The following is a 144,179-nucleotide window of genomic DNA, read 5'->3' as shown; positions in this document are numbered from 1 at the left end:
ACCGCGGCGTAGGTAGTATTCTCCATCTACGATACATTACGTCAATCAAATATCGCTGGCGATCGGCCAACAGGCGTCTCATTTCACTTCCATGAGTGCTTGAGCTTTTATTTCATATTGGTTTTCATATAGGTTTGATATCAGATATAGACAGCATTTACCTTTTCTACGCTTTTTTTCTTTAAAAGAAATACAAATAAAAATGAATATTCTATTTTTTTCATTACTTAATTTTAATATATTTAAGACCTGGCCGCTGACTCCTGCAGCTAGATATCTTAGATAAAATAGATAGAGCATCGAGCCTCAAAAATGGGTCAACGTTTTGTCAGCTAATAGTCGAATTAGCTGACTCATTTTTTTTTAATCAATATTCTATATATTTATGCATAAAATGTATCTTGACGTATCAGTTAATAAATAAAATAAGTGTTTTCGCATTAAAAAGATGAAGAATTTATAAGACAAAATAAATATGGAAGTTATAAAGGAATCACTCGTAACTATTTATCACGCAAAATTGTATGAAACAGTTGACCCGTTTTTCTCGAAACATTTCTATGGAAACACTCTATCTATATAATCTAATAATAATAATAATAATAATATATATAAAACATTTAAGTTAAATTTGATTTAAGTGAAAGATAAGCGAAAATATAATGCACCCCAGTTGCCAGGTGCCCGGTTAACCTCAATCTGGGGTTGCTACACTAAAGTAGGCAATCATCTCATTAGCCGTAAAATAGGACATAATTTTGGTAAATTCCCCCTCATCATGGGGGAGGCCCATGTTTAGCAGTGGACAGTTACCAACTGATATGATAATGATGCTTTTTGATAAGATTTACAGCAAATAAAAATTGTGGGGAAGGGCTTATTAGTAATTTTTTTTTTATACAACTTGGAATGGCAAACAAGCTGAGGGCCCACCTGATGGAAAGTGGTAACCGTCGCCTATAGACATTAACAGTACCATGGACATAACAGAGTATACTGTTTCGCCCATGATACTCCCCATGCGTTGCCATTCCTGAGGACTCAGATGTTATTCCTCCGTACCCTGTAAATTCACGCCATATCCCACCCTTCAAACCGAAACACAGCCATGCAAACATAACTGCTTCGCGGTAGAAACACGAATGGGACAGAGGTACCCAAGCAATCGACTTTTGTACAAAGTCTCCCTCCCCCCTTAACTGCACAAAATCAATAACTTCCATATAAAAACCTCGTTTGTAGCCACCCAGCTTTGGCGGGAACGTATCTTTTTTTAATTTGGTGACTGTAGCTCAGGGACAGAGAAAAATGCCTGCCATATTGAGTTTTTTTGGGGGGAAAAAAATCGAATAAAGGACAATAGGAGGGTCGGTCTCTGTCATAATCATATTTTTCTCTTCACAAAGGAGTTCTTACGTTAATGTGACTGGGTTATAAATGAAAGTTAGGCACATATAAGCTACGCTTTTTGTTGGTTTTTTGACCGGCCGCGGCGTTGTAATCGCGCGCCATTTTCACCGTGACTCAGTATTTTGAATGTCATTCTTAAATAGGGTTGCCAACTATTTTTTTACACGAAATAAGGTGAAAATACACGAAATATATGTGAGTCTGAGAAGAATATTAAATTATATTTTAGAAAAATGAACAGTATTTTATTTATTTAATGTTTTAAACACATTTTTTTTAGATATTCTTATTACAGTTTTTACAGTTTTTTTTTAAAACTTCATATGCCTCATCACAATTATAACTTAAAATAAATGAGGAACTATTTTTTTTTTTTTATTAAATTAATCTACACTGACTTCAGACTAAATTAAAAAAAAAATGTGTTAGCGTCTAACACTTATAGTGTTAAGGATTTAGATATTGAAAACAGTATTTTGTATACTTTATTTTTGTTTAATAGTAAAAAGTACTCGTATAATGTAGTGAAAAACAGTATAATACTATTTTAACAGTATAGTTGACAACCCTAGTCTTAAGCCTTTTTAGCACGCCCGCACTAGTTTTTAATAAACAATAATGGAATGGACAATAATTAGAGAAAATGTTATTACTTAAATAAAAAATCATTATTTAAATGACTGGATGTAAATAAATATAGAAATAGAATTTGCAGGCATTCCTATAGAAATTAGTCGTTTTATCGTCGTTACTAGAGTAAATTAATTTGTAAACGGTATATGTTAAATGCATTAACAGTCTTAACTAATCCAAAATAATTAACTAGAAATTTAAATTCGTATATATTTTAAATTGTTAATTTTTTTATACAACATAGAATGGCAAACAAGCTGACGGCCCACCTGATGGAAAGTGGTAACCGTCGCCTATAGACATGAGCAGTACCATGGACATAACAGAGTATACTGTTTCGCCCATGATACCCCCATGCGTTCCTGAGGAATCAGGTGTTATTCCTCTGTACAGTTTCACTGTACAGTTCAATTACCGTTTAGATATGACCATTGTATTTATCAGAGTCTGGACTGTGGTTTAGACGGTTTGTTTGGTTTGCCATGCTTACGGCAGGCAGATGGGCAACTGCAATTAGGCTCTGGTGGTGTTTTAAGAGAGACCCTGCTGCCCATCTATCTGTTATTAAGTACACTTAGTCACCTCTTACAACACCCAGGGTAATGGAAACCAAACGGCGTATTATTTTATTATTATTATTTCAACCCTTAACTGTCCACTGCTAAACATAAATCATCCTCATAAGGGGAGTTTTGCCAATAGTTGCCACGCTTTGCAAGCGAGTTGGCAAGCGCAGTTAGGCTTTTACATATGTTTTAAAAGGGACGCTGCTGTCCATCCCTTCACCATAAGCTTAAGGCGTATTATTATTAATTAACATTCAATACTGGCATATAACTCCGAAATATAACTAGATTCATATATGTTCGTATATATACAGATAAAAAAGATATTACGCTATATACTTTTTATGTCTGAATCGCCGCTACACAGATGGCGGGCGTAAAAAATAGAAATAAAATATCATTCTATTCAAATTTGAATAGATCCCCTTCAATTTAGCTTGAACTGGCAGTGTTTCTGTATAAAATAGGAAAATCGTGAATCGATATCATGGTTTAGGATGTCGTAGCAAAAATAAACTTATTTCTATGCCAACGATGAAGGTATATATAATAGGACTTATCCATATTTCTATCTATGACTATTTTTTTTTCAAAAGCAATGTATTTCATAGATGGCGCTAGCATCTTCGTTACAGATTTAATCATTATTACAATTAATTTATTAATGTTTTTATTTTATACAACTTAGAACGGCAAACAAGCTGACGGTCCACCTGATGAAAAGTGGTAACGGTCGCTTATAGACATGAGCAGTAAGTATCATGGACATAACAGAGTATACTGTTTCGCCCATGATACCCCCTATACGTTGCCATTCCTGAGGACTCAGGTGTTATTCCTCTGTACCCTAAAAATTCACGCCATATCCCACCCTTCAAACCGAAAGACAGCCATACAAACACAACTGCTTCACGGTAGAAACACGAATGGGACAGAGGTACCCAAGCAATCGACTTTTGTACAAATTCTCCCTCTGTATAAGACCATTTTAGCTTTAATAAATAAAATGCAATGTTACTTTTTAATACTTATATTCATTTCTTAATGATGTCTGTACAATAGGATCTCGTTTATACGAACTAAATAAAACCAAGGATATCCCGTATAATCGGATAATCCGGATAATCGATTTGAAAGTAAAATCAAACAATAAATAAATTTTAATATATTTTTTTTATTATGTATAATAAATTTATTAGATTAGAGGACATGTTTATTAGAGGAAAGATAAGGTATTACGTAATATTTAATGTAATTTAATATTTTAATTGGAAATAATTAGTTCTTAATCTTTGACGTAATGAATCACATCTTTTCATTGCGGCCAAATATTTGATACGCTTCAGTTGAAACAACTGTATGGGATCCGATTCGATTTGATTTGTCCGGATAATCGATTTTTGGATAATCGAGATTTAACTGTATATATTTGTAACGAGAACTTATTTTTTTTTTAATAATTATTTATTATTATTTCTAACGTTATCTGTTAACAACTGAACGTAAGCATTAGGAGAGTTTTGCCAGAAGTTGTCACGCTTGGCAGGTGGATTATTTTATCCCAGAAGCACACACAACATTTAACAATTATAGGAATACATAGTAAGCCCATAAAATTCCTGTTACACATATAAATATATATATATATATATATATATATATATATATATATATATATATATATATATATATATATATATATATAGACGAAAGTTAATGAAACAATTGAATATGAACAATATTAAGTTTTATATCAGCCGCTGAATTCTACATATGTAGAACTTTTTAACGAAACTTGGTGTCAACGAAAGTTGGGCGAAAATATAATAAAATACACCTGGTTTGCTTGCAACTTTAATTAACCGCAATATAGGGTTGCCATAATATGAATTTTTATTGTGTATATTTCTTGTTAACTTTGACAATTCCGAACTGAACATTTATTTTTATGGTTCCTATGTATTAAGTTTTAAGATTCAAAGCAGCTGTTTCTGGATTAATTTCTAAAATTATAATCATTATTACACGAATTTTATGTATTCATTCAATTACATTTTAATTATTTTTCATTTTCTTAAAGGCATTTACCGTTCTTTACTTTTTCGTGTTTTTCGTACACTGTGATTCGTAAAAAATTAAACAACGCCATCTATTTTTTTAACGATTTATTCTAGTTTTTCTGATTCTCCTCTTTAAGCAGTTGGTATACAAACGAGAAGTCCTTCTGTCCGTAGCCTCTCGACTGCACAATGCGGTAAAGCTGCGTGGCGACCGCCCCGAGAGGAATTGGTGATCTGATACCGAGCGCCATTCCACTGGCCAGTTCCAAATCCTGAAGAAAAAAGTAGATATAAAATTAATTATATATAGCCTCAAGAATAAGCAAGCTAAAGTAGCAATGGGCTGGTCACATAGCTCAAAGAACCAACAACCGATGGAGAAGAAAGCTTCTTGAGTGGCGACCCCGTACAGGCAACTGCAGTGTAGGGCGATCCCCTCCAAGGGGAGATCATTATCATCATATCAGCCGTTAACTGACCACTTCTGAATAAAGGCATCACCCTTGAAAGGTTTTTTTTTATACAACTTAGAATGGCAAACAATCTGACGGCCCACCTGATGGAAAGTGGTAACCGTCGCCTATAGACATAAGCAGTACCATGGACATAATAGAGTATACTGTTTCGCCCATGATACCCTCCATGCGTTGCCATTCCTGAGGACTCAGATGTTATTCCTCTGTACCCTGTAAATTCACGCCATATCCCACCCTTCAAACCGAAACACAGCCATGCAAACACAACTGCTTCACGGTATAAACACGAATGGGACAGAGGTACCCAAGCAATCGACTTTTGTACAAAGTCTCCCTCTGGAGTAGTTACGCTTGGCAGGCGGATTGAGTTAGGATTTGGTGGTGTTTTAAGAAGGACGCTGCTGCTCATCCCTCGATCATTAGGTTCCCTTGGTCGCCTCTTATGACACCGACGGGAAAAGAAGGGATGGCCCATGCTATGCTGAGACCACACAACGAATCTTATATGCTCTACGAATTATGAGTATGTGGGTAGAACGTAGTCGTGAGAATATTTATTTCTTTTTTTACCATCAACCAGCATCTAAAATAACATGGACGGGATTAAAATGATATACCTTGACCATCAATTCATTCTTGAAGCCCCCGTCGTAGTTCCTGCTAGATGGCGCTGTTGGGACTAACCCAGGCACAGGACAGTAGACCTCGGTAGACCATGAGCGGGCTGAAGAGTTGTTCAGCACGTCCAAAAGTACTTGAGGATCTAAACCCATTCTGAAAAAAATTATATAATATAATTTTAAACGACATTCAAAAAGAGATTCTCTATTCATTAACATTTGTATGTGTGTGGTGTGTATATGTATGTCGCTGCATATGTTCGTGTGTGTATATATGTGTATGTGTGCTCGTTTGTACTTGTGTCTGTAGTTACTTGTGTTAGTAAAAATATCGGTAGAGAAAAGTGGCATATTTATTCCATTTATTCCTACTGGACACACAATGTTAGGTACAGGTGGAAAAAATCCACACTTATCTCCAAGGGGGAAAATTGGTATAATTTGGGGATATATATATATATATATATATATATATATATATATATATATATATATATATATATATATATATATATATATATATATATATATATATATATATGACATTAGGAAATATATATATACATATTTCCTAATGTCACAATATAAAAAACTATAAAGAACTACTTGACTCCTTATATTATAAATGTTAAGTAAGTTTATTATTTCAACGGTCCAATGAATCGTCAAGAAGTTTAATGCACACATGCCATTTGGGATGAAGAAGAAGCTAAACGTGGATAAAGACGCAGACCTAAACTAGTTTTATATTTTTACTACCTATATTTCCCAAGTGTATAACCTAAGTAGGTTAGATCCAGTTCATCAGGCTTCATATAGAATCTCTTTGAACTAAATCTATTCAACCATTTAGACGTTATTCAAAATAACATTCTGAATAAATACGGCCTATTCAAAACCAGTATTTGAATTTCGAACTAGAGTTAGACATAAATATTACAACTGATTAGCTACTCGCCCCGGTTTCATACAGGTGTATTATTTTTTCACTTTTCCGTACAATTTTTCAAACATTTTCTTTCATAAAAACCAGATTTATCAAAGGAAGACTTTGTACAAAAGTCTATTGATTTTTGCCTCTGTCCCATTAGACATTAATTGTCATGCAAACACAACTGCTTCACGTTAGTGAAGCAGTTGTGTTTGTATGGCTGTGTTTCGGTTTGAAGGGTGGGATATGGCATGAATTTACAGGGCACAGAGGAATAACACCTGAGTCCTCAGGAATGGCAACGTATAGGGGGTATCATCTTTCCATCAGTATTGCAGGCATTCATAGGCTACGGTAACCGCTTACTATCAGGTGGGTCGTAAGCTTGTTTTCCACCTCAGTGGTATAAAAAAAAGATAATAAAATATTTTTCCAAATCGGTTTAGAAATAATGGAGTTATGAGGTATAAAACATAAAAAAAAATCCAATTAAGAACCGTCTTCATTTTGAAGTCAGCTGGAAAATAATTAGCCAAAAAAAAGCAGAGATTTTAAAGTAAATCGCTTACATACATTCGGCAATTGATTTCCATTTATGTATCATTAGGTATATTTTAAAAATATAAAATTGTCATTAAGCCGCCTCGCTGCGTGACGATGTTATCAAACAAAATAAAATTTTCCATTTAAATTATATGTAAATATGATTGGAAAAATCCATTAATATACAGCGTAATAATATAAAATCTGTAAACAGAGACGAGTCTCCGTATTTTCAAAGCTTTGTCAAGTTTATTAACTCAATAACATGATTTGTTTTCCGTCGTACGACGAAATGCTAATTCGTTCCGCTGCGAAAATCAAATTTGTACACCCCGATACAAAAAAATGTTTTCGTGTACGTTGCGTCTACGTGTTATACTACATGTTATAACACTAGTTTTTACCCGCGACCTCGACCGCATAACTGGAATTTTTATTAAATGTTATGTTGATTACTGGTTTTTTTTAATGGGTGGTAATGAAATGGCAACCCCACCCGCGCTTTCGGTATACACCGGCGGGGCACCAGTGAAGGATGGTAGGTGAGGATGAAACAGGTCAGTTAGCCCGTCGTGACGAATTCAACAAGAATTGTTCACGATGGTTTCCAAAGGGGTACGAGTAGAGGTCGACCTCTGATAGGGCATATTGCTAGCATGGGCATCCCATTTAATACTTGTATACCAAATTTCAGAACAATCGATGAGCAGTTAAGGCGCCAATAGGTAACAAACACACATTTACAATATTATTAGCTGTTACCTGCGACTTTGTCCGCGTCACCGAGATATGTTAATTATTTATGTATTCATGTAAGTCCTAGCATAGAATAGGCCACCCCTTCCTTTCCCATGGATGTCGTAAGTGGAGACTAAGAGAACTTATGGTAGAAGGATGAGCAACAGCGTCCTTTTAAAACATAACCAAAAGCCAAACTGCGATTGCCATCCCGCCTGTCAAATGTAGCAATTACTGGCAATAATCCCCCCCCCCACCCTATGGGAGAAGCTATATTCAGCAGTGCACAGTTAATGGCTGATACTCACTTTATACCCATATTCATGCACTCAGCAGTAGCCATGCCAGTGATGCCCATCAACATATTGTTGGTCAACTTGGCCACCTGGCCTGAGCCAATGTCTCCGCAGTGATACTGCTTCGCCCCCATAGCCTTCAGCAAGGGAACGGACCTGTCGAAGTCTGACTTACGGCCCCCAGCCATGAATGCGAGAGTGGCGTTTTGGGCTCCCATCACACCTGAAAAAAAGGTATACAGATTTTTCTAAAAGCATTCTAAAATTATCTAGAAAGTTCTAGATTATATACATTTCACAAAATTACATCACAGAAGTAGAAGCTGTTGAGTTGTTACTATATTCAACTTTTTAGGACGTTAGTGTAATTTTTTTTTATACAACTTAGAATGGCAAACAAGCTTACGGCCCACCTGATGGAAAGTGGTAACCGTCGCCTATAGACATGAGCAGTACCATGAACATAACAGTGTATACTGTTTTGCCCATGATACCCTCATGCGTTGCCATTCCTGAGGACCCAGATGTTATTCCTCTGTACTCAAAATCTAGTTTTTTTAGTAGTTTATTTTTAAACCAATATTTTTGGTTTGCTACAATTGTAGATAGTTTTCAATAAAAAAAAAGTCATAAAAATTCATCTGAGTGCGCTCGCATTAATAGGGTTGCTAGGGTAATTTTTAATTAGCTGTTTAACCCTAAAAACTCTAAACTAATTTTTTATTTACACAAATATTTTTAAAACATATAAATTATTCTATTTATTTTTAATCCCCATTTATAGGGATGGCTTATGTTCAGCAGTGGACGGTCAATGGCCTGATATGATGATTATTCTATTTATTATATAAAACTGTAGGTTTATACTGTATCTATATTTAACATACGACAGTACAACATTTTTTTTTTGTTTAATGAATGAAACGAAATGATATACGCTGAAGGGGCACCAGTGAAGAAAGATACGTAAGAATTTTTTTTTATACCACTGAGGTGGCAAACAAGCTTACGGCCCACCTGATGGTAAGCGGTTACCGTAGCCTATGAACGACTGGAATACCAGAGGTATTACGCGCGCGTTGCCGACCCTGAAGAAACCTCTTTATCCCCCTTTTGAAGAACCCCATGCTGTAGTCTCTTGGGAAAACCTCGGCAGGGAGCTCATTCCATAACCTGAGTGTTCGTGGGAGAAAGCATCTCTGAAACCGCGTTGTACGCGACCATTTAGACTGTAAGGTATGAGGGTGAACTCCTTGTCGATGGCGAGCCGTACGATGATAGAAAGTGGCCGTAGGCATCATATTGAATAATTCCACTGAGCACAATCCGTAAGAATGAAAAGGCAGGTCAGTTAGCCCATCATGATGAATACACCTGGAAAGCATCACTATGGTTTCCAGGGGGGCCACGTGGAGGTCGACCTGGTTAAGTATATTGCTAGCAAAGGGATTCTCAGTCTCCATTACTAACAATTCCTTTCCCCCCAGCACAACATATTGTAATAAATCAGAGCTATCACCGGTCAAAATAGATACACAATTATCAACTATATCAATCTTGACAATTTACTGACCTGGGGGTAGAGATACGGTATCGAAATTACATATCTGATACCGCCCGGTTGATGGTGATAGTACATGATAAATAGAAAGTGCGTAAAGCTGTGTACACATGAGTGTAATGTAACGCGCGGTGTAATGTAGCGCAAATAATGTGAATCAACATTTACGTCCGCGTAAAGAATAAATTAGAACGAGTGAGCGAATCCCCGTTCTTCCCCTATTCTATCAAATTTTGTTTTGTGTTAACACGATAAGAGTATTTTCGAAATAATTTTTAATTTTTCGTTGCCTGACAGTGCTTGTTAGAAATTTTGTCCAATATTTTTTTAATGTAAATCTCTGGTCGATAGGTCCTACCTGAGTTTATATTTTTTTTTAGCTTTTAGCTTTTTTAAGCATTATTTAGCTCTAATTATATAATAACTCTTGTTCTGTACTCTTTATTCTTTTAGTCTAATTTGACATTTTACTAATCTGAATATAGAAGGAGAAAGGAATTATCAGCAATGAGCAAACAGGCTGCCATTGCAACATACATTAGTAAATATATGTACTTGCGTGTCTTGTGATGACACGTCAGCATTTCCATTTTTTGCGCAAACTGTACTATACTTTTATAATAATAAGAAACCTGTTATTAGCTTTAACATTTTAAATATTATTCTGTAATTATTGACTGTAACGCCGTTGATTTCTAATAAACAGATAATATTCCAAAAAGAATGTACCATCGCGAAAAAAAGAACTTTCTGTCAACAGCAAAATCGCATTTTATGCTGAAATACAATTCTAATACATTACAGGATACATTACATTGGACTTTACACACTTGTGAACCCAGCTTTAACGAGCTCATGTGGACTGTGTATATGTATTTACTATGTAACATTGATTTTAAATATTACATAACAATTTATAAGTAATTTACTACAATGATAACGAATAATTATCGTAAGTAGAAGGTTATAAGGTTATATTATAATATACAGTGATAACACAGCCGTTAACTGACCACTGCTCAAGATAGGCCAGTTTTACCAGTGATTGCCACGCTTGGCAGGCAGTTAGGTTTTGGTGATGTTTTGAGGAGACGCTGCTGCCCATCCCTCACCCTCCTTTAGTAGCCTCTTATCCATTAGAAAGGAAGGGGTGGCATAGAGGCACCAGAGGGAGACTTTGTATAAAAGTCGATTGCTTGGGAACCTCTGTCCCATTCGTGTTTCTACCGTGAAGCAGTTGTGTTTTCATGGCTGTGTTCCGGTTTGAAGGGTGGGATATTACGTGAATTTACAGGGCACAGAGGAATAACACCTGAGTCCTCAAGAATGGCAACGCATGGGGGGTATCATGGACGAAACAGTATACTCTGTTATGTCCACGGTACTGCTCATGTCTACAGGCGACGGTTACCACTCTCCATCAGGTGGGCCGTCAGCTTGTTTGCCATTCTAAGTCGTATGAAAAAAAACTATATAAATATATTTCATGTATAAAAAATCACTTGGTAACATAGAATCAGATGTTTAACCTACGGCGATGTCAGCTGACAATGTAATTGATAAATAATATTATGTCTAACATAAGTATGAACTTCACTCAAATGATAAAATATGCTGTTATCTTCACATAACAATTACATAGTATTTAATATTACATTATGTAAGAACTAATTAAAATAAACCTTACGATATGGGAATGTATATTTATTTATTTATTTATAGGATTACCAACATAAGATACAGCTAAACATTTCAATACAATACACTGGCAGATTAGATGTTACTGTTCTTACATTTATAGGCGACCACAGCGTGCCTTGTGTTTGATAGACATTAAAATATAATTAAATTATTAAATGTCATTAAATAAGTAAAAATATTAACAATATGAATAATAACATAATATAAATAATGGAAATTGTAATGTAATTATTTTAAATTATAAATAAATATATAATTGTTAGTAATGAAACGATCGCCGTATGGTCCCGGCGTAGAATAGGCCACCCCTTCCTTTCCCATGGACGCGTAAGAAGCGACAAAGGGAGGGCGAGGGATAGGCAGCAGCATCCCTCTTAAAGCATCTCTAAAAGCCTAACTGCGGTTGCCAACCCGCCTGCCAAGCGTGGCAACTACTAGCAAAACTCTTCTTTTGAGGAAGGCTTACGTTTATTATACAATGGACTAAAGTAAAAAGCTAAAATAATAATAATAAAGCGGTTACTACCCATTGCTAGCAATATACCCTGTCAGGTCGAGCTCCACGCTGATTTTGTATCCATCGTGGAACACTTCCCCTTAAATATTAGATTCTACAAGTAAGAAAAGGGGGAACAGAAAAATAAAGTTCAACGCCCCCATTGTTAGCGATATGCTCTATTAGGTCGACCTCCACGCGGTCCCCATTGGAAACCATAATGGAACATCTCACCTTAAATATAAGGTTCTATTTTAAGAGGCAAGTTAATGGGTTCTATTTTAAAAGCAAAAATTTTTTTAAACGTGCAATATGACGTCCTCACCTCCCGATACCGGTGCATCGATGAAGCCTACTCCACTCTCAATTGCCACCGGGAATATCTGCTTGGGCACGTTCGGGTCCACCGTGCTGGAGTCAATTAGGAGTGAGCCTTTGGGAGCCTAGAAAATATGCAACTTCAATTAAAACTGGCACGCTATCAAAAACTCCATCTAATTCGATTCAATGGTTTAGCTATTTGCATATATTGACTGCATACATTGGTAAATTTAGGGGATTCACTTTAAGGTTTAAGATTTTCCGCCTGTGTAAATTTTTTGGTATAACCTAATATCTATACTATAGGGGGGAAAGGGATTGTTGGCAATGGAGTATGACAGCCCCATTGCTAACAATATATCCTGTCAGGTCGACCTCCACGCGATTCCCCCTGGAAACCATCGTGAACAAATCTTGTTGAATTAGTCACGATGGGCTAACTGACCTGCTTCGTCATCACCTATCATCTTTCACTGGTGCCCCGCCGGTGTATACCGATGGCGCGGGCAGGGTTACCATTCCATTATCATCTATTAAAAAAACGCCATCTAGTAAAGTAAACAAAGTCGGTTGTTTTATAACAACTATATATCCCACGCCACACAGACCATCAGTGTATGCCGACTGAAGAACCCAGTGACCCGGAGGTAGTCGCCTCCGGAGTTGAAGCCGGGGTAGAGGGGTTTACCCCGAGGCCCCTACCTCGCCCGCCCACACAACATAGGGCGGGCAAAGAGATGTCCATGATTGATTGACAACTATATAACTTATATACATATTAAACACTTTAAATACATACCTAATTAATTATTCATAGAAAAAACCTCAAACCAATACAAAAAGATATATCAATAAATATAAATTCCGGTGGCATATTCACGAAAAATTATGTTACCTCTTTTATATACATATTTATTTTTGTTTTTTTTTTTTAATAAATTGTATTGTTTTATTTCTTTTTTTAAATATCTACCAATATGTGACGTTATTTGTGTGCTGTAAGTGATGCAAATAAATTATATATCTATCTATCTATCTATTGTACAGGAATCGAACCCGCAACTATTGAAAGATAAAACGATGAGTCAAACCACAATAGCACTACCGTCGTTAAACTTACTTAAAGATAAACTCACATGTTTAACTACGCCATCATTTCCAAGATAAACGTCTAACACCACTTTGTTGCTGGGCAATATGGAGACTACCACATCCACGCCATCTACAGCCGCCGCGATGGAGTTAGCGCCTGTGATACCATCCTTAGCTGCGGCTGCCAACGCCTCCTTCGAAGGATCATAACCTCGTACAGTGAAACCCTGGAAATGAAAATATGTATATTACATTCGAGACATAATATTATAAAAGAAAGTTCGCCGTGTGGTCCCAGAGGGAGTTTACTTGAACAAAAACATAATCTTAACACTAGATACAAATTCAAACTTATCATTTCGAAGTATCGTTCATAAAAGTTAATAGGTCTTTTATGGGAATGGACATTAAATGTTATTATAAGATACCCAAGGATATTTTGGATCTGCCTATCCACTCGCCAATGTAGAAACTTTACATTATTTTTTCTCAAATATGCTTGGAAATGTGAGCATTATTTTGACAATCTTCTTCGAGATAAATCAAAATTGCCGTACTGCCCAGATACATGCAAGCAGCGGCCGGCAAAAGTTGTATGAAAATCCATATCTGTCGTGTTTTGCGGCCAGATAAATTACTATGTAAACTCATATCTGTCCTGTAATTTAAAAATAGAATGACCTTTTCCTTCGAAACATGGCTATCAAAGAGGTAACTAATAAAAGGTTTTATTTAAATTTCGAACTGGCTTGCAAGCTGTTTATTGAAAAAAAACAAAGGAACATTATAGCGCGCGAAAAAATATTATTGTTCGTTATACGTCATTGAACTTAAAAAGTAAAATTGTGTTTTTGATTTCCGCGCATTGTTTGAGAAAAGCACTATACAAGCCACAACTATGCATTGATGGACTCACGCATTGCCTCAGTTGCTGGCCGCTGCAGTAATGTACTATTATTTACAAAATAATCAATAAAAACCTTAATAATAAAAAAACATTTTATATATAAATATTAATTTTGTTTAGTGGCCAATCACTTTAACTTTATCGTATGATTGCAGATTTAATGTTTATTCATAAAATTCTCAATAATAAAATTCATTGTGCAGATTTACTGAGTTCAATCCAATTAACGGTACCTCTAAATTATCCTCGACACCCTATAACTAGAACATTTAGCTTACCGCGCTGCAGAACAAAGCTAGGACTGCATCAACCTCTGGCCAGAATTAGTGCGTCATACAATGAAATTAATGCCAAATTACCTAAAATTGATATAGTGTACGATAATTCGAATTCCTACAGGAATAAATAGCTGAAGCACTTTGTACGACAATCTTATGAAAATTAACTCTAATTGTCATAATATATATTTTTTTAATATTTTTTTTTTATTTAATTCATTCATAATCTTATTTTCTGATATTGCTCACAACTTAGATTATATGTTTATTTTTGTTATTTACTTAAATTTCTTACACTGTATAATTATGTTAAAGTGAATGCTGTGAATACCTATAATAGGCATGTGCATTAATATTGTATTGTATTTAATGTTGTTATACCTATATGTTATAATGCAATATGCTGTTGGTGTTCCTTAAATAAATAAATAAATAAACTTTACACTACGTTTGCCAATTCTCTCTCTCCATTCTAGTACGTAACTACTCCAACAGTTAACGATTCAACGATGGCCAATTAATAATAAGTGCCACTTAATCACACCAATTGTTTGGTTCTAAACTATGATACCCTATGTTTTGAGGTACCAAACAACCCAATATAATACCTAACCCAATTTAGGAGGGGTCGGGGGAGAAGGGATTGAATCCCATTGCTAGCAATATACCCTATTAGGTTCACTTCACGCGGTTCCCCCCGGAAACAATAATGATTGATTTATTGTTGTATTCATCACGATGGGCCGACTGATCTTCTACGTCATATTGTACATATATATATATATATATATATATATATATACAATATTATATTATATTAATTATTTTTATTACCTACTTGTACAACAATTAGTCCATTACTCTGAAGTTGTCTTGAAAAACTTGTTCTCAGCAATAAGACCGCCTTACTGCAAATTTACAACTGTATCGTTACGTTTATTAATTGTCTTGCTTATTCCCTATATTATATAATGCAAATGAAGTATAGTCATTTATACATTCATCCCGGTTTTGCCAGTAGTTGCCACGCTTGGCAGGAGTATTGGCAACCGCAGTCAGGGCTTAAGAGATATTTTAAAAGGGACGCTGCTGCCCATCCCTCGCTCTCCTTTAGTCGGCTCTTACGATACCCACAGGATAGGAAGGTGTGGTCTATTCTATGCCAGAACCACACGGCCACTATTACACTGTATTCTTCTATAGCCATCCATTAAAAAAAGATTAAGAAAGCAAATTTTTCTTAACTGACCCGACCAAGAATGGAACCCGAGTCCATAAGTTTATAACAGCATAGCCCAGCTAGAGAGTAAGGAAATTGATATTTCCTATTGTAAACCATTTAATATGAAATTTAAATTGAATACAAACCCAAGTAAAAGTCAATACAACGTGTTTTCATTTCCACCCGCGACGAAATTAAAATATTTCAGAAGGAACGTTCATCTGCATAATTTACCATAATCTTTGAATGAATTGAAACGATTTTAAATTTAAATTTCTGTAAACGTTACTTTCAATGGGTCCACTCCGCAATTTTTAGCCTAAATAAATCTTTGATTTAACATTTCTTGGGAAATTACCCTGTGATCCGCTTTTAAAGGTGATTCTTCCACGTCGCCGCTTTCTTAACAAACTTAAGTAAGAATTAAAGATAGACAATGCAAATAACAAGTTTGAATTAACATATAATAAATGTATATCACTTAAATACCCAGTCGTAAAGATTCATTATAATTAGGTAGACTTAGATTACATGGGTATGATATTAACAAGACATGTGGTGCCATCTGTCTTATAAATGGATGCAACTGATATGAGGGCTGTCTATGCACTGATAATGAGCGAATAGTGATTAGTTAAACTCATGTTAAGCTGTTAAGTCGCTTAGCGGTACAAACAAACAAACGTACTCATTTTCATATTCACAATCTTAATTAGTTAGGAATTAATGATAATTATATTTATTTATTTTGATATTTGAATCAAGCGATTCGTCACTACAAATAAAAATAAAATTTGTATAAAATCTATGTAACCAATTTATAAAATTCCAAAATTTTACGTTACAAAGTAGTTAGATCTTTGAATTATCTATTTTTATGCACATAAATGGAGGCCAAGATGAATGCAGCGAAAACGTCGCGTATCTATTAATGAACTCGATCAAGGAGACCTGACGTAGGTATACAGCTACATAATATTACGGTTCGATAGGTCAATGTCGAGATAACGTGTTACCTAAATTCAATATGGCGGAGACGTTATGTAAAGTAAATGGCTGGACATTGTTTGGTAATTAACATATAACGAAATACGTGAAAAAAAGTTATTATTTAATATGTTCTACAGTAATTTACAAACAACCCTTTATTATTTACCTGGCTGTATTATAAATGTATTAACTGACTCCCTTATTCATAAAATCTAAAACCTACTACAAACCTATTTTAACTATTACAATGTTTTGTCACTTTCTTTCAAACTAAGAATTTAGTACAAAAGAAAAAAAACAGTTCAATAGCTAAAATAGGTTTATGAGACGTTTCGGAACTTTTACGAATAAGAGCGATTTTCCTAAATATAGCAACCTTTTTATTCATGTGTGTGAGATACATTAAATATATTAAAAGTAATTAAATTTAGTTATTACTGAATGGGATCAACGGGGATTTAAAATATTTATCAAAATCATAGAAAGTGGTAGAATATTTATTTTTATTACTTGCAACACTAACAATGACGTGAATTATTTTGTATTTAAAAATGTCTATGTCTTAAATTCAGTCAGCCAAAGTCTATAATCCAAACTAACTTATTTAGCTTTTGATCAAAACCTTTAGTTTTTTTTTTAAACAAGTCCAAGAAATAATTGACTGAACATAATAGCAATTCCTCTTTAAGTTATTTATATCAATAAAACATCAAATGAAGATGTATAACAATAAGAAAAAGTGTAATATGAAAAAATAAAATAATAATTTCTGATGAAATGCTTCACATAAAAGCTAATTTAATATACATATGTATATAACATCATAAACATAAAAAGATTTTTAAAATACATTATGAATCATATTACGCCGCCATAGACAATATATTGTGATTGCATGATACGCCCACTGCGAGCCAAGATACGCTATTTATAAAATGCAACTGTCATTTTGTTTTTGTATTTAAGAAAACGCAACCAGTCAAGGTCGAATCGGACACGTATGTGTATGGGGTGTAAGGGGTTATTAGTGTAGTAATTATTAGCAATATAAGCTATCGAATCGACCTCTACGTGGTTCTCCCAAGAAATCATTGTAGTTAATTCTTGTGGACATCATTACGGTGGCCTAACTGACCTGCTTTCATCCTCATCTCTTATACTTCACTGGTACCTCGCCAGCATAAATCGATACGAGTAGCGCAGGGCGGGCTACCATCTCATTTTTGTTATCCAAAAATAAAAAATAAATATTAAATGTCAATGGCCATCTATCAAAACCGTAGAAAAAGAATACAGTGCTATTATTCTTAATCTATGATTACTTAATTTATAAACTAGAATATTTTCTAATTTAAAATTAAAATACTGTTGCTGAAAGATGATTACATAGTTTTATTAAACACTAAAGAAACATTTGTATATTCCTATGAATGCAGTCCAGACAGTTCCGTTGCAGTCATGATCAATCTCAAACTGTTTCTAGTAACTATACCAAGATCGGACAGAGACAAGGCGTTATAGCATGGATACGGTCACCTATATATTTATTAGCAATTTCATATTACTTATCTATGTACATTATATTATTTATAATAAGTAATTTGATAACATTTATTTACAAATTTAAGTTGATAAGAAAATAACTTTATGTCTTAATATTTACTTGACTCTGTAATCATTATTTATGTACTGTTCACAGATAAAGACCTCCATCATTGCGTACAATTCTGAAATGATCTTTTAAATAATTATCTTATTTAATAGTATATTTGTAACTCGAAATGGCAAATAAAGTGACCACCACCTAACCATCGCCTATAGACATGAGCAGTACCATGGACATAACAGAGTATACTGTTTCGCCCATGATACCCCCCATGCGTTGCCATTCCTGAGGACTCAGGTGTTATACCTCTGTACCCTGAGGTATCTTATGAACTCGGGTTCTCTTCTTTTTTTTTTATAAAACTGAGAATGGCAAACGAGCTGACGGCCCACCTGATGGAAAGTGGTAACCGTCGCCTATAGACATGAGCAGTACCATGGACATAACAGAGTATACTGTTTCGCTCATGATACCTCCCATGCGTTGCCATTCCTGAGAACTCAGGTGTTATACCTCTGTACCCTGTAAATTCACGCCATATCCCACTCTTCAAACCGAAACACAGCCATGCAAACACAACTGCTTCCCAATTGCCATTCTTTCAAACCGGAGCCGATTCTGAAGTATTTTTTCTCAGGTTCTCTAAATTTATCTCTTAACGTAATATGTATTTTGTTTTGATAATTTCGGAAAATTATTATTTTATGAACCATCATAAATTAAAATTGTTATAATTTTGTACTAAATCTATTTAAAAAAAATTAATTCATATTTTAAATACACAAACGGAACTCAATACGATAAAAAAAAACCTTTGCAGGTAAATAGTACCTACATACCTGCTTCTTTATTGCCGACGTTTCGACGTGGATTGCACCACATTGTGGTCAAGACAGGACTCTCTCAGGGCAGGAAATTAGTTCATATCGGTATTTTTTAATAAAGATTTTGTTGTGGTATCAAATTTAAATTTAAGACATAGGTTTAGAGTAATGGTGACACAGAATCTACCCTATTTTTTCTCAAAATCATTTATTTTAGAAATATTCAATATCTATAATGAACACTCAATATAGTAATAGTTTTTTTTTTTTTTTTAGATGAAAATGGATTGGTAACCCCGCCTGCGCTAACGGGATACGCTGGCGAAGCACCAGTGAAGGGTGATAGATGAGAATGAAAACAGGCCAGTTAGCCCATCATGATGAATTCATCTGGAATTAACCATGATAGTTTCCAGGGGGAACCGCGTGGAAGTCAACCTGGTTGGGTATATTACTAGCAATGGGATTCTCAGTCTCCATTACTAACAATCCCTTTCCCTCCCAATATAGTAATAGTTAAACTTTGTACGTCGTTTAGGGAATCCTTAAAAGTGATTATTCTATGTAACCGTGTCTCTTTCGAAGAATTGAAACGGAAACCTTATTGACTTCGCTTTATTATCTGTCGGTTTGTTATCAATCAGTAGTAAAGGTTATCGATTTTTTATATTGTAATACTACGTAGGCTCGTACTCATTGGCAGATCTGTCACTAGAATCGTTCGACTCTAGTAATAATTATATTAAAATTAAAATACTAAAAATTCTCTCTTAATGCTACCATAATTTTTCCACAACTAATAATTTTAATTCTGAGTGCACTGTTTTAATAATTCTATGTTGTAAATTTTTTATTTTAATAATTTATATTTGATTTGATATTGTTGAAATTTTGTGGGCCCTGATTGCCTTTATTAAAGAATTTGTTTATTATTATTTATTATTAAATATTTTTATGTTAACACTTGTATGTTTTTTTTTATTGTTTTGGTGGTGTCAGTTCTGTTAATATGTAATCGATGAGTTAAGAAAATGTTGTGTACATCTTTAATTGGTGTAAATGCAAGATGCAAGCCCTGTATATCAATTAAAATTAATATTTGTATTTACATTGTTGATGTACCTTTTAAAAAAAAAATATATTGTTATTATATCGGCCGTTAACTGTCCACTGTTGAACATAGGCTTTTCCCATAAAGGGGAATTGTGCTGGTAGTTGCCACACTTGGCAGGCGAGTTGGCAATCGCAGTTAGGCTTACGTGATGTTTGCAAAGGGACACTACTGCCTCCTTTAGTCGCCTCTTACGACACCCACGGGAAAGGAAGATGTGATCCGTTCTAATCTGGGGCTACATGGCGAATTAATTCTATAACTGTTTGCAATTACTAAATCACCTGTCCAATTTTAAATGAAATGTTTTTACAGACATTAGTAATATATTTTAATTTATAAAAAATTGACAAATTTATTTTTTAACAATCATATAAAATTGGAGTTTTAATTAAAAGTAAATTCATATAAATTACTTTTTAAAAAATAATTAACTAGTAGTCTGAACGTTTTACTTGAAGTCCCGAGGACCTCAAACAAAATAACGGAGGTCCCGAGTTCGAATCTCGATGGAGATAATAAACGAATCTTTCAGAATATCATATATAGGTTTTCTAAATAATCCAGTATTATATATACTCCTATATCTATCCGGTTGTTTAGTTGTTCAGTATAAAATAAAAAAGAATTTTAAATATGCTTACAACTACAATACCGAATCGGGTAATAAAATAAAATAAATATTTTTATGAATAAATAAACAAATACAGTATTCAATATGTACTTTAAAAATATGTGTATATAAAAAAATAAATAAAAAAGTAAATAAAATAAAATCTTATTATTTCTTTAATATTATAAATGTGAAAGTGAGTTTGTTTGTTACTTTATAACGTCTTACCGGTTGAACCAATCACTGTGAAATTTAGTATAGGTACACGTACTACATGGGATTTTTTTTAAAGGGCGATAATTGAATGGTAACGCCAACCCGCGCTATCGGTATACACCAGCGGGGCACCAGTGAGGGATGATAGGTGAGGATGAAGCAGGTCAGTTAGCCCATCGTGACGAATTCAATAAGAATTGTTCACGATGGTTTCCAGGGGGAACCACGTGGAGGTCGACCTAATAGGGCATATTGCTAACAATGGGGCTGTCAAACTCCATTGCTAACAATCCCTTTACCCCCTAACTACATGGGATTGTGAAGAATGTAGACTACTTTTTATCCCAGTTATTAAAAGCCAATTATTCATATAAAACAAGGAATATAAAAAGAAATATTGCTAAGAATAATATACAGAAACCGGTTTAGTACCTAATCGACTTGTCTAAATGCACTTTATAGTTTCAATTAATGTATAATTTAATATGGGTTTACATTAAGCATTAATTTGTTAAGTCATTGTCATTTATTTAATAAGTCCGATAATAAATTACGAAACAGTTAATTTTCATAATAAAAATAGAAAAACATTACCGTTGTTTATGACATAGTAAGTAGTATTTCATACATTCCCATACAAATACACTTGTAAACATACATAACAAATAAGTTATTCAGTGAACAATTCAACAAGCATTCCAAACATCCGAACGTTACCTTTTTGACTAAATTCGCCGCCATATACCCTCCCATGTTTCCAAGGCCAAGGAATGCAACATTCTTGTCCCCTGTCGAGCTGTATGCACGTCTCGACAATGTGAACAAACACTGTGTGTTTAGGATAGTACGCGCCGCCATTTTGTATTTTTATTTAAAGACGTGCGGACGCGGCGCAGGCGCGACACAAACTGCTTGTTTATTATTTTTACGTATGCCAGTCTCTTTATCAATTGTTATGTTATATTAAAATGGGCATGTTGTGCCATTAATATTGACATATATTTTGAATAAGTATTGTATTGATGAGAAGGCAACATTTTAATAATAATAATAAACTCTTTATTGCGCACAATACAGATGTATACAAGAAGTATGTGCATATACAAAAAGCGGCTTTATCGCTAAAAGCAATCTTTTACGGACAACTTGCATTTTAGTCAAATATTTTACTTTTAATTCTGTATTTTTCTTATTCATTCCCTTTTTTGTTGCTTCATGCGTGCAGTGCTCGATCGATTTAGTTACTTTAAAAAACCGGGGTTACACTTGTGTGTGTTTTTCAGTAAATAAATATACATATTAATATATAGTATTTGAAGGCCCTGTTAAAATTTGGACTACATCTGTAAAATAACATTCGGTGCAGTGGATTTATTCAAACCAGTGCACTTGCACTATGGCAATAAATGCAGTGGTTCACGGCCGCCTTTTATAGCCACTCGTAGTCTACCTATGCATTATTGTAGATTAGCTTTTACCCGCAACTTCGTCCATGTAACTAAGATATTTTCATTTACTAAGATACAAATTTAAACTGAAATACAAATCCAAATCATCTTTATTCAAATATACTTGTTTACAAGCATTTTTAAACGATTTTTTTAAAATCTACTGCAGGGTTCGGAAAGTTGTTATCTGTTGAGAAGAGCCTGCAAGAAACTCAACAGTTACTCTTTTAAATCTCTATTAACATTATGTTATATATTAAATGTACTATGTCTAAAATTATATGGGCGTTAAAATGCACGGGCATGATCGACTAACACCATGCATGGGGGGAATGGGATTGTTAGTAATGAGGCCTAATAGCCCCATTGCTAGCAATATACCCTCTCATGTCGACCTCCACGCGGTTCCCCCTGGAAACCATCATGGTTAATTCATGTCGAATTCATCATGGTAGGCCAACTGACCTGCTTTCGTCGTCACCTATCATCTCACTGGTATCTTGTCAGAGTATACCGATAGTGCAGGCGGGATAACCATTCCATTATCACCCATTAAAAAAACACCATGCACGTTTGTTATCCAAGTAATCATTTAGTCTTTAGTGTGTTTGTTTGTTTTTTTTTGTGTGTGTTTTTTTTTGTCTTTTTATGTATTTTTTTTGTCTTTTGTGTGTGGCTTTGTTCAATAAGTGTTTTTAATAACAGTTTTAAATTTATTAAAAGGCAGATCCGAAATATCCTTCGGTAACTTATTTTAACATTTAATGTAGTAACAAAATAGTCTATGTCTTTCTTCATCCTATGGGATATTTTGTACTCTATAATACGTGTATACCACAAATATTGTGATTGATAAAGCCCTTGAAGCGCTAAGAAGTACAAGTAAAAAAAACACTTTCACATTTATAATATTAATAAAGATAAGCAATTGCAAATATAGAAAAGTGGGGGAAAGGGATTGTTAATAATGGAGTCTAACTGCCCCACTGCTAACAATATAACCTAACAGGTTGACCTCCACGCGGTTCCCCCTGGGAACGTGGTTATTTCTTGTTGATTCGTCACAATGGGCCAACTGATCTGCTTTCATCCTCACCTATCATTTTTCGCGGAAGCCTCGCCAGAGTATACCAATAGCGCCGACGAGGTAACGACCATTCCATAGTTACCTATCTGAAATTAAATATGGATAAGTATACCTAGTGGTAAGGATTGTTAGTGATGGGGAAATTGGTCCCCATTACAATCAATATACTCTATCAGGTCGACCTCCACGCAGTTCCCCCTGGAAACTATCATGACGAATTTGTTGTTGAATTTGCCACGATGGGTTTGCCACTGACCTGCTTTTTCATCCTCACCAATCACACCTCACTGGTGCCCCGCCAGTGTATACCAATAGCGCGAGCGGGGTTACCATTTCATCATCATCTATAAAAACAGTATGCTACTGTCTCCGTACCCTGTAATTTCTCTGCTAAATAAACAAAACAAAGCGAAACACGATTGGCACAGAGAGACCTTTAATTTAAATGACTTCAATCAATTAACCGATTGATTTGAATTGATTACTTTTTCATTTCAAAAAGGTTAATTTCAAAGTTAACGTAATCAACTGATTTATTTGAATGAATCGATTGCACAAAGACTAGTATTTTATTTATTTATTTATTTATTTATTCTTGATTGTACACAAAAAATTACAACATATAATATATATAAAATAAAGATGTACAACAGGCGAGCTTAACTCTGTAAGAGTTCTCTTCCAGCAAACCCTGAGTGGAAAGGAGCATTAATTATTAGCGGGCAGTATGCGTACAATAATAGAAGGAAACATTATAGATGTTTCTATTAAAAAATAATAAATATGTTGACATATATAAGTAACTCATACAATTAAAAACAAAATAAATACATATCTGTATACAATAATACATATACATATATACATAGACATAAAATATCTCTTTACATACAAAATACGTACATATACATACATAGACGTAATAAGTTTATGAGGACAGAAGATGCTCTTTTAATCTGCTCTTGAATATATTCAGCAATTGACTTTCACGAATATGCAGTGGAAGAGTGTTCCATAGTCTACAAAGACTAGTATAAGATATATTTTTTTTTTATAGTGAAGCATCGCTGAACATAAGCTTCCCTCTAGAGGGGTTTTGCCAGAAGTTGTCACTCTTATCAGGAGTATTGGCAACCGCAGTCAGACTTTGGTGATGTTTTAAAAGGGACGCTGCTGTCTATCCCTCGACCATTATGTTCCCTTAGTCGCTTCTTACTACATCCGCGGGAATGGAAGGGGTGGCCTATTCTATGCCGGGACCGCACGGTTTATCAATAATTATACGCTAATGTAAAATAAAGGGGGGAAAGGTTTTTTTAGCGATGTAGTTTGTCAGCCCCATTGCTAGCAATATGCCCTATTAGGTCGACCTCCACGTGGTTCCCCCTGAAAACCATCATGAACAATTCTTGTTGAATTCGTCACGATGGGCCAACTGACCTGCTTCATCCTCACCTATCATTCTTCACTGGTGCGCCGCCAGCGTATCCCAATAGCGCAGGCGGGTTACTATTCCATTATCACCCATTAAAAAAAAATGTAATATAAAAATTATATTCTAATAAAATGCGAAATGAAGGAATAATCAAAGTCTGCGATTTGACCAAGTCTATTTTACTTGTATATAACTAACTGGTAATAAACAAAGGAATTCGAAAATAAAGGACCGACAACTGCTCCGCGTGACTAACTAAAATGAAGTCCCGGACGACCCGTTGGGCCATTAACAACAAGCTCCTATTCAGCATTGTTTATAATATATTAAGATTACTTACTGACCTATTTTTAATAATAGATACCTACCAATAGAGCGACATTCCAATGGATAACTCAAACTTTAAGTACCCTTAATGCATCCACGGGAAGGGAAGGGAAGGCCCATTCTTATGCCGGTAGCACACGGTACAGATACATTACATCAATTAAAATCAATTATAATTAACTTACACAACCAGGCTTTGTTCACTTGTCGGGATAAAAAGAAGCCTATATCCTTCTACATTCCATATATATGTATGTGTATTTCTAATGTATTATTATGTATAATTATTTCAGTATGCTGCTATAATTATGTCACAATTGTTGACGATTGGCGCCTTACTGCTCGGCCCACTAAAACTGCGTAGAGATGTTGCGTCTCTGTGCATCTTCTATCGAATTTATCACGGGAAGTGCTCTGAGGAATTGTTCGGATTGATACCTGCTGCTGGGTTGTGATTTTCACCATCGTACAACCCGCCATAAACTAAAATTTCATCCCAACCATCTGGACGAGTGGCGGTCCTCCACCGTGCGTTTTCAAGGCACTTTCTTCCACGTACAACCATTCTTTGGAATCAACTTCCAGCAGTAGTATTTCCGAACCGATACGACAACATAACCTTCAAGGAAAGAGGCCGGCAGCACACCTGCAATGCCTTTAGTGTTGTGGGTGATCATGGGCGGCGGTAGTCACCTACCACCAGGTGAGCCGCATGCTCGTTTGCCTCCTGTTTTGTAAAAAAAAAAATATATTTACCACCACATCTGCCCTTCATACGCTTTCTATTTTTACCCTAATGGTTAGCTGGTAGAGAATGCCATATGGCATTAAGCTCGACACTTGTACAAAATTCTATTGTGTAATAAAGAATAAATAAATAAATATATATTACATGTATAGCAAATTTCAGTTATCGATTGAGCCGTTTAGGCGCTATATGATAAACCAAGTCACTTTTACATTTATATTATAAGTAAGGATTACATACATTATATATAAGGATTACATAAATTTTGTGTACATATCGGGTAGGTCTGAGAATCGGCCAACATCTATTTTTCATACCCCTCAATGATAAGGGTGACCCACCCCTAAATTTTTTTTTTTATTTTTTAACAATTTTTTTATTTTTATTTTATTATTATTTAGCATTGAAAAATACATAAAACTTCAAATTTTCACTGTTTTACGATCAACCCCTATTTTTTAATCGCGATTTTTATATTCCGCAAGAAAGTTGCAAGATGGCAATCGAATATAATAATTGTAGTACGATAAATTTTCATGTATAGTTCTAGAAATAATGAAATAATGTATATAAAAATAATGAATGAAAACTCTTTATTGTTCCCTTCAAAGAATGATATAAATTATAAATAATAACAATGAACAGTCTTATTTTTTAATATAATTTAATTTATTCTTTTGCACACATATATATATATATATATATATATATATATATATATATATATATATATATATATATATATATATATATATATATATATATATATATATATATATATGTGTGTGTGTGTGTGTGTGTGTGTGAATATATATATAGGGCGGAGTTAATAATGGAATTCTCTACCGTTTAGGATTTTCATTATCCCAGCATATCATTATTGATACCAAATTCCTTATGTGAAAAAATTTGCGAACAAATTCTTCCCTACAAAATTAATGAGTGGATACTTTTGAAATAACCAAGACTTGGAGAAATAATCATGATTAAGTACTAAAACGGTTCATTAACGAAAATATTACTTAATGGAATGATTAGTGTTCCTCTAAAGAAACTGGTTTGATCTTTGAATCTGTTTTGAAATTAATTAATTCAGATAGTTAACTAGGTAAATATTATAAATGAAATAAGACAAAATAAGTCATCTTATTTCATTAAGCATAAATCGAGTACCTAATAGGTTTTTTCGACCGACTTCAAAAAAAGGGAGTTTCTCAATTTAGATGTATGTTTTGTATGTATGTTAACCTTAGAACTCCTTCAGTTATGAACCGATTTGATTTTTTTTTTTCATTTAAAAAGATATAATTTCACTTTGATTCTATGGAAATTTTATCGAGATCAGTTGAGTAGTTTAGTTTTTAAACGGGTTTGGAGCGAGTAATCAATCTGGGACATTTAAACGATATATTCCTTAACAAAGACGACATATCCGTAATATTCAGGTTAGATGTATATTTCCATAACTAATAATGCAACTTTTAAAATATTTGTAGCCCAGTATAATTTAGTTCCTTATAATCGTTTACTTCATTTCATACTGTATAATTATGTTAAAGTAAATGCTGTAAATACCTTTAATAGGCATGTGCATTAATATCGTATTGTATTTAACGTTTGTTATATGTATTATAACGGAACGTGCTGTTGGTTTTCCTTTAAATAAATAAATAAATAATTTCTAAAAAAAAACCCTGACAAAAAAAGGTAAAAACCGTGCCTTAACATTTAATACTTCATTGAGCTCGCGGCGTTACTGCTTTATGGGGCGTCATAGCCAAATAGCGGCCGCTATTTCTCCATGAAATGCCACAACTTTTTATTAACGGCTTCAATGGCGGCATTATGAATACAAATTGTAAACGGACGTGACGTAGAAGGGATGAGTTCTGGACATAGAATCATTTCCATATAGTACATTATAGGTATAAAATGTGTAACATTTTTACAAAGTAGAATGACAAACGAGCTGACGGCCCACCTGATGGAAAGTGGTAACCCTAGCCTATAGACATGAGCGGTGCCATGGACATAACAGAGTATACTGTTTCGCTCATGATACGTCCCATGCGTTGCCATTCCTGAGGACTCAGATGTTATTCCTCTATACCCAGTAAATTCATTGTCATATCTCACCCTTCATACCGAAACACAGCAATGCGAACACAACTGCTTCACAGTAGAAACACGAATGGGACAGAGGTATCCAAGCAATCGACTTTTGTACAAAGTCTCCCTCTGGTAACCTCCATCTTTTTGAAGTCGTTTGAAAAAAGAACAAATCATTCGTCACTGATGTCCCGCCAATATGTATCAATAGCGCATCCGGGGTTACCATTTCATTACCATTCGTTTAAAAACCCACATCGACATTTTATTATCCTCGCGCATAACAATGTTAACTTACATGAAAAATAAAAGATAAAAAACAAATATTTTATTAAAAGTCCGGTACATTAGCGACGGTATTATCTTAATTGCGAGGTGTATTCATTGTGTTGCCATAATTAAGCCGTGAACCGTCGCCAACCGTTCTGGACCACTGGTTCCCGAGTATGTTCATATTTACACCCGATGATTTGACTCCCGGAATGGCACGAAACAAGTTTTACGACATTCGGGGTCGTTAACATGGTCACATTATTTAATTATACTTTAAAAACGATTCACGTGAGTTTTTTTTTTTATGTAAAATACAGTCCTTGATGATGATGTAGCTTTGTATAGATAAAAGAATTTTTAAAATTGATTAAATATTTTTTGAGTTTATCCATTATAAACAAAGAACTTTTTGCTCTTTGTTATGCGTGTACGCACCTCACACAATTATGCGCTATCGCTATCAAGATAGAGTAAATTTTGCTTGTCTATGATGACAAATCTGTATTGTCTACACTTGTCATCTTGCTTTTTTACATACAAACATCATCATTCATGATTCCAGTCGTTAATTGTCTACTTCTGAACATAAGCCTTTCCCATAAATGGAATATAATTTAATGGAATGGTAATACCCATTGCTAACAATCTGTCCCCCTCCCTCCCCCCACGGCCGCTTCATAATGCTAATTATTTTTTTATGGGTGATAATAAAATTGTAACCCCACCCACGCTATCGGTATACACCGGCGGGGCACCAGTGAGAGATGATAGGTGAGGATGAATCAGGTCAGTTAACCCATCGTGACGAATTCAACAAGAATTGTTCACGATGGTTTCCAGGGAGAATCACGTGGAAGTCTACCTGATAGGGCATATTGCTAGCAATGGGGCTGTCAAACTCCATTGCTAATAATCCATTTAACCCCTACTAATCTTTTTTTTTTTGTTGGGTGAAAATGGTATGGTAACCCCGCCTGCGCTAACGGGATACGCTGGCGGAGCACCAGTGAAAGGTGATAGATTAATTCATCAGGAATTAACCATGATAGTTTTCAGGGGGAACCGCGAGGAGGTTGACCTGGTTGGGTATACTGCTAGCAATGTGATTCTGTCTCCATCACTAACAATCCCTTTCCCCCCTGTTAATCATATTATGAATTGCTGCTAGGAGCAATACAACCGGTAGCAAGCGGTACAACACTTACAAGTCATCCTCACCGCTGTTTATCGCTTGATTAATGTAATAATTAACACAAACCCGCTTTTATAATGGACTCCAACAAAAATGGACGCCGCAGACTCGGGCGGCCATTGTTTATCTAGCTAGACCTTTTTAGAGTTGATCCCTACTTTGCCCTGTGGGGATTATGTGTTTCATTTTTCATTAATAACAAAGGTATGATTCACACGTTTGTTTGATATTAATAAATCGTACTGTATCCATGTTTTTTTACAACACAGGGGGCAAACGAGCACGCGGCTCACCTGATGGTGAATGACTACCGCCACCCATGATCACCCACAACACAAACGGCATTGCAGGTGTGCTGCCGGCCTTTTAAAAAGAAATATGCTCTTTTCTTGGACGTTATGTTGTCGTATCGATTCGGAAATACTACTGCTGGAAGTTGATTCCAAAGAATGGTTGTGCGTGGAAGAAAGTGCCTTGAAATACGCACGGTGGAAGACCGCCACTCGTCCAGATGATTTGATGAGTTGATGAACCATGTTTCTTTGTAGGCATGGACAATATGGATACCGACCAGATATCTATATATTTGGGTTTTTTTTATACAACTTAGAATAGCAAACAAGCTGACGGCCCACCTGATGAAAAGTGGCAAACGTCGCCTATAGACATGAGCAGTACCATGGATATAACAGAGTATACTGTTTCGCTCATGATACCCCCATGCGTTGCCATTCCTAAGGACTCAGGTGTTATTCCTCTGTACCCAGTAAATTCACGCTTTCATTGGGTTTCTCTAGCATTGATTTAGCAATCATCACCTAATTCCATATCGCCCATATCTGTCAGATATCTATTTTCGAATATCTTAAAAGGCTGTTCTCCAATATTGTTTTTTGGATAACAGACTTTTAACATATTCGTTGTTAGACCAGTTTATAGACATTATAGCTGAAATCTTGCTTTATCCCAATCATCTGGATGAGTGGCGGTCTTCCACCGTGCGTTTTTCAAGGCACTTTCTTCCACGCACAACCATTCTTTGGAATCAACTTCCAGCAGCAGTATTTCCGAACCGATACGACAACATAACCTTCAAGAAAAGAGTATATTCCTTTTTAAAAGGCCGGCAGCACACCTGCAATGCCGCTGGTGTTGTGGGTGATTATGGGCGGTGGTAGTCACTTACCATCAGGTGAGCCGCATGCTCGTTTGTCCCCTGTGTTGTAAAAAAATAATAATAATTGCTCTATATTACCTACACATATATTTTTTAAATTAATTATAGGCTACAATGAAGCAATAGATCATTAATTTGATTTCGTCCTGTACAAATCGACGATAGATAAATAAGTAATAAAATAAGCATTTTCTAGAAAAATGAATGTAAGTTACAACTTCATAAAATTCACCAGCACAATTTAGCAAAGTTACTAATAAGTTGCGAAGTCTCACTTGAATTGTACCGTAACATGTGGAATGTTTCCCATGACGTGTCACCTTCGCCCTATAGATAATCCTGTAGATTTTGATAAAATTTCTATGGGACCAATTTGTAAGTATCCTTTCAGATAAAGAAATAATTTTTCAAATCGTTTTGTAACTGACGAATTTATGAGGTAACGAACATGAAAAAAAAAAAACAATCGAATTGAGAATGTTCGTTTCTTCTCTCTCGTTCTTTTTGTTTATAATATTATTCTTATATTTATATTATTCTAAATTTCGTGTATAATATAGTATATATCATATATGTGTAAGTATATTTGTTATTTATATATATTTATTCGTTTATATATGTAATTTTAGTATGTATATATATCAATAATTACTAGTACCGCATTCGAGTATTCTGACACTTCCCTATGGTTGACTGGGAAGAAATGCTATTAGCATTAAGTCCGCCATGTATACATATTTATATTAATGAATAAATAAATTAATAATAAGTTTGTATTTATAATAAGTTTACTATTGTAATGTTATAAGGGAAAAAATAAGAGTATCCATCTATATTTTTAAAAACGTTTGAAAATACAGTCGTCTTAAAAAAACTTTATTAAAACAATTACAATATAGCTATACAATCATAACATCGAAATGCGAGTTTCCAAAGAGCTCTTTGTAGTCTAAAATATGGCGTTTCTCATCAGAATCCCTGTTGAAGAGTTGTGGTTCCGTATAAACTTTAACGCGACTTAACGAGAAATTTATCGACGCGAGCAACAAACTCGGGCCACAACAAAAATTGCGATGAGAAGCTGTAAGTTGTCGAAACGACTTTGATGTGGTTCCCACTGAGATACATAAATAGAGTAGTGTTGAATACGAAATCCTTGTTATTTATTTATTACACTTTAATACACATAGACAGTGTAAATGGCGGACTTAACACCATATGGCGTTATCTAGCAGTCGAGCGTCGAACAGGAATAACAGAAAATACAGTTGACGATGCAATACAATGAACAATATTGTTAGTATTATAAATATGATTGTTTGTTTGCCACCTCTTAGCGACTTAATGGCTTCATCATCATCATCATCATATCAGCCATTATCTGTCCACTTCTGAAGGTACGCTTCCCCCTATTGGGCAGTTTTTTAGCAGGCGAGTTGGCAATCGCTGGTAGGCTTTGATATTTTAAGAAGGACACTGCTACCTATCCCTCGTCCATTAAGTCCCCTTAGTCGTCTCGTACGACTCCTACGGGAAAGGAATGGGTGGCCTATTCTATGACGGGACTACATTTGAATTAAGCATACAATTGATTTCAATCTATGAAAACCTTACAAATTTTTGACTGAATTACTTCTATATCGTCTAAAACCATGCGTACCAAGATACGCTCATAATACAATGTGTAGCTCTATTTCAAATTACGTTTCGCAAAAAAAATCCAAAAAAATTGTAAAAATTACCATGATATCAACACGAGAGTAAATTCTATCAGTTACTAAAATAAATATCGAAATCAGTCTATAATCGGTGAAAATGTCACGCACTTTACATATACATTTTTTTTTTAGTAACTTGTTAATATTATTGTGGAAAAGCACCTCTACTTATAAATCTCAGTGGTTTCAACTTTGACTCTATTAGAAAGCTATATAGGGGTCGGTATCTACTTTCAGATTGTGTTTGAAGTCAGCCCCGTAACTGAATCGAAGTTCCGTGATTTAATTAACTTTTGTACGAACTTATAATACCTCACTGTACTTCTCCACCTGTTCCTTACTTGATTGATGAACAGAATGATGATTGGCCCCTGAATCAATCATATTGCTTTTCAAATAAGTTTATTGCCCACCTATATGATTTTAAGCGACATCAAAGTGGAGATTAATTTACTTGTTAACTCTTTAGAATATCCAAACGGTACAAAAACACTACAGTATTACCATGTACGATATTATGGCTAGATTGGTTTTTAATTCGACTGTATTTTGTGTGATTTTCAACCGACTTTAAAAAAGATGTTCTGTATTTTTTTTTTTTATGTTTGTTACCTCATAACTCCGTCAGTTATAAATCGATTTGATTTTTTTTATCTGAAACGACACACTGAGAGATTTTTTCCGTAGAAATTTTATCAAAATCTACTCAACACTAGAGGGTGTCATGTGCGCGTTAACGATCTTAAAGAAACCTTAATACGGACTTAATACGGTGTTTTTTTTTTGATGGATGATAATGGAATGGTAAACCCGCCTGCGCTAACGGTAAGTAAGTAATGCAAATAAATTATCTATTTATCTATACGCTGGCGGGGCACCAGTGAAGGATGATACATGAGAATGAAAAGGCAAGTCAGTTAGCCCATCGTAATGAATACACTTGGAATTCAGCGCGATAGTTTCCAGGGAGGACCACGGTGAGGTCGACCTGTTTGGGTATATTGTCAGCAATTCAAGTGATAATCCGCATTACTAACAATCCCTTCCCCCCCTTAATACGGTGGTTATGTTTTAAAAGGGACGCTGCTGCCTGTCTGTTCTTGCCCGTGCTTCTTAAGACACCCACAGAAAAAGAAAGAAATTATATGTATTAATACTTTTTGAAAAATCCTATACTGTAGTCTCTAGGAAAAACCTTGGCAGGGAGCTAATTCCACAGCGTGAGCATTCACGAGTGAAAACTCCTTTAAAACTACACTGTATGCGATCTTATAGCCCATTTTACCACAGACCATTTACCATATTATCATTGGTGAGGGTCACCAATCCATATAGTATATCTTGTGAACTCAAGCTACAAAAGATAATACAATTACGATGTTGTGACGTACGTACAGACCAACAGTATAAACAGATATGACGAAATAACCACTAAAGGTTACATTTTTGTACAATCAACTACGGAACCCTATTATTATTAGTATTCTAGTCATTTATATTGGTATTGTATGTGATTTATGTATGTATATATTATGTAAATATATTATTCTATATGTTTGTATGTTTATTTATCATAAATTGTTATCTTTCAAAATATTTATTTAATTGCAGAGGGAGTACAGCCATTTACTCCCTCTGCTTTCTCTCTCTTTCTTTCTCTCTCTTAGCGTAATGGTTGACTAGTAAAGAATGCCATCAAGCATCAAGTCCGCCCTGTAGACATGTTCTAACGTGTGCAAAAGTATAAATAAATAACACATATCTTCCTGGACATGCTTAAACGTATTGGATTCGAGTAAAACTCATAGCAGTTAATATTTAAAGAACTTTAAATATAATGACAATTTTTTTTTTTTATTTTGTTTTACAGAATTATTTAAATAGTTAAAGACTGTCTCCCACAAAAGAACTGATTTCAATTGAGACAACACAAGTTATTTTGTTCTAAAAGTTAAACTTTTGAAGCGATTTTTAATAAATTTCTAGGCCTCATAGAAATTTTTAAAAAATCGCTTCAATAGTTTATTTTTTAGAATCTGTAATTGATCAATCAATCCTTTGATTTAATTTTGCAAATCGCTTTCAAACTGAGTAAGTAAATTGGTACCTATTATTAGTTCCTCAAAATCAATACAATTGTAAATCAATATAAATCCCATATCAGCCATTAAGTATCCACTGCTAAACATGAGCAACCCCCCCCCCCCAGGTTTTTACAGTAGTCACGCGGATCGGCAACTTCAGTTAAGCGTTTGGTTATGTTTTAAGAGGGCCGCTGCTGCCTGTCCCTTCTTGCTTGTGCTTCTTAAGACACCCACAGAAAAAGGAAGAGATTACACGTATGTAAGTATTTACCCACAATTTCCCATATTTTTCACCGCATAATCACATTTGCATTTTTCCAAAGGTTGACTGGGAGATGTAGCATTAAGTCTGCATTTTGTACTAATTTCTTTTTTGTAATTTGTTCAATAAAGAATAAATAAAATAGTCAAACATCTACAAATCTCATACATACCTATATATTAAAAACAATACACCATTTTCATGTAAAAATCGGCCCGACATCCGGTCGATTGTAGAAAGGGACTCCAGCAGATACGTAGGTACTGACGCGGCGGTGTTGGCGCGAACTCGCCTGATTTATAGCCCAGATTATTAGGGGGCTTGTTTTAATGTATTTTGATTTATAGTAGCTAGCAGGGTTACCAGATACCCTTTTTGTTTTTACTCAAATATCAAATTTATCTTTGAATTGGTGAGATTTCTTTCACTTTTATCAGTTTTTCCTAATCGTAAAATTATATCAGTTTTCACTACATTTTGGCATATAAGCTCTTCACGAACGATGAAAAAATCACTTCCCTACGCCTGATCTCTTCACCTTATAGTGTTTCTTTCATTGTTGTATTCCGTTTATTTCATCATTCATCAATTATTCAGCAAAAGCTGAATTTGTACCTATTGCCAAGCATACGGATACTTCACAATGTATTTATTTATATATGTTCTACTAACATTTACCTGAGGGAGACTTTATACACACATACACACACACACACACACTTTAAATATACACCTAGTATTATCGTCTCCAAAAATTTCTCAACTAAGTACTTCGTTTTTCAAAATTTCGCGAATACAAAAATATTTTTGCCAATTATCAGTAAAAAAATACCCAATATGGCAACGCTGGTGGGTAGGTACGTAAGTATGCGGACGGAGAGCATGAGCACGCTCTCGGCATATTGAACGGAAATTGTTCAAAGATATTGAGAGAAGATAGGTACCTAATTAATATTTTTTTTTGCAATGACATATTTTATGTTATGTTTATAACAATAATTCAAAAATCTTTATGTACTCGTACTTAATGAAACATGAACATAACCAGCTTGAGATCAGAGGGAGATTTTGTATAAAAGTTGATTGCTTGGGTACCTCTGTCCCATTCGTGTTTCAACCGTGAAGCAGTTGTGTTTGCATGACTGTGTTTCGGTTTGAAGGGTGGGATATGGCGTGAATTTACAGAGTACAGAGGAATAACACCTGAGTCCTCAGGAATGGCAACGCATGGGGGTATCATGGGCGAAACAGTATACTCTGTTATGTCCATGGTACTGCTCATGTCTATAGGCGACGGTTACCACTTTCCATCAGGTGGGCTGTCAGCTTGTTTGCCATTCTAAGTTGTATAAAAAATATATATATATAAGTGAGCGAGCCCACCTCACTCGGATTAATTTGAACGAAAATATAAATAAATTTAATTTCATTTATTAATAATTCCATAGGACGTCCGATTGTGAGTAATAGGTAAGCTTTACGAAATTGAAAGTCAGCACACAAACATCTTTTATTGGATTTGGGGAAAAGACAAAAGGCTTTGTTTGAAGTTGATTAATATTTTAATTACATAAATACAATGGAAAACTGTTTTTTTTTTTTTTTTTTTTAATAAACGGAATCGGTAAGGTCTTCTTTATGGTATGAAAATGGGATTGTAATTAATAACATTGTACCAAACCATATCAGCCATTAATTTTCTATCGCTGAACATAGGCTTCCCCCACAAATGAGGGGTAGGGGGATTGCCAGTAGATACCACGCTTGGCAATCGGATTAGCAAACCCAGTTAGGTTTTGGTGATGTTTTAAGAACGACGCTACAACCGATTCCTCAAGCATCAACCCTTAAAAGCCTGATTTTTTAAATCAAATAAAAAAATATAAAAGTGTACCTTTTACTGTGTTTACTAATGGGGAAAAATAGTAAAAAAAAATCAAAACGATATTTTTATATATTTATTTTGAAAAAACATTTAGTAACATATAAACAGCCAAATATTAAAATAAAATCGATTGTAGGCGCCCAATGCGATTTATAATTTATAACCCCGATATCAAATTTGAAACTTCAGGTATTTAAGGGTTAAGTTCTCTTGGTTGCTTCTTTCGACACCCACGAGAAAGGAAAGGGTGGCCGATTCTATGCCGGGATCAAACGGCAAAATAACATTTTATTATAAATGTAAGTCACTTTATTTTGTTGCCTCTTAGCATCTTAACGGCTTAACCGATTACAATGAAATTTGGTATAAACGTAGGTATTATATGAGATGGAAAAGAACATAGACTACTTGTTAACCCGATCTGTGACATATCCCAGTCAACGAAGTCGCGGGTAAAAGAAAGGAAAAAAAAATAGTTGCTAAGTTTTTATCGGACTTCAAAAAAACGCAAGAAAAATAGCATTGCGTATTTAACTATGATTGAAATATTTAAAAGTAGGCACTATTGTTATTTTTAAATTCAAGGGTGTAACTAATAAATAAAAATAAAACATTATTATAGTTTTTTTTTTTTTTATTTATTGTTCTATTAATCCGTAAAAACTCCTTAATATTGCTGCATCGCAATAAGTGACAGTTGTCGCAAACATGCCAGGCCTACTACAATATACAAGAGGTACGATGCGCTCAAATTAAAAGGAAAACTGACCATAGACAAAAAAACATAACCTAGTACCCAATTCTTTTCATACGGAATTGTCAGTTAGTACTTTAACCCTTTTAGTGCCATATATTTTTACTCATATCTTCTTAAAAATGCCAAAGAAATCTTTGTCGTGTTGATGTCATTTACCATTGTCTCTAAAAAAACTGTATCTCCTCCAAAAATTATCCAATTTTAATATATTTTTTTTACACCAAGTTAAACAGCGACTGATTTCACGACCGCTATGACGCTCGTGGCACTTTTAGTTGCAATGCGCACGAGCGCGATGACGCTCGTCGGCATTCAAAGGGTTAAAAATGTATGTTCATTTTTTGACACGGACAACACATACTCACGGTGTTTTGCCGTTTCAGTGTGAGGCGAGACGTTAGACGTTTCGACGCAAAGAGTCATACAACCCCTAAAGAAGTTTCTGATTGAAGTCGAAACAATAATTGGAAATGATAAAAACACAACATATATATATATATATATATATATATATATATATATATATACACACCGCCTACGCTAATCTGGAAATTCCTTAAAAGCCTTCGAACCCGCTGCACGTTTATCCTGGTGCAATGGGGTGTTGTATCTCTGCCAGCGACTGTGGATCGCAATCGCAGACTATGTTCCACCTCCCGTCCTTTGTGACCTTCATCCTGCACGAAGGTGGATCTGAATAAGGCAACCAATTGTGCTGTGGAAGTTGCTAAGTTCTGACCCAAATATATTTAGGTTGTCTTTTGACTCGAAATAAAACGAAGACTGCATACTTATAAATATAACGTAGGTGGGGTTATCATTCCATTTCCAACTAATTGCACTATTGTCTAATGTGTCTATAATGTAGACTTCACGTCGGCCGTACAGAGGCATTCGCTGTACACCGTTGTTGGGCAACAGACAACAATTTGGCTAGTTCGTTAGCTACCGGCGTTACATTCGTCTCAATCCATTCTTGGACCGTCCTCTGACCAGTTACGTTCATGAGATGGGCGGTCAAATCGTTCTTAATTTGCACTATTTCTGTGAGTAGGCTGAAAACAAAAAGAAAAACAATAATAAATAACAAATACATATTACACAGCGCCATCTAGTTTTAAACTAAGCAGAACTTGAACTATGGATACTAGACATCTGATGATGATCATCATCATCATCATCATCATCCAAAGACTGTCATAAGGAACTCTCCCGTTCCTTATGACAGTTTACCATTGGAAGGATTGTGCCAGTAGTTTCCACGCTTGGCAGGCGAGTTGGCAACCACAGTTTGACTTTTGGTGATGTTTTAAGACGAGCACTGCTGTCCATCAATCGACTATTAAGTTCCCTTAGTCGCTTCTTACGACATCCACGGGAAAGGAAGTGGTGGTCCATTCTATGCAGGGGCACACATGGCAATAAATATATATTGACTTAAATAAAAAATTCTATCAAATAATATGAAAAACAATAAGATAATGATTTAATATTAGTGTAAGATACTGGCAACATACATATTGGTTTTGAAGGCGACCTCTTGTAATTTAACAGGATTTATATAGTTGTGTTCCAGTTGCCACGAATTCATCCATGTCTCTAACCTGTACATAACATACAAACAAAAAAAATCTTTATTTTATGCAACTTAGAATGACAAACAAGCTGACGGACCACCTGATGGAAAGTGGTAACCGTCGCCTATATACATGAGCAGTACCATGGATATAACAGAGTATACTGTTTCGCCCACGATACCCCCCATGCGTTACCATTCCTGAGGACTCAGGTGTTATTCCTCCGTACCCAGTAAATTCACGCCATATCCCACCCTTCAAACCGAAACACAGCCATGCAAACACAACTACTTCACTGTAGAAACACGAATGAGACAGAGGTACTCAAGCATACGACTTTTGTACAAAGTCTCCCTCTGGTGTCTCTATAACATAAATAGGAATCGTTACTTAATGTAGCTTCTTTTCCTTGATTAAATAGGTTTTGAGTTTATCTTAAACAAACGATCAAATCTTTCCTCTTTATAATAATTTTTTTATACAACTTAGAATAGCAAACAAGCTGACGAACCACCTGATGGAAAGCGGTAACCGTCGCCTATAGACATGAGCAGGACCATGGACATTATAGGGTATACTGTTTCGCCCATGATACCCCCCATGCGTTGCCATTCCAGAGGACTCAGGTGTTATTCCTCCGTAACACTGCCATACAACTTCAAACCGAAACACAGCCATGCAAACACAACTTGTATGCAGTCGTTTTTGCCTCTCGTCATATAATACAAATAATAAAAGACACAACTGTACATTACAAAACTGCAGTCATTTTTGCATCATATAAGAACATACAAAATACATACATGCTGTCACTCAAGTACAGCCGACATCGCTCCCTTAATGAGTCGAACAGTCGTATCAGGAACGCCAGCTGTTCGCCGGGCCACTGCTCAACGGGTAGCATCTCGTTAACTAAGAGTTCTGGAAAATATTATAATATAGTAAGCAGAAACAAAATGGCCGACATAGCCCGAAGGATAAGGAAGCTGAAGTGGCAATGGGCTGGTCACAGTGTGGGGTGACCCCCCAATTAGATGGAGTGACGGCCTCAAATGCATTGCAGGAAGTCAATTAAAGCAGGTGGCTCAGGACCGTTCCTTATGGCAGTTTGTGGTGAGGCCTATGTCCAGCAGTGGGCGTATAATGGTTGCAATGATGATGATGGTGATATGTTTTCAAAAAATAAACCGACATTAAAAAAAACCAAATTAATGCGATTTTGATAAAATTTCTAGTATTTTTTTATTTTTTATTTAATGTTACCTCATAATCCTCCGTTTATAAATTTCAAGTTGTAAACAGTTATATATCGTCAAAACTTCATCTTTTTTTCACTGCTATATATAATCCTAAAAACCGATTTGGATAAACTTTTTATCAGATTGGTTCCATAAAAACGTTATCAAAATCGGTTCAGTAGTTTAGTATTTAAATAAAAATAACTGCAGTCGGTTTTTTTGTGAAACACAATCTTAGTAATTATAAATTTAAATTAATTGATATAACCTTTGGTTGAAATACTACACAAGTGGTCACTTCTTACCATTAGACAAGTCATTTGTCTTGCACAATACTTTAAGGCAGCACGCCAAACTCGGCAGAGATATGGGCAGTAGCTCGCAAAGCGTCGCGTAATGGTCATACCTGCAAGTAAATAGAATAGAATAGAATAAATATTTATTGTGAGCTTGTAAACTGCAATTTTTCATAAGATGTTATTAAACGTGCTTAAAAAAATACAGCCATACCCAATCACAAAAAAATAGGTTTTTACGTATTTTTTTGAAAATACAATAAATTATTTTTATAAATTGATTGTCACAATATTAAATAAAACGTTAACTAATACAATATATATATATTAATTTTCAGTTGCAGTTGATCAACATCTGTTAAGATACATGCATAACACCTCGTCTTATATATTTAACATATTTCTAATAAATTAAGCATTTAGAACAGTTTGTTTCTTCTTTCAGTAAATTTTCTTTCTTATCTGTTTTTTTCTTTGTTGACGATCATCTGGACACTGGGTCTCACTATCGCCTATATTTGAGATCGCGCCCAGACATTTTTTCTTTCTACAATTTTAAATTAAATTTATTAGAATAAATGCTTCGAACACACGACAGTGTTTATTATACACCTCGTGCTCGCGTACAGATCTTGATCTCTCAAATTAGATCCATTTTAAGAATCAACTAAATTAATAATCCACAAAGATTAAATAACGTTTTTATGAAATATTTAGCACAAAAACAATACCCTTTAAATATCGATGATTTTTCGAAGCAGGACTCTGTGAATTAAATTGTTGCACTGATGAAGCTAAACCGGTGATTATTACATTAAAATATAATGTGTGATTATGTAAATTTTAACAGTAAAATTATATTACCGTTAATAAAGTGTGGACTGAAAGACGATGTAGTGACAAAAAACGAAAAAGGAATGTTGCGTTGGTTTGGTCATTTGGAGAGGATGGATGAAAGAAGAATTACGAAAGAGATTTATCGAGCAAGAATGAATGGAGATGTCGGTAGGTATGTAGGTATGTTCGTATGTTGATGCAATTATCCTCAATCCTCAACCGACTGGGATAAAATTTTCCATACACGGACGTATGTCGACCAAATAATGGCGATGTGTACTAGATGAAGAAGGGCCAAATTAAAAGTACCCGTAACCGAGGAGATGTAATTTTACAAAGGTTTTTTGTATTTATTTTATTATTTTTTTAATAAATTTATTGTAAATAACAAGAAATAATCATTGAAAAAAAATAGGCACTCTATTGTTGAATTTTCGTCATACCAACTAATCATCGTTCATTTTTTTAGGTTCAATGGGGAGAACTAAAGATTTACGCATATGGGAGCATTTGGCGTTCCATTTGTAATAAGGTCTACAAATTCAGTAATGCTGCCAAAATGCTTCAACATCTTATCACTTGTCCAAAATCTCCAGAAACATTAAAAGACTCTATGAAACTTATAAAAGATAGCTCGTCCAAAACCAAAATGTCTGGAGTCAGAGATAGAGACAAATGATTCTTTTATAAGCGTCGAACACTACAATAAATGCTGAGTTTCATGTATATAAAAACAGAATATATATTTGTATTATCGATACTACATTTAAATCAACATCTGTTTTTTTAGCAAAATATAATTATAAATGAGGAACTAAATGCTTGTAGAAGACCAATTTAAGAAATGTAATAAACTCTTATATCAAAACCTAACCTCATACGTTAAAAGTTTGAATACAGAAAGTAATCCTCACACTGAATACCTTAGCCAACAAGGAAAAAGTAATGAAAGTGTATGAGCAGGAATGATAAAAAATATACAAACTGAATTAACATCATATCCACATGTTGTTCCTCTCTTTCTGTTTCCTTAACTTGCAAATATAAAGATTAGTAAAATAAATATAATAAAAACTGTTAAAAGGAGTCAACGATTAAGTTCCTTGTTGATAAAATCAAGATGAAGATTCTACACAAACACTAAAATTGCCTTGTGCTACAAGATGGGGAAGTTGCTATTTTTGTCAATTCAATTCTAGTGATGATTTCTGGACGAAGACAGGGGAATGTATAGGAAAATGTTATTTTACGAGAGCGACCAGAATATAACATTACATTTAGAGATGTACAAATTCAAAAATACAAACTGCTTGCATACTTTCTACATAGCATATATTCTGTGTCGATTATATAATCTAGTAATGTAAAAAAAGAAAACTTTTGTCATTGACAAATAATTGACATATCAAACATTTTCTATATACTAGGCAGCCACTGCTATGAATTGAGAACAATGAAAGCAACTGAAAATGTTCATTCATTTGTTATAACTGGAATCTTAAACATTTGAATGCGAGGACATTCAGTTTAATATATTTAGAAGCTTTCATTGAGCAAGTAAATGAACATAACAGTTTAGACGCAGAGCCATATGATTTGAATCACATTTTTATTTTATCATCTCCTTCTCAAAATCAAATTAAAAGTTTTTTATTCTGTAGTAATAATCCTTAGTGGACGTCTTGCCCTGAATGACGATGATGAAGTACAAAATCATAAAAATTTGGTTATTTACTTTTTACGACTTTAAACACTCAGGTGGATTGCCCATCTCTATCTACATTCGTTCAATTATATTTTCATTCATTTTTATTTTTGATTTATAATTTTTATTTTATCATTCCTTCTATGTAATTCCTTGTACTTAGCCCTGAACTTCTTTATTTACTTATTTACTCGTTCATTCGGGTTCATTCGGTCATTCGTTCATTCATTCATTTATTTGACACATAAAACAGATCATAACCATAAAAAACTTAAATAGTAGTTACATTTGTGATACAGCTAGGTTACAATCCAATTACATTATGTGCACAGCTCGAGTAATTCATGTAAACACAAGCGCATATAAAAAAGAAAATACATAAAATGCTATATAAATATATTAAAGACTAGCTGTTGCCCGCCACTTTGTCCGCGTTTCCGTCGTTTTTCGTAAAATAAGTAGCCTATGTCCTTCTTCGCGGTTCAGTGGTTTTGATGTAACAGGCACATTTCCCTTCACTGCTCTGCTCCTATTGATCGTAGCGTGATGAAAAGTATACTAAAACCTGCCCAGGAGTATGAAGAATAATTGTACCAAGTTTCGTTTAAATCCGCCGAGTAGTTTTTGTTTCTATAACGAACATACAGACAGACAGACTGACAAAAATTTTACTGATTGCATTTTTGGCATCAGTATCTGTCACTAATCACCGCCTGATAGTTATTTTGGAAATATATTTCATGTACAGAATTGACCTCTCTACAGATTTATTATAAGTATAGATAAAATATTTAAAAAAAAATCCATATGTTCAATCAAATTTTACAAAACAGAGAACAAGTTTTTTTCTAAAGGGTAAATATTTTGTATCGAAAATGTCGATGGATTTGTGGTCGAGCAGTAAGTCGTTATAATGACGACACATCCTTACCACAGGATTGTAATAACAAGTGTTATTTCAGTAGACTTGTAAATAATTTATGAGTAGGATTACGTGCTTTGTACTTCATATAAATATTCAAATTTAACAGTATACATTTCTCGTTGGTTACTTTTTTAATAAAAATTTACCAGAGGGAGACTTTATACAAAAGTCGATTGCTTGGGTACCTCTGTCCCATTCGTGTTTCTACCGTAAATCAGTTGTGTTTGTATGACTGTGTTTCGGTTTGAAGGGTGGGATATGGCGTGAATTTACAGGGTACAGAGGAATAACACCTGAGTCCTCAGGAATGGCAACGCATGGAGGGTATCATGGACGAAACAGTATACTCTGTTATGTCCATGGTACTGCTCATGTCTATAGGCGACGGTTACCACTTTCCATCAAGTGGGCCGTCAGCTTGTTTGCCATTCTAAGTTGTATAAAAAAAAAATTAAAACTAAAATAGAACACTGAATTTTTTATTAGTGTTTTCGTAAAGTTTCTATACTAATAAAAAACTTTTTTATTTCGCTATGAATTGTAATTATGGAATATGTCATGAACCAAGTGATTAATAGGATTCGATTAATTAGACGACACATGTACAATACAATATGCACCCTATACATTCAAAGCATAGGGTGCACATTGAATTGCAATGAATCGTCATTTACCTATTATTAATATTCGAAATGCATGCATTATTTGTTTGGAAAAATGAGTTTTTTTTTTCAGGATAAAATAAACAAAAAACTATTCAATATTATAAAAATAGTTTGCTGTGGTCTCGAATCATATATTAGGACTAATAATGAAGCAAAAGTCGATTGCTTGGGTACCTCTGTCCCATTCGTGTTTCAATCGTGAAGCAGTTGTGTTTGCATGGCTGTTTGGGTTTGAAGGGTGGGATATGGCGCGAATTTACTGGGTACAGAGGAATAACACCTGAGTCCTCAGGAATGGTAACGCATGGGGGGTATCATGGGCGAAACAATATACTCTGTTATGTCCATGGTACTGTTCATGTCTATAGGCGACGGTTACCACTTTCCATCAAGTGGTCCGTCAGCTTGTTTGCCATTCTAAGTTGTATAAAAAAAAAAACTTCTGCTAATACTAATCGTCTGCTACCTTATAAATACAGTGCGTTGATTAACGTAACTCATTACTTGAAACTGGTGTTAGTATTCATTAATAGGGATTAAATTTTTTTTCTTAGAATTTTTTATTACCAAAAAAAAAACTCGAAAAAAACAACATGTATCTATATGAACGGAACTACACAATACAAGGTATTCATTATATCGTAGATAGATAATTTATTTACATTACTTACAGCACACAAATACCCTTCTTTCCCTTCCCTCATGCGTGTGCCATAGTAACACAAAATGGTCACATCTCAGTTTATTGCTTTGCCTTTAAAAGAGCAAAACATTGATATTCTACTGTGGCCAAGAGTCAGCCTTTAACTCTCCACTGTTGAATATAAGCCTTCCCCTTGGCGAGTATTGCCAGTAGTTGCCACGCTTGGCAGGCGGATTGGCAACCGCAGTCAGGCTTTGGAGATATTTTGAGAGGGACACTGCTGCCCATCCCTCGCCCTCCCTTAGTCGTCTCTTACGATACCCACGGGAAAGGAACGGATCGTCCCATATTGCGGAAGCGTTTGTTTGTTACCTAATAGCTCCTTAATGGCTTAACCGATTACTATGAAATTTGGTATAAACGTACTACATGATATGGGGAAGTATATGGGCTAATTTCCTTCCTGGTCAGTAAACATCATGCGGACGAAGTCGCGGGTAAAAGTTAGTTTATAATTCAATATAATTCTGAATCTAGTCCATCACTTGGTCCACAACATATGGTATATACCTCGACCAACCAGTAAGAAATATCCCTCCGAAGTTAACTGTCGATGAATAAGTTTCCAACTCTTTGCTCCACGCCTCGTGGTTGCTTACATATCGGCTCACTGGCGCCACCATCTGAAATAGTGGGAAAATAATGTTACACTGGGTTTGCTGGAAGAAAACTCTATTAGAGTTAAGCTCGCCTTTGTACATTTGATTATCTCTGTCATATTCTTATAACTGGTGTGTACAATAAAGAATTAAGTTTTTTTTTTATTTATTTATTTATTTACAAGAAACATAGTAAGTGCAAATTGTACAATGACATTGATTGTAAATCGGATATTGACATATTCTATGGGAAATATTTATTGTATCGAAGCACTTAACATACATTGATAACCTAATAAGTTAATAAGCATAGTTTGGTAGTTTTGTTTTTGATTCTTGTTTTGTATGTAGTTTTTATTATTAATTCTTTTTTGTATTAAAAATCAATCTATTTTATTTCACCTCTGTGAATGTTGAGTACAACTATAATTGGATTGCAAACTTATAATGCTATTGTTGTATTCTATTGTTAAAAGTTTTGTTTGTAAACTGTTGTTGTACCACAAAAATAAATAAAATAAAAGTGTATAGATGTTACAATAAGTATAAGTCCTCATATTTCGCCATAATTAGGCATGCAAATATTTAAACTTCAAAAGAATAAATGTTAAATAAGTCATTAAAATTCGAAATGTTATATAAAAAAAAAATACATCAAAAATGTCAGACACTTGTCAACAATAAAAAAAGAAAGAAATGTCACTGTCAAATCATGGACTATTGATAACAGCTGCACTGTAACACGATAGGTAATTCGAATAGGTAGATAAGTAAAGTAAGTAACACTGAGGTTCACACCAAGAATTGTGTATTGCCCGTCCAGGACTTTTTTTAATGCGCGATAATCTCCCTTCAGTCGTACCCTCTTGACAGAGTGGTCATGATGTCCATGATTATAGTAGATTGTTGATAACGCTCTTCCTCGCGTTTGAGATCCTCACAATATGTCTCCATCTACTTCTGGTCATAGCCGACCAAGAGCATTTCACAATAGGCTGCTGTGTGGTTTTGATGAGGTCAGTCCATCGCGTTGGTGATCTACCCTGAGAACGTTTGCCTAGTACCGACCCTTGGACAATAGACGTTTAATACAGTATTCATTTCGGATGATATGGCCGAAGTACTTGAGAATTCGTATTTGCACAGTTGACGGTAATCTCTCTCTGATTTTCAGAATGATAATGGAATAGCTCTAAGTTTAAAAGTCTTTAACCAGTGTGTGTTGCCAGTGATGACTTATGGAACCGAAACATGGTCTTACACGATTGCCCGTATGCAAAAGCTTGAAATTACTCAACGGGCTATGGAGAGGGCTATGCTCAGAGTCTCTTTGTGTGATAGAATCCGAAACAAGGGTATTCGCAAAACAACCAAAGTAACCGACATAACGCGAAAAGCAAGCTAAAGTGACAATGTGCTGGTCACATAGCTCAAAGAAACGACAACCAATGAAGAAGAAAGGTTCTTGAGTAGTGTCCCCGTACGGGATAAAGCAGTGGAGGACGATCCCCACTAGATGGAGTGACGACCTCAAATGCATTGCAGGGTACCAGTGGATGGAAGTGGCTTAGCACCGTTCCTTATGGCAGTCTATGGGGGAGGCCTATGTTCAGCAGTGGACGGATAATGGCTGAAAAGATGATGATGATGAATGTAATACACTGGCAGGACACCAGTAAGGGGAGTATAAAGCTAGTCAGTTGGGCCATCGTGACGAATTCAACAATAAATCAATCACGATGGTTTCCAGGAGAAACCACGCGGAAGTCAACGTGACAGAGTCGCCTGCTAGCACTGAGGTTGCTAATAAAATAAAGCTTACCTTATTACTACCACTGGCTCCTTTGTACGCGGACGCTGCCCACACCTGGGGGAACAGTTGGGCGTACATACTCCACATGAGTGGGTCCAAACGGAAATACTCAACCGTGTTGTAATCCCACACCACTGGTTGTACAAGCTCGCCTAGTTTGTACGCTGTAAATTGTTTTTAATTAGAACTTATAGTAATTTCCTGCCAAGCAACTACTACTGACCCTCCCCCCCCCCCTCCAATGGACAGCAACTACAAGGAACGACCCCATTTCTTATGGCTATCTATGGGGGAGGCTTATATTCAGCAGTGAACAGATAAGAGATATGATGAACCAGTGACATAGACTTAGTTCAGTAAAACACGAAGTAAGAAATTTACATAAAGATACCCAGATTTTAGCACTTAATCCTCTCTATCTCGCAAGAGATTGGCATGAATATAGATAAATAGTACAAAATTATATTTCATCATCATCATCATCATATCAGTCTTTAACTGTCCACTGCTGAACATAAGTGGCCACCTTGGGAAGTTTTGCCAGTAGTTGCTACGCTTGGCAGGCAGATTGGCAACCGCAGTTGTGCTTTAGAGATGTTTTAAGTAGGACCCTGCTGCCCATCCCTCGTCCTCCTTAGTCGCCTTATTCGACACCCACGAGAAAGGTAGGAATGGCCGATTCTATGCCAGGACCACACGACCTTTAACAAATTTTACCGAAGATATGAAAATTATACTTACTTACATTTTAATATTTCAAAATTTACAGGTCTCAACATGTCGTCCCAGATAAGAACAGTTAAATCCGGTCTTTTCTGTTTTAAAAATAATGCTACACTTTGTATATGCTCCAAATATAGAGATTCTCTTATTTTACACTCTTTCGTTTGGATCGCTATTTGACAGTCCATGCATTCTGCTAAGTGCCACGCCTGGAAAGTAACATACAAGTTACTGTTAGTAATCTGAATATATATAAAAAATCTTATGTTTGTATGTTCGTTCTCCGAAACCGCTCAAATGATTCTAATCACAAATTAATTATTCATTATAATTTATAGCCTACTCACACATATTTATACTACACATTTATTATATACTACATAATTATTATATAAATATTATAAACACAAACACACATACATACATACATAATTTATACTTTATTATATATTTATTCTATAATTGACAAAAATGTCGTATCGGACGACACACCGCGTTGTGCATTGGAGATGTGCACAAAACCGGTTTTTAGCCGCCATGACAGGGTAACTGCGTGAGCGCTTCCCCCCTCACCGCGACAGTCGAAATTCTACCGCCTTGTTTATAACTTGTGTCGCTCGATATCTCACTGCTTTCTAAATGTTAACACCGTGCTTATTAACTTTCATCTTTGTCTATCACTGTATCATTCTTCTTTCACTCCTTCTTTCTATTGTGTTGTTGACTGTATTGTGTGTAATCTTCCTGTGCATTAAACCACTGTGCTAGCTACTTGGACTGCTTATTTTCAACGCTTGATAAACATCATCGTTACGCGGCAGCCATACAATAAACACGCATCCCTCACATCAACATCCATAAATTAATATATTATTTTTTAATATAATAGCGACCATATTAACTTACATGTATTTTAGTCAAGAAAGCTGGACTAATTTCGGTATCATCCGGGACCAAGTTTTAACTGTTTTGTTTAATAAGATACACAGAATACAGCATGGCACTATTATTGATTTCAATAACACACCTTTTGGTTAAAACTAGGTTTTTTATAAACATAAATTTTATTCAAAGGCTTTCTTAATGTTAACAGAACTCTTACAGAGTTAAGCTCGCCTGTTGTACATCTTTATTTTATATATATTATATGTTTGTAATTTTTTGTGTACAATAAAGAATAAATAAATGTTTCTTTTAACGAGCATCACATAAGTACTCAATCAAGAGACACCTAGTACGTTTCTTCAGTCTTGCCATAACAAAATTGTCACCAGTGTACAGTTATATTCAGCTATATTGGGTTATCATAACAATAAAATACTTGTTTGCTCCAATTTGAGAAGTATAATAATTTTAATTTTGATAAGAAAAAATAGATCGGGGTTTACTAAGTACATAAAAAAAAACTTGTGACTAACTGTCTGAAACACACTTCAATCAGATTTATCCGACTAATATTTTCATGCCCATAATATGAAATATTTCTTTCTTTCTCACCCTTCATATTTATTGGACACAGAATTTGATTTCATTTTCATTTATTTATTTGCCTATTACATTGATAGAAAAATAAATAGAAACAGAATACATTACATTTAATAAATAAATTACTTATATATATTATATACATAATCCCTAGTAAAAAAAAAAAAACAACTAGTAAAATTGTTTGATTTGAGTCAAATTTTAAAAACTAAAAAGCTAAATGGTGAAAAAGTTCAAGGTCATCAATTTCACAACAAAAATAATCACCTCATCAGCTCCAATGTGCAAGTATTTTGCATCAGGTTGCACCTGCAATGCTTGGTCGAGCATCATCTGAACTAAACTCTGAGCTCCTGGCTTCGACGGGCAGAGTACAGATGGGGACAGAGGCACCTCCCTAAACCTCTCAAAGGCTGGATGTTTAAGGACAAACTCCATATGCCCAATTGTCTGGATTAGTTGTATCTGCAGTTACATTTAATAACAATCTTGTGTTCAACAAATGTATGGAAATTCCGTCATGATGAAGAAGACATTGGTTAACATTATTAAATTAATTAACATCACAATACATCATTGTGCAGGGAAAGGATTTTTAGTAATGGGGATTAGTATCCCCATTGCTAGATATATACCCTGGCAAGTTGACCTTTAAGTGATCTCCCAAGAAACCATTGTGGTTAATTTCTAGTGAACCAATCACAATGACTTAACTGACCTGCTTTCATCCACAGTTACCATCCTTCACTGGTGTCCCACCAGCATAAACTATTGTTGAATCAGCCATTAACTGTCCATTGCTAAACATAGCTTCCCCCATAAGGGGGACTTGCCAGTAATTGCCACGCTTAGCAAGCAATTTGGCAACCATAATTAGGCTTTTGATGATGTTTTAAGAGGGATGCTAATGCCCATTTCTCCACAATAAGTTCCCTTAGTGGCATCTTATAACACCCATGATAAAGGAAGGGGTGGCCTATTCTATGCCTGTACATAGGTACAGCCACTAATTCAGCCTGAATGAATAGTTAATTAAACTACTAATAATATCTAAATACTTACAACATCCAACCCAGTTTCTTTGGCAAATTTTAATATATATATCACTTCTTGCAATGAGTACATATTATCTCTATTGCAGTTAGTCAAACTGCCGATATCAATTAATTCTCCAGAGTATGGGAATGTGTCTTCCCATTCTATAAGGATGCCTGTAGCTCCCCATGATTTTGCATTTAATAATACCTGGCAACAGTATATTATGTAAAAGGCAGCCCAATAGACTAATAAATAATAAAAAAATATTTACAGGTTAAAAATAACTGGTGGTTACTTGATCCCATAAGATTAACACCCACATCACTTTGCTATTTTAACTGTGTGGTCCCAGTTATACCACAAAGGGAATACTATCAGTAATAAAAAAGTGATTGAAAATTCAGATTGAAGAAATACCTACTACTCCTTCCAGATTAGATGGAGATGTTGGAAGACATTTTTTCAAACCTATTAATAATTAAATAACTACATAAAATAAAAATTTCTTAATAATCAATCAAATTGTTTATAATTACTCCTCTCCATCCAAAGGTTGCCTGGATAAGGTGGTTGGTTGGTGGATAAGGTCACCCATTGTTTTCTCATTGTGATTATTTATTGTAATTATTTATATTTATAATAAGTTTACTATTGTAATCTTTTGGAGGAAACAATAAAGAGTATCTATCTATCTATCTATTAATAAGACATGCTTATGTATTTTTTTATTTTATTTATTTACCTGTTCTAAATATGGAATTTTGAGTGGAGCTCCTTTCAAGTCCAAGTGCACAATTCTGAAATAAAATTGTATATTATGTTGTCCAATCTTTTTTAATAGAAAAAAGGTATCATACACTTAATAATTAACTTCAACTGCTTTAATATTCGACATTTTCAAATAAGTATTTTCATATATGGTCTGACAACATAATAATAAAAATACCTCTAGTATTAAAAAAAAACTTCAATTACGTAATAAAAAAAAATAATAGATTGTAAAATCTAATTCTTTTCTCCAGATACACAGATTTAAATAATAAAAATGGATATCTTAATAAATAAGATCATTATTATTTTCCTGGCTTTTTTATCATTATCTATTATGGGATTTATATACTATAGTTTTTATTAAAAAATAGCAATAATAAATCAATTAAAGCACGACTACTCATTCAATGAAAATTACCCTTAAACACATTAAAAAAAAAACTTTTAATAAAGTTAATTATTTTTTATATACCAACCTCTGCATTATATATAATGAACCCTAAGCTTTAGTACTTATTTATTTAAAACAATAACTAAAAGCCACTATATAAAAGTGTGAAAGAACATTAAATTTAAACCATTTAATTATTTTTAATAATTAATTTAAATATTATTTTGAAACTGTTAGACCAAAACGACACTTAAGTAAACAAATTACAACTGACATTGTAGTGTCAGTCAACTATCTGTCTACTGTCAATATTATTTTTTTTTTTTTACGAATCTTAAAGCCATAGATAAAGAACTCTTAAGAAACCATACCATAATTGTAATTAATATTAGATTAATAATTTAGATTCAACATAGTGATCATTAAATGTATAACATGGTGATCAAAAAAGGCGGGAAACGTTCAACTTTTTTTTACAACACAGGGGACAAACGAGCATGCGGCTCACCTGATGGTAAGTACAGCCGCCCATGATCACCCACAACACCAATGGAATTGCAGGTATGCTGCCTGCTTTTGAAAAGGGAATATGATCTTTTTTTGAAGACTATGTTGTCGTATCGGTTCGGAAATACTGCTGCTGGAAGTTGATTCCAAAGAGTGGTTGTGCATGGAAGAAAGTGACTTGAAAAACGCACGGTGGAAGACCGCCACTTGTCAAGATAGTTGGGATGAAATTTTAGTCTATGGCGGGTTGTACGATATTCTATAGAATGAAACTAAAATTAAAATACTTAACGCTGGCAGAAATGGTCATAAAAATAAAGACCGATTGCCATTGTAGAAATGAAAAAAAGTACAAATCATGTAGAAGGTAACACACTTTTATTCTGATTCAATAATTTTTCTGCACTTACGCAGTTAATACAGTTATAACATTTTTTTTTATTTTATACAATCACCGTTTTACCGATAAATTATGTTTGTAAATTTTTATTAGTACAAATAACAATCATAATTATCATCAGTTGCCGTAGGTAATGAAAACCATAGCAATCAACCCAATCCAATAATAATAGATTAAAAATTATGAGTGTGGGTTAATTGTATTGGGAAATTGTGTAACCTCTTTTATGTACTTACTGTTTTTTTTTTTTTGTATATGTTTTATTTAATTTCTTTAAATATGTAACAATAGCTAATGTTATTTGCGTGCTGTAAGTGATGCAAATAAATTATATATCTATCTATCTAATTTTTGGATTTTTAGCATTTCAAGCAAAATCTTGGATATTTGTTAATTGACAATAAATAAATATACAATTTTTAAAAAGCAAACTTTATTCAGTATTGATACGAAATACGTAGGTAAGTAGATTCATCCATCAAACTTAACTTCTAAAATACTTTGAATATTTCATACAAAAAATAAATTCATTGATTGCACTATCGGCTCTCGGTGACTGAAATGGCAAGTATTGTTTACCATGGGATCTACATATCGGATATAATACAATCATACAAGTACAGGCCATCCATTCGTTATCAAATTCTCGCACTGCCTTCAATCAATAAGTGGCAAAGGAATCTACCGACAGAATCGTCATCGCTGGCAAGTCCATGACATAGAATGAGACGACAATATGCGCTGTCTTGTTCACTCTCATGTGAGCGCTGACCGAAACGATTCTACCAAAGATTCGTTTGCTAATTAATTAGAGGGTTGGTTATCTAATTTTAATCTAAGAATTGGTACCTTCCAAAGTGTCTAAAATGACTGACTTTAAAATATGAAAATGAAATCTAATAGGTACCTCTTTACTGGTAGCATTCTTATTTCATACTGGCTGGTTGCTATTGCTGAATTCAAATTACAACATTTCGTTTTTCTTACAATTCTCGATCTGCTTCAACAGTTCTTTATTGTTCTATAATATTTTTTTATTAAAGTCATAAAAACCTAATTCTAAATGTCAATACAAGTACTATACTCTCCTTAGGAGACTATAAATAAATACATACCTACTACAATCTAAACTAAACACGCGATTCAAATATAAAATAATACCTACATGAATTTATTAAAACCGGTCAAAACCGGTTACAAGTGGTTACATTATGAGTAAAAACTTTCATAAACGGACACAACACAAAAATAGGTACTTCATTTGTTTTTTTTTAACAGTGTAATATGTAAACAAATGTATAATTTATGCTAATTATAAAGATCTAAATAGGAAAGATCATTACTGTTGACCTTTCGCATAAGAATGTAAGTATATTCTTATGCTCTTTGCTCAACAGAAATCTTTAAAAACACAATTAACTTTATCCACCACTTATTTAAATACAGAATTATAATAACCTAGATATAAATTAAATAAATATAATTCTATACTGTCACACTGATTATATCATATATTTTCTAATTTTACTAAAGTAAACATGTCTAAAGTAATTAAAAATCATTTTTACACGAATCATTTTACGATTCAATTCGTATAATCCACCGATAAAAGTGTACTAGTCCATTAATATTACACTGTCACCGCAAGATGTCTATTAAACTCGGCGGGTTTATATGAAAAAAATAATGTCTAAATCGTTAACAATTCGTGTAAAGCAGCTTTTTAACCCTCAAGCGCTTACATAGAGTAACATCACATAATGGTCTCTATTTTAAAATATTAAGGCATTTTATGTTTACATCAATTATGATAGTAAACACTTTTATAGTATAATAAGGCACCAAAACACTGATTCTTTTAACTTAGATATATTGTATCTATTTTTATCCCTATTTAGCTTGCTGTACAGCTCTCATGGTGGTAATAGTATCACCATTTCAGCCATTAATTATACCCTGGTAATATATCGTCATAGTCGTAGAATACTGACGGATCTTTATATGTAATATTCGTCAGACGACTATGACGATATTTGAAGTCGCTGCAATATTGGGGGATCGGCTTACACTGCACGTGTGCAGGGTATGGCAACACCACACTTTAATATAAGACTGTTATACCATAATTACCAGTATTCAATATATAAAACTATGAAAATACCTATATAATTTGATTTTGACTTTATATAGCTTTATTGAACAGTAACTTTTATAATAATATACCTAAGATGGGTTTTAAAATCACGCATGTTCCAAAAGAAATGTTCTAAAAAAACCCTTATACTTTATTAAATTAGGTAAGCAATATTTAGATACAAAATTAATTTTGTGAAATACACATATTACCTACCACTGAATTATTATTATTTTGTTTAATTCCAATAGCATTAATACGCGTGATCACTAATATAAAGAAGTCATATATAATCCGGTTTGTAAATGTATTATCTTATTAAAAAAAATTTATCAATATATCGGAGATTAATCACTAATAAGAAAGGTCATGTAGCCTGCCGTATGGTTCCAGCATAGAATAGATCATCCCTTTCTTTCCCGTGGGTATCGTAAGAGGCAATTAAGGGAGGACGAGCGATGGGCAGCAGCGTCCATCTTAAAACATCTTCAATGCCTAACACACACCCCAGCTGCCAAACGTGGCAGCTGTTGGCAAAACTCTTCAAGGGCTTATGTTTAACAGTCGATAGTTAAAAGCTGATGTACCTACTAATAGTGGTCATTCCTCTACACGAAATGTTAATTATCTCAAGCGTATTACAATAATAGTAACGGAATTAAACATAATAATAATAATACAGTTACCAAAATATCTTTTAGATTAACCACTTTTGTCACACGCAAGATACGTGTGTCCACTTATAACTATCAAATCGTCATGACATTACTTGATACTTGATTGTTTTACGTGATCATACACATCGTATAATCATTATCATGATTCCATGACGCGTGTCATTATATCACATAGATCATAAGAACATTCTTGATCAAACTATCGATACATGTCATTATCGCAATAAATAGTACGATTCCATAGATATGACAACAATAAGTATTGTAACATGCTACCTATACCTTAGATACTGTCAAAATCATTTAATAGTTTTACAAAACGTTAAAGACGTTCACGTAATTTGATCATATCGAACGTTACGTTCACCTGGCAACAGTAGACAAGTGTGTCCGATTACCCCATTACAGATTATAGTCGTGAGGATATATTTTTTTAAAAGACCTGACGAATGTTTATTGTGGCGTAACTGCACCTATCTTCTTTGCATGTATATTTTAAGCCATAAAATAAGCTCATAAAGCCTATTTCTACTTGTGCTAAAAGTTTTTGCTGGATCAATCAGTTTTTGCTCCACAAAAAAATTGCAGCTACTTCAAACGTTATTAAATTAATATGGTACCAATATGGGAGTCTAATCGACTGCAAAAGGAATATTGTGAACAGCTTCAGAATTGGTATATAATCACTGAATATAACTACAAATCAACTAAAAAAACTTCAAACGTATTGAAAACCTGCTTCCTTTGAAACTCGTTCTAAAACTTTTTCGCGACTAGAACGCATCTTAAGCAATTAAGTAATCCGACCATGGAGTAATAGAGATAGATAGATAATCTAATCTATCCAAGGTATACAAAAAACATTAATGAGCTATAATAATCTTAACACCAGGATCAGGTTCTCCAGCGACGTCTTTAGCGAGCGGCGCGTTGCCACACATACGGAAGTTCTTCGTGTATGGTATAACACCAACCAGGAGACCAGAGATTATCACCCAGATACCAGCCACGTAGAACGCGGCATCCCAATAGCCGGTCGAATCACGAAGAGCGCCTGAAAATAGGAATTGGTAGCTTTTAATATTATGTTTTTATGATAGAATGGGGAACAAGCTAACGACCCACTTTTGATAAGTGGCAACCGTCGACTATAGATATGAAATGCACCATACACATGGTACCCTGGGTGTATGTGTTGCCATTCCTGAGACCTAATAGGAAATAGATAACCTAAAAACAGTACTAGATCCAAAATAATATAAAGTGGCAACCGTTTAACAGACAATTCAAAGTCACACTGAGAGATGGAGAGACGTATGCTTGGTGTTTCTAAAAGAAATAATATCCGAAATCGAAAGCTCTAATGGAAAATCAAAGTGACCCACTTAGCTCTCAAACTCTATATACCAGCCAATAGTCACTTTCTTTCAAGCTGAAGTGACACTAAGCATATATCTATCAAATGAGAGATGGTAAATAGAAATAAAAGGATTGGCTTTGATTGAATTTTCCTCATAAACCAAACCTGCATTGGATTGGAATAGGCTGATGATGATAAAGAGTCACCGTCGACAGACATCAATAAAACATTCTATTCATTGTTACTCTTTTCGCCTCTTGCCACATTCTGGGCATGAAAAGAAGTGATGAAATATTGTATTTATACTATGCTAACGAATATAATGTCATTATGAAATTGGCATAATTTCAAATTACTCAATAATAACTATGGAGTTACTATTGAAATAAATTCCAACAAATCGATATTGAAATTGAGACGTTTCGCACTCTCTAATTGCAATACTAGCGAAATAATGGTTCTATATTGTTCTGATAGATGCATATTATAGTAACTTGCCAATGTAGACTACTGTAAACCGATCCCAATTATAACCTTATTCCTAACTCTTGTTTCATGAGTGCTGTATAAAATTATCATTGGCTATAGACTGGACTTATATTGATATCAGATTCAAGAATAGACCTGCTGGTAACTTAATTGAAGGAACTAAATATAGATAACTAAATGCTATTATATCTATGGAACTGAACTAAAATGAGTTACTCACCAGCCATGGGTGGTCCAACTAAATGCCCCACGCCCTGGCTCAGTAGTACCAAACCATAAGCCATTGTGAAGCGTTCCAGAGCGATTAGTTCCACCAAGATACTTGGAGTATAAGAGTAGGAGCTGGAGAACATGAGACCGAACATAACAGCATTCACGGCTATTATGTAGAAACTGTAAGGCTGCTTTGCATCCAACAGGCTAATCAGTATAGGAAAGAGAATGATGTTTATCCCGCAAATGATGAGGCATAGTGCATAGGTTTTGGTGATGTTCACCCATGGTAGATCGCCTATCCAGCCAAGACCCACCTGAAAATAATAGAAGATATTTTAAATTATTTATGGATTGAACCACAAATAAAAGCGAATTTTATGGCATCGCCCAAATGATATCAGTACTCGTGGCTAGTTCCAAAACCTGTATTGGTCATATCATATGTATTATGGTAATCAGGTTACGTTGAAACATAGGTTTTTTTTTTTTACAACAGAGGGGGCAAACGAGCATGCGGCTCACCTGATGGTAAGTGACTACCGCCGCCCATGATCACCCACAACACCAGCGGCATTGCAGGTGTGCTGCCGGCCTTTTAAAAAGGAATATACTCTTTTCTTGAAGGTTATGTTGTCGTATCGGTTCGGAAATACTGCTGCTGGAAGTTGATTCCAAAGAATGGTTGTGCGTGGAAGACCGCCACTCGTCCAGATGATTGGGATGAAACTTTAGTTTGTGGCGGATTGTGTGCGTATCAAAGGACATTGAATTACATTCAGTATTACCTATTTCCAATAAGATTTTCATATGATTAGCATTGTTCAGAATCAAAAGAAAAATGGGCTAGATCTTCACTTTTTACTACATGTTTACCCACGTAAACATGTAGTAAAAAGTGACTAAGGGAACCTAATGGTCGAGGGATGGGCAACAGCGTCCTTCTTAAAACATCACCAAAGCCTAATTGCGATTGCCAACCCGCCTGTCAACTACTAGCAAAGCATAGCAACAACTGGCAAAACCCGCCAATAATCTAATATTCACTAGAGTTAACAGCTGATATGATGATTCAGAATTATATCACGTCCCTTGTGAAAGTTTGAAAGTTGAAACGATAGTGGGGCCAATCAATTGATAATTTCGTTAAATTACTGTTTTATGGGCCCTCATAAACTAAATTTATGATAATTTTAATTTAAACCTATAAGAAGAAGAAAAAATTTAATTCATATTGGTCCCTAGATTTAAAACATCCCTGTGATATCTAATTTAAAATTTAGAGATAAGTAGAGATAGCACCACATAATTAGACCCATTGTTTACACTATCACTGTGTGTTTGAATTTCTTTCTGTATGTCGTGCATGAAACCTATGGCCGCGATATGTTAATGGTGAAACTATCACAATGTCGATTACTCACGCTCGCTCGCGCGAACTAATTGATTCTGCTCCCATTAGGTAATTCTTTCTCAAAACTCTTATCACATTGTTGTCTTAATGTTAAAAATTAATATCAACAACAAGGCTATCAGAGTTGTCCGTAATTTATACGGACTCGTTTGATAAAGCGGAAAAACGTGATAAAATGGATCACGTCATATTATACTATGTTAACATTCTCTTATCAAGAGAGTTGATTGATGTTAATGAAATGTCAATTTGTCCACGTGGTCAAGTTATTAGAGGAACTAATAAGTAATTTCCTACTGTTGAAATTAGTGAAGAGAAAATCGAGTTTGAGTAGAGAAAAGAAATAGAATACACTCAGACCAACGATTTCAGCCATCTACAAGTATCATGCATCGTGGAGTAATGCAGTTTTTGTAATCATTCACCAAACGATTTAATAGATACGTGAATTACAAAATTTAACATTGCTACATTTTTTATAACATTAACAATATAGATATAATAAAAAGAACAATTTAATTCTACAAAAAATACACTTATCTCAATAGATTTTGCTGATTTTAATTGTAAATTGTAACTTATTGCAATAAAATTATAATTTGACTATGTCTGTATATGGGAAATATTTTTAAGAAAACATTGATATTGTGGGTCTTAACAAGAATAGAGCAATGTAAGTCAAAACAATATTTTTTAGAAATTTTATTTGTTTGTTAGTATAGTTATTCTGCAAAAATACTGCACGAAATTGAATGCGGTTATCACAGTTGTATTCTCTAAGGTCTAATTTAAAAAGTTTTACACCATCTAGAAGTGTAGTATTTTATTGGTTTTCTTATTTCTAAAATCCACCAGTACGAAGTAGCAGGCAAAAAGCTATTTTTTAATATTTTGAAGAATTAACGATGTACTGCTACTTATAGCTGCATTATGTCATGCATGCATTTCTTCTATATACAGACTTTAAAAATATAAAAAAAAATTTAACATGTACTTAATGAGATTACTTACAATCCCAATAATACTGGCAACACCAAACAGCGAAAGCATCCACGAACCGTCCGCCTCCGCGAATCCATTCATTTGCATAAAGTTGGAGATATAGAAGTAGGGCACGATGAACCAGATGAACAATACCAGCGTAGATAGATTCATCATGAGAAAGTGGAATTCGGTGAACATATTGAAATCAAACGTCTTGTTTATCATATCCCATAAGCGTCTGCCCCATGTCTGAAATAAAAACGTATCCTCTTTGTAGGCATCAATTTTTCGAACAAACTAAAATACTGCTACTGTACATAAATCATAATATTCTTTATTTAACTCTCCAATACAAATGTACTAGTTCGTTAAGATTACGCTCTCAGCGTGAGAAATCAAATGAACTCGACGGGTTATGCAAATCAAATTCTATTATGATTCATGTAAGGTAGGGTTTTAAACCGACACGACCGTATTGAAACAGGTAAAGAGAATCAGTAGCAACATCGAACAAGACATTTACATTTATTTCCTTTCTAAAAAGATTAACATAAATTAATATGAAACTCATTATGGTTCATAAAACATATTGTAATTATTAAAACTGCTAATCATCTAAGTATCTTTCTCCGTACAAAATGAACTTGAGAAGTTACAAAGTCAGAAAACTTCAATTTAAGATACAAATTGTTTAAAAGCATACGCAAAATTTTATAGAAAGACATATTTATAACATAATTTCACCAAAAACCAAATAAGATGTTGGATAGTATATTTAATAAAGTATATAAAAAACTTACCTTTTCTTCCTGATCTTCCATTGACCACATAGAATTTCTATAAATATCAGGACACGATGATGCGCGCAATTTGTATTTTGCAATATTCATCATAGCTCCTCGGTGCATAATTGAATTTCTATGGACCCTTAAATCTCTCAAATAATGATGATCAGTGGATAATTGTCTTGTAAACCAATCCTGTCTCGAACATGCTGTTTCTTTGTTCTCTGGAATAGGCTGAAGAAGTTTCTCTCTTACTTTTTCTAATTTTTTCTCAAAATCTTTCTTGTCTTTCTTGTTGAGCTTCAACTTCATAGACATTGTTACAGGTTTACCTTTAGAAGCTTCAGGTGATGGCTCAATAGGAAGTCTCTGTTCTGAATTGCTTCTCAAAGCTAATAAAGATGGGTAGTTTTGTAGAACTATATTATATAAACGTTTGTTAGATGTAACTAAATCTAATACTTCGGCTGGAACCTGAAAATGCAAATAATCGACATTACTTATATATATAAATTAACAATTAACAAGTATATAATTTCAGAGTATACATAGAGAATGGAGTAAAATAAAATTTAACAAGGCAACTGGCAACAGGCATTCTGAACCAATAATTTGTATAATCTAATTTGCTTGTCGGTTTATACAAACTCCTAACTAATATAGTTAGAAATATAGTTACCTTTTCACTCTGTCGCAAGAATGTCGGTAAATTGATTACCGAACTAACTTTATGCTGTGACATATCTGTATTTCTCTTAGTAGCTGCTTCAAGATGTTCTTGTTCTGCTATCGAAGTAACAAGAGTCGTTAAAATGTATTCAGGTGTTTCGCCACTTTTCATTAGTGATTTAAGTTCTTCAACACCAGGATATACAGATTCTCCTCCACCAGACTTAGCTGATATCGAAACTGAACTAGATGCTTTCTTGGCTTGATTCAACTTCCTTTGTTTCTTTTGTTCTAAGATTAACCACTCAGGATCTCTCATAACAGCACCACAAATACACACATTAAGTACAGTACCAGCAAGGAGTAATAAGGCACCTCTCCATCCGTATTCGTCTAATAGATAAGTAGTAAGAGGAGAATATATAAAAGTTCCAAATCCAACTCCACATGATCCTAAACCTACAGCCAAATTGCGTCTTTTTTCAAACCAATAGGCTATTGAAACTACAGCTGTAACATATAGAAGACCCATACCAATACCAGCCATGAGTCCGTAAGTAACATACAAGATTTCAACAGAATTACTATATGATGCAGCTACAAACCCAATTGTAGATGCTACTCCACCAACAATCGTCATCTTTTTACATCCGTATCGATCTACTAAAGCACTCATAATGGGTCCTAATATGAGAGGAACGGAAATGAATAAACTTCCAATGAGAGAAGTTTTCGCTTCACTCTGCTCAAAGTATTCGACAAATTTTTCGTGCATCAACCCATAAGAAAATGCAAGTCCATCTGCTACAGTAGCAATCAAGAAAGAAGCAGCTACGACCACCCATCCCCATCCACCATCTGGTATTTGGGGTGCTTGTTCCGGGGGCGGTTTACTGGAGCAGATACTGTCGCCATCTCCCAATCCCAAAAACTTAACGCCTTCATTATTCGAGATCGCATCTTCGTCACCTTTCTGGTTTTTCTGATAACTTACACTGAGACTATCTTTAGGTTGTTCTGTATCCGTTTTCATAGAATTGACTTTGTTGAGATCATTTTTAGGTTTATTTATATCTCTTACGCCATATTTTTCATCTTTTTCTGCGTCAATATACTTAAAGTCATTCACTTTACTAAGGAGCGGAGACGTAGTCTTCTCCTCTTCAGACGGTACTTTGTGCTCATATTTGATTGTTCTTTCTTTACCTGGAACTCCATTTGCGTAGGCTCTTTGAGAGTCCATTAGTTTCTTATAGGAGTTTTGAAATAGTACGCGTTCAGTTACGTACTGGGTTGTCTCTAAATCAGTCACTCAGAGAACGAAGCTAACTACCAAATGTGGTTATAAAACGGATTCTACGTAGAGGAAATAATGAATTCTCTAGACCAGTGTCTTAATCTTGGATCTCTCGCAGAATAACGACAGGGTTTCTTAGATATATAGAGTTTTTTGGTGCAAATATTGTAGCTTATCGAGTACATCAAGGACCGGCTAGTCCTCGATCTTACAGTTTTAAATTCTTCACTTTTATTTGATTTCTTACTCCGAACTGCTATAGTATTCCTTCTTGACATGAAGATTTAAAGTTTTGCGACAATCATTTCACTAATGCTGCGGACGCTGCGATAAATTCTGTAACAAAAGAAAAACTAATTAATTAAGGAAATATTAAAAACCAACTAATGGAGACCTCCCCGTTCTACATAAATTCACACGTAAGACTGGGGGAAGCTGTACCTTTTGTTTCACTCGGCAGATTTTTATTAATTTTCACATAATGCCGTAACAAACAGGAATCAAAATAGTCAAATACGAGTTGCAGTTACACATATCCGTACATAAATAAACAAATATGACATAAAATGACTTTTTATTACATTTTTCATACGAAATATATACCTAACAGTTATTATCATTTATACTACAATTCATAATTTCTTATTTTGGGCCATAATTTCGGTTAAAAACTGGAACAAGTTTAAATTTGTTTGTGAAGGTTTTTCGATAATTTCTCAAAAACGGTGCTAATTAGAAACATTGTTTTATTTTTTCTGTAATATTTAATGTAATTCTTTCACATTTCTCGCTTCAGAAACTTCGAAGACAAGGAGCTCTTCTCTATTAAAGTTTTTTTTTCTCGCATTTCCATTATAATTTAAAATCTACGCAGCAAAAAAAAAAAACAATATAAATTAGTTTAAAAATGTATAAATGAAACCCTTTTATATGATCTTCAACTCGGACTAGTAGGCCCAATTCTAAAATTTTTGGTACCCCATTTGAACCCTTAGCAAATAAAATAAATATATTTTTCAGTTATTTCCACTGCAATATGTGCGGGCTAATGGTATATAAAACTATTCCAAATTTTAAATCGATAATATTAGTAGTTAATGAGATATGACACTGTAACAGACGGACGGACAGATAGACGGACAAAGTCACACGATAAGAGTTTCTGTACACAGGTACAAAAGGTACACCTTTTGTTACTGTACCATAATCTTTTTTTTTTACATCACCTGATGGTAAGTGACTACCGCCGTGATCATGGATCACATCAATACTTAAAAAATAGGCTAATTTAGATTCTATTGCTTATTATACTGCTCTTGCTTCTATAGCTAATTTTTTTGCCCAATAGACCCCGATGACTTTTGGACGATTTTCAACCGACTTCAAAAAGAAAGGAGAACTTTCTTCTTTTATTAGGTTGTATTTTTTTATGTTTATTACCTAATAACTCCGTCAATTCTAAACCGAAAATTCTTTTTTACCTAAAAGGATATGCTTACAGATTGGTCCTATAGATATATTATTCAAATCGCTAATCAGTAATTTAGTTGTTAGTTTAATGTCCATGGTACTGCTCATGTTTATAGGCGACGATTACCATCAGATGGGCCGTCAGCTTGTTTGCCATTGTAAGTTGCATAAAAAAAAAACTCATTTTTTTTTTTTGAGAGACACTCTTTTTAAATTGAGGTGGCAAACAAGGATACGGTCCACCTAAGGGCAAGCAGTTACCGTAGCCTATGAACGCCTGCTATACCAGGAGCATTACGCGCGCGTCGCCGACCCAATCTTTAATTAATGCCATAAGACAATCTCCATTTATTTACAAAGTAGATACTAATTCCTTTATACACACGCTGTGATAATGGCTTGATAATGTCACTGGTAGCAACCGTATGTGGGTAACTACGACATACCTACTGCAGTTATCAGCAGTTAATTGTACATGCACCAGTGAAGTTGTGATAACGTTTGGTTGTGTTTACTTGGGATTTGTTACAGTTTTTGAACAACGAGTACTGGTTAACAAGCCGACGGCTCACCTGATGGCAAATGGTATCTGTTTGTAGAGACAATACAATGGGCATTACAAAATATACTGTAACAACCACGGTACAGTCACCAGAGGGAGTCTTTGTACAAAAATCGTTTGCTTGAGCACCTCTGTTCCATACGTGTTTTTAACGTGAAGCAATTGTGTTTGCATGGCTGTGTTTCGGTTTGAAATGTGGGATATGGAATTTACAGGGTATAGAGGAATAACACCTAAGTCCTCAGAAATGGCAACGCATGGGGGGGTATCATGGGCGAAACAGTATACTCTGTTATGTCCATGGTACTGCTCATGTCTAAAGACGACGGTTAGCACTTTCCATCAGGTAGGCCGACAGTTTGTTTGCTATTCTAAGTTGAATAAAAAATAAACATTTCATGCGTTGCCATTCCTGAGAACTATGGTGTTAAATTAATCGTATACTCAGTTTAAGTTTAAGATCTTGAATTATTCAAACATTGTAAGACACTTGCAGTTCATACTAAAGTCATAATATTATAAAACAGATATTTTTTTAACAAAAATATATAAAACATTAGCTCCTATAATATTGAAATCCGGCAAAAAAACTAGTAAGTTTTTTTTTTTTTTTTTTTTATGAGTAAAAATGGTATGGTAACCCCGCCCGCCTGCACTAACGGGATACGCTGGCGGAGCACCAGTGAAGGGTGACAGATGAGAATGAAAACTGACCAGTTAGCCCATCATGATGAATTCATCACGAATTAACCATGATAGTTTCCAGGGGGAACCGCGAGGAGCTCGACCTGGTTGGGTATATTGCTAGCAATGGGATTCTCCGTGTCCATTACTAACAATCCCTTTCTCCCCAACTAGTAATAGTTTATTTATTTATTTTATTTGGAAAACATAACAGATAACAATAAAAAATGTACACAGTTAATTATAGACGTACGAGACATTGGACAAGATTGATATCCTAAAACGTATAGCAACATGATTGAGATGCAGTTTAATTAAAATTAACAATGACAACTAGTTAAAAATCACTGAAACAATTCAACGTGAAATTTTATATTTATATATAAATATCAAACATATATATAATAAAGTTAAAAGAAAAACATAGACCTATATAAAGTTACAAGTAGTATCAAAATTCTTATTATAATAGTGTTTAAGACCAGACAACAGTTAGGGCATCCAATATTTAAGGCGAGAGAACCACTCTATATCACGTTTCTCATATTATAATTTAGATTCACGTTTCGTACAAAGCATCACACAGTCCAATATAAAACATAAATTTAAAAGTATTTTTTAAACCACCTGCTGTATATTCATTTCATGTAATTGTATAAACAATAATTTGTATTCGAATTTCAAAATAAGAATATTTGGCATTCCAGATAGGTCTCTATGGTCTTTGGTATACTTGTTTATTCTCGTTTTATAGCCAAAATAAATTAATAAATAAAAAAATATAGAGGTTTATTTTATACCATCAAATTGGGGGAAAAGGATTGTTAGATTGATATGCGGTCTCATTACTAGCAACATACCCTATCAGGTTGACGTCCTCGTCATTCCCTCTGGAAACGTGAATTGTTAATGAACTCATCACAATAGACTAAATGACCCATTTTTGTCCTCACCTATCATCTCTCTCTGGTGTCTTGCTAGTAGATACCAATAGCACAGGCAGGATTACTATTTCATTAACATCGACTAAAAAAACCTCAAATTTATATCTTTCAAACTGAAACTCAGCTATTCAAGCCTAAATGATTGACTGTGAGAAACATGATTGTAATAAAGATACCCAAACAGATGAATCTTATACTAAAGTCTCTTTTTTTCTTCTCTTTTATATATAATTTAACATACTCCTATAAAACAAAGAGATTTATATCTTTGGTAAAACGAGTAAATAATGAATGATTGTACATACATACATACATACATATCTGTCACGCCTGTCTCCCATTAGGGTAGGCAGAAACAATGGAACGCCAAATGCTTCGATTCAAACAAACCTCTGAATGAATGATTGTGTCCCACAAAAAAAACAGAAGTCAATTGTAGCAAAACCAATTATTTTAATTTTATATCTAAACCACTGAACTAAATTAAATTTCTATGGAACCAGTTTAAGTATATTCTTTCAGATAAAAAAAAATTTTTTAAATCGGTTTACAACTGACGGAGTTATGAGGTAACAAACATAAAAAATACAACCGAATTGAGATCATTCTTTTTTTGAAGTCGATTGAAAAGGAAATATTTCGAAGATAAATATAATACTGAGTTAGGTATTACCAATGACTTATTATTTTTCTAGTAAAAACAAGTTTAACGAGCAGGGGACGCGCCTAAAAAGTGATTTATTCAAACATTAACCTCCCCGAGAATTAATGGAAGTTATAAATAGATAGACATTCTGAGAATGTCCTCGAATTTTACCTTGACATGATATGAAATAGCGTAGCGGTTGGAAGCTACCAATGGTATACGTTTCATAATTCTACACTTAAAAAGAAGGGTAAATATGCAGTACACTACAAATATATATATATATATATATATATATATATATATATATATATATATATATATATATATATATATATATATATATATATATATATATATATATATATATATACCGTTTCGCCCATGATATCCCCCATGTGTTGCCATTCCTGAGGACTCAGGTATTATTCCTCTAAACCCTATAAATTCACTACCATATCCCACCCTTCAAACCGAAACATACCCATGTAAACAAAACTGCTTCACAGTAGAAACACGAATGGAACAGAAGTGCCCAAGCAAACGACTTTAGCAGAAAGTCTCCCTCTGGTAAAAGTTAATCTTAAGTATACCTAGTAAACTGTTAAGTCCGCCAAATGTACATAGAATTTTACTGTGCATTAAAGTTTAAATATATATATTTTATTATCTATCATCACAAGATCATGGTCGTATGGTCCTGGCATGCAATAGGCTACCCCTTCCTTTCCCGTGGGTGTCGTAAGAGGCGACTAAAAGAGGGCTAGAGATGGGCAGCAGCGTTCCTCTTAAAACAGCTCTAAAGCCTAACTGCGGTTGCCAATAGCAAAACCGCCCAAGGGGAAGGCTTATGTTCAGCAGTGGATAGTTAAAGGCTGATATGATGATGAAGCCTATTATCCGCTGTGTGGTCCCGGCATAGAATACACCACCCCTTCATTTCCCCTGGATGTCGTAAGAGACGGCTAAGAGAACTTAACAGTAGAGGGAATGACAACAAGGACCCTGTTAAAACATCACTATAAGCCTAACTGCGGTTGCCAACCCGCGTGCCGAACGTGGCAAACTCCCCTTCTGGGTAAAGCTTAAGTTCAGCAGTGGACAGTTAACGGCTGACATGAGGATACCTATTATCTCCCACTAACACCTAACAACATCTACAAATACTTAGGGGGGAAAGGGATTGTTAATAATTGAGACTGAGAATCCCATTGCTAGCAATATACCCAACCAGGTCGACCTCCTCGCGGTTCTCCCTGGAAACTATCATGGTTAATTCCTGACGAATTCATCATGATTGGCTAACTGGCCTGTTTTCATTCTCATCTATCACCGTTCACTGGTGCTCCGCCAGCGTATCCCGTTAGCGCAGGCGGGGTTAAAATACCATTTTCACCCATAAAAAAAACACCTACAAATACCAACAGAGTATCTTTCCCTATAACGCAGACAAAATTACCACTCCATCTATAAAGAAATCTCTAATCCATGGCCGTAGCTAGGTGGGCATTGAGGGGCAATACCCTATCTTAAAAGGCTCAGTGCCCTACCTTAAAATGAAAGGCCCCAAGAAAATTAGACAGGTTCGCTTTTTCGAAGTCACTTAATTATGACTTCTACCCTACCAAAAAGTTCTTTTGCCCTATCTGAAACTTGTGTCTGGCTACGGCCCTACTCTAAGCATTTAGCTTCTACGTCTGCTTGGCAACCCTGAAAAAGGAATCGCTATAAATACCTATAGCTTATATAGAGTGTAGACATAATAGTTCAATTTCAAATTATAATAAAAAATTAACATAAAAAATTCGAACCACGACCAGTCGATGCCCAGTGACCGGTGTCAAGGTTATTTGGTCTAGCAGAGATTAATCTATTTAGACGAGTATATATTCATTTATATATTATTTTATTTTTAAACAATTTAAAAAAATATACTCGACTATTTATTTATTTCATTATGATTACAATAATTCAGGAATAAACATTTTCATATAATATTTACATACATTATAGATAATTTAAAATTATTTCATAGAATAACAAAAAAAAAATTAAATCAATGATCAGTCCCATTCATGATCCGTACCCGACCCAAAGGTCCCCATGACACTTGCGGCATTTCCGCGTTGAATTGCCAGAAATATCCTTTGAGCCAGATACGAACCAGAACGGCGATCATGGCATGGATTATATATTATTGTATTTATTTATTCATTGTTATTTTAAAAACTTATAATACTTTTTCATCGTGCCTCCCACCAAATTGTTTATAATTACTCCTCTCCATCTAAAGGTTGCCTGGAAGAGATCGCTTTTAACAATAAGGTCGCCCATTGTTTTCTCATTGTGATTATTTATTGTAATTATTTATGTTTACTATAAGTTTACTATTGTAATCTTTTGGAGGAAACAATAAAGAGTATCTATCTATCTATAATAATGTAATCCAAAGAATCAAAATTTTGCCTATAAAACCTATAAAATACTTAGTCAAGATTCAATATCCTATCCACTTGAAATACAAAATAAATATGAGGAAAATACGCGCACAAACCTTAGTGACATCATTTATGCTTACAGAGAATTAGTTGCATGGAATTTGCCATTGCCTGTAAGTACCTACATAACTCTGATTACGTGCATAAGTTTGAAAACAAACACAAATGTACAGTGATAGTAATTAGCAGTGATTAGTAATTATGTGGCTATTTATTTTATTTTATGCCTTTGTTTTTGCTGTACTATAAAAATGTATAAAATGGTCGATCAGTATTCTTTATCTATGTATTATATATCTACATCTACACTAATATTATAAAGAGTAAAGATTTGTATTTTTGTGTGTATGTATGTTTGTAATGAATAAACTCAAAAACTACTTTGCCGATTTCAAAAATTCTTTCACCACAAAGCTACATTTACCCTTAGTAAAATAAGCTATATTTATAGCTAGAAAAGATTAGGGATTCTTACTAAAACTTTAGTAACGTAACTCAAGGTGTAAAAAATGCTATAAAATATCTTTCGTCGCGTGCGCTGCGGAAACTATTGGTGATAGAATAAAAGTATGTTCTACAATATTGAAGAAAATATCAATAACTATAAAAAACTTCGCGATACTATATGTCCAACTATTATCGTTATGTCACAATAATCACTTATTACATATATATATATATATATATATATATATATATATATATAAAGTACGTATAAAAGTTTTTTAAAAATTTTATTTTACAATTATTCAGGTAAATCAATTTTATCCCCTTCAAAGTATATAATGCACTTGTGCCAACGCCGTAGAAGGCTCCTTGAAAGTCCTCTGGTTGTAGGTTTCTCAGCTGCCCCGTCGTAGCTTTTTTTATCTCATTTATGTCCCCCAAATGCCGCCCCCGATACCAATTTGGTTTTTGGGAACAAGAAGAAGTCATAGGGGGGGGTGTTCGGTCACCGTAATGGAATTTTTATAAAAACTCACGGAACGATCTTGGCGCAAATTTTTTTCATTTGAAGTTCGTTTCTTAGAATTTCGTGGACCACGGTTTTGCCCAAATTAAGCTCTTCAGCCACCTGTCTGACCGTTAAACGACGGTCCCCATTAACACAAGTTCGAATTCTTTCCACGTTTTCGTCGGAATGTGAAGTGGAAGGACGTCCTGAACGTGGGTCATCTTGAACGCTATCTTTTTATATTGTACGGTTGGTATATATATATATATATATATATATATATATATATATATATATATATATATATATATATATATATATATATATATATATATCGTATATATATATATATATATATATATATATATATATATATACTATCATCCCTCACTGGTGCCCCGTTAGCGTATACCGACAGCGCAGGCGGGGTTACCATTCCATTACCATCCATTAAAAAAAAACTATACCATGCATAATGTTTCCTTGCTGGGTATAATTTTTATATTATTGGGTCCATAAGTGGGACCTATTATTACCATGATAGAATTTTATATTAAATTTTTCTTCTCTTTCTGTCGTGTATATAGCCATTTACATTCTTAACAATCTTTTAAAACATCCTGGGTATGATGGAGGATTTACTGATTTTTATTTAAATTATATAATTATGACAATCTTATCTATTTATTTTATATATTTATGTAATGTAAGGCAACACAATTCTATTTTTATAAAAAGTGCATACTTATTAAAGAAACATAAGAAAATATTAACTCAATAGTTATTTTAAACATGGCGCCTCGTTAGATCCAATACTAGTTGAGCAGAGCAGCAACAGTGCCGTTTTCTATTAATTTATATATCACACAATTGGTACAAGAGACGCGTTTCGATCTAATGCACCTAATTGGCGAACAATTGCTTATATCTAATCTCAAATTGTGTTGTAATTGCAAACTATCCACTTAAAGTGAGCACAGTAAAATAGGTTAAACAAGAAAAGTGCTTTCATGAAGTTTTATTGACCGTTTAGCGACTTCTGCCGAGATAATAAAATTGCCTACGTTTATAGGCATTGATAGAATGAATAATATTTGAGCTAGGAGAATACTAATCTTATTGGGGGAAAGGGATTGTTAGTAACTCCACTCCCATTGCTAACTATGTACCCTAATAGATCGACCTGGGGGGAACAGAATTGTTAGTAATGGGATATAATGAGCCCATTGCTAGCAATACATCCTATCAGGTCGACCTCCACGTGTTTCCCTTGGAAACCATCGTGAACAATTCTTGTTAAATTCGTCACGATGGGCTAACAGACCTGCTTCATCCTCACCTATCATCTCTCACTGACACCCCGCCAGTGTATACCGAAAGCGCGGACGGGGTTACCATTCCATAATCACCCATTAAATCACAATATGATAAGCAGGGGGGAAAGAGATTATTAGCAATGGAGTTTGACAGCCCCATTGTTAGCAATATGCCCTATCAGGTCGACTTCCCCGTGGTCCCTCCTGAAAACCATCGTGCTGGATTGGACCAAGCGCGCATCACGATGGGCTAACTGACCTGCCTTTTCATTATCACATATCATCCCTCACTGTTGCTCCGCCAGCGTATACCGTTAGCGCAGGCAGGGTTACCATTCTATTATCATCCATCAAAAAAGAAAAATACTAATTTTACTAGTAATAATTATTATTAATTTTTTTTTATTTTAATTAAGTTTTTATCTTATTTTTTATTCGCATATGGGGTCAGCTAAGCCGTTGCACGTCGACCCATTGGGATCTTTTATGCTTCCCCATGTCTTACGTCATCATTTTATAGATCCTATGTGTTACCTTTACGATATTCCTCTGTTTCAGATATCTATAGTTCCCTGACTCTAGATAAGTCGTTCCTAGTAAACTCATACGTATTACGAGTTCTTGCCAACGAATTATAGTTGCACATCAGGCATTTCATGGATTCCGATTTGTCACCGCACAATCTGCACAGTGTGTCCAAGGATAGACCTATCTTGTACAATATCTGCGTTACTGGCATATGTCCAGTTAAGGCACCCATTATGAATCTTACCTGTTATCTGCCACCACCATAGATGTGTTTATCCCATCCCTCATTGGCCTTGTCGTTTAAGAAACTTTTTAGAATGCCTGACACCCTTCCTTTTAAGTAGTATTTACTTTTTACCACCTTTTATGAAGAGAAAATAAATCATTCAATTGTTCAATTATTTCCGTAATATGTAGTGAATAGTGATACATTACATATTGATTGACTGAGATAAAAATAGTCTGCCAAATGTAACGATTGCTTCGTCTTATGCCTTAGCATATATTTAAGACTGTCATGTTATAAACATTTAAATATAGAACATGTTTTTATAAAACAAAAACATATAGAACCTAAATGGTTGCATACAGTGTGGTTCAGAGGAGGGTTCACAGTTGAAAAGAGTTTCCACTTGCCTACCCTCAGGTTGTGGAATGAGCTCCTTGCCAAGATTTTCCCTAGAGACTTCAATATGAGCTCTTTAAAAAGGGTGTTTTAAAGTTTCTTCATCGTCGGCAACATGCAAATGACATTCCTAGTGTTGCAGACGTCTATTAGGCTACAGTGGACATTTACCATTAGACGGGCTGTATGTATGCTTGTTTCAAACAAATCGTTGGCCACATTCATATTATAAATAAGTACAGTTTAATTTTATTTATATTGACTAATATATATGTTATTGTGCGGAAGTCCATATCACTGGTTAGTTGGTTAGAATTATTTTGTTTAATTCCGCTACTATTAGTAGTATTATTATTAGCTGTCGCACGCATACTAATGGTAGCGGAATTAAACAAAATAATTCTAATCAAATAACTAATAACTTAGTTGTTTTTAGTAAGCCCAACAGATCGTTGTAGTACTCACCTATATCTCCTTACTGTTTACGAATACAAAAAAAACCTCACTAATATTATTATATAAATGAATAAGTAAGTTTATTTGTTACATCTCGACTCCTTAACAGCTTTATTAAGCACTACAAAATTTTTTTATTATCTGGAATATATATAAGACACATGGGGTTCTTCAAAAAAGGAACAAAGATGTTCTCTCGGGGTTGGCAACGCGTAATGCCCCTGGTATTACAGGTGTTTATAAGCAACGGTAACCGCTTACCATTTGGTGGGCCGTATATTTTTTTACAACCCAGTGGTATAAAAAATATAATATAAAAGGCTGAGCTACTATTTATTCTAGTCAATCAACATATTCTGATCACACGGTGTGGGTAAAAAGTGTTCCCTAATTCATAATAATTATATCCTACGTACCTGAACAACCAATATTTAAAAGGAGACAACCGTATAGGATCTTTTTTAGCGAAAATAAAAGATATTTAGAAACATTTTACTACAATGTCTTCACACAATTTAAACAAAAACACACACACGTCAGCCGTATCTTACGTTTGATATTAACCTATTCATTCGGTTTACGTAATGTAATATTCCGGTAAACGGAGCTTCTATTGGAATACGTCCAAAATTGTGCGCAGACGCAAAACTCCAGACGCGGTTTATGACAAAGTTGATCTTGGCAATACTTTTCACGTATATTTTGGTGTTTAAAACAAAGTGTTAAATTTAGATTTTGTCATCTGAGAACGTATTTTTATGTCTTGCATTTTTTTTTGGCCCGCTTTGTAATCTAAGTTTTGAATGAGAATACAAACTTTAATGTATAAAACCCCGTGACACGATTTTAGTTCATGCTAATCTCCGAAACTGGTCAACCGATTTTGTTATTGAAATTTTGTAAATTTTTTGCTACAACTTGGGAGATAGAATAGTTTTTAACCTAATAACTTTTTTTTTTTTATACAACTTAGAATGGCAAACAAGCTGACGGCCCACCTGATGGAAAGTGGTAACCGTCACCTATAGACATGAGCAGTACCATGGACATAACAGAGTATACTGTTTCGCCCATGATACCCCCCATGCGTTGCCATTCCTGAGGACTCAGGTGTTATTCCTCTGTAACCTGTAAATTCACGCCATATCCCACCCTTCAAACCGAACACAGCCATGCAAACACAACTGCTTCACGGTAGAAACACGGATGGGACAGAGGTACCCAAGCAATCGACTTTTGTACAAAGTCTCCCTCTGGAACTTACTTGTTATAAATTACCACATAAGATGGATAAAGCAACTGACATTTTTAGCAACAGCATTCAGCCTGTCTGTTGGTAAATGGTCAATGTAGCCTATGGATGCCTACAACACTAGGGGTGTCATGTATAATTCGTTCAAACAGAAACATTAATACATGCTTTTTGAAGAACCACAGCCTGAGCGTTCGCGGAAAAAAATTCCTCTGAAATTGCACTGTACGCGACCATTTACGATCTTCTTCTTTTTTTCCATTTAAGAGCTTCCTCTTGTCGGTGCAACTAATTCATGCATCTTCTTCCAGCCAGCTCTATCCCAGGCTATATCCTAGACCTCCCTATACGACATCACACCTAGTGTTTTTTTTACCTGTCCCATGTAGTTCCTCGGTCTTCCTCTTCCTCTTCCTCTTTTGCCCTATATTTTTCCTTCTACTATGCTCTTAAAAAAATCGTCATGCCGTATAAGACGGCCTAGCATTTTGCCTCTTTTATTCTCTATTATTTTAATTAATGTTCTTTTCTCGTTCACTCTTTTCAGGATTTAGGATATAGCGTGTAAAAATAAAATCCATGTCGATGGCAAGCGGTGCAATGATAAAAAGTGACTATGGGCATTATTTCAAACAATTTCTCAGAACACAATGCGTCATACAAGTGTTTAAAGGTGCTGCTTACTGTATTTTTTGTAAATATGTTATTAAAAATGTAATTTACTCAATCGAATGAAACCCCGAGTGTTATAATTTTCCCATAGTAATAAAATTATTATGTCGATGTGTTTACCGAAATCTACCATATCATTTCATGACACCACATTAATAAAATGCTTATATATATAGTTACACGACTAAAAGAATAGACATTTGTTTGATCTTTAAATGTGTAGCTCTGAGATATGTACTCAGTGGTTTAAGTATACTCGTATAATTCTGTATAAATTATATTTGCATAAAACAAAAAATTGTTTTACACTTAAATTTGTAGAAGCGAAAGAGGTTTGTTTGAATCGAAGCATTTAGCGTTCCATTGTTTCTGCCTACCCTAATGGGAGACAGGCGTGACAGATATGTATGTATGTATGTATTAAATTTGTTTCTGGTTGTTTGATTAGAATTATTTTGTTTAATTCCGCTACCATTAGTATGTGTGTGACTGCCAACACTCAAATATTTTCCACCATCATCACCACCAAAAGTTCTACAAACTTGCATTTAACCACTCAATCTCCGACAGCAATTTCATCCACGCACGTTTTGCGACACGTGTTCACCTCTAACCGAATTAAACAAAATAATTCTAATAAAAAAGCAATGATATGAATTTAAGCAAGATAATACCTATTTCAATAAAATAAATTTATTTATATAGAGTCATTTCTGAGTTTCATGCGGGGTCTTCTAAGCAAATAATAACATTCCGATCCCACCGATAGAACCATAAATAAGGGATGATTTAAATGGCCTTGTAAACAAGTTTAAAATTAGTTTTATTCTATTCTGTATATAGTCTGTCGCCATGGAGTATGAACAATATGCCGTCTTTAATTAACAGTTCGTACAACACTAATTATAAAGGAATTCTATTAATTCTGTCATTAGCAGTGCATGAATAGATTCAAGGTTCTTCAAATGGTTCAGAATTCCTCCAGTGTTGTCGCTCAGACGTAAAACTTGCCTATTAAATAAACTTATTATAGATAATTGCAGAAAAATATACTCTATAATATTTAATATAGGGTCTATTTTTTGTCGGTACTACATTTAAACATTCTGGGCAAATACAGGGATAATATGATCCATAAATGAAATCAACAGAAAAAGGAATGTTCTACTCTCAACCATAGCCGTTATATGTTGGCTCATTTTTTTTCATGTTTATTATGATTAGTGGTTTATAAAGAGATGTCTAAAACTCCACCTATACTTGGGGGAAAGGAATCCCTTTCCCCCAATTAGCAATGGAGTTTGACAGCCCCATTGCTAGCAATATGCCCTATTAGGTCGACCTCCACGTGGATTCCCCTGGAAACCACCGTGAACAATTCTTGTTAAATTCGTCACGCTGGACTAACTGACCTTCTTCATCCTCACCTATCATCCTTCACTGGAGCCTCGCCGGTGTATACTAATAGCGCGGGTGGGGTTGCCATTCCATTGTCACCCATTAAAAAAAAAAAACTCCACCTATACATATGTGTATATTTATTTATTCAAACTTTAATGCACAGTGAAATTTTATGTACATTTGGCGGACAGTGTTTTTTTTTTTTTTTTTATTTAATTATCATACATAAATGCATTAATAAAAATTGGATTGGTGTTCTCTACCAGTCATCCATTGGGCAAACACAGAAATAGGTAGGCATTATCAAAATTGAGAAAATATTAAGTAATACTTAATATATTTATATATTATAAACATATAAATAGACTAATACAAACATACATATAATATGTTAAATAAATAAATACGTATAATAAATATATAAATATTAGTATAACAAAGAATTAACTGTATTAGAAAAACAAATGAAACAATCTATGACTCAGAGTAACCAGCAAAGTTTAAAGAGAAACAGAGATGAGAGAAAATTTTGTATATTCTTTATTCCTTATTGTACACAAAAAGCTATCGAAATAGAGAAAACAAACATAATAGTACACAAAGGCGAACTTATTTCCAAAAGAGATTTCTTCCAGCAAACCCAATATGAGAAAAACTGAGAGTTTATTAGTAGTTACAGTCATACATGTGTACCAATCGACTTAAATGTTATAGTTAAAAATTAATAAATATTAATATATATATATATATATATATATATATATATATATATATATATATATATATATATATATATATATGTGTGTGTGTGTATGTGTGTGTGTGTGTGTGTTTCATCAGTAAATAATGAAACATATACCTATCAATACTAACATCAGTGACCTATCTAACCATTGTTAGTACACATTGCATGTAATGTAATTCTAACGTACAATAGGTGTAATGGTGGGCTTGCATCAAACAGCCCATTGTTGACCGTGAACGGATGCGCAAGCGCAGCGGTAAACTGCACAATGCTTGGGTGCATATGCATACTATTATTATTTAAAGGTTATTTTTTTTTTAATTAAGCAACAGGTATATATACATAATACTCAGTCTTATAGTAATGGTTTTGTAATAATTCATAGACATAGGACACCTGTGTTTAAGCACAATTTCACTTTTATAGGAAAAAGGTTAAGTTTAACAACAAACTAAATGCAATAAAAAAAAATATAAATTTTGTAGTAGATATAAAAGATATATACAATCAAGTGGTTTAAGAAATGAAAGAATAATATTTATAGATAAAATAAAAATTCCTGTTTGAACGCAACAACAAATTGTTTACAATTTATTAATTAGTTCGCCGATATATTTAATGGAATAATTAAGATTGCGTTCCGCAAAAACAGAACCGGCTTCAATTGTGGCAAATCTGTTATTTAATTTAATTAAATAAACGTAAATAAATTAAATAATTACTTGCGCTTCTTCTTTTTTGTTCATCTTTGACACTTATATTATATTATTATTATATTATTAGTACTTTGAATTTGTTACTAAATTTCTTGCGTGTTGTCATGGGACTTCATTAATAATAACTCTATGTTTAAAATACTGTTATTGGCACTGTAAGGTCTATTTGTTGTAAAACTGTAATGTATATTGTATTAATATTTTGTAAATGACTGTTTGTTGTCATAAATAAATAAATAAATAAAAAATAAACAACTAAACGTCTGAACCGATTTTTATTTCTATAGAACCAATCTGAAGGTATACGCTTTCAGATAAAAAAATAAATTTCCAAATCGGTTTATAACTGACGAAATTGAAAAAAAAAAATAGAATTAAAAACCTCGTCCTTTTTTGAAGTCGGTGGGAAAATAGCAAATACCAATTCACAGACAAACACTATAACGTATAAGGCTGTATTAATACTTTAGAATTATGTTTCTACGCAGTTCAGTTGCTTTGCCATATACAGGCATCATTAAAATACCTTTAAAAGTGCTATGTTAGAACTTACATTTAGCACACGCCTGTATTTGGAAATAGCCTGAACGATGTGATTGTGTGTACCTGTAAGTAAAAATATACATATTAATTAGTTGTATATAATTGACATTGTTATTAAAAAAAAATTATTAAAAAAGCCCCATTGCTAGCAATATATCCTATCAGGTCGACCTCCCCGCGGTTCCCCCTGGAAACAATTGTGATTAATTGTTTTTAATTAGTCATGATGGGCCAACGGACCTATCTTTATCTTTTTTAAAAAATTCTATTCACGAAATTAAATTCCAGAGGAAATTTTTGAAAAAAAAAATTGGTTATTTTTTAATAGTTTTGGTATTTATTATGTATATAGTAAGTATATATTAATATATAAAACAAATAGGAAAAATTTAAAAAAATGGGTACAACCCATTTTATAATGGCAGATGGTAGGATGTTTGTTACTCTTTCACGCAAAAACCACAGAACGACTTTGAATTAAATTTGGTAAAATTTAAAATTTGGTATATTATATCCTAACTTAGCACTTTATATATTGATTCACGCAGCTAAAATGTCAGCAAGTTTTTACCGAGAAGCAGTTGTGTTTGCATGGCTGTGTTTCAGTTTGAAAGGTGGAATATGGCGAGAATTTACTGGGTACAGAGGAATAACACCTAAGTCCTCAGGAATGGCAACGCATGGGGGTATCATGTGCGAAACAGCATACTCTGTTATGTACATGGTACTGCTCATGTCTATAGGCGATGGTTACCACTTTCCATCAGGTGGGCCGTCAGCTTGTTTGCCATTCTAAGTTGTACAAAAAAAAGCAGCAGGATATAGCTAGTTTATAAAATATATCGAATATATTTTTTATTATTATTAACATTCATATTATATAAATTAATTTGTTATTCTTCACATCATCTGATATCTAGCTCTTTGATCTATAAACCGGAACACGTTTGATTTATTCTAAATAATTTAGACAGCCATGTTTATCGCACACGCGCTAGATATATTAGTCCAACATACTTATCTACGGAGTTTTAACGAGTAATCAGTAGACGGTAATTTATTGGACAGATATAGGAGATGACAATTGAAAATACACTGACAATATTCATGGCCATGTGGTCCCGGCATGGAATAGAGGATATAGACCAGAGGGAGACTTTGTACAAAAGTCGATTGCTTGGTATCTCTATCCCTTTCGTGTTTCAACCGTGAAGCAGCTGTGTTTTCATGGCTGTGTTTCGATTTGAAAGGTGGGATATGGCGTGAATTTACTGGGTACAGAGGAATAACACCTGAGTCCTCAGGAATGGCAACGCACGAGGGGTATCATGAGCGAAACAATATACTCTGTTATGTCCATGGTACTACTCATGTCTATAGGCGACGGTTACCATTTTCTATCAGGTGGGCCGTCAGCTTGTTTGCCATTCTAAGTTTTATAAAGAAAAAAAATAAGCCACCCTTCCAGTTCCCGTCATAAGGAACGACTAAGGAATGGCGAGGCATCCCTCGCCCTTCCTTAGTCGTGTCTTCTAAGTATATAGTGAGTATAGACATAAAATATGTTTTCGTTTTTAAATCGTTTAAAATAACTGCTATTTTAATTAATGAATGTATATAAATTTATAAAAGTAGTTTCAAATTCAAATTTACAAATCAAATCATTTAGGAAATTTTTATTTCAATTTTTAAAAATTAAAAAAAGCACGTTATCATTCGTTTAAAAAAAATTTACAACAAAAATCAAATTAGTCTGACTATATTTTAATATTTTTTGTCTATATAATTGTAAGTTTTAATAACTAATTTAAAATTGTTTAGGAGTTGGCACTACCCTTATATTGACAAAAGTGGAAAAAAACTATGCTGGTCGCATAGATATTTTAGAAGAATCGACACAAAAAATAAATTAATATTCATTGTAATGTATAATTATTTTTAGTATTTCTCTATCTAAAATATCATAGATTAAATTTATTATTGTAAAATTTATTGAAAAATCTAGTTTAAACTGGTAATAATTCAGCTAGGTATGTTTGCAATATCGATTTACAGATATCTATGTTCAGATATAGTAATTACTGATAACTGAAACGAGGCTTTATCATACTGTATGTCCAATAAATTCTAGTATACGGTATTGATAACATAATCGGTTTTTTTTTTATTAAAAATTTAGACAAAGACTTCAATAACAGAATAAATATTTGAATTTTATTGTTTCGTGTCATTTTTATCTTCAACACTAAAGGAGGTTTTATGTTATAAATTTGATTAGTCTGCGACAGAAGAAGAAATATATTTTCTTTATTTTTTTTTAGAGGGTAATTTGATAATAGTTTCTAATTATTTGTTGAATGTCTATTCATAGTGTCGACAAAATTTTTTTTTTTTTATTTTAATTATATACAAAATAATAAGGCAGTATACAGATTACAGATTGCAGAAAGAATTATATAAATCCATTCATTTTGAAAAGCAAAGATAACGTGTACAAAAAGTACATGAGAAATGGAAACTATTCCGTTTTCTAATCAGTAAAAAACACCTAGAGATGACACTAAAAGTCTGTAAAGATAAACACTCTTTATTATAACTGATTTATCCTTGACACACTGGTAGGCTCGCCTCTACTTCGCTGGATTCCAATAAAATTGGCATTATCTGGGAGTGGCAAAGTCGTCACAACCAGCAACAGTTGACAATCAACCCAGTTTTATACCACAAATTACAGTCGTACTAGTAAATTTACCTTATAAATATTTGTCTTTGAAGCATTTCAGAAAGGATAAGAGAATAATAATTCAGACAGGATAAGACATACGAGTTATCTTACATGATACCTTTAACAGATTTAAAATCGACTATTGCCATAGTGCGTTTTTCAAGGCACTTTCTTCTACGCACAACCACTCTTTGGAATCAACTTACAGCAGCAGTATTTCCAAACCGATACGACAACATAACCTTCAAGAAAAGAGCATATTCCTTTTTTAAAAGCCGGCAACACACCTGCAATGCCGTTAGTGTTGTGGGTGATCATGGGCGGCGGTAGTCACTTACCATCAGGTGAACAGTATGCTCGTTGGCCCCCAGTGTTGTAAAAAAAAGACATGAATAGCATAGACAACAAAGAACGCACTAATATCTATAGTATCTGTAACTGTTTAGATTGATGTCTTACAAGTATTCTACATAGTCTCAATAAATTTAAAAAATGTCTATGGTACCCCTTATGCATTGCCATTCCTGAAAACTATGATATTATGCGTCCATACTCTGTAATTTCACTTCCATATCCCACCCTTCAAATCGCAATACAGCCATGCAATCACATTTACTTCACTACAGAATATTGTATGGGACACAATATCTATAATAAAGCGGAAGAGTTTGTTTGTCTGAACGCGCTACTCTCTAAAACTGCGAGTTAGATATGGAAGAATCTTTTTACATTTGATAGCTTATTTACTGAAAAAAGTTATAACCGTGGACAAAGCAGCGGGATACATCTAGTTTAAATATAATCTTTGATGTTTTTATAATTATAATATATATATATATATATATATATATATATATATATATATATATAAATTATAGGATACAAAAGCGTAAAACTTTAGTCCTCAGACATTATGGACGACACAGTATACTCTATTATTATAATGTTTATACCTATAGGTGACAGTCATCACTTTCCATTAGACGGACATTAGACAGTTTATGCTATTATAAATTACATAAAGAAACTTCTTAGCTCAAACAATATTAAAACATTATAAAAAATCAACCACGACAACCTTGTCTATCTACTTGATAATGATTATCTCGATCTACATTTAGAAATCCTGTACAAATACATTGTTGAACGTTATTCTAGTATTTACCAGTCTATCCATTGTTAGTTCCAATGACGATAGCAATCCATCGACTTCGCACACGTGCTGTTTAAGTACTGTTGCGGACGGAAATAACTGTATGTTAGTATTAGGGGCCACAATGTTGTGCGAAAAACCGATAGGTTTTTTAATGTTTTTTTTTTTATTAAATTTAGAATGGCAAACAAGCTAACGGTCTACTTGATAGAAAGTAGTAACCATTGCCTAAAGACATGAACAGCAGTGTGGATGTGTGTTACCATTTTAACCGAAATACAGCGATCCAAACAACACTGTTTCATTACAGAAACAGAGGTCTACCTCTCTTTTCCAAAAGAATTACCCGTGCTGACAACTTTTATACAAAGTTTCCCTCTGGTAAATGAAAATTTATTAATAGTCCCATCTGCACTATTGGTTTACCCAATTAAAAGGGACATTAAGCCCCTTCGGTATGTGACAAGTGAATGTATCAACAGATACATTATCGCCACTGCATCTGTGAGATAGCAATATCCTTCCTTTCAATCTTTGACATGCGTACGCTATTGAAAACGAATCTATCGGTAAATTCGTTTATCAATTGTCTAAAGAGGCCAAATTGGATCCATTATGATAAATTCATCAAGGATTAAACATGATAGTCGACCTAACGATATATAACCAGTAGTGGCGCAAGTCCTTGTTACTAACAATCCTCACCGCAAATACATTATTTATATAACAGGTATGAGTATAATAAATAAATTATGTCCCAAATTAACATTTATTAATCCTAATTCCACTAAACATTAAAATAACCATAAAATAGGACCTTATCGTTGCAACACAAATGCCTAAGTGAGTACCAACAAAATGTTTTGCAATTTCAACTTTAGAATACAATGTAACGTTTTATCCAGTTACTATAAATATGTTGAGAACCATTGTTGATATTGTTAGTGCCGATAATAACAATCTAAGTGTAATACTGAAAATATCGAAGCAAATATTAAACAAAAAACAGGCAGTTCCATTATAACAAAATGCATAACCAATGTGAGAACAAATTTTATCTATTGTAAAAATAATTATCAATTTGTTTCTCTTACAATAGTGCTTTTACTTTTTTTTAATTTCACTAAAGTATTTTTTATTTTGTTGACCAAATAAGCGATGTGCTGAAGAAGGGCCAAATTAAAAGTGCCCGTAACCGGCGAGCGTGTATGAAAAGATTGATGAATGTGAAAGAAGCGAAAGAGGTTTGTTTGAATCGAAGCATTTGGCATTCCATTGTTTCTGCCTACCCTAATGGGAGACAGGCGTGACAGATATGTATGTATATTTTTCATTTCTTCTTATCAGGTTCTGGCAACAAAAGAAATGAACGGTAGAAAACGAAGAAAATGTCACCTTGCTTCGTCATTACATGACATTCTTTTGATGGCGAAACATATAAAGTAAAAATAAAAAAAAAAAAACAGTGGAACACTCATCATGCGACGCGATTCGTGCATGACCTATTTTTTAGTTCAATCATATGTTTACCTCGTTCGCCCTGGCGCCGCGCCCATGACTAGCAGACGTATGGAATTTCTTGAGGCCAGACATACAAAAAATTGTTTTTGTATGATTTTTATTAGGTATACCGAATTGATCAAGTAATCTACATTGTATAAAAAAGCAGTAGTGCCCTTATACCTATGATTACAGAATTTGATTAACTGATTGAAATCTGCAGAAAGAGGACACGCTAATGTCTCGAGTCAACAACACAATAAAAAAATGTTATTAGTTTTATACAACTATCTAGTCTCTCTATCCAAATATTGATATCAACAAGAGGTATAAAAACCCTAAATACATGCTATGATTTCGTAATGTTGTCTACGAACGGTAACATAGAACTATATACAAGATTTTTTTTTATTTAAAATGAAGCAACCCTTGTAAAAGTTGGCGATTGATTTCCAGTTTTCTATCTCTATCTTTATATATATAAATGTATTTGTTTTTTTAATCAAATTACGAAGAATGGCGCGGGTTGCAGTAAAATACATCCTTAAATATATTATTATAAAGAATTTACGGTGGTAATGTAGGTACGTACAAAATGGACTTCAAAACAATTTGTCTTTAATTGATGAACTTTGACTTGTATAATCATTAACATAAGTGATGATGTAATTTTGCAATATATTAAATTGGATATCATTTTACCTATTTTTTATGCCAAGACTCGTTTGTGGTACGCAAATAAAATCAGCAATCTATATATAATAAATAAGTGCATCTCTCGCTTTACATAATTTTGTAACGTGTACATCACAAAAATAAAAAACCATAACAATTTTTAAAAACTTATAAAAATTAAAAATAAACATTGTTAATTACAATATTTAATTATCTTACTAAGATAAGGTAATTCTGTATGTTAGTTAATATTTAACTGGGTAATATTAAGAAAAGATTCATATGACTTAATTAAATTCGTTAGTAAATAAATAATTTCAAATGACGTAAAACATGTTTTTATCCATAATTTAATGGGTAGGGTATATTGCAATTCGTTTATTATTTATTATTATTTCCATTCATATTGGCATTAGATATATATTTGAATTATGAAAATTGATAATAGTCGTATAATATAACGAGGTGTAAGACTATATTATATAGTATTTACATTTTTTTTAGTACGTTTGTTCCGTTGTAGAACAGGCTAAGGTCGGAGACCATGCTGCCTAGTCTTCAATATGATATTTTGTCTGGATTTATTATTATACAGTAAATTACTAACATTCTCTACCATAGAATAAAGAAATTATATAATTATTAATACATATTTAATCGAACTAAATGTGTTACGCCTATAATCTGAGTCTATGCTTTTTAAAAAAAATAGATACTATTTTTAGTCTGTGGCATTTAAACTGACGTGCGTGTAACTTAATCCTTATTTCTGTCGAATGTGAAGAGACTGCCAAGTACCTGTGACGTCAAACACCAACCTGATATCTCGTTTCAGCATGAATAAGCTTCTTATTCATTGCTCTTGAATTTTATAGGCATAGATACTACGCACAGTCATATGGTACATAGTAAATATTTTTTTAAAGGGTTCATAGCTTGGTTGCAAGAACTTTTAAGCCGAATGTTCATACTAAATAAATATTTACCAGTACTACAGGTAATAGATTGTTTTCTTGCTGTGATCATTTCTTGTAATTGTTTGTATTTATAATAAGTTTACTACTGTAATCTTTTGAAGGAAACAAAAATCTATGTATCTACTCCAGGTACCCAGTCTGTAAAAAGTACGTAACAAAAAGATTTGCCAATTAAGAGTACATTTCACGCTCCGTCAATTTATTGTTAATTAATCTGTATTCTGCATTCTGAACATTGACACAAAAAAGTTTTTTGCTTTGTTAAACATATCGTTTTCTAATCTTTTAGATTAGAAAACGATATGTAATACAAAAGATATAAAAATTAAGTAAGACATAAGTAAAAGTCTTAGGATTGTATATTTTATATATTATTTATATATATTATTTTAGATATATTTTTAAATGTTAACTTTCTATACGTACTTATAATTTACTTATATATTTAATGATGAGTTTTTCATCATTAAACATTTTAACTATCAGTTATTGAGGCTTTTATAAACGTAGTTATAACCTTCAGTTTTTAATAAAAGTGTAAATATTGTAACATTGTGCATCGTATTTACTCTGCATTGATAAAAAAAAACACTATTTATAAACTGTGGCGCTTCTAGCGAGTGGCGGGAAAGCATACTGCCAACATTAGTGACGTCAATAAGTCCCATTTCCCGCTATTTCAGATCTTGCCTTGACTAGCCATAAATCAAATATTCCAGACTCACCTGCAGACTTTCATGCAATTAACTATTTTAGTATAGTATAAATAAGATATTTAAGTAGGTAAATAAAGCGTCTTAATTTTTTTTTTAATAATTTATTTTAAGTTTTTTTAATCGTTTTAATATTTGTATAATTAATTATTCCATGATAATAAATAAAATACTTAGATATTTACAAGATGTATACTTACAGTAATATCTATTTTTGATTATTAAAATCATTTTTATAATGTAGCCAATTAACAATAAATTAATCCACTATCTTAGATTAGGTATGTAGATAATTAAACTGTTTTAAACAACGATTTCGCCAAAACAGGCCAATTTTTCTGTTCATGTCTGCGTGAATAGGGTTACCATAATGTACATTTATTACTCAGTACATACCGCCCATTCGGTACGACAAAACGACAGATACTGCAGTTGCGAAGGGGATTTATACAAATATGGGAAACGGCAAGAAAAAGAAGTTGATGTAACTTCATCATCATCATCACCATATCAACGGTTAATTATCCACTGCTGAACATAGGCCTTCTACATAAAGGGGGTTTGTGCTAGTAGTTGCCACACTTGGCAGACGGATTGGCAACCGGCTTTTGGTGATGTTTTAAAAGAAACCCTGCTGCCTATTTCTTAACCATTAAGATCCCTTAGTCATCTCTTATGACACCAACGGAAAGGAAAGATACGATGTAACTTAATTGAATTTTATTTCACACTTTATTGTACCATTTATAAAATAAAAAATACAGTTAATATTAATGAGAAGTGATACAAAAGGCGGCCTTATCGCTAAGCAGCATCTTCCAGACAACCTTAATAATATTAATTGATTGAAAGCTGATGAGTCATTCATCAGTCCTAAACAAGGGAACATCACGATGCCTTGTCCGAACATTTAAGTAATTTTGGTTAACCCTACGAGTTCAATTGCTCAATTAACTTGTACAATATTAATAATTGACTGCAGCTCAATTGGGCTCCATTCCATTAAAGCCCATATCGCTTTCTAGAAGCTTCGACGCGGTGCTGTTATTGTTCTAGTTATATTTGTGATCAATTTGATTCTATTACATAGATCGATTGTGTACTTTTATTATAAATAGATAAACCACTTGTAACAAATAGATTATAAGTGGTTTGGATGAAATTGATTTTTTTGTTAGAACAGCATATTTTAATATATTGGCATTAAAATGTAATGTAATAGGATTGTGAGTAATGGAAATCTAACAGCTCCATTGCTGTTAGCAATATATATCTACGCTATCAGGTGAATTTACTGGGTACAGAGAAATAACATCTGAGTCCTTAGGAATGGCAACGCATTGGGGGTATCATGGGCGAAACAGTATACTCTGTTATGTCCATGCTACTGCTCATGTCTATAGGCGACGGTTACCACTTTCCATCAGGTGGGCCGTCAGCTTGTTTGCCATTCTAAGTTGTATATAAAAAAAAAAGATCGATTGTATACTTTAGTTATAAATAGATAGAACCACTTGTAACAAGTATATTAGTACAGGATTGGATGAAATTGGATTTTTTTTAGGTAAGCATATTTTATTACATTAGCATTGTAATGTAGTGAGATTGTGAGTAATGGAACTCTAACAGCTCCATTGCTGTTAGCAATATATCGTCATAGTCGTAGAATACTGACGGATCTTTATATGTAATATTTGTCAGATCCGTCAGTATTCTACGACAATGACGATATAATATATCCTATCTGGTCGACCTTCACGCGGTTTCCGAGAGGAACTGGAAGTGGATGATAATGGAATGGTAACCTCGACTGTGCAGTCGCTATGCATTAGCAGGACACCAGTGAGTGGTGATAATTGGTGATAAGTGGTAAAAAGTCGGACTTATTCCATAAAGGGATCTCTTACAGTCAACCTTTGAGAAGCTGATAGAAAACTGTAGAACGTACAAGGGTAATAACCGTATAGCTATAAATAAACTAAATAATACCCCTCACTCTCTGTATATACATTACTAGCGGCCCGTTCCGGCGTCGCACGGGTGGATATTTTTAACATTTCTCTTCACTGCTCTGCTCCTACTGACCGTAGCGTGATGAAAAGTATACTATAACCTGCCCAGGAGTATGAAGAATAATTGTACTAAGTTTCGTTAAAATCCGTCGAGTAGTTTTTGTTTCTATAACGAACATACAGACAGACAGACAAAAATTTTACTGATTGCAATTTTGGCATCAGTATCGATCACTAATCACCCCCTGATGGTTATTTTGAAAATATATTTCATGTACAGAATTGACCTCTCTACAGCTTTATTATAAGTATAGATTAATAAAGTCACATATACAACGAAGGTAATCAGGAATATGTACGTTTAATGGCAGGTATTCACTATATTGTTTCCTCGATTTAATATTCTTAGCGCATTCAAACGTTCTTGATTTATCTAGAAACATTATTTTTATAATTCAACTAGCTGTTGCCCGCGACTTCGTTCGCGTCAATTTCTGTTATTATGATAAGGATTGATATTATTATGTTAATTTTTTTTTATACAACTTAGAATGGCAAACAAGCTGACGGCCCACCTGATGGAAAGTGGTAACCGTCGCCTATAGACATGAGCAGTACCATGGACATAACAGAGTATAAAGTTTCACCCATGATACCCCCCATGCGTTGCCATTCCTGAGGACTCAGGTGTTATTCCTCTGTACCCAGTAAATTCACGCCATATCCCACCCTTCAAACCGAAACACAGCCATGCAAACACAACTGCTTCATGGTTGAAATACGAATGGGATAGAGGTACTCAAGCAATCGACTTCTGTACAAAGTCTCCCTCTGGTACTCTTTGGCAAATAATTGGCGATAATGCATTAATTTCGACCAAAGTCGATTACCATAAAAAAGGTTATAGTGAGTCAATCTTAAAAGATAGACATATACTGTCGCGGACATTTTTAGATCATTTAAAGTTCAAAATATTTAGTAAATAAAAACACGCAACGGATAGACCAAATATGAATAATTTCAACATTTTTCACTGATGCCATTGGTCGCAGCGTGATATTATATAGCCTAAAGCCTTCCTCGATAAATGGACTATGTAACACAAAAAGAATTATTCAATTCGAACCGGTAATTCCTGAGATTAGCGCGTTCAAACAAACAAACTCTTCAGCTTTATAATATTAGTATAGATAATCTTTAGTCACGCATAAAAACGTTATGCCTTGTCAAATTTACCAGTCACTTGTACCGTCTAGTATAGTATTATATTATCTGTGGTACCATAGAACAATTTATTGCTATATGCTAAAATATGACAGAAATCGTTTTAATTGTTTCTATATTTTTTGTTAATGTAAAGTAGATAATTTTTTTTACAAGTTACTTCATTGAAATTACTTTTTTTTTATACAACTTAGAATGGCAAACAAGCTGACGGCCCACCTGATGGAAAATGGTAACTGTCGCCTATAGACATGAGCAGTACCATGGAGATAACATAGTATACTGTTTCGCCTATGACCCCCCCCCCCCCATGCGTTGCCATTCCTGAGGACTCAGGTGCTATTCCTCTGTACCCAATATCCATATGACTAAACCGAAACACAGCCATGCAAACACAACTAAAAACACGAATGGGACAGAGAGCCCAACATGAAATTTTTACAAAGTCTCCCTCTGGTAATCTTATTCCATTGATTATGGTGAGATTGAAACATTTCGAAGCCGTTCAAAATATTTATAATAAAAAAATATAGACCAAACGAAAAAAACAATATAAAATAAAAAGCAAGATATCAACTAATCAATAGAACAATAGAACCAGCATTTCCATACAACCACCTCTCTGTTTACATTTGACAAACATTAGTTACACTAAATACATTAACTTTCAATACAGATAATAATGACTGTAATTTCGTACCTCCTTTTCAAGATCAAGGTCAAACAAATATCTTGTGACTATTGAAATGAACAGAGAGCCTACCATAAAATGTTTTCCGAACTTTCGAAGGCGAACGAAACATAAATTTGATGTTAAAATTACATAATTCTTTAAACGTAAACATATTAAAAATGCTATAATAACATTCCTTTAGGCTTTTATGGTAGGATTTATGATAAGCAAAATATCCATTTACAGAACTTATTAGAAGAACAAAACACAAATTTGAGTTCTAAAATTTGGAATTTCATTTCATGGTAGAACCCCAATATCAGAGCGTGGAATAAACAGTAACATGTGTCAATGTTATCATGCAAGGAACAAATTTACTTCGCTTTACAAAATATTATTATTATATTATTATGCATGGGAGACAGGTGTGACCGACATGTATGTATTTATGCATCTGTGAAAACTTTATTGAGTAATAAATTATTTAATGGTGCAATTGGTATGTGTTATTACAGCCTTGTTTCAATTGTCAATTCGTTTGGGTGTGTTAAATTCGATAAAATTATAGCAAAACCTAATCCTTAATCACCAGTTCCAAACTGATCATGACTTTTTTTTTATCATTAAAGAAAATATAGATTGCTTTTAATTAAAAAAAATACACATATACATATATCAATTTTAAATATTCCAAAAAATCTACTAGAACTGTGACAAAATTTATTTATTTATTAAACTTTAATACACTTGTAAATGGCGGACTTAACACCATATGGCGTTATCTACAAAACGAACGTAGACAGGAATAACAATATTAAATTATTAGATATAGACAGTGTAATCTGTGCATAATATCATTTGTAGAATGGTAACTTTGTTTTTTATCTGTTGGCAACATTGCCGCGTGTGTCAATTGAGTGTAAGTCCTAGGTAGCCATGTGTTTCGTTGCCCGATCTTATAATATTAAATAAACTCGATTGCTGGGCGTTTCACTGCAAAAATATTATCCATATTATAAATTAAAACAATAATACAAATATAACATACGTGTAATACATTATACATAATAAATTTTACATTATATTAGAACGTATTTTTCAATCTAAAAATTAAACTACTGTACTGATTTTCATGAAATTTCTATTGGACCAATCTTCTAGTTGGTTTTTTTTTACAACACAGGGGGCAAACGAGCATGCGGCTCACTTGATGGTAAGTGACTACCGCCGCCCATGATCACCCACAACACCAGCGGCATTGCAGGTGTGCTGCCGGCCTTTTAAAAAGGAATATACTCTTTTCATCAAGGTTATGTTGTCGTATCGGTTCGGAAATACTGCTGCTGGAAGTTGATTCCAAAGAATGGTTGTGCGTAGAAAAAAGTGCCTTGAGAAACTCACGGTGGAAGACCGCCACTCGTCCAAATGGTTGGGATGAAACCTTAGGTTGTGGCGGGTTGTAGTTTGTAGTTCTAGTTGGTATATCAGACAAACTGACAAAGTTATGAAGTAACAAACACAAAAAAATACAACCTCATTAAGCATTATTTTTGAAGTCGGTTAAAAAAATTTAAAATAGGCGTGACGTGTACATGTGTACAAAGCACGTATGTACTTGTATGTACACACAATAAAATTGATTGATGTGTCAAATGAAGGGTCTATGTTTGTCGCAAGGCAAGACAAATCGTTCGCATATGGAAAATTCCAGCGCAACATTACTCGTCTTCATGTAGGTAAGTGTGCTGTTTTTATAATGAACCATTGTCTGTATTCGTTTTTTTTTTTTACTTTTTTTTATTGTAAGCTCCTTTTGAAACTACGGTCAAGGTAATTTTTTACTGAGTATCATTTAAATTGATGTGGTAACAGAGTAAGAATGCTAAACGTCGCCACTTCTTTACTATTATTCATTTCTAGAATGTCCTAAAAGGCGACTAGGAGAAAGTACAGCGGTATATCCAAGTCAGAATAGAAAATTCGAAATCGAATCAAGACATACCAGGCCTCCTGGCCAGTCTTCAAATTCGTGCGACCAAGGAGTTAAACTCTCTACCCACTTATAATTTTTCATCCAAATATAATTCGCACCAATTTAAAGCAAATGTGAATAAGCTATTCGTGGGCCTATAAGCTGCATCTTAGACTACATCATCGCTTTCCATCAGTTGGGACCGTGATCAATCGCAGGACAATTCAGCATTAAGAAAGTCTTCTAATATAATAATCATCATCACCATATCAGCTTTTAACTGTCCACTGCTGAACATAAGCCTCCCCCTTGGGGGGTTTTGCCAGTAGTTGCCATGCTTGCCAGACGGGCTGGCAACCGCAGTTAGACTTTACAGATGTTTTAAGAGGGAAGCTGCTGCCCATCCCTCGCCCTCCCTTAGTCGATTCTTACGACACCCACGAGGAAGGAAGCGGTGGCCTATTCTATGCCGACCCCACACGGTTATAATATACTAATAATTTACTTTATTTAAAACAACAATGTCTAATTCATATACCTCTTTCCATCTCAAACTGCACTGGATCCGTAAAATGCATGGCGTTCCAGTACCTCAGGAGTTGGTGATCCAAATTCTCTATCTCGGCCTTAATTAAAGTTTTTTTTTTTTTGATGGGTGAAAATGGTATAGCAACCCCGCCTGCGCTAACGGGATACGCTGGCGGAGCACCAGTGAAGGGTGATAGATGAGAATGAAAACAGACCAGTTAGCCCATAATGATGAATTCATCAGGAATTAACCATGATAGTTTCCAGGTGGAACTGTGAGGAGGTCGATCTGGTTGGGTATATTGCTAGCAATGGGATTCTCAGTTGCCATTACTAACAATCCCTTTTCCCCCTTCCCTTAATTAAAGTTAGAAGACTCCAATATAACAGGCTCTTAGTATAAAAAACCTATTTATAAGGCTTTTAATGGTTCGGTAAAGTTGTAATCGATACTCAATTATTCAGCTCATCCGCTTGCTAGACAAGAGTTCGTTAGAAAAATAAAAACTACTGACAGTTTGCAAAATAAGTACCTTCAATTCCTATATTTTTTTTTTTTGCTTCATTCATTTCTATAACTCATCCATGCATCCTCGCAAGACTTTAAAAAATGTATCCCTATTACTCCGTATCGAGGGGGGAGAGGGGATTTGTAGTAATGGGAATTAACAATCCCATTGCTAGCAATATACCCTATCAGGTCGACCTCCACGCGGTTCTCCCTGGAAATTATTCTGATTTCATTATTAAATTAGTCACAATAAGCCAACTGACCTGCTTCATCCTCACCTATCATCCCCATCCCTCACTGGTGCCCCGATAGTATATACCGTTAGCGCAGGTGGGGTAACCATTCCATTATTATTATCCATTAAAAAAAGTTCGTATCTGTTTGATGCAGAGGTTTTTTTTTTTGTCTTGATCTTTGTACTATTAATATTTTTTTAACAAATTGCACCTACGTATCAAAAAAATATCGGTAGGGAAAAGTGGCATATTTTTTCCCATTTATCTCTACTGGACACAATAGAAGTGACAGGTGGAGAAAAATCCACTCTTACCCCCCCCCCAGGGGAAAAAGTTAATAAAGACAAGTGAAACTGGCCATCCAGACCGGTAAAAACTCAAACTTCTTCCTTAAAACAATCACAAATTATCTGATACATCCATTAAGGTTACAATAGTTTATTTATGCATTACACGAACCATTATTTTAGTGTTTTTTATGTAGGTCATTATTACAATAAAGAATTTGGGCTCGGCCACCGCTCCCGGACTTAATCCATAAAATGCCAGTTATCATGCTGTTTTATTGCTGATAATCACACGTCGTAACACGCCTCTTATATTATGTTGACATATTTGCAAATAATTAAAGATTTTATTTATTTTTATTTATTTATTCATTAGTACATATATGTGTACATGGCGGACTTAATGCTAAAAGCATTCTCTCCCAGTCAACCATACGGAAGTGTCAGAATACTCGAATGCGGTACTAGTAATTATTGATATAGACAGATACTAAAATTACATATATAAACAAATAAATATATATAAATAACAAATATACTTATACATATATAACATATATACTATATTATACACGAAATTGAGAATAATATAAACTACTTAAAGATTGTGTCCCAAGAAAAAAAAGACATCAATTTTTAATAGATAGATACGTATACATTACATATCGATTCACAGTAAGTGCCTCTGGTCTCCATGCTAGGAAAATTTTATGTTATGAAGGTCAGGCTACCGTACTTTACATAATTAAATTTCTTATATAAATTCAAGGAATTACAGAAAATATACAAATTAAGGTTAACTTACAAATGATGAATATTATTTAAAAATATAGATAACAATAATAATAGTATGAAATAATAAATTTACTACTTTGTAACTGTATTTATGTACTCATATATACATGGCCTAGTTCACATGTGAACTTGGCTATATATATATGAGTACATAAACTATACTCTCTATATTTGAGTACAGGAGTTATTTGAATTTAGAAGAAAAAAAAAGTAAAAAGAAAAGTAGGATAATGTATATGTAGCGTGACAAGACTTATCATTGAAATAAATATAAATTAAGAGCTTGTAAACATGTTTATTTAAAGAATGATTAATTCTATTATTTCTATGTCCTTTCTAAACATTTATAAATTGTCAGAACTAGAGATAGTATCAAGTTATAACAAGTAAGTGCAGATATCAACGCATTCAGCACATAGAGCCTGCATACCTGTTTGCAGGTCGTTTACCTCTCAGCCAGTAACTTTCCATTACAACGTCCTTCCCACTAACCCCAGTAACTCGAGCTCGCCTACCTAGTATACAGAAGATATCACCTAATTAAAAAAAAAAAGAGTTCAAATTTCCCAATAGTATAATAATATAATCGTATTGTCTTTACAAGTACACACAAATATGCTGAGTATAGGTCCTTTGCACAAACACTGCTACATTCATTTTGTTTTTTATATGTTTTTGTTTTTATTCAAAATTAAAAGTAAAATAGTAATGTTATTATATAATTGTGTAATCTTTATTATTATGTTGTTTTGTTATATGTAATATGTATAATTTATATTATTTTTTCTTAAAGAGCGATTGTATTTAACTAATAATATAATTTAAATGAAAGGTTTGTTTAGTGTATGTATGTGTAAATAAATAAATAAATAATACAAGATAGTTTAACAAAATACTTTTTCAATAGTGATAATAAATAACGTATTTTAATACACGGGAATATACTTTATATTACTATTTATTTATTTAAAAAAAAATCTTAAACTAACAATCAGTCAAAACAATTTTTACGTTCCGTACTTGACCCAAAGGTCCCCATAACGCTTGCAGCGTTTCCACTTTGGATTGTCAGTGATATCCTTTGAGCCAGATATGAACTGGAACGGCGATCATGGCCCCTATCCATAATGCGTTGACCCAACTCCTTCTATTTCGCCCATGATACCTCCCATGCGTTGCCATTCCTGAGGACTCAGGTGTTGTTCCTCTGTACTTTGTAAATTCACTGCCACATCCCACGCTTCAAACCGGGGGAGGGGAGGGATTGTTAATAATGGAGACTAAGGTCTCCATTGCTAGCAAACCAGATCGACCTCCACGTGGTCCCCCCTGGAAACCATCGTGCTGAATTCCAAGTGTATTCATCACGATGAGCTAACTGACCTGTCTTTTCGTCCTCACCTATCATCCCTCATTGGTGTTCCGCCAGTGTATATCGTTAGCGCAGGCGATGTTACCATTCCATCATCACCTATTGAAAAAAAACCCTTTAAACCGAAACACAGCCATGCAATTACAACTGCTTCACAGTAGAAACACGAATGGAACGAAGATGCCCAAGTAAACGACTTTTATTCAAGTCTCTCTCTAAATCTTAATATGCTGTCTAGAAAATAGGTCTGTTTCTCTAATCGCGGTGTGATCCCAACTTAGAACGAGCCATCCTTTCCCGTAAGAGTCACAAGAGGCGACTACGGAAACTTCGACTGGATCGAGGGATGAATAGCAGCGTCCCTCTTTGAACATCATCAAAACCTAATCTTGATTGCCAATACGCCTGCCAAGCGTGGCAACTACTGGAAAAATCAAAAAGAACTTTGTTCTTTTAAAACCCTTGTCAATGTCAAAAAATATACATAATACGTATTTATCTGCGCAAACAAAAGTCGATAATCTATCATAATAACACTGCAATAAATACTTCAAACACTTACTATTATCTTTTTTATAACTATAAAAAAACATGTCATTTAAAAATAAATAAAAAGGGAGTGTTCCGCTAGTGAAACTCGTAATTATTCCATATTTTTTAATTTTTTTTTTATTTTTTTATAAGTTGAACAAGTCGAACATTTCACTGGTGACCCAAGAACTGGTAACTATTTTGCGCAAAAGATAAGTTTAGCTATCCAAAGAGATAATGCCTGTATATTGGATGCGCTGCCTCGGTAGGTGGTTGGAAGACTACCTAACTGTAAGTTTTGTTATTATAAACTAATTAAGCTTAAATACAAATATGAATTTAGTTCATTACATACCTATATAAAAATAAAGAAAAAAACAATTGATAGCCTCCTTTTTTTTTAAAGTCGATTGAAAGCCCGTGTCTTGATTCATTTGCTCTAATCTCCTATACCGCTCACAGGATTGTAATGAAATTTTATAAATATGTATGACTTGCTTCAACTTGAGAGGTTAGTTCTTATTCCGATAAGAAAGATGAACCCGGCAGATAGCGGTATGAGGCATAACAAGATTTACCAGGTCAGCAAATTTTTATTATACGATAGGAACGATGTACAACCCGTTGTCAAGTTATATATATATATATATATATATATATATATATATATATATATATATATATATATATATATATATATATATATATATATATATATATCTTTATTGCACTTGTAAGTTACATATAAAATAATGTATTATATTTATAAATATTATGAGCAAAGGTAGACTTATCTCTGACAGAGATCTCTTCCAGTCAACCCAGTACAGTAAGAAAGCATTTCGTTAGCGGACAGCTGAAGGTGCTACAACTATTAATTCATAAACAAATATACAGTTAAATAAAATATTAAAATATATAATAAAATATTACATAAATACATATACTATAAATACATATAATAAGTAGGTAGGCTACTTATATAATAAATGTAAAAATAAATAAATATACTACTTACATTAGAAATTTCGTTTAATGATTTTAAGATTTGACAGTTCTTAATAAATACCTACTCAATAAAATTACGCCAACAAACATTGTTCATTTGTTGTACGAATTAATTACTGATAATGATAATTTCAACTTCCAGCAGCAGTATTACAACATAACCTTCAAGATAATGCGAACGCAAAAAAATTAAAAAAATGGAGATATCTCTCTACTATTAAATTCCCTTAGTTGACGCTAATTAATTTTATTTAAATCAGGTGCAACTATATTTTATTGTTTATAATAATTTCTTTATAATCAGCAAATATATAATACTATAATCGACCCGTTTTACAACGACGCTGCAATTATTTATATTTAATTCTTTGAATGACACGACACAAGCATTGTGCTTCGTTCATGATGAATTAAATTTATTTTGTCGACTTTTTATTCCAGTTAATTGGTATCGAGCAATTGCTCAATTAAATAAATAACTGCTTACTCAAATTATAAATGTACATTCTTTATGTCGTTCCGACGACATTTATCGATATTGTTTTGCATAAATGAAGTTTCGAATTCGATTTACAGAGAGGCCAATTTAAACAATAACTTTTCCCAATTCTGAGTATTCTAGATTATATCAGAAATTATACCGTCAAACGCTGATAATCTACCTTCGGTTCCCAAAAAAATTTATTAATTTTTCTTTCTTTATATAGGTTATATTTATTTATAATATAAAAATAACTTTATTACATACATTTGTCTTTTGTTTTTTCTTGACAAATAAAGCTAACTTTTTCTATTAACCTTTGGAATGGCCTGAAATTACCGAAAACTATGTCAAGCGGCTTATGGTTTGAAATCAATTCTATATTTCACATACTTTTCAGAAGACGTAATCAAATTGTAACTGAATCAATGCCACTGAGTTATTTGGAAGTGTTAGAACGTGACCACATCAACAAAGTCTAAGAATACAAAAACAAACAGTCACTTCGGAGCATGAACCAATCGTTGCATAAACTGAACAAAAATTAATCATTTATTTATTTATTCATTCATTGCAATGTATGAACCCAATTTAAAAGCAACATCATGGAAAGGTCGCAGTGTCACAGGTTTTTCTGTCTGAAAAAAGTCCGCCTTTTAATAATAATAATAAATCCAGTTAATTCAAAAAATGACTTGATGGAACATGAACTAGTAAACTTTACACTTTGGCACACATATACACATATTTTAAATAAACATTTACATTAAATGTAAATATACATTTAAACATATTTTAAATTTACAATCGCGACTTAACACGACACGATTACGGATATTTAGGTATTATTTACCGGTAAATCACGTCTCGATTTTGCATTTACAATATGAACAAGTCGTCGCAGAACACGAGTTAGTGATTGCAGACTATAGAAGTGAGTTCAACTAGTTTGCTAGTTGGGGGGAAAGGGATTGTTAGCAATGGTGTTTGACAGCCCCATTGGAAGCAATATACCTTATTAGGTCGACCTCCACGTGGCACCCCCTGGAAACCATCGTGAACAATTCTTGTTGAATTCGTCACGATGAGCTAACTGACCTACTTCATCCTCACCTATCACCCTTCACTGGTGCCCCGCCTGTGTATACCGATAGCGCGGGTGGGGTTACCATTCCATTATCATCCATTATAAAAAAAAAAAAAAGAAACAACTAGTTTGCTAGTCATAATTGCCTATTTATTTCATTATATTTTGTTACTGTGCACACTATATGTTATCAAATACACACACATACAACAAACAATTAAAAAAAAAACATTGATTAACTTTTGGCCTCGTTATAATTTTATTATTATGTATAAAATATAGAGATTTATTTAGGATATGTACTATCTAACAAAGGTCACTTACATTTGTAACAAATATGAACACTAAATAATCGTTTATTATCAAGTTATTTATAATAAATTTAATGATAATTAAGCGCCGTATATAACGGACTAAATAAAAAATATATTAAAACCAGGGCAAATGTAAACTTGGTTTAATGCTTTAAATTTTATATATATATATATATATATATATATTAGAATGACAAACAAGCTGACGGCCCACCTGATGGAAAGTGGTAACCGTCGCCTATAGACATGAGCAGTACTATGGACATAACAGTATACACACATACTGTTTCGCCCATGATACCCCCCATGCGTTGCCATTCCTGAGGACTCAGATGTTATTCCTCTGTTCCCAGTAAATTCACGCCATATCCCACCCTTCAAACCGAAACACAGCCATGCAAACAACTGCTTTACGGTAGAAACACGAATGGGACAGAGATACCCAAGCAATCGACTTTTATACAAAGTCTCCCTCTGATATATCATATTTATATATTTATATCACTTATTATTAATTGGAATAATAATCCAATTTAATAATTATGTTTATTATGCAATAAACTTAATAAACAATATATTAAAATGAGAAAAAATGTTAACTTACTACTTTCTTTATTATTATCCTTTTTTTTATTAATATTACAGATAGACTTTGTACAAAAGTCGATTGCTTGGGTACCTCTGTCCCATTCGTGTTTCAACCGTGAAACAGTTGTGTTTGCATGCCTGTGTTTCGGTTTGAAGGATGGGATATGAGAGTGAATTTACAGGGTACAGAGGAATAACACCTGAGTCCTCATGAATGGCAACACATGAGGGGTATTATGGGGCGAAACAGTATATTCTGTTATGTCCATGGTACTGCTCATGTCTATAGGCGACGGTTACCACTTTCCATCAGGTGGGCCATCAGCTTGTTTGCCATTCTATATTGCAAAAAAAAATATTTAACATAATTTATTATCAACTAGTTGTACTCCACGGTCCCATCAGTATCCTATGTCCTAAGACTATAACTTACGCGTGAACCAAATTTCATTCAAATCTGTTTAGTAGATTTTGCATGCAAGAGTAACGAACATTTATCCATCCATTGTCATTATCCATCAAAAAAATTTGCACATATGATGGGAAAGTCCTTGTCACCCCATTGTCAAACTTGTAATACCATCGATGATGTGCATCATATTCTATTAGAGTGTCGTATTAACACGAAGGAAAGAGAAGAATTCATGCGCCACTTTAACTTAAATAAATTGAATGTTGGTCTTATTCAAACTATGTTAACTGAACTTAAACCAGAAATTTTTGAACATCTGTGTAAATTATTGATGCCCATTAATTCTTCTCTTTCCGCGTCTAGGGAAGGTAGATAAAGTTTTGTTGGAGAAATCAGTTCAGGGTACAATAAGACTGATATACCTGAAGAAGGTAAAAGCCCTTAAAATATTAAAAAAAAAAATCCATCCATTGTTACAACTTTCGTATACATAATATTAATACGATTTTTTACTTACAATTTAATAATAATTAGGTACCGCATGAAGAATTAAAATTTATAATAAAATCAGAATGTTCCATTTATCATAGGGGCGAGTCATACTCAGTAATGGGAGTTCACTTTCTTTCTAGGCATATTATAACAAAATATATATTAATATTGTCATTATAAGAATATTATAATAAAATTATTTTAATACGTATTTGATTCATTTGTATTTTATCTATCTATATGTTTTACTAATGAAACTAAATTATAAATAATTAAAATTAAATTATACTAATGAATTTAATATAAACTATGGGTATTTACGTGAAGTTAAGATATATAATTATATAGATACTAATGTATACAAACACACACACATATATATATATATATATATATATATATATATATATATATATATATATATATATAAAAAAAAAAAAGGTTCCTAAACAACGTTAAAGACTGATATGTTAGTCTTTTTTTATGAATGATAATGAAATTATCTACGCTGGTGAGGGATGACAGTTGAAGATGAGATCAGGTTCGTCGACTCGTCGTGGATAATTCACCTAAAAGGTATTACTTATTGTAAGGTGACAATAAAATATTTATTATTATTTATTAAATTATTAAATTAGTAATACATGTATTGAGACATCTTTGTTTCTTTTACATACAAATTAAACTGCTAATTAGGCGTGAGTAATATAGATACCAATCCGATATCTCTGGTTTCCTCTAGACATTGATGGCGGAAAAAAGGTCATCACCGATTTCGATATCACCCCATATCGGTCGGATATCTATTTTCGAATATGTTAAAAGTCTGTTATCATGCATTATTTTTTAGATACAAGACTTTTAACATATTTGTTATTGAACCAGTATATAGATTAGATTGTTACTAAAATATATAAATATTACTATATATTATATTTACCCATCCCAGCTAGTGACTGAATTTTCTTTTGTGTCATAAAATATACATTACGCCGGTTCGCACCTGAACTGCTCAGTTTGGTCCCACTTATCAGGCTACTTCTCTGCTCAATTCTCCGATTGCTCAGCAGCCAGATATTGACATATTTAATGATAAAATTGATATATTTTTAAAATGTTGTACAAAATTTGTAAGTTTGTAAAATAAACCTATGGCTCACTACACGTTTTGGGAGACTGTAAGTGTGGTGAGTAATTTTCAAATAAATAAATAAATTAAGGTGGATATTTTTTTGTCTAGTGATTGTCTGGTAGAGAACACCATCCTATGTTCAAAGTGTGCATTAAAGTTGAAATAAATGAATAAATATTTTTAATAAAAGATTTTTTTTAAAAAACAACACTACTTATAAGAGGGGAAAGGGATTATAGTAATGGAGACTGAGAATCCTATTGCTAGCAATATACCCAACCAGGTCGACCTCCTCGCGGTTCTCCCTGGAAACTATCATGGTTAATTCCTGATGAATTCATCGTGATGGGCTAACTGGCCTGTTTTCATTCTCATCTATCACCCTTCACTGGTGCTCGGCCAGCGTATCCCGTTAGCGCAGGCGGGGTTATCATACAATTTTCACCATAAAAAAAAAACACTACTTGTAATATAAATAGATAACTGTACACCTAGAATGCAAAACGACTGCTTGACAATCACGTACCATCCTGGTAGATACCTATTTGTAATGAATGGAACAGCATTGATGACATAGTAACACACAGACCAACCGAGTTCGTAAGTAGTTCACCTTATAAGGCACGTGTATGTATGCATATACACAGTACACGCAGTCATAAAGTCGTCAGTCTAATTATAAGCACAGAATATAAAATGTATATAATATAAAGTATAATAAATACCAGCTGGCCACAAAATGTTGACGACCCTTGACCAGCCCTGAATAAAAATAGATTATTATAAATAACGATTTACAATTAGTTACAAAGTAAATGGACATTGTTCGCAATTACTTCTGAGTATCTATACTACTAGGAAAGGTGAAACCTCGCAAGAAGCACTACAAGCCATAGATCTGAATCATAAGTGTATTATTAACAATAGAAATGCGGGGGGAAAGGGATTGTTAGTAATGGAGACTGAGAATCCTATTGCTAGCAATATACCCAACCATGTCGACCTCCTCGCGGTTCCCCTGGAAACTATCATGGTTAATTCCTGATGAATTCATCATGATGGGTTAACTGGGCTGTTTTCATTCTCATCTATCACCCTTCACTGGTGCTCCGCCAGCGTATCCCGTTAGCGCAGGCGGGGTTACCATACCATTTTCACCCATCAAAAAAAAAACTATATAAATGTGTATTTATATTTGTGTACTCCGGCATAGAATTGGCCGCCCCTTTCTTTCCTGTGAGTATCGTAAGAGACGATTAAGAGAAGGCAAAGGATGGGTAGCAACGTCCCTCTTAAAACACTCGCTTGCCAGGCGTGTTGGCAACCGCAGTTATAGAGACGCTGCTGCTCATCCCTCAACCTTTAAGTTCCCTTAGTCGCCTCTTATAACACCCACGAGTAAAGGATGGCTTATTCTATGCCGGGACCACACATCCAATTATAAGTATTTACTAACATTAACTCTGTTACTAACAGAATGAATCCTATCATCTGAAAATAAAATAAAATAATATTATGATAAATAAATTAATGTTATTTTATTATTATATAATTTCGTAATTTTTAAATGCTGCAAAAATTTTTTTTGTAATTAAATTATTGTAATTTTTGTTTCCAATATTTGCACGCTTGACCTAAATAGATTTTGTAAGGTACTTTTAATTTATAAGTATAAATGTTTTATACAAATCAATCAATCAATCATCTTTATTCATATACATCTGTTACAGATTCTTATGATACGTCAATCTACCCACAATCATAGCAAATAAAATTATTAGTAGTAGTTTAGTTAAACTATTTAACCCAGGTCTAATTCTCTGTAGGCGAAATATTAATATTGTATGGAATTAAAGAAACATTTCTTATATGCTAATGGAATGCTCTAACATTATTGGTGTCAAAGTCATTCAACTAATGAGCTTGGAACGCTGATTCCTACATTCCTAGCATATCGTCCTTTAAGAAGCTCGCTACAATCCAAGCCACTTTATCGCCTTATAAATAAAAAAATAAATAAGTAAATTCCAAATTCAAATTATTTTCTGTCCCCAAAAAAGTTTAATCGAAATGTTATGATAAATATCATTAAATACGTATCTAATTCCAAATCTGGTTTTATCAGTTTTTTGTACAATATTCTTGCCAATCAATTAATCATTTATTTGCATTCATACCAGAGGGAAACTTTGTACAAAAGTCGATTGCTTGGGTACCTCTGTCCCATTCGTGTTTCAACCGTGAAGCAGTTGTGTTTGCATGGCTGTGTTTCGGTTTGAAGGGTGGAATATGGCGTGAATTTACTGGGTATAGAGGAATAACACCTGAGTCCTCAGGAATGGCAACGCATGGGGGGTATATCATGGGCGAAACTGTATACTCTGTTATGTCCATGCTACTTCTCATGTCTATAGGCGACGGTTACCACTTTCCATCAGGTGGACCGTCAGCTTGTTTGCCGTTCTTAGTTGTATAAAAAAAAAATTGGTGCAGTCATAAATTTTATATTAAAGAATGCTATTAATATTATAAAATTTTATATTATAAATTGTAACAGTAATTTTATCCAGTCATTTATTCAAAAAAGAGTTAAGTGTGTATGTGTGTGTGTGTTTGTATACATTAGTATTTATATAATAGTGCGCCATCTGCCCTTTGTCTTTTTCTAAATGTCCTCTACCCAAAGAGATTGCTTAGCGATAAGGCCGTCTTAATAACTTCTCATCATATTTACTGTATTTTTTTGGTGGATGAAAATGGAATGGTAACCCCGCCTGCGCTAACGGGATACGCTGGCGGAGCACTAGTGAAGGGTGATAGATGAGAATGAAAACAGGCCAGTTAGCCCATCATGATGAATTCATCAGGAATTAACCATGATAGTTTCCAGGTGGAACCGCGAGGAGATCGACCTGGTTGGGTATATTGCTAGCAATGGGATTTTTAGTCTCCATTACTAACAATCCCTTTCCCCTCTATTTACTGTATTTATTATTTTTTATAAAGTGTAAAATAAAATATAATAAATAAATAAATATTCCAACTTCAATTCCGATAGGTTAATGTCCTGTAAACATTATTTTTGCTTTAATAAACATTGCATATAGGTTATCAGGAATTCAAATCGTATTAGATATTAGGCGTGAGTCACATATGGTAACCCCGACCGCGCTATCGGTATACGCTGGCGGGGCACCAGTGAGGGATGATAAGTGAGAATGAAAAGGCAAGTCAGTCCATCGTGACGAACTCAACGATAAATTAGCCACATTGCTTTCCAGGGGGAACCGCGTGGAGGTCGACCTGATAGGTTATATTGATGTCAATGGGGACTAATCTCCCCATCTACTAATATACCATACTAATATCCACATATTTATACAATGGTAATACCGCCTTTTGAACCAAAATTTTTTGTAATGTGATTTTTTATACAACTTTGAATGGCAAACGAGCTGATAGCTCACCTGATGGAAGGAGTCCCACAAAAAACCGACTTCAACTATGTCAAAACCAAATTTTGGTCTAAAAAATTACTCCTGAATCGATTTTGATAAAACTTCTATAGGACAAATCTGTAAATATATCCTTTCAGATAAAAAAAAGAATTTTCCATATCAGTTTAGAACGGACGGAGTTATGAGGTAACAAACATAAAAAAAACAGAATTAAGTACCTCCTTCTTTTTAATGTCGGTTAAAAATTAAATTACTCTCCTATATATTACTTCTATATATACCTAATGACGTCAATTCAGATAAAGATAATATTTAGGTACAATCATGGTGCAATGCCTCTTTATCCAACACTATATTTGTCTCGCTCGTGCACGGTCAGTAACCTTCATAAAGATCTCTTGGTAGGTTCAGGAAAACGTGCGCTTGCAATTTTGTATTACTCGATTTAGAATTAAAAATATAGATAGAATTGTGAATTATGATAGAATAAACTTATCTATCTTAATTTTACACTAGAGAAAAAAATTAAGGGATCAAAAAAAATGCCAAATTTTTTTAGGTTTTTCAAGTAGCTGTATTTTCCTTAAAAATTATCGTACTAGAATTATAAAAAAAGGATATTAAAGCTCAAAGTTTCTAGTTTTGAGATCTTATGATGAAAAAATTTTCAAGCAACGTGTTCCGCTCAATCCTAATGAATACCGAAAAAAATATTTTTGGAAATTTTTCGTTTTTTTTTTTGGTCTATGAATAAAATTTTTCGGTATTCATTAGTATTGAGCAGAACACGTTGCTTGAAAATTAATATAGTAAAGTAAAATTAATAAGTATTATATATATATATATATATATTTGTTTAATGTATGTGTAAATAAATAAATTTATATAACTATAGATATGGTGACATTTACGAAGTATGGTAAACTTTAGTTCCAAGTGTTCACTTCATTAATTAAAGTCTCAGTTCTCTTAACATTTTGACAGCTTTGCCTTGTTAAAACATACAACAAACTTTCTACTAAAGATCTGGCTGTACGCCTTAATTCCTTGGCCTTTTCCCATTGTAGATAAATTTATACTACTACTTTTTGACAGATACCTGTCATTCATGCCATAATTTAAAATAAAGACGCTTATTGGATAAGCGGTTTAATTAAATATATATTTTAAACTAATACGAAATCGAAAGATCACAAAGACTCATTTCAGAGAAGTAGAAATCATAAAATCTCTATAAATAATGTGTACCACCAGCTGTTTTCTAAATATACGTAAATTCGATGAGCCGATCCACAACACTGACGTAGTTAGTCTAAAATAACACAAAACGAGAAACCGAGAAGTACGGCCGCGAAATGTGGAGAGGCGACGGGAAATATGTGTTAAAAAGGTCATGCAAGTTTGCAAACGTGAATTACAATGAATAATATCATACATTTATTTATTTATTAAACTTTACAATAGAACATAATACAATACTTCATTTGCTTTAAATAGATGATAAAAATATCTCATTTAATAAGTAGACAGTTACATATTCAGCTTAAGCATGTAAATTATATAAATATACTTTTTAAGTTAGTAATTAATTATAAAATAAATAAACAAATTTATATAATGTATGTATTATATATTATAATGTAATTATACATAATACATACATACAATTGAATACACCTAGATAGTATAAATGGCGGACTTAACACCATATGTCGTTATCTACCAGTCGAGCGTAAACAGGAATAACAGAAAATATAATTGACGGTGCAACATGATAAGCAAATATAATGTAATACATAGTGCCTTTTTGTGCTAAATTTAATTTAAATACAATCTGCTCTATACGACAAGGCAGGCAGAATGGTTTGTACCATATGTTTATTAATTTAAATAAAACACAAAGTAACTTCGGAGCGTCCATATTTAATATTTTATTTTTAAAAGGAGTGTTGCCATACGTAATTGTAATGTACAACTAAACGATATAGGGATGCCATATATGCAACACAATCAACAATTCAAACATTATTCGGTAACAAATATGCAAACGACTTAAAAAATCTTTTTATTTATAATATTAACAGGATAAATTTGCTGAAGTTCCGTCGGATGACCACAAAGTATTTGTGTTCAAATATTTAAGATATAGGTGTTATTATTGTTATGTGATTTAAATGTAATAATATTTTAATTTTATTATACATATGGGTTACTGTACTGATGCTTTCCTTAATGAACGTATTAGGAATCTGTAAAGCTCACTTAGTTGATGATATAAATAAATAAACTTAACTAGACTTTTAGCGATAAGGTCGCCCCATTGTTTTCTAATTGTGATTATTTCTTATAATTGTCTATATTTATAATAAGTTTACTATTGTAATTTTGAAAGAAACAATGAAGAGTATCTATCTATTTATCTATATTTATAGATCAGTCAACTACTTAACGTCACTACACTAATATATATGAACACCACATAATTAATACAAATAAATAATACGAAGAACTTAAATATATATGTAAAAGATTAAAATTTATTAATCGTAATTAACCCATATCAGTGAAAAGTATAATGATGTTTGCTGGAGCAAAACTCTTTTATATGTCAAGTTATCATCGCCGGTTTGTATGAGGTGAGATGATTAGATAAAGCGTATTCATACAAATATTGTACATGCAACTTTAAGGAGAAGTAACTAATATTTAAGGGTAGGAAATATATCGTCATAGTCGTAGAATACTGACGGATCTTTATATGTAATCTTTGTCAGATCCGTCAGTATTCTACGACTATGACGATATAGCAATATCTATGGTATATGTTATAGTTCGTCGTGTGATCCAAACATAGAATGGGCCACCCATTCCTTTCACGTGGGTGTCGTAAGAGGGAATTTAAGCAAAGAATTTAAGCGTATTACTTTAATTACTCATCGTATTAACTTTATTCATTCATTTTCCGAAGTTGTGTGTATGGGTTGCGTGACTTCCCAGTGACACCGAAGAAGGATGTAATAGAGAAATTATCAATCAGCTTATGCGGTTTACCTGTTTATGCAATTTTGTAATATACATATTATATGTTACAGGTTATTCGATGAATCAATTTTATTATGCACGACCCTGCGTTCGACCGCAGATACTGTTTTCTTACTCTGTGTCTAATTTTTTTTTGAGGTGTCATAACTTCAACATAATAACTATTAGTTTATTTTTTATTTTTTTTTTATTTATTTCTTTATACAAATTTAGTTACATTAAGTTTGACTTCTTTCTTTCTACAATCTATATTAATATTAAGTTTCATTGTTTGTAATGGATAATAAAATAATAAAAATAATAGAGAATAGAAGAGGCAAAATGCTGGGCCACTTTATACGAAATGACGATTTTTTTAAAAGCATAGTAGAAGGAAAAATAGAGGGCAAAAGAGGAAGACGAAGACCGAGGAATAACTACATGGGACAGATAAAAGAAATACTAGGTGTCATGTCGTATAGGGAGGTCAAGGATATGGCCTGGGATAGAACTAACTGGAAGAAGATGCATGAATTAGTTGCACCGACAAGAGGAAACTCTTAAATGAAAAAAGAATGGATAATATGAGAAATTACTTAACACATTTTAATAATTCTTTCACCTATAGAAAGCTACATTCATCATCCTCATCACTGCTTTTAATTGCCCGCTGCTGAACATAAGCCTTCCCTAGGGAAGTTTTGCCAGTAGTTGCCACACTTGGCAGGCGGGTTAGCAGTCGCAGTTAGGCTTTTAGAGATGTTTTAAGAGAGACACTGCTGCCCATCTCTAGCCCTCTCTTAGTCGCCTCTTACGACACCTACGGGAAAGGAAGGGGTGGCCCATTCTATGCCGGAGACCACACAGCGATTATTACTGTATGCTTTATTATTTATAAAAATCTGTTATATTTTTTTAATGGGTGATAATGGAATGGTAACCCTGACTGCGCTATCAATATACGCTGGCAGAGCACTAGTGAGGGATAATAGGTGACAATGAAAGCAGGCCAGTTAGCTCATCGTGACGAATTCCACTAGAATTAACCACGATGGTTTCCAGGGGAGCCGCGTGGAGGTCGACCTGGTAGGGTGTATTGCTAGCAATGGGTCAGTTAGACCCCATTACTAACAATTCCTTTCTCCCTAACAGGATGAGGCTGTACTCTTTAAGAAACTGCAATGTCATGTAATGTTAGATATCCGTGAACATCACCACATCGGAATGTCATTACCTTAATAGCATAGATTGGCATCATATAAATGGTATTACAAGATTAAAATATGTTACGAACAGAGTTCAATAGTCTCAGGTCAGTGGAGCGGACATTGACCCGAATTCAAAAGAGATTACTGTCGATTTTTAAGGTAATATCACAGTATAATCTGTGGTAATACGTGCCGTATTAATTGTTTTTAATCTAGTACTATTTGAAAGAGAAACTAAAAAAAAAAATTGTAAAACTAATTGTTTACAACATTATATTGCAAAAGCTTAAAAAAAAAAATAGGATTTGAAATGAAGATATCCGCAGAAGAATCAAAGTGACCGACATAACACGAAGAATAAGCAAGCTGCAGTGGCAATGTACTGATCACATAACTGGAAGAACCGACCACAGATGAGGAAAACAAGTCCTTGAGCGAGTTCCTGTATAGCTTATACAAGCAAATGCAGTGTAAGATGACCCTCACTAGATGGAGTGACGACCTCAAATGCATTACAGGGAGTCAGTAGATGTAGGTAGCTTAGGAGCGTTCCTTATACTTTCTTTTACGTCTATGAGGGAGACCTATGTTCAAATGTGGACAGATAACGTTTGAGTTGCAATATTATGTCATAATTAAAAAGTATGTCCACGCAATATGGCTAACTATAAATGTATGGTAATGAAACAGTGTACACTAATATTATGCTGTCATGTACACGTCAGAGGAAGTTTTGGAGTTTCCATTGTTCATTACATAGTTATAAACAACAATTGCTAATGACAAACATCTGTGTCCAATAATGTTATGTTAATTGGATTTATTTTAATTATGTCGTAATCCGCAAATATTTGTTGTTACAATTATAAAAGTTATATAGATCTATGCTAATGACAAATTAATAAATTATAAAATCAATGGATGTTTTTATATGTAGAAATATTTATACATAAAAGGAAACGAAGGAAAACTGAATGTCATATCAGGAAGTCAAGAATAATGTATGGGACAGACCCAATGACCAAATAGAAATAATTTAAGGTGTATGCCACAAAAAAAACTCGGCTTCAATAGTAACTAAACCAGTAATTTTAATTTAAAAACTAAACTACTACATTAGTTTTGATAAAGTTTTTATAAAACCAATCTGTAAGCAACCTTTCAGATAAAAAAAGAATTCTCCAAATCGGTTTAAAATTGACCGAGTTATGAAATAAACATGAAATAAATATACAATCAAATTAAGTTAATATTTTTTAAGTCTGTTGAAAGTACATGATATTATTATATTAATGCACAAGCCAGTAAAATAGTACAATTGAGGCGACTAAGAGAACTTAATGATCGAGGAATGGGTAGCAGCGTCCCTGTTAAAAGATCACCTGATAAGAGCAACTATTGGCAAAAAGGAGGCTGGAGGCCCAATATTAAGACTGATATGATGGTTAGTAAAACATTTTACAAATCTATCCTAGATACAACATAATATATATATTCTTTATTGCACCAAAACATACAGTAACAACAATAAGTTTTTTAGTTTCTCTAAAAGAGATCTCTTCCATCAACTTGATATAATTATAAACGTTATAATTATAATCATTGTCATAATTATAAACGCCAAAAATCTAACCAGCTCTGGGGAACGGCGTCTCATTCCAATGTCGAGATTTTACAAAGATTCCAAAATAAAATGCTGAGAATAATAACCAACGCTCTTTGGTTTGTCACAAACGAGCAACTACATCATGACCTAAAAATTGGAACTGTTAGACAGGAAATACTACTACACACACAATCCTACAAGGAGAGGATAACAAAACACCCTAACAGATTGGCAAGAGATCTTATGGACGTAAATCACACAACTCGCAGACTGAAACGCAGAATGCCCCAAGACATGATTCTATAAAATAAAGTAGGATGCGACTCAAGTCGCATACTGAGCACGCCATTAAAGTATACGTCAAAAATACTATTTATTGTCCCAGCAAGGAGACAGATCGTGGTATATATAAAGACAAAAAAAAACCTAACGACAGTGCGAGCAATTAAATATGTTTTAGTTTATCAGTCTTGAGAACAAAGAGTAATTAAAGATTACACATAACTATATAATGTAACGAGATAAGATGACAATTGTGAAAGATAATGTTGCGATGAAAGTGCTGTAGTTATTTTTAATAGATGCAAACAATTATTATTAACTTATTAAATTATTATTAACTTATTAAATTAAAAATTATTAGTCCTCACGCCCTTGAACCTATAAATGGTCGCCTACAAATCGGTTTCGAAAGAGTTTCCTCTAGTGACTGCACTAGTTTTGGAATTAACACCCTGCCAAAATATTCTCTAGCAACTTTAATAAGTAGTATCCTAAAAATTTCTAACATTTCTTTAAGGTCGGCACCCCTCATTCTTGCTTTTTGACACGCCTGGTGCTACATTACATTTTTATTGCCACTTTGACTCAAAGCACAGACGCACCTGTGCTGTGTGCTAATTGACGGGTTTTTTTTTTTATGTGAATTTGCGAAATATACGCATCAAATACCTTCGAACTACATGACTTCTCTCAAATCTCTAAAATTTCGATGGCTATCCAGCACTATCAGGCAAACTGCATGTTTTCTTTTTTACCATTATACTAATACAGAAGATATTTTTTAATTTAGATAATTTTAATAGTATAATCGTAAATAACATTTGAGGTTTATTTTAGTTATACGTCCATTGAGTTATTTCTTGTTACCATCAGCGAATTTTTTGTCACAATTGGCCGCAAAAAGTACTTATGAAAACGCGGTACTTTTACAATTTATATTGAAAAAGAAAAAGTCTATATTTGATAATGTATGATATTTGTAATGTTACACAATTTATGTGAACAGTTTGTGGTTACAATAGTAGGTATTATGAATCAAACTGCTCTTCAGTAGTTCGCGACGTTCAAGGTCATTGACCGACATTTATTTAATAATTATGAAGTATGAATTATGTAAAGTGAAATTACAAAATACAAAGTGCAGTGAATTTACAGGGTACAGTAATAACACCTGAGTCCTGATGGAATGACAACGAATGGTTGTCATGGGCAAACAGTATACTATGTTATGTCCATGGTACTGCTCATCTTTATAGGCAACAGTTACCACTTTCCATCAGGTGGGCCGTCAGCTTGTATGCCATTGTAAGTTTTTTTTTTATACAACTATACATATAACCGTCGCTTATAGACATGAGGTATCATGGACATAACAAGCATATAGGTTTCGCCCATGATGATAAGCCCCCCATGCGTTGCCATTCCAAGGACTCAGGTTTATTCCTTTTTACCCAAAATTCATGCTATATTCCACATTCTTCAAACCGAAACACAGTGTTGCAAACTGTGTTTCACGGTTGAAACACGATATGGGACAGAGGTACAGAGGAATCGACTTTTGTACAAAGTCTTCCTCTTGCATAAAAAAAAAATATAGTGTTTAAGAAAATCCTCAACTCCCTGTTGAGGGAATAAAATAATAACTTTATACCCATAGTTAATTAGAACTGCCAAGATTTTTAAAAGGAAAATACCAGTCTAACTTGAATTAAAGTATCATATATGTATCACATCTCCCATATTTAGAACTAACAAAATTTTTCATCGTGCCTCCGATCAAACTGTTTATAATTACTCCTCTCCATTCAAAGGTTGCCTGGAAGAGATCGCTTTTAGCGATAAGGTCGCACATTATTTTCTCATTGTGATTATTTCTTGTAATTGTTTATATTTATAATAAGTTCACTATTGTAATCTTTTGAAGGAAACAATAAAGAGTATCTATCTATCTATCTAAAGCAGTGTAAATTAATATAACAAATAACATTTTTGTTATATGACTTATGTACGCATATATGAGTCAAATACTCGAACATTTTACAAAATCTATATCTGCAATATAAAGTCACGTTCAGGAGTAATGACTAATGACTGTATCATTGTAAATAGACATACCTACAGTGTACTCTAGGCCTAGTATATAGTTTTTTTTTTTAAATGCTAATGGAATGGAAGCCGCGCCTGCGCTAACGGTATACTCTGGCGGGGCACCAATGAAGAATACGTCAGAATAAAAAGGCAAGTCAGTTAGCCCATCGTGATTTAAGCAGTTCGACACCTGGAATTAAGCACGATTGTTTCCAGATGGGATCGAGTGGAGATCGATCTGACAGGATATATTGCTAGCAATGGGACTGGTAATCCTTACTAGCAATTCCTTACCCTCCCCGGTCTAGTATACAGATTTATTATAAAAAAAAAAGTACACATTATATTTTATTTATGACTAGCTTTTGCCCACTACTTCTTCTTTCTATGCGTGGATTTCAGAAGTAAAAAAAAAACGATAAAATAGATCGCTTCTAGATAGAATTAAAAAACTGGAAGTTCTCAATTCAGTGTATTTTTTATAGTTGTTACCTCATAACTCCGTCAGTTGTGAACGGATTTGGAGAATTCTGTTTTATCTGAAAGGATATATGTAGTTAAAGATTGGTCCCATATGAATTTTATCAAAATCGGTTCAGTAATTTAGTTTTTAAATCAAAATAACTCATTATGTCACAAGTAAAGTCTAAACTAATTAGTTTTTAAAATGTTCCAGTATTCTCAACAAAAATACATGTAAATCAATCCGGTTTTTTTACCAGTAACACAAAAAACATACTGTTATAACGATGTTATTAATTGATAGTAGACTCTTTTAACTGTATAAAACTCTTTTAAGACAAAAGCTTTTAAGCTGTTCATGAACCTACGAATTCATCACCGCACTCATCATCTCATTGAAGTGAGATGATGACCTGATGAGATAGGTGAAACGGAGTTTAATCTCGGAACTATTATAATTATAAAAAAAAGTTGCAATATGTTTGAAGTTGATATTAAACTACAAAATAACCATGTCACGGTCATAGCTTTTGCTTCATTCAAGAGATAATATTATCACTATCTACATCTACACTTATATTATAAAGAGGAAAGATTTGTATTGTTGTGTGTATGTATGTTTGTAATGAATAAACTCAAAAACTACTTTGCCGATTTCAAAAATTCTTTCACCATTAGAAAGCTACATTCACCCTTAGTAACATAGGCTATATTTATTGCTGAAAAAGATTAGGAATCCTTACTAAAACTTTAGTAACGTAATTCAAGGTGTAAAAAAAATGCTATAAAATATCTTTCGCCGCGTGCGCTGCGGAAACTATTGGTGATAGAACAAAAGTATGTTCTACAATATTGAAGAAAATATCAATAACTACAAAAAACTTCGCGATACTATATGTCCAACTATTATCGTTATGTCACAATAATGACTTTTTAAAATGTTGTAGAAATGTCCATCCGTGCAAAGCCGGGACGCGCCGCTAGTACCTAAATAAAAATGTAACACTGTTGGTTGGTATGCGCATAAACTGAAAGCGGCTGAGCCAGTTTCTCTAAATTTTTTTTAAAGAAGGAATAATTTATTTTTAAAATATCTGTATGTATTTACAATAATTATTGCCTGTAATTTTGTTCATCAATTCTTTTTTTTTTTTTAAATACGTAACAATAAAATTAGTTTGTAGGATTGAATCAGATCTACTAGAGGGAGGAAAGGGATTATTACCAATGGAGTTTGACAGCCCCATTGCTAGCAATACGCCCTATTAGGTCGACCTCCTCGTGGTTCTCCCTGGAAACCATCGTGAACAATTCTTGTTGAATTCATCACGATGGGCTAACTGACCTGCTTCATCCTGACCTATCATCCTTCACTGGTGCCCCGCCGGTGTATACCGATAGCGCGGGTGGGGTTACCATTCCATTATCACGCATTAAAAAAAATATCTAGTAAAAAACGCAGGCATGCAAACGCATCTGCATAGCAACAGAAATATTACCAGCAAAATTAATTGCTTTTTTTTTCTTTTTTTAACAATTATTAATAGTAATAAAGACTCTGTATCTAACATAAGTAGAATAAGTATTACTGCAAAATAACACCTTTTTTTTATACGACTTAGAATGGCAAACAAGCTGACGGCCCACCTGATGGAAAGTGGTAACCGTCGCCTATAGACATGAGCAGTACCATAGACATAACAGAGTATACTGTTTCGCCCATGATACCCCCATGCGTTGCCGTTCCTGAGGACTCAGGTGTTATTCCTCTGCACCCCGTAAATGAACCTACAAGGTACCGCTGAAAGTAAGTATTCCGAATTAAGGTTACCTAAATCTACACGTTCTCATTAAAGGTACGAATATAGAGCAAGATAAAAGAAAACCAGTTTTGTCTACATAAAAACTGATGAGTTTTTGTTATCGTGTAATAGGTAAGCAGAGACTGGTAAAGAGGACGCAAAAACTCGAGCAATAAAACAAGCACTAAAGTACTTCTGTATTTTAATTATACTGTAATTTTCCCAATAGTCATAAATAGAAAAAAGTTACCTAACCATCGCAACATAGAGGTAAATTTAACAATCTTAATAGTATAGCGACACACTACGTCACTTCCCTGGTGGGAAAGGGGGGGGGGGCATCATTATTAGTAATGCAGACTACCAGTTCCATTGCCAGCAATATACACTATCAGGTTGACCTCCACGTGGTTTCCCTTGGAAACCATCCTACTGAATCCCAGCTGTATTCATCACGATGGGTTAACTGACCTGCCTTTTCATTCTCACTAGTGCCTCGCCAGTGTATACCGTTAGCGCGGGCGGGGTTGCCATTCCATTATTAAATAAAAAAAAAACGTCTCCAATAATTTGCGAGTTCAATCCCCGCGTAATACAAATATTTATATTCATGAGTACGTATAAGTATGTCTGTTATCAATTATACGATTTCTATGCTTAAAATTATAAAAAAATGTACTTAACAGTACATCCGTTAGTTATTTAGTGCTTATACATAGTACGAACCCTACTTATCGCTAGCTATAACTTATCTACAATATTTACTATTATTTATTGCATACTTGCTGCAATACGGAATCGATACTCTTATTACGTATTTTTATTTACACACAGTTACAATTTTACAACTTTCCACGTTATCACAATAAATATTTCAATACTTTACATACTTTTTAGTGTTCAATAAACGTCGTTTAACACAACCGAAACGCGTTAACCAGCCGAGTGTCGGACGATAAACAGCCATTCATCGTGTAAACAGCACACAGGCTTACAATTTTGACATTTATATATACAAATTCATTCAAGACGTGAACGCACACACTTGCACATTAATAATAATAACGGTACGTACCTTGTCAAAGTTTAAAACACAGACAGTTCGCACAAACGGCACACAGTATTGGTAACGAGAAGCACGTGCGCTCAAGATAGGCAACAAAACACATCTGACCGGGTGACTGTTCACTTTCCGCTCGCTTCCATGTACATAGTTCCAAGCTCGTGTTCCAAAATCAAACGGAGGCGGGACGACCGGCGTCGCGCCTCTCACCAGACAACCGCATTTTTATTTGCAATTTCACTTTTTTTTAAAAAAAAAAAAAAAACAACAAAAACGTCTTCACCCTAAGGAATAGACACATAGAATGCGTATTATCAAACGTATAAAGATAATAATGTTTACGCACACCAGTCGAGTTTGCTCTCAGCTCTTGAAATCAGACCGCGTTATCAGTGGAATTTTACATTATAATAATTGTTTTAATTATAATCATTATAATGTCAAGATAATGTAAAAGACGACTTTCTTAAGTAATTGAGATTGCACGATAAGAGCAACTTTTTGCAAACCTCGCTGTTTAATTAAGAAAAAAAAAATGAATAAAAATCAATGCAACTTAAAAGCAAACTGTAATAATTAATCTGTGGTTAAAGTAATATTCAGACTTCATTTGACCAAAAACAATTTACTCATAGCTAGCTAAAACAATATCAAGGTCATTCACCTAATAGATTATAACAGGGGGGAAATGGATTGTTAGTAAGGGAGACTGAGAATCCCATTGCTAGCAATATACCCAACCAGGTCGACCTCCTCGCGGTTCCTCCTGGAAACCATCATGGGTAATTCCTGATGAATTTATCATGATGGTCTAACTGGCCTCTTTTCATTCTCATCTATCACCCTTCACTGGTGCTCTACCAGCGTATACCGTTAGTGCAGGCGGGGTTACCATACCATTTTCACCCATCAAAAAAAAATTGATTATAACATAAGAATATTTTTCATTGAGTCTTATAATAATATCATGCAAACTACTAATGCGAAATTTCTTTCACAACGTCGTATTTCTGGGAAAAGTAATATCGCTAAAACTTCTGGAATATAACGGATGAACCCTTTCCAAGAACATCTTTCTGCCATTATATATTTGTATGCCCAACTAGCGGCCCGTCCCGGCGTCGCACAAGTAGAATTTTTTACATTTAAAAAAGTGCCCATTAAGGCTGCACATGCGACGGAAGCCTAAAAATGGAGTAGTTTCTCCCGTTTTCCCAACATTTCCCTTCATTGCTCTGCTGCTATTGATCGTAGCGTGATGAAATATATACTATAACCCGCCTAGGAGTATGAAGAATAATTGTACCAAATTTCGTTAAAATCCGTCGAGTAGTTTTTATTTGTATAACGAATATATAGACAGACAGACAAAAATTTTACTGATTGCATTTTTGGCATCAGTATCGATCACTGATCACCCCAGATAATTATTTTGGAAATATATTTCATGTACAGAATTGACCTCTCTACAGATTCATTATAAGTATAGAAGATTTATTATAAGTATAGATAACGGCGGAACATAGCAATCTAAATTAAATGTTATATATAATATCCTTAGATTATATAAATAGAGTGTCTCCATACAAATACTTCGAAAAAAACGGGTCACCTTTTTCATACAATTTTGCATGATAAATAGTTATGAGTGATTCCTTTATAACTTCTATATTTATTTTGTTTTATAATTTCTGCATCTTTTTAATGTGTAAACACTCGTTTTATTTATTAAATAATACGTCAAGATACATTCTACGTATAAATATATAAAATAGTAATAAAAAATAAGTAAATACAAAAAAAAAAAGTTGAACCGTTTTTGAGGCTCGATGCTCCATCTATATAATATAAAATAATATCATTAAATAAATATCTACATATGTTTATGCAAATAAATGATTGACTTGACCTTGTGCTAATCGATTGATAGCTAGATTTTTTTTCTAGCTAGAGGGAGACTTTGTACAAAAGTCGATTGCTTGAGTACCTCTGTCCCATTCGTGTTTCTACCGTGATGCAGTTGTGTTTGCATGGCTGTGTTTCGGTTTGAAGGGTGGGATACGCCAGTGAATTTACAGGGTACAGAGGAATAACACCTGAGTCCTCAGGAATGGTCCCCTATCATGGGCGAAACAGTATACTCTGTTATGTCCATGGTACTGCTCATGTCTATAGGCGACGGTTACCACTTTCCATCAGGTGGGCCGTCAGTTTGTTTGTCATTCTAAGTTGCATAAAAAAAAAAAAAAAAAAAACAGTTAAAATAGATACCACCAACTCTAAACTTCTGACGTATCTAGTAGGTATTTAGACTGGGAACAAATATTTATAATATTTTATATCTGTCACTGCAAAGAGATAAAATCCGCGGCAGATAATTTTTAGGAATACAAATAAACTGAACTGAACATTTATACTTTTTTTTTTTAATGGATGAGCATGTATGAAAAGATTGATGAATGTGGAAGAAGCGAAAGAGGTTTGTTTGAATCGAAGCACTTGGCGTTCCATTGTTTCTGCCTACCCTAATGGGAGACAGGCGTGACAGATATGTATGTATGTATATATGATAATGGAAAGGTAACCCCGCCTGCACTAACGGGATACGCTGGCGGAGCACCAGTAAAGGGTGATAGATGAGAATGAAAACAGGCCAGTTAGCCCATCATGATGAATTTTTCCAATAGTTTCCAGGGGGAACCGCGAGGAGGTCGACCTGGTTGGGTATATTACTAGCAATGGGATTCTCAGTCTCCATTACTAACAATCCCTTTCCCCCTATAGGTGACAGTTACCGCTTTCCATCAGGTGGGCCGTCAGCTTCTTTGCCATTCTAAGTTGTATAAAAATAAAAAACAAATAACAGCACGACAAAAAGTTTGCATACATCATTTAATGTAGTAAATCTCACATGTGATATGGTTGTAATCATATTACAGTTCTAAGGAAGAAAGACCCCACACGAGCTAGAATGTGCTGTCATAATAAGTATCATGCGCCTTTGATTGATGATGATGATTTTATAATGTATAAGTATAAAGAAGTAGGGGGAAGAAGAAATTGTTAGTAATGGGGATTAGTAACACCGTCGTACAACGTCGTACAACCCGCTATAAACTAAAATTTCATCCCAACCATCTGGACGAGTGGCGGTCCTCCACCGTGCGTTTTTCAAGGCACTTTCTCCCACGCACAACCACTCTTTGTAATCAACTTCCAGCAGCAGTATTTCCGAACCGATACGACAACATAACCTTCAAGAAAAGAGCATATTCCTTTTTAAAAGGCCGGCAGCACACCTGCAATGCCGCTGGTTTTGTGGGTGACTATGGGCGGCGGTAGTTACTTATCATCAGGTGAGCCGCATGCTCGTTTGCCCCCTGTGTTGTAAAAAAAAAACATTGCTAGCAATATACCCTGTCAGGTCGACCTCCTCGTTCTTCCTCTGGAAACCATCTTGACTGATTTATGGTTAGATTCGTCACGGTAGGCTAACTGACCTGCTTCATCCTCACCTATCCCTCACTGGTGCCCCGCCAGTGTATACCGATAGTGCAGGCAAGGTTACAATTCCATTATCATCCATAAAATAAAAAGAATAAAGAAGTACTACGACGAACGTGGAAGGACATAAGACTTCTAAGAACAACAGTCGGCTGTTTGAACACGGTATACCTTACATTACAGTATAAGTAACTACAAACTAGAAGACAAGGTAACCGACATACCATTACCTATGTTTAGATAAACTATGGTAATTCTATTATACCAGAAGGAGACTTTGTACAAAAGTCGATTGCTTGGGTACCTCTGTCCCATTCGTGTTTCAACCGTGAAGCAGTTGTGTTTGTATGTCTGTGTTTCGGTTTGAAGGGTGGGATATGGCGTGAATTTACTGGGTACAGAGGAATAACACCTGAATCCTCATGGCAACGTATGAGAGGTATCATGGGCGAAACAGTATACTCTGTTATGTCCATGGTATTGCTCATGTCTTTAGACGACGGTTACCACTTTCCATCAGGTGGGCCGTCAGCTTGTTTGTACTTTTAAGTTGCATAAAAAAAAAAAACAAAACGTACAATGCTAAATATTAAAGTAAACCAAAACCTACCCTAACAATGAAGTACCGCGTTCGTGATTCATTGTTTATGACGAAGGTTGACTGGTAGAGAATGCTATATAGCAATAAATCCGTCTTTTCAACCGACTTCAAATAGGTTGTTCGCAATAGGCTTGTTAGATAGAACGTATATGAATAATTTATTCGGTGTTTTTATCGTTGTACTTTTACATTGGGGCATTGCACAGTATTTACAATATGAGCGATTCATTATTTCTTAATAAAAACAATTGACCGTCATAAACAAACACGAATGTTTTGCGAGGCGTGACGTCATTCAAGACGCCATGACAGTCTTGGCCTTTTTCGATGTCAATTTTGAATTCATTACTAAAAACGCAAAATTCCTTGGTAAAATGGCTTATTTTTCTTAAAATAATATATTTTTGGGATAAAATATATCAAGCTATATTTTTAAACTCATTTCAAAATTTTGTCAACTAGCGTATTCGGTTTAATTTTTTTAATGTTTATTACCTCATAACTCTGTCAGATTTAACCTATTTGAAAAAAAAATATATCTGAAAGGATATATTTATAGATTGGACTCATATAAATTTTATTAAAATCGGTTCATCGGATTAGTTTTTAGATCCAAATTAAGTTTTTTTTTTTTGGGAATCACAATGCCCAGTGTACCATATTTTCATTTGGTTAATTAGGTTATTTAAATAATAATTAAACAAGTACATTTTACTATGCAAAAAACAAGGTCTTTATTCGTAACAAAACACACTGTTGGACAACGATAAATCCTTATCATTACTATCCTTATTATTATATAAATGTGAAAGTTTTTTTTTTATAACACAGGGGGCAAACGAGCATGCGGCTCACTTGACGACAAGTGACTACCACCGCCCATGATCACCCACAACACCAACGGCATTGCGGGTGTGTTGCCGGCCTTTTGAAAAGGAATATGCTCTTTTCAAGTAAAAGTGAGTTTGTTTATTTGTAAAATATTTTTAAAATACTCTCTATAAACTCTAAAATAAAAAAAGGGTACCGAAATTAAACAGAAAACGCACTTGTTAAAAATCACTCGGCAATTTAAACTCGTTTTACTTCTAAAAATATGTACGAGTGGAGAGAGAGCTCATTCACATACGTTTATCTTATTCTGACATGTTTACATGTAATTATATCTAAGGATTTACATGTGATTACATTAATGTAGTGACATCCATTATCAGCATTGTCACGGACACTGAAATATTCGTGGAACTGTTGCAAATGCGCCCGTCGCTATCCAGACGGACGATAAAAAAAAAATAGGTAATGACATTTTATTTTTAAGAACATAGTAAATGTTCACACAAATAGTGTTTGATCGTGGGCATACGTGCGTTTTGGTGGCTTGGTAAACATAAGTTGTAAGGATAAAGCAGGTCAATTCGCCATAGTGATATAGATTTTTACAAAAAACTGTAAATTAAGCTAAGGATCCCAAATAAACATTTTTATTTTTTTATTTCTTTTTATAGTGATCAATTTATTAAAAATTTACCTCGTAAAGATTGACCTGTTAGGGTGTATGTATAATATAAATAGAATTTAAGAATTCTATATATGTATATGTATATATATATATAATATATATATATTTATAAATTATTAAATTGTTTACTCATTGTCCGTCAGTAAAATAAATAAAAAAAAAAACACATTACTTTTCGATTGTTTATTCATAATGTAAATTGTTATTTGTCTTATTTTCATATTAAATAACATACAACGATTACAGAGTAATAACAGTATTATATCAATTATATTTTGTCCATTACAAAGTCAAATATTTGTTTATATTAAAAATATTGTTTAAACATTGTGCTTACACGTGTACACAAATTTAATATTGTTCAAACTAATGTGCAGCTCTTATCATTCCTATAATAATCGATATTTTAATCGAATATTGCGATTTCTATAATCCACAATTATAATATCAATAAGTATAAATTTAATTCAAAGACAGCAATTTTTAAAAAGCAGCACCTTTGATACTTTAATTTTTATAATTATCTCCCTATTAATTTTATAATTTATTCAATTATAGCTTTATAATTAAGTAATTTATTAAATTAATAGAGTTAAATTAAATTAATAATATATAGACTTATAGCATTCTAACACTTCCCTACGGTTGACTGGGACAGAATGCTTTTAGCGTTAAATACACCTTGAACAAATCTTGTACTGAAAAATAAATACTTTTTTTTTCTTATTTTTTTTTTTGTGTAAACAAATATGGCGATTTACAAGAAAAGAATATGGTTGTCAAATACGAACAATTCAATCTCTAATATTGATAACGTTCCGTTTTCAAAATTCAATCCTATCAATGATTATAAAATATAAAAGTTTGTAAATATATTTGTATGTTTGTTAAGTACTTAATAAAACTTAAACGATTGAACTAATTTATAATAAAAATAGACCATATTGGACATAAACATATGGAATACATTTTATTCCAATTTATTGGGAATACAGAGGGCCTACCATGAAATGTTTTCCGAAATTTCGGATCCGAACGAAACAAAAATTTGATACTAAGATTACATAATACATACCGTTTAAAAATATTTAAAATGCTAAAATATCGTTCCTTTGAACTTGTATGGTAGGATTTATGACAAATGAAACGTTAAGCTCCATTTACAGGGTCGATTTCGTTACGAACAAAAACACAAAATTGAGCCCGAAAATTCAGAATTTCATTTCATGGTAGACCCCCTGATTACATTTACACAAGTAACAAAATTAAATGTATATCTATGAAGCCTGTTCTCAACGTTCGTTTTGGTAAAATCCCCAACTTAATAAAATATTGCACATAACTTTTACTTATAAGTCAAACTTTCGATGTCTTTAGAACACTTCATTTTTAATTCTGTCGTATAATATATTTGAAATTATTTAATTTTTTTTTTATACAACTTAGAATGGCAAACAAGCTAACGGCCTACCTAATGGAAAGTGGTAACCGTCTCCTTTAGACATGAGCAGTACCATGGACATAACAGAGTATACTGTTTCGCCCATAATACCCCCCATGCGTTACCATTCCTGAGGACTCAGATGTTATTCCTCTGTACCCCGTAAATTCACGCCATATCCCACCCTTCAAACCGAAGTGAAATAAAAATAAAATGCAAACCCTGCGTTCAAAAATCTTAAAATATTAGATAAATTAAAAATGTTATCATGCTGAATGATTAAATTTTTAACTTACCTAATATTTCCATATTAACCATAAGTAAATAACAAATTAACCTATTTTATTGCCAATCTAATACCAGTTTCGAAAAATGGCATTAATTGAAATCGAAACTGTTCTTCACTAAGTACGCTCAGTCATTTCTAGATTATGCACGGATTCTTTTTTTATTTTAATATTTTTTTTTTCTTATACGAAAAAAGAAACACTAATTACCCGATACATATAAAAGGATTAAGTACGTATGTCTTTACTTTCATAAAATATATTTCGATATAATACGTCCATAGAAGGGAAGAACTTTTATATTGTTTTCTGACATTTCTCTATTTATCTCAGAGTTTTGTAAAAAAAAAAAAAAGTACAATATAGTAAAATATGACACGTAATAAAAATATCAGACTGAAGACAAAAAAAAACAATTATAAATTAATTAATTCTCTGTAACACTTAATTCTTTAATCGAAAATCTTACAGGAAAATCTCCAAAAATAAATTTGTATGAAAATTCATTCAAATTTACCTTTACACCTTTTCTTTTGCAAGTAGCTATTCTCTTTATGACGTCATTTTTTTATCTCATATTTCGTCAACAAACTTCCAAATTTTCGATACGTTGAAATAAAAACGAAGAACTAATAATACTAAAAAATAAATTAAAAATTGTATTTCAACTATTATTATTAAAATGTATTATTGAATAAATTAATTAACTAACATCCAACACAGATTACATAATTAGGAACATGTTCTTATAAATATTTCTCTCATTTCCCTCTGAAGGGAATACAATTTAAAATTTATATACAAGTATATCTGCCTATATATTTCTACCTATCGAAAATTTGGGAGTTTGTCGACGAAATACGTAAAGAAAATTAATTAACAATTAGAAATGCTGACATCATAAAGAGAGTACCTCCCTATAAAAGAAAAGGTATAAAGAGGTAAATTTTATAATATCATCAGTTCGTTTGTATTTCTCTATGAAATAAAATACTCATTGTACTATACAATACAATAAATGGTAATGATAGACGGTTGTTTCAAGGTAAACAGGTCCAGAGTCTCTTACAGTATGGTCAAAATTTCATTAAATTTTCATTATTAACTCTCTCACTTATCCAAGAAGATTTATTTTTTTATATTTCATAGTATTAGGTACACTTTTTAAATATCACAATACTATCATTCAATTAACTAATGAAAAAGTCTAAGATTAGGCTCTATGGATCATGCCCTTTGCTTATCCGATTTGAACGAATCTAAAAAAATAAAAGCTATTAGGCGGGAAAGTAATACTTAAGTAAATAATAATATTATGATACAATCTAAATGTATAATCCGATTTCTATTATCACGTTTAATAAATTAATTACAAATACTCGTTCTATAATAATTAAAATGTGAAAAATGAATAATAATTAACTTTAATAATTACTAAATTGGTCTAAATTGAAAGTCATTAATACAACCGTCACATTTGTTTTATCTCGTCACCTTAAATTGACATAATAACAGCATAATGCATAATAATAGACGAAAAAGACGTTCTAAACATAAAATTGATATTATGGATTATCGATTAAATATTTTCCTAAATATTTACTAATAAGTAACTTAAACTAACAACAGAATAACTGCATAATATTATCATCATCTTTTCAGCCATTATCCGTCCACTGCTAGACATAAGCCTCCTTCGTAGACTGCCATAAGGAACGGTCCTGAGCCACTTGCCCCCACTGACTCCCTGCTCTGCATTTGAGGTCGTCACTCCATCTAGTGGGGGGTTGTTCTACACACCGTTTGCCCATACGGGGTCGCTACTCTTTTCTTCTTCTTCCCCATCATTTCTTATCGGTTATCGGCATAATATATTAGACAAAGAAGACATACTGACCGACCCGTCTCTTGTGGCAGTCTATGGGAGAAACCTATGTTCTATGGTTTTTTTTCCAAGATTTACCAATGTATGGGATTTTACAATAACATATGTAAATGAAAATTATTAATCAAATAAGCACATCATTTTAGAATGGCTGTATATATTTACTTTAATACATATAAGATTTATATATGAACGAAAATATTTGAATATTAATACGAAAAAGTAAAAAATTTGGATTAAAAAATCTCCACGTAAAAACGTTTTGTTTTTATACAACTTAGAATGGCAAACAAGCTGACAACCTACCTGATGGAAAGTGGTAACCGTCGCCTATAGACATGAGCAGGACCATGGACATAACAGAGTATACCGTTTCGCCCATGATACCCCCCATACGTTGCCATTCCTGAGGACTCAGGTGTTATTCCTCCGTAACGTAACGTATGTAAGTGAGTGAAAAAGAACACAGTAACCTTAAAAGGAAGATTTGGTCTCATTTTTTTTTATTAGTACACCCGTGCAAAGACGGGGCGGGCAGCTAGTTTTTAATAAATATCTACATTACCACAGGCCTTCAACTGTTATATTTTATTCATTCCTGAATAGGTATTCTAATAAAAGGACACATTTAAATTGAATAGTTGAACACTAAACTTGTTTTGAATTGACAAAGAACATTTGCAATGACGTCATGTCTACCAATATCCAATGTCGGATACTTGATCTTAACGCACATTGGTTAGTGATATGGCAGCGGCACAAATAACTAGTTATGAGTAATATGGATACCGATCCGATATCTATATAATATATTCCTAGAGGGGAAAGGGATTGTTAGTAATGGAGATTGAGAATCCCATTGCTAGCAATATACCCAACCAGGTCGACCTCCTCGCGGTTCCCCCTGAAAACTATCATGGTTAATTCATCATGATGGGCTAACTGGCCTGTTTTCATCTTTATCGATCACCCTTCACTGGTGCCCCGCCAGCGTATCCCGTTAGCGCAGGTGGGGTTACTATTCAATTTTCTACCAATAAAAAAAAATCCTAGACATTGATGGCGGGAAACGGTCATCCGCCATTTCGTCATCGCCCATATCAGTCGGATATCTATTTTCGATTATATTAAAAATCTATTGTTATCCAATATTATTTTTTCGATTATGCTTGTTATGTGTGTGTGTCAAATACATATGTGAAGGTGTGATTTTTTTTCTTATTGATTTAATGTATTTTTTATGCATAATTAAAAAAAAATAGCATTCTGCACTACTTCTCTATATAAACTATAAGTGTGCGAAATTTCATACTTCTCCGTCCTCGCAATTTTCATAAAAAAGGGTGCAAAGTTTTTGCTTGACGTGTTAATATATATATAATAAACTACAAACCTGTCAGTCTGCCCTGTTATATAGAAAAATTTCAATCACAAACAACCTAAAAGAGATCCCTTGAGAGCATTATGATTATCATACCTTCATTCAGTCGCAAACCATAAATAAAAAAAAAAATCTTCTAAATTTAGAAAACAAAACTAAATACAAATGCAGTAGATCTAATACATCTAACTGGAACATCGAATGATAAAAAGTCACAAAAAAACGGTAACTAACTATTGGCTGTTGCATTGCTTCACAAACTTTACTGAAATCTGTAAAACAATCATACTTTCAGATTTTAGTAAAGTTTATTGATAATAAAAAATAACAAAACAATAAAACAGTTCCTGTAATAAAAATAATCAATTACAATGTTAATATATACTATTACTGAAAACCACTCTATTTAAAAAAAAAAACAGACTGTTTTATCCAAAAATTTCTAGGAGTTACCCCATCTATATGCTGTTTCTCTGTGCTTGTTGATTAATTAATAGAATCGTCTAGAGATAGGTCTACAAAGGATACTTTTGTCTAAAAGGTATTCATCCCATAGCAGAACAATTTTCAGAAAAACTTATCTCCCTGCTCATTTACTGCTACAGTGTAAATTAAAAAACAAGATCAAAAGTCGCTTATGCCACGCTAGAGTTGCTGCTTTTCTCCATGTTTTCGTCACGGCGCTTCTGGTAGGAACGTACAGGTTGTATGAGAGATATCAATGCCCCGGACACCACAATCCACCCCCCGGCCAGATAGAACGATAGCTCCCATGAAAAAGTTACGTCGTATATCATACCTGGAAGAGAATGAAACGAAACGGAATCCATTATTTATTTCCATGCAATAACATAAATTTTACAGATCTATAATCATATAATTACGGTTGCCAACCCGCTTGCCATGCGTGGCAACTATCAGCAAAACCCCTTTTATGGAGTAGTCCTATATTCAGCAGTTGGCAGTTATTGGCCGATATAATGATGAACAATGATCACGTCAACCGTCATCATAAGACAAATATAATAGCTAAATATTATAAATGTTACTTAAGTTAAAAATATACTTCAATTTCGAAAGATTAACGCGTAATTTTAATAACATAAATTATTTTTCTCAGTTGTATGTTGACTACTTTAATTTTACGTTATGGTCAGAAAATACATAATTAAAAAGGCTAACAATATACCTTGTGAGGTCGACATCCACGCGGTTCCCCTTAGAAACTATCGTGATTAATTATTGTTAAATTTGTCACGATGAATCGACTGACCTACCTTCGTCTTCACCTATCATCTTTCTCTAGTAACCCGCCTGTGTATACCGATAGCGCAGGTTGGGGTTGCCATTTCATAGGGTTGTCATCTCATTAAAAAAAACTTTCTTTTTTGCCAGTTGTATAAAATAACTCCAATAAGACAACTACATAATTTTTCAACCACAAAAAATATAGATCAATTTAAGGCAAATGGGGATAGACTATGCGTGGGCCTGCGAGCTCCATCATACTCCATATCATCACTTACTATCAGGTAAGATTGTGATCAATTGCGGGACCCTTTATCAGCAAAAAAAAGCTTAGGGACAATAACATATTCATCATTACAATGTATTATGTTAAAATCTACAAGCAACAGTTTTATTGAAAAAAATTGTATGTACTCACCAGACATTGGAGGTCCGATAAGATGTCCAATGCCTTGAGCTAACAGGACCAATCCGTAAGCCGAAGTAAAGTCATCCAAAGAAACCAGCTTCACGAGCAAGCTAGGTGTGAATGTGAACGAGGCAGCGAAAAGTAGACCGAATGCTGCGGACACAGATGCGAGAATCCAATAATCCTGGGCAGCCACTGGTAGAGCTGCGACCGCTGCCCCACATAGCACCAGGCACAGTGCGTAGAGATTGCCAATAGAAACTTGAGGGAAGTCTCCAATCCAGCCAAGACCGACCTAAAAGAAATAGAAATTCTATCTTAATGTTGAGCAGTTTAGTTTTTAAATAAAATAACTAAATTTGTGAAAAAGTAGTAGTTAAGTTTTTTGTGGAACAATTAAAATATGATAATTTAAGTGAGTTAAATCTAGTGTCTAGCAAATATTTCGTCGATCATGGGTGCGTTTAGGTATTAATTTTAAAGTAAGGTTTAGTTAAATCAATTTTAAATTTTTACGTTTAAACTTTATGAAACCGTAATTAAATATCGTGTTCCGCAAAAAAAAAACTACATTCAAGTATAGCGAAATTGTGCACATACTTGATGTCGATTTTTTTGCAACACAGAATATGGAATTTTAATAGCAAAATTAAAGTAATAAATCGATATAGATAAAAGTTTCTATGGTACCAATCGTAAGTATATCCTTTACGATAAATATAGTACATTACTGCAGCGGCCAGCAACTGAGGCATTGATGGATGAGCGTGCAAATGTGGGCCGAGGTGTAGTCGAGGCACACATACGTGAGTCCATCAATGCCTAGTTGTGGCCAAGGCTTGTATAGTACTTTTCTCAAACAATGCGCGGAAATCAAATAAACCATTTTACTTTTTAAGTTCAATGACGAATAACGAACAATAATAATTTTTCACGCGCCATAATGTTCCTTTGTTTTTTTTTTCGATTAACAACAGCTTTCTATTTGCAAACCAGTTCGAAATTTAAATAAAACCTTTTATTAGTTACCTCCTTGATAGCCATGTTTCGAAGTGAAAGGTCATTCCATTTTTAAATTACAGGACCGATATGAGTTTACATAGTAATTTATCTGGTCGCAAAACACAACAGATATGGATTTTCATACAACTTTTGCCGGCCGCTGCCCGCATGTATCTGGCCAGTACGGCAATTTTGATTTATTGTGAAAATAATGCTCACATTTCCAAGCACGTTTGAGAAAAAGAATTTTCTAAATCAGTTTAGAATTTATAGAGTTATGAGTAACAAACAAAAAAAAATACAACCAAATTGAAAGAAAAGATTTAAAACAAAATACTCGTAAATACAATCACTATCATAAAACTAAATAGGATACTCGCAGACATATGAAGGAACACTTGTTTGAAAACTGTTATAGAGAATTTATTTGGTGACAAATATAGAAAATTCCTCGCAAACAAAATTTGGCACAGTTGCCGGAGACACCCATTGCCAGACATTCGGAAACTGGATAACATCTATTTCTGGTAACCACCTTGGTTATCTGTTGTTAATCATCTCACATATGTGCACATTCACCTTGGATAAATCTGCACAACTTCTCGTGTTTATAAAACATTTGAGTGTTACCATCACAATTATTATGAACACAGAAGTAGAAGGTTGCGGCTGTTAGCAAGAGAGATTAGAGTACAAATTAAATGCTAACAAAGGTTGATCACTTAAATAAATTTAAATATTCACCGTGCATTCTAGAATGTCCATAGTTCTGTTCCTGTTCATAAGGTACAGTTACTATTTTCCATCAAACATTCCGGTTCCTAAATTTTTAGAAAAAATAAGGCATGACTTTTCTGAATTCGTATACCTATTTTATGTACTGAGTAATCAAAACCGACTAATTCAAATCCAACTTTTCGAAATAAATTTTTTGGTGTCATATTATCATAATCATATTATTAAAAAGGTTTGAACTATTCGAAATGTATTCTGAGGAGATAAAAAACATTGCTAGAGAAAATATCTTAAAATTCTAATCATTGATAGGAAATAACAGAGAGCGTTAAAAAAAGACAAGTTAAATAGTTTATAGAAAGGTCCCAGTGTCACAGGATTCAATAATAATAATAAAATTTAAAAGTATAGCATTACAGGCATCTTCGGATTGATTTAGCGTGGAAAGTAATTTGGCCTGACAGTCGCCTGTCAGTCAACCAGTAAGTGTCAATTTAAAAATGCAGCCAGTTTTTATATTCGAAAAAAAAACTTTTCCAATCTCTACCTTCCCGATAGATGAAACTCAGTACTTACCATACCAATGGTATTAGTAATGCCTATCAAACTGAGCATATCAGCTCCGTCGTCTTCAGTGTAACCCTCTTGAATCATGTGCTCGGCCAAATAAAAGTACGGTACAATGAACCAAGTGAACAGTATTATGGTCCCAAGACATAGAAGATTGAACGTCATCTTCTTAAAGAGTGCAATGTTGAACATATCTGAGAGGCAGCTGACGCAGTCGTCGTACCATTTCTGGGAAAAGATACAATAAATTGTAATCAGTGTAATTAAAATATCAGTGTACACATTATCTGGGTTATGTAAATTGTATCTATTTACATATGATTACGTAAGGATTATGTAAAGAAGGGTAAGTAATCCTTACTACGCAGGAACGACTTACTCTTCTTGTGTATTATGCCATAGAACAATATATTTTAAATATCTTCAAAAATAAATTTTTCTTGGTTATATTTCTGTGTACAGTTTCACGAAAACTTTGCCAATTAATTCTGTACTAATTTTGGTCTATTTGTTCTCGATAGGGTTTAACCTTCTAATAATGTTTTTTTACAAAATTATAACTGAAACATTTTTACTTTAACATTCAGAAATAGGCCACGATAAAACTGAATAGTTTTAAATTCATAACCATCTCAGTTAGTTTAGAACTATTTATATTATGACAGTTATTACATTATTAGAACTACGAGTATTATTATAGTTCTCAGTTTAAATATGTAAAATTACAGCTTTACTCTAAAGCGTAAACAGAGTAGATTAAGGAGTAAAATTTTTCATGAAAGCAGTTTAACGCAAATAAAGAATGTTCTTAGATATTTTTAACATGTTTACACTAAACAAAAATCGACATTTCACCTTTATGTTTAGACACCTTTGAACCGAGGAAAAAGGAAATCTTGAAAAGAAAGTTATATTACTATTAATGAGCTCTAAAACCTTATCAGATCAACCTCCACATGTTTTCCCCTGAAAACCATCGTGGTTAATTTTTGTCGAATTCGTCAAAATAGCCCACTTGGCCTACTGCATCCTCACCTATCGTCTCTTACTGGTGCCCGGTCAGCGTATACCGGAAGAGCAAAAAGGGTTACCATTCCATTATAAAAAACATCCTTTTAATCTAAAAATATTCATAGCAACTATAATGCAAATATAATAAATACTAATTATTATTATGATCACCGCAGAAGAAGCCTACTAATTTGGCCTAATGGCCAATAATTAAATATAAACAACACGAGTTGATTTACCTCTTCTTTTTCATCGATTGTTATCATAGAATTCTTAAATATGTCTGGACATGAAGATGCCTTCAACCTATATCTTTTTGTATTCAGAATCGCATTTCTATGACTTATAGAATTTATTGGCATCTTTAAATCTTTTAAATAATGATGATTCACTGATAACTGTTTCTTAAGCCAATCGCGTTTATTTTCTTTGCTGTCCTGTTTTACGAGCGATTTACTATCTTTGTTATTATCGGACTTGGACTTCGTCAATGGATAACCTTGTCTAGGGTTCTTTAGTTGATAATTCTCATACTCTCTGTCATCTTTAAAGTCGTATTTTTCAGAATTTGTGCGTTGTAAACTAGACCTTTTATATGTAACTACAGGTGGATCGTTATCATCTTTGGAAACTTCTGCAAGTTTCTTCCGTGTATTGCGACTAATGGCAAATGCCGGATATTTCACCTCTATATCGTATTCTTTGCTTGCTGTCTTCACAATAACATCGAGCATCGTCATTGATATCTAAAAAGCAATAGAATCGTCATTTGATATGTAAATAAACAATTAATTAGGGCTTAACTTATCTGACAGGGTTCATTCTGTTAATTTATTTCTATTTATAGCTAATTTCGCCTAATAACTATGAGCCGTATCACGTGCTTTAAGACTAATTAATCTCTAAAGATAAAAATGTAGTAGCGTGCGAGTAGATTTTATGTACTGTGTTCCGTGTTGGGTCGTATTAAAATTTGTATAAATAGATAGATGGATGATTAGTTGTTTGTTACGGTTTTACGTAAAAAAATTACAGAAAGTATTTGAATGAAATTTAATATACAGGAATCTTATATTCTAACTTAGCATATAGGATACTTTATGGACAAACTCACGCTAGCAAAGCTGCAGGAAATCGCTAGTTAGAAATATATGAGTAAATTCTAAAATCTGAGCAAATTCTCAATTGAGTATTATTCAAACTCGAATACTTACTATCTTTTAAAATTTGAAGAATATAATTTACTTATAAATAATTACAACGAACGGTTTGGGTTGGACCATATGCTACGAAATCCTACATCTACGTATATGTACATTACCTACTTTAATTGTCTTTGCTTTTACCATTGTAATAAACTAGAGATAATTTTTGTGTACTAAGATATTCACAAAGATTTTGACGAAATATGTACTTATGCCATCCTAATTGCTATCTCTCACTCCCTTGACAAAGGGATAACGTATAATTATATGTAGATTGTCTTTGAATAATAGAAAATATATTATATTGTAAACTACATATGATAAAAATTTTTACTACATAAATGAATTTTAAAATCATATAGTATTTTTAAAGTCCTTATTTCTTGTATCGAAGACGAAACGGATGATTCTTAAAACAACACAACAATGCATGCATTGTTGAACGATAGAGCTAATATGCTAATACCTGTCCTGGTAAATAATTAAACTCTTTCATTAGATCAAAGCGAGTATCAGAAACGCAAAAAATAATTGATATTTTTTTTCTTATTCTAAATTATAATACAATATATGTACAATACCTTATCACTGTAAGTTAGATACGTAGGCAAGTTGACAACCGAACGTGACCTCTGTTTTAATTTATATTGCCTTTTCTTGTACAGCAACATGTTTTGGTGACGACGAATACTCGCTGCTTCTTGACTTATCACCTTTTCAGGAGCCAGTCCTCTGCGGATCAACCCACCCATGCTCTTCCCTCTCGTAGCAACATCGAAGTCAAAAGCATAAGGATTAGTGATCGAAGCCGAACTAGAATTTTTAGATTTATCTTCTTCTTTTTTTACTTTACTATCGTTTTCGTTGTTCTTCTGTTTCTTCTGTTCAATTATCCACCATTCGGGATCTCTCATCACACATCCGCATACACACAAATTAAGAAGAGTTCCAGACAATAAAAGTATTGTTCCCCTCCATCCGTATTCTTTTATAAAGTGACGAGTCATTGGAGCATAGATAAAGGTTCCAACTCCGGTGCCGCACGCCCCAAGACCAACAGCTAAATTCCGTTTCTTTTCAAACCAGTACGCTATTGAAACTACCGCCGTAACGTAAACTAATCCAAGACCCAGTCCAGCTATTACACCGAAAGTCACCATCATCATTTCTATTGTAGTCGAAATTGATGCAAGAACAAATCCAAGTGTTGAAATGATGCCTCCTAAAATAGTCATACTTCGGCAGCCATATCTGTCTACTAAAGCGCTCATGATCGGCCCCGATAATAATGGGACAGCTATAAAGAGGCTCCCAATCCATGCTGTTGTCGACTTACTAGCTTCGAATTCGTCCAAAAATTCTATATACAACAGTCCAAAGGAAAAGCTAATGCCGTCCGCAATCATTGATATTATGAATGAAGACAACACCACAACCCACCCCCAGCCTCCGTCTGGTATGGCCACCTTTTTATCGTCTTCATTAATATCTAATTTCTGGAAATCAATTTCTACATCAGCGGGATTCTCTGTAATCTTCACTTGATTATTTTTCAACGGCTTCGATTCTAATATTGTTTGTTTTCCAACAATATTATTTTCTATCTTACCATTGGTTTTATTAGTGAAAACAAAATGTTCTTTGTTGCTGATTTCAATATCAGGACTGGAAAAAGACGTAGTGCCAAAACTAGTAGAGTCTTCTTCTTCATCTTTACAAATACCAGATGTTGATTCTGAAAGCAATGACTCTCGAACTGCTAAATCTCTGATAGGATCTTTACTTTTAGGAGCCCTATTCCTTAAAACAACAGAATCATTAGGTTCCATTTTTGTACTCAAAACAATACCTCATAAATTTAATACTGACAAAGTTTAGGGTATGTTTCTGGTATCTTAGATTCTTAATCTTGGGTCTCTGGCTGAGTATCGACTGGCCTCTCTAGCCACGCTGTTCAGTTTGAGAGTATTGGGCTTATTTTGTTCAGGTACCATTAAGGACCTGTTGTGTTTGTAGTGTTGTGTGACGTCACCCATACACGCGGTATGGCGCGGAGTGGCACAACGTTTGCGCCACAACTTATCACTTAATTATCAGCCAAGTGTTATGTCGATTATGAAAGGAAATTCCGATCTGAAAAATATTAAATACATATTACAAATAAGAATAATAACAATATTGAGTAACTGTAAAACACCAGCGTTACACCTCCAAATTAATATTTTATATAATATAATAATGATAAAGGAATACTTAAATTTTTTTAATAATATTATACAAGAAATTGAGTATCTGTACGAGCAGTACACTAAAATATTATTTTGATTAATTACATTTTCTATGAAACTTAGAATGGCAAACAAGCTGACGACAAAAAGTAATAACCGTCGCCTATAGACATGAACTGTGCCTTGAACATAACTGAATATACTGTATTATCCATGATACCCTACATGCGTTACATAAGTTACTAAGGACTAAAGTATACTTAAGAATCTAGTAACTAATCGTTCGCATTTCGCATGAATAAGACGGCTCAAAAACGGGAAAATTTCATATACATATTCAGTTTCACTACTTTCAACTAGGACTGACCTAATTTTTTAAATTATCGAAAATAAAAATAGTGAAATTTTCGATAACCTAAACGGATTACATTTATTAATTGCTTTGTATGAACTGGACTTGCCGCAGGATATATCTCGATTCTCTAAAGCAGTGTTTCTCAACGTATGGGTCGCGACCCCCTGAGGGTGGCGAAGCCTCTATGGTGCGGTCGCAAATACTATCTCAGTAAAAAAAAAAAAAACAAAATTATAAAAATAGACTTATTAAGAATAATGATAATTAAAAGAAATTATATTGATACATTTTAACAAAAAAATAAGTCGGTTGTCGCGAAATTATTTTTTCATACTAGGTGAGTCGTGTCATGAAAAAGGTTGAAGAACACTGCTCTAAAGTATTGGAAGCATAGTTTTAATATTTATTTGTTTAAAGAAGTTTGTGTTTGTCTGAAGTTAACGATTTCTAAACAAATGGGAGAACGATTGAATTTCAACATTACTATGACTGAAATATTTTAAATTTAACACGGCTCTCAGTATATTTATATGTATTCTTTATGTATATGTTACACAACATCTACACCATTTCCGAATAGATTTTGATAATTATTTATGTTGGTTATTTCATTGAAATTATTTTGTTTAATTCCGCTACCATTAATATGTGTGTGACTGCCAGTACTCGAAGATTGTCCACCATTATTACTATCAGAAGTTCCACAACCTTCCAATATTAGCCATCAATCTTCTACTATCACTTTGTTCGCGCACGTTTTGCGACAGGTATTTTCAGTTATTATTATTATTTTATATTATTAATGGTAGTGGAATTAAACAAAATAATAAAAATAATTCTAATCAAATAACCAGTGATATGGACTTCCGCAAAATAACACCTAGTTGAATTAAATAATTATTTATGTTTTCAATAGGATTTATTTCTCTATTAATCCTATATTTTGTCTCGATTGAATTCGCGATTTTCATACTTATTTCATATTTCACAAGGGTGGGTTTAATAAAAAGAGTAAAGATCTATATAATAGTGCGCCACCTATCCTTTGTCTTTTTCTCAATGTCCTCTACCCAAAGGTTGTCTGGAAGAGATTGCTTAGCGATAAGGCCGCCATTTGTATCACTTCTCATTAATATTTGCTGTGTTTATTATTTTTTTACTTGATGCAATAAAGTGTAAAATAAATAAATAAAGATGTAAAACGGCAGGCGGCGAACCGGGATGGACGGAACCGGTGAATTGGGACGCTAATGCGTTGTTATTTTAACAGCTATTTTAAGCTGTGGTACATCCTATGTACAGCTACAAATATTAGTCCATTTTATTAAAAACTATCGATTTGGCCCGGCTTGGCTTTTGGAAGAAATTTTATAAAGTTGAATTTGCCAATTCAGAGAGTGCTGACACCGATGCTCACTTTTGGAAGCGAATCGTGGTTATGACAGAAGAAGCATGAAAGTAAGATAAATGTTGTAGGGATGAAAGAGAGATTACGTTAAAAGATAAAGTGAGAAACAGTGTAATTAAAAAGAAGTGTGGACTGAAAGACGATGTAGTGACAAGAATCGAAAAGGTAATGTTGCTTTGGTTTGGCCATTTAGAGAAGATAAATGAAAGAGGAATTATGAAAGAGATTTATCGAGCAAAAATTAATGGAGATGTCGGTAAGGGCCGCTCTAGAGGGACATATGTCGACCGAATAGGCGACGTGCTGAACATAGGCCAAATTAAAAGTACCCGTAACCGGCGAGCGTGTGTGAAAAGATTGATGAATGTGGAGGAAGCGAAAAAGGCTTGTTTGAATCGAAACATTTGGCGTTCCATTGTTTCTGTCTACCCTAATTGGAGACAGGCGTGACAGATATGTATGTATGTGTTGATTAACATTTGGTGGGTTTTTTTTTTGTAATAATTATAATAAAACTTGATCCCGTTTTCATTAAACTCTATTCTTTTGAAACATCTATCTATCCTATTTAAGAGCTGCGCTCTTGTCGGTGGAGCTCTTGCCACTCACTACGATTTTCAGCGAGTCTCTTCACCTCTTGATACGACACGGCACCAACTTTTCTCTTGATCTGCCTGATGTAACTATGCCTTGGTATCCTTCTTCCCCTCCTTCCTTCTATCTTACTGTCTGTTATAATGTTCATAAGTTCGTCGTGTCGTAACAAGTGTCCTAACATTTTCTCAGTAGTTCTTATAATTTGTCTCTTTTCCTTAACCCTAAATACATGCTTTGAAACATACTATGAAAAAAATTATTCTAGTCAATTTAAAACCATTTAATTATCGAACGACTATTACATATTTCTAGTTCGAGATCCAACAAATATTGTCAAATAAACTCCGTAGCGTAAATCTAAAGTCACAAATTAAATGCAAGAGGGATTATAACCCTGAAGCTGTCAAAACCACGTTCCGACTCGTAAACTTCCGTGAAAGTATCAAACAAAGATTATTGTGTGAAATAAATAAATATTTACATAAATAATTAATATAATAAAATATCACATACCGTTGGAGAGATACACACACAAATAGTAAACGATTTAGTGATTCCTTTCAAATATTTCCAGAATAGTCGAGACACAAGCACCCAGTTCAGAGTTCGTTCATATTGTACTACTGGCGCCAACGGGCCCGATCGATATGGGTACCTCCATCCCCCGACTGATCAAGTTGAGCCACCCCGCCATCCTCTTACAATAGTTGGGTGGGTTGTCGAGGGGTGTTTACGGCGGAATGTAGAGGTCTAACTTGAATGGCCCGTACGGTTCGTGGCGATGTGACGTCACAAGAAACTATATGTACGTAAATTCTTATGTATAGGTAGATGGAAAACAATATTCTACTGCTTTTCACCGGTGGATCTGCTTGCGTCATTTCATGTAATTGATAAACAATAGACACCACTGTTTGACGGTAAACAGTTACCGTTCAAGTTACAGAACAATTCGGTCGTATTTTTTTTATGTTTGTTACCTCGTTCTCTCATAGCTCCGTCAGTTCGTCAGATATACTTACAGATTAGTCCCTTAGAAATTTTATCAAAATCGGTTCAACAGTTTAGTTTTTAAAACTAAATAACTGGGTTTTGTCACAATTGAAGTTTTTTTTTTATTATTTTGAAATTGATATATGTATATGTGTATTTTTAATTAAAAGCAATCTATGTTTTCTTCAATGATTAAATAAAAATCATGACCAGTTTTGAACTGGTGATTGCTACGGGACTAACCTGTAAGTATAACCATTGAGATGAAAAAGAATTTTCCAAATGGGTTTATTTATAACTGACGGAGTTATAAAGTAATAAACATTAGAGAAAAATTCAAACAAAGTAAAAATCTCTTAATTTTTGATATAAGTTGAAAATATCATGGCAATGGGCTTTTTTTTATACAACTTAGAATGGCAAACAAGCTGACGGCCCACCTGATGGAGACTGGTAACCGTCGCCTATAGACATGAGCAATACCATGGATATAACAGAGTATACTGTTTCGCCCATGATACCCCCCATGCGTTGCCATTTCTGAGGACTCAGGTGTTATTCCTCTGTACCCAGTAAATTCACGCCATATCCCACCCTTCAAACCGAAACACAGCCATGCAAACAAACATACATATACATACATACACATACACATGTATAGGTATATATTCTTTACAGTTACAGCCATCCATCTTTTATATAACAAAGAAAACCGCCCCTAAGTTATTAATAGTGTTAGCGAACTATTCATCTAAAGGTGAAATCACCCATATAATGTTATACCTATATAGTTAGAGAGCTGGTGGTAAGAAATCGTGTATGATTAATTTTGCAATTTTTTATACAACTAAGAATAGTAGGTAAGCAAACTGATTACCAACCTTATGAAAAGTGGTAACTGTCGCCTATAGACATGAGCAGTACCATTGACTTAACAGAGTACACTGTGTCGCTTATGATACCCCTAACGTGATGCCATTCCTGAGTACTAAGATATTACAGGGTACAGAGGCTGTATTTTGTAATTTCATTGCCATGGTTCATGGTTACAATAAACTAACTGACCTGCCCTTTCATCCTCACCCATCACCCCTCACTGGTACCCCGCCAGCGTATACCGTTAACGCAAACGTTACCATTTTATTATTATCCATTAAAAAAAACACCTCAACTTACCGACTCCGAGTTCTAATAGCATTATCGTATCGGTCTCCCTGCCTAAACATGTTTGCTGCTGCTGTGAGCTGTTAGGTAACTCACGCTAAAAGAAATTATTTATTCTATTTTTATAAACTAAATAACTAATTAATATAGGTCGTGAGCATATTTTTTCAACCTATTTTGAAAAAGGAGATTCACAATTCGGTTGTATTTTTTTGTTTGTTACCTCAAAACTATGGAGTTTTGAGACATTTATAAATCGATTTATATTCCTTTTTTTTACTAAAAGGATATTTTTTTTTATACGACTTAGAATGGCAAACAAGCTGACGGCCCACCTGATAGAAAGTGGTAACCGTCGCCTATAGACATGAGCAGTACCATGGACATAACAGAGTATACTGTTTCGCCCATGATACCCCCATGCGTTTCCATTCCTGAGGACTCAGGTGTTATTCCTCTGTACCCAGTAAATTCACTGCCATATCCCACCCTTCAAACCGAAACACAGCCATGCAAACACAACTGCTTCACGGTAGAAACACGAATGGGACAGAGGTACCCAAGCAATCGACTTTTGTTTGTACTTTGTAGTACTTTCAGGTTGATCCCATATAAACTTTATCAAAATGGGTTCAGCTGTTCAGTTTTTAAAGTAAAAAAATAGATTTTGCCTCAATTAAAGCCGGTGTTTTTTTTTTAATTGTAGATTGATTTCAATTTTGCATAATAATTTTTATTTTCTCAATACTACTTGTATCCCAGTACTCCGTCGATACTAGATGCGTTAAAATTATCTTGAATACTTAAAATTCAATTTATATGTTGCAACTTATCAAAGACTAGCTTGTGCCCGCGGCTTCGTCCACGTGACCGGAATATGTTTTCTGACCGGGATAAAAAGTAGTTTATATACTTCTCCATCTAATACAATACGTGTACGAGTACATCAAATTTCATAGTGATTGGTTAAGCCGATAAGGCGCTATAAGGTAACAAACAGACAAACAAATTCGCTTTCATTTAATAAAAGACACTCGGTTCACTCGAAGTGTGTTAAGTTAAAATTCAAGAAAACAATTTTTTTTTGCCATTTTTTTTTTAGAATAGAAACATTTATTGCCATACAATTACAGTACAAAATACAAATAACATATACAAAAAGTGTCCCACACCCGGCAAAAGGAACCGGCTCAGCTGATGCTGTGAGTATCCCAGCGCTTGTATCGTCTTTCTCTTTTTCGCATTTATTGCCGCTTCCCCTGGACTTGTATATGCTTGTATCTTGTAACTTTTTTATACTCTTGTATTTCCCATCTCTTATATTATACTTGACACAACATATCTGAAACATTTATATTATATGTTTAAGAGATTTTTAGTGGCTATTGCAAAGAATATAAAATATATTTTTTCTCAATATTCGGGTCATGGCATTTAGCCAAAAAGTTGAGACGCAACTAATGGATAATATAGTTCCCTTGACATATATTCCCCCTCCCATAAGACAAATTACTCTGCAGGGATTCGTACTAAATGGTCGCCGAATAAAATAACACGTGGACGTGACTGGGGTCTTTATCAATAGAATTGCTAGCAATATACCCTACTGGGTTGACCTCCATGTGGTCCCCCCCTTTTTTTTAACGAGGGGAAAATCTTCAGAAAGAGACCCACCGCCAGCGGGATGACGATGGGTACTGTGGGATTCTTACCCACTAAAAACCCCCCGGTATTCCTCTTGGCGCATTCGCACTGATAGCCTGAGTGCGCTTCCGCAATCGTCCATACCACCGGCAGCAACGTGGTCCCCCCTAGAAACTATCGTGCTAAATCCCAGGTGTATACACCACGATGGGCTAACTGACCTGCCTTTTCATTCTCACCTATCATTCCACACTGGTGCCCCACCAGTGTATACTGATAGCGCAGGCGGGATTACCATTCCATTATCACCCATTAAAAAATATGATATTATATGTTATTCAATGAAACTCAATTATGGATCAGACCAAAGATAACTTTATTTCTTATAAATGTTGCCTAAGAACAAGGTTGACATGAAGTGATAAAATTGTCAATTCATAGCAGGCTAGTGTATAGAATATGTTATACGGCCGTATAACCCTATCAAATTTAGATACAACCTGCTTGCTTACTTTCTATATAAACGGTGTCGATTATATAATCTAGTAATGTAAAATTTCTTATTGACAATTAATTGTCCTCTTTTTACTAATTATATTTGCATCAGAATAAAAGAGGCAATTATATGATTTACAGTTTTTATTTTATCATTCCTTTTATGTAATTCCCTTTTTTTTATTAATTTGTCCTTTCGGACAGGCTACGACCATAGGGCATTCTGCCTCGTCTTTAGTAAATGTAATTCCTTGTTCTTAGAAATGTTACAGAACCATAGACAATCAGATTTACAGACACTTAACTAGATTCAATCAACATATTATTAAGATTTTTTTAAATTATTATATTTATAATTATAAATATAACCATTAATAAACAATGTACGATTACTTATATGTGGTGTAGTAATACATTGTCTAATTTGCTCCAGCAAATTTACCACAAATTGTATTTTAAGTTGAATGCGCCTGTTGCAATTATTATAGCAACTAATTGCCAACGTGCAATAAATTTATAAGAATTCAATCGAATCTATTGCGGTTCCCCCTGGAAACCATCGTGCTGAATTCCAAGTGTATTCATCACGATGGACTAACTGACCTGCTTTTTCATTCTCACATATCATCCCTCACTGGTGCCCCGTCAGCGTATACCGTTAGCGCAGGCGGGGTCACCATTCCATTAT

General features: G+C 33.7%; 4 protein-coding genes across 7 annotated transcripts; all 4 read right to left on the bottom strand.

Annotated features, from left to right (window-relative positions):
• Positions 1–4,757: 4,757 nt before the first annotated feature.
• Positions 4,758–22,140, bottom strand: LOC113520466 (probable 3-hydroxyisobutyrate dehydrogenase, mitochondrial). The gene is made up of 6 exons (XM_052893988.1): positions 21,929–22,140; positions 13,489–13,671; positions 12,357–12,474; positions 8,286–8,496; positions 5,763–5,919; positions 4,758–4,941 (listed from the first exon to the last, which is right to left on the bottom strand). Exons 1-6 carry the CDS (start codon positions 22,067–22,069, stop codon positions 4,780–4,782), a joined length of 972 nt encoding a protein of 323 aa, XP_052749948.1. The 5' UTR covers positions 22,070–22,140; the 3' UTR covers positions 4,758–4,779.
• A 14,995-nt stretch (positions 22,141–37,135) lies between these two features.
• On the bottom strand, positions 37,136–52,757 carry LOC113511471 (hexosaminidase D-like). Of its 2 annotated transcripts, XR_008252728.1 has the most exons (12): positions 52,565–52,757; positions 52,060–52,114; positions 51,342–51,524; positions 50,547–50,744; positions 48,817–49,003; positions 48,081–48,235; positions 46,170–46,282; positions 40,834–40,934; positions 40,094–40,211; positions 39,231–39,317; positions 38,505–38,768; positions 37,136–38,406 (listed from the first exon to the last, which is right to left on the bottom strand). XR_008252728.1 is itself a non-coding variant. In XM_052893948.1 (11 exons), exons 1-11 carry the CDS (start codon positions 52,570–52,572, stop codon positions 38,585–38,587), a joined length of 1,389 nt encoding a protein of 462 aa, XP_052749908.1. In that variant the 5' UTR covers positions 52,573–52,757; the 3' UTR covers positions 37,136–38,584. The 2 variants fall into 2 exon arrangements, 1 of the variants encoding a protein (XP_052749908.1); XM_052893948.1 differs by having other exon boundaries at positions 37,136–38,768.
• A 1,045-nt stretch (positions 52,758–53,802) lies between these two features.
• On the bottom strand, positions 53,803–118,097 carry LOC113511465 (monocarboxylate transporter 14-like). Of its 3 annotated transcripts, XM_052893936.1 has the most exons (7): positions 117,822–118,097; positions 79,432–79,484; positions 62,122–63,744; positions 61,458–61,916; positions 60,685–60,906; positions 58,267–58,576; positions 53,803–57,251 (listed from the first exon to the last, which is right to left on the bottom strand). In XM_052893936.1, exons 3-7 carry the CDS (start codon positions 63,352–63,354, stop codon positions 57,061–57,063), a joined length of 2,415 nt encoding a protein of 804 aa, XP_052749896.1. In that variant the 5' UTR covers positions 63,355–63,744; positions 79,432–79,484; positions 117,822–118,097; the 3' UTR covers positions 53,803–57,060. The 3 variants fall into 3 exon arrangements, with proteins under 3 accessions (XP_052749896.1, XP_052749888.1, XP_026750890.1); XM_052893928.1 differs by lacking the exon at positions 79,432–79,484; XM_026895089.3 differs by lacking the exons at positions 79,432–79,484; positions 117,822–118,097 and adding an exon at positions 74,509–74,648.
• Positions 118,098–123,610: 5,513 nt separating this feature from the next.
• LOC113511470 (monocarboxylate transporter 14-like) lies at positions 123,611–139,811 on the bottom strand. The gene is made up of 6 exons (XM_026895093.3): positions 139,709–139,811; positions 135,189–136,740; positions 133,642–134,148; positions 132,398–132,619; positions 130,094–130,379; positions 123,611–129,226 (listed from the first exon to the last, which is right to left on the bottom strand). The coding sequence occupies exons 2-6, from the start codon at positions 136,434–136,436 to the stop codon at positions 129,063–129,065; spliced, it is 2,427 nt and encodes an 808-aa protein (XP_026750894.1). The 5' UTR covers positions 136,437–136,740; positions 139,709–139,811; the 3' UTR covers positions 123,611–129,062.
• Positions 139,812–144,179: the final 4,368 nt, after the last annotated feature.

The sequence above is a fragment of the Galleria mellonella genome, unplaced genomic scaffold (genome assembly GCF_026898425.1).
Source record: "Galleria mellonella isolate WM207_F2 unplaced genomic scaffold, CSIRO_AGI_GalMel_v1 utg116, whole genome shotgun sequence".
Lineage (NCBI taxonomy): Eukaryota > Metazoa > Arthropoda > Insecta > Lepidoptera > Pyralidae > Galleria > Galleria mellonella.
The sequence above is the reverse complement of the archived record's forward strand: the minus strand, read 5'-3'. Positions and strand labels throughout refer to the sequence as shown.

Excerpts from the sequence above, each read along its gene's own strand:
- LOC113511470 (XM_026895093.3), bottom strand. The coding sequence starts at position 136,436 with ATGGAACCTAATGATTCTGTTGTTTTAAGGAATAGGGCTCCTAAAAGT. Across the intron at positions 130,380-132,397 it reads TTACTAATACCATTGGTATG|GTCGGTCTTGGCTGGATTGG; the intron begins GTAAGTACTGAG and ends TATTTCTTTTAG. Across the intron at positions 129,227-130,093 it reads TATCGGACCTCCAATGTCTG|GTATGATATACGACGTAACT; the intron begins GTGAGTACATAC and ends ATTCTCTTCCAG.
- LOC113520466 (XM_052893988.1), bottom strand. The coding sequence starts at position 22,069 with ATGGCGGCGCGTACTATCCTAAACACACAGTGTTTGTTCACATTGTCG. Across the intron at positions 12,475-13,488 it reads ATGATGGCGTAGTTAAACAT|GCTCCCAAAGGCTCACTCCT; the intron begins GTGAGTTTATCT and ends CATATTTTCTAG. Across the intron at positions 4,942-5,762 it reads AGAATGAATTGATGGTCAAG|GATTTGGAACTGGCCAGTGG; the intron begins GTATATCATTTT and ends TTTTTTCTTCAG.
- LOC113511465 (XM_052893936.1), bottom strand. The coding sequence starts at position 63,354 with ATGGACTCTCAAAGAGCCTACGCAAATGGAGTTCCAGGTAAAGAAAGA. Across the intron at positions 61,917-62,121 it reads TCTTGCGACAGAGTGAAAAG|GTTCCAGCCGAAGTATTAGA; the intron begins GTAACTATATTT and ends TTGCATTTTCAG. Across the intron at positions 60,907-61,457 it reads TGGAAGATCAGGAAGAAAAG|ACATGGGGCAGACGCTTATG; the intron begins GTAAGTTTTTTA and ends TTTTTATTTCAG.
- LOC113511471 (XM_052893948.1), bottom strand. Across the intron at positions 39,318-40,093 it reads CTGTACTTGAGTGACAGCAT|GTTAGAGACATGGATGAATT; the intron begins GTATGTATTTTG and ends TGTTATGTACAG. Across the intron at positions 38,769-39,230 it reads GTCGCCTTCAAAACCAATAT|CCTACTCACAGAAATAGTGC; the intron begins GTATGTTGCCAG and ends TTTTGTTTTCAG.